Here is a 139150-nt window from a genome sequence, read left to right as displayed (position 1 = left end):
AGACGCCATCGCGTGTAGACAGAATCTTTTTCTTGATGGTCCATCAGTACTACATACTAAACCACATACTAACCTCATCACCACTGAACTACCAATGCCCACATTGTGTTCCACTGCACCACTGGACAGTCGCACTAATGACATTTGTACTTGGGACAGAATGTTTTGCTGAAAGGTAAAACAGTTTCGGAAACTGCCCAACCCTCGTGTCTACTCAAGAGATGGAGAGAAGGTAGAAGTGTCTTAAATCATCTTTATAGCATACCTTCCTTTTTCCCTTTGTTGTGTTTCATGCCATTCTAGTGGGGTGAGAATTTGCAGATGCAGAGGCGAGAATTCGACCACTGAACCACCAATGCCCATGTGCCGGAGAAAGGAGTTCCATTGAAGACGCCATCGCGTGTAGACAGAATGTTTTTTGATGGTCCATCAGTACTACGTACTAAACCACACACTAACCTCATCACCACTGAACTACCAATGCCCACATTGTGTTCCACTGCACCTCTGGACAGTCACACTAATGAAGTTAGTACTTGGGACAGAATGTTTTGTTGGAAAACTGTTTCGGAAGCTGTCCACCCATCACGTCTACTCAAGAGATGGAGAGAAGGTAGAAATGTTTTAAAACATCTTTATAGCATACCTTCCCTTTTTCCTTTGTTCTGTTTCATGCCCTTCTAGTGGTGTGAAAATTTGCAGGTGTTGAAATCTAAGCTCCTTGACTGGCACACATCTTGGGTATTAGACAGGGGAGCGCAATTCCTGGATGTCCGCTTTAGTTTGGGTTGAATTTTAGGTTTTATATATGCTTTAAGCATCTAGAGTTCACGGAAAAAAACACTTGTTCTCCTAAAGCCTTTATTCCTTTGTCCTTTGCATTACCAATGCTCTCTCTAGAAGGTAGAGGACTGCACATATGTCCAAGCTGGCCATTCTACAATAGACCTGCCTCGTGTCAGGCTTGACAAAAAATGTAAACACCTCATCACATCTATCCTCATCACCACTGAACTACCGAGGCTGAGGGAAAAAGCATGCTAAATTGAAAAAATGTAAACATCTTTTCGCATTTCACAAAGGCAATAGCATTGACGCCCTTAATTGAGTCTTCATTAATTGTCTTCAGACTATTGAGGTTAGTACTTGGGACAGAATGTTTTGTTGGATGGTAAAACAGTTTCGGAGGCTGCCCAGCCCTCACGTCTACTCAAGAGATGGAGAGAAGGTAGAACTGTCTCAAAACATCTTTATAGCATACCCTCCCTTTTTCCTTTGTTCTGTTTCATGTCATTCTAGTGGTGTGAAAATGTGCAGGTGTTGAAGTCTAAGCTCCTTGACTGGCACAAATCTCGGTACTAGAGAGGGGAGCTGGAGTTCACGGAAAGAACACTTGTTGTGCTGAAGACTTTATTCCTTTGACCTTTGGATTACCAATGCTGTCTCTGGAAGGTAGAGGACCGCACATATGTCGAAGCTGTCCATTCTACGAAAAACCTGCCTCGTGTGAGGCTTGAATTCACGACCTTCAGATTATGAGACTGACGCGCCAACTGCGCCAACGAGGCTGAGGGAATGCGCCTGCTAAATTGAAAAACAATTTTAAACACCTTTTCGCATTTCATAAAGACAATAGCATTGACACACTTAATTGGGTCTTCATTAATTGTCCTGAGAATAAATAGAAGGCTGAGACCTCTGTTACTGCATATCAGTCAGTCAAGCTGCGCTCATTTTGAGTTGTGAGACTTTTAAAGAGGTGCTTGCATTGGCCGGGAATCGAACCCGGGTCTCCCGCGTGGCAGGTGAGAATTCGACCACTGAACCACCAATGCCCACGTGTTGGAAAAAGGAGTTCCATTGAAGACGCCATCGCGTGTAGACAGAATCTTTTTCTTGATGGTCCATCAGTACTACATACTAAACCACATACTAACCTCATCACCACTGAACTACCAATGCCCACATTGTGTTCCACTGCACCACTGGACAGTCGCACTAATGACATTTGTACTTGGGACAGAATGTTTTGCTGAAAGGTAAAACAGTTTCGGAAACTGCCCAACCCTCGTGTCTACTCAAGAGATGGAGAGAAGGTAGAAGTGTCTTAAATCATCTTTATATCATACCTTCCTTTTTCCCTTTGTTGTGTTTCATGCCATTCTAGTGGGGTGAGAATTTGCAGATGCAGAGGCGAGAATTCGACCACTGAACCACCAATGCCCATGTGCCGGAGAAAGGAGTTCCATTGAAGACGCCATCGCGTGTAGACAGAATGTTTTTTGATGGTCCATCAGTACTACGTACTAAACCACACACTAACCTCATCACCACTGAACTACCAATGCCCACATTGTGTTCCACTGCACCTCTGGACAGTCACACTAATGAAGTTAGTACTTGGGACAGAATGTTTTGTTGGAAAACTGTTTCGGAAGCTGTCCACCCATCACGTCTACTCAAGAGATGGAGAGAAGGTAGAAATGTCTTAAAACATCTTTATAGCATACCTTCCCTTTTTCCTTTGTTCTGTTTCATGCCCTTCTAGTGGTGTGAAAATTTGCAGGTGTTGAAATCTAAGCTCCTTGACTGGCACACATCTTGGGTATTAGACAGGGGAGCGCAATTCCTGGATGTCCGCTTTAGTTTGGCTTGAATTTTAGGTTTTATATATGCTTTAAGCATCTAGAGTTCACGGAAAAAAACACTTGTTCTCCTAAAGCCTTTATTCCTTTGTCCTTTGCATTACCAATGCTCTCTCTAGAAGGTAGAGGACTGCACATATGTCCAAGCTGGCCATTCTACAATAGACCTGCCTCGTGTCAGGCTTGACAAAAAATGTAAACACCTCATCACATCTATCCTCATCACCACTGAACTACCGAGGCTGAGGGAAAAAGCATGCTAAATTGAAAAAATGTAAACATCTTTTCGCATTTCACAAAGGCAATAGCATTGACGCCCTTAATTGAGTCTTCATTAATTGTCTTCAGACTAATGAGGTTAGTACTTGGGACAGAATGTTTTGTTGGATGTTAAAACAGTTTCGGAGGCTGCCCAGCCCTCACGTCTACTCAAGAGATGGAGAGAAGGTAGAACTGTCTCAAAACATCTTTATAGAATACCCTCCCTTTTTCCTTTGTTCTGTTTCATGTCATTCTAGTGGTGTGAAAATGTGCAGGTGTTGAAGTCTAAGCTCCTTGACTGGCACAAATCTCGGTACTAGAGAGGGGAGCTGGAGTTCACAGAAAGAACACTTGTTGTGCTGAAGACTTTATTCCTTTGACCTTTGGATTACCAATGCTGTCTCTGGAAGGTAGAGGACCGCACATATGTCGAAGCTGTCCATTCTACGAAAAACCTGCCTCGTGTGAGGCTTGAACTCACGACCTTCAGATTATGAGACTGACGCGCTGCCAATTGTTAATTGTAAACACCTTTTCGCATTTCATAAAGACAATAGCATTGACACACTTAATTGGGTCTTCATTAATTGTCCTGAGAATAAATAGAAGGCTGAGACCTCTGTTACTGCATATCAGTCAGTCAAGCTGAGACTTTTAAAGAGGCGCTTGCATTGGCCGGGAATCGAACCCGGGTCTCCCGCGTGGCAGGCGAGAATTCGACCACTGAACCACCAATGCCCATGTGTTGTAAAAAGGAGTTCCATTGAAGACGCCATCGCGTGTAGACAGAATGTTTTTTGATGGTCCATCAGTACTACGTACTAAACCACACACTAACCTCATCATCACTGAACTACCAATGCCCACATTGTGTTCCACTGCACCTCTGGACAGTCACACTAATGAAGTTAGTACTTGGGACAGAATGTTTTGTTGGAAAACTGTTTCGGAAGCTGTCCACCCATCACGTCTACTCAAGAGATGGAGAGAAGGTAGAAATGTTTTAAAACATCTTTATAGCATACCTTCCCTTTTTCCTTTGTTCTGTTTCATGCCCTTCTAGTGGTGTGAAAATTTGCAGGTGTTGAAATCTAAGCTCCTTGACTGGCACACATCTTGGGTATTAGACAGGGGAGCGCAATTCCTGGATGTCCGCTTTAGTTTGGGTTGAATTTTAGGTTTTATATATGCTTTAAGCATCTAGAGTTCACGGAAAAAAACACTTGTTCTCCTAAAGCCTTTATTCCTTTGTCCTTTGCATTACCAATGCTCTCTCTAGAAGGTAGAGGACTGCACATATGTCCAAGCTGGCCATTCTACAATAGACCTGCCTCGTGTCAGGCTTGACAAAAAATGTAAACACCTCATCACATCTATCCTCATCACCACTGAACTACCGAGGCTGAGGGAAAAAGCATGCTAAATTGAAAAAATGTAAACATCTTTTCGCATTTCACAAAGGCAATAGCATTGACGCCCTTAATTGAGTCTTCATTAATTGTCTTCAGACTATTGAGGTTAGTACTTGGGACAGGATGTTTTGTTGGATGGTAAAACAGTTTCGGAGGCTGCCCAGCCCTCACGTCTACTCAAGAGATGGAGAGAAGGTAGAACTGTCTCAAAACATCTTTATAGCATACCCTCCCTTTTTCCTTTGTTCTGTTTCATGTCATTCTAGTGGTGTGAAAATGTGCAGGTGTTGAAGTCTAAGCTCCTTGACTGGCACAAATCTCGGTACTAGAGAGGGGAGCTGGAGTTCACGGAAAGAACACTTGTTGTGCTGAAGACTTTATTCCTTTGACCTTTGGATTACCAATGCTGTCTCTGGAAGGTAGAGGACCGCACATATGTCGAAGCTGTCCATTCTACGAAAAACTTGCCTCGTGTGAGGCTTGAACTCACGACCTTCAGATTATGAGACTGACGCGCCAACGAGGCTGAGGGAATGCTCCTGCTAAATTGAAAAACAATTGTAAACACCTTTTCGCATTTCATAAAGACAATAGCATTCACACACTTAATTGGGTCTTCATTAATTGTCCTGAGAATAAATAGAAGGCTGAGACCTTTGTTACTGCATATCAGTCAGTCAAGCTGAGACTTTTAAAGAGGCGCTTGCAGCCTAAACCACATACTAACCTCATCACCACTGAACTACCAATGCCCACATTGTGTTCCACTGCACCACTGGACAGTCGCACTAATGACATTTGTACTTGGGACAGAATGTTTTGCTGAAAGGTAAAACAGTTTCGGAAACTGCCCAACCCTCGTGTCTACTCAAGAGATGGAGAGAAGGTAGAAGTGTCTTAAATCATCTTTATAGCATACCTTCCTTTTTCCCTTTGTTGTGTTTCATGCCATTCTAGTGGGGTGAGAATTTGCAGATGCAGAGGCGAGAATTCGACCACTGAACCACCAATGCCCATGTGCCGGAGAAAGGAGTTCCATTGAAGACGCCATCGCGTGTAGACAGAATGTTTTTTGATGGTCCATCAGTACTACGTACTAAACCCAACACTAACCTCATCACCACTGAACTACCAATGCCCACATTGTGTTCCACTGCACCTCTGGACAGTCACACTAATGAAGTTAGTACTTGGGACAGAATGTTTTGTTGGAAAACTGTTTCGGAAGCTGTCCACCCATCACGTCTACTCAAGAGATGGAGAGAAGGTAGAAATGTCTTAAAACATCTTTATAGCATACCTTCCCTTTTTCCTTTGTTCTGTTTCATGCCCTTCTAGTGGTGTGAAAATTTGCAGGTGTTGAAATCTAAGCTCCTTGACTGGCACACATCTTGGGTATTAGACAGGGGAGCGCAATTCCTGGATGTCCGCTTTAGTTTGGGTTGAATTTTAGGTTTTATATATGCTTTAAGCATCTAGAGTTCACGGAAAAAAACACTTGTTCTCCTAAAGCCTTTATTCCTTTGTCCTTTGCATTACCAATGCTCTCTCTAGAAGGTAGAGGACTGCACATATGTCCAAGCTGGCCATTCTACAATAGACCTGCCTCGTGTCAGGCTTGACAAAAAATGTAAACACCTCATCACATCTATCCTCATCACCACTGAACTACCGAGGCTGAGGGAAAAAGCATGCTAAATTGAAAAAATGTAAACATCTTTTCGCATTTCACAAAGGCAATAGCATTGACGCCCTTAATTGAGTCTTCATTAATTGTCTTCAGACTAATGAGGTTAGTACTTGGGACAGAATGTTTTGTTGTAAAACAGTTTCGGAGGCTGCCCAGCCCTCAAATCTACTCAAGAGATGGAGAGAAGGTAGAACTGTCTCAAAACATCTTTATAGCATACCCTCCCTTTTTCCTTTGTTCTGTTTCATGCCCTTCTAGTGGTGTGAAAATTTGCAGGTGTTGAAATCTAAGCTCCTTGACTGGCACACATCTTGGGTATTAGATAGGGGAGCGCAATTCCTGGATGTCCGCTTTAGTTTGGGTTGAATTTTAGGTTTTATATATGCTTTAAGCATCTAGAGTTCACGGAAAAAAACACTTGTTCTCCTAAAGCCTTTATTCCTTTGTCCTTTGCATTACCAATGCTCTTTCTAGAAGGTAGAGGACTGCACATATGTCCAAGCTGGCCATTCTACAATAGACCTGCCTCGTGTCAGGCTTGACAAAAAATGTAAACACCTCATCACATCTATCCTCATCACCACTGAACTACCGAGGCTGAGGGAAAAAGCATGCTAAATTGAAAAAATGTAAACATCTTTTCGCATTTCACAAAGGCAATAGCATTGACGCCCTTAATTGAGTCTTCATTAATTGTCTTCAGACTATTGAGGTTAGTACTTGGGACAGAATGTTTTGTTGGATGGTAAAACAGTTTCGGAGGCTGCCCAGCCCTCACGTCTACTCAAGAGATGGAGAGAAGGTAGAACTGTCTCAAAACATCTTTATAGCATACCCTCCCTTTTTCCTTTGTTCTGTTTCATGTCATTCTAGTGGTGTGAAAATGTGCAGGTGTTGAAGTCTAAGCTCCTTGACTGGCACAAATCTCGGTACTAGAGAGGGGAGCTGGAGTTCACGGAAAGAACACTTGTTGTGCTGAAGACTTTATTCCTTTGACCTTTGGATTACCAATGCTGTCTCTGGAAGGTAGAGGACCGCACATATGTCGAAGCTGTCCATTCTACGAAAAACCTGCCTCGTGTGAGGCTTGAACTCACGACCTTCAGATTATGAGACTGACGCGCTGCCAACTGCGCCAACGAGGCTGAGGGAATGCGCCTGCTAAATTGAAAAACAATTGTAAACACCTTTTCGCATTTCATAAAGACAATAGCATTGACACACTTAATTGGGTCTTCATTAATTGTCCTGAGAATAAATAGAAGGCTGAGACCTCTGTTACTGCATATCAGTCAGTCAAGCTGCGCTCATTTTGAGTTGTGAGACTTTTAAAGAGGTGCTTGCATTGGCCGGGAATCGAACCCGGGTCTCCCGCGTGGCAGGCGAGAATTCGACCACTGAACCACCAATGCCCACTTGTTGGAAAAAGGAGTTCCATTGAAGACGCCATCGCGTGTAGACAGAATCTTTTTCTTGATGGTCCATCAGTACTACATACTAAACCACATACTAACCTCATCACCACTGAACTACCAATGCCCACATTGTGTTCCACTGCACCACTGGACAGTCGCACTAATGACATTTGTACTTGGGACAGAATGTTTTGCTGAAAGGTAAAACAGTTTCGGAAACTGCCCAACCCTCGTGTCTACTCAAGAGATGGAGAGAAGGTAGAAGTGTCTTAAATCATCTTTATAGCATACCTTCCTTTTTCCCTTTGTTGTGTTTCATGCCATTCTAGTGGGGTGAGAATTTGCAGATGCAGAGGCGAGAATTCGACCACTGAACCACCAATGCCCATGTGCCGGAGAAAGGAGTTCCATTGAAGACGCCATCGCGTGTAGACAGAATGTTTTTTGATGGTCCATCAGTACTACGTACTAAACCACACACTAACCTCATCACCACTGAACTACCAATGCCCACATTGTGTTCCACTGCACCTCTGGACAGTCACACTAATGAAGTTAGTACTTGGGACAGAATGTTTTGTTGGAAAACTGTTTCGGAAGCTGTCCACCCATCACGTCTACTCAAGAGATGGAGAGAAGGTAGAAATGTCTTAAAACATCTTTATAGCATACCTTCCCTTTTTCCTTTGTTCTGTTTCATGCCCTTCTAGTGGTGTGAAAATTTGCAGGTGTTGAAATCTAAGCTCCTTGACTGGCACACATCTTGGGTATTAGACAGGGGAGCGCAATTCCTGGATGTCCGCTTTAGTTTGGCTTGAATTTTAGGTTTTATATATGCTTTAAGCATCTAGAGTTCACGGAAAAAAACACTTGTTCTCCTAAAGCCTTTATTCCTTTGTCCTTTGCATTACCAATGCTCTCTCTAGAAGGTAGAGGACTGCACATATGTCCAAGCTGGCCATTCTACAATAGACCTGCCTCGTGTCAGGCTTGACAAAAAATGTAAACACCTCATCACATCTATCCTCATCACCACTGAACTACCGAGGCTGAGGGAAAAAGCATGCTAAATTGAAAAAATGTAAACATCTTTTCGCATTTCACAAAGGCAATAGCATTGACGCCCTTAATTGAGTCTTCATTAATTGTCTTCAGACTATTGAGGTTAGTACTTGGGACAGAATGTTTTGTTGGATGGTAAAACAGTTTCGGAGGCTGCCCAGCCCTCACGTCTACTCAAGAGATGGAGAGAAGGTAGAACTGTCTCAAAACATCTTTATAGCATACCCTCCCTTTTTCCTTTGTTCTGTTTCATGTCATTCTAGTGGTGTGAAAATGTGCAGGTGTTGAAGTCTAAGCTCCTTGACTGGCACAAATCTCGGTACTAGAGAGGGGAGCTGGAGTTCACGGAAAGAACACTTGTTGTGCTGAAGACTTTATTCCTTTGACCTTTGGATTACCAATGCTGTCTCTGGAAGGTAGAGGACCGCACATATGTCGAAGCTGTCCATTCTACGAAAAACCTGCCTCGTGTGAGGCTTGAACTCACGACCTTCAGATTATGAGACTGACGCGCTGCCAACTGTTAATTGTAAACACCTTTTCGCATTTCATAAAGACAATAGCATTGACACACTTAATTGGGTCTTCATTAATTGTCCTGAGAATAAATAGAAGGCTGAGACCTCTGTTACTGCATATCAGTCAGTCAAGCTGAGACTTTTAAAGAGGCGCTTGCATTGGCCGGGAATCGAACCCGGGTCTCCGCGTGGCAGGCGAGAATTCAACCACTGAACCACCAATGCCCACGTGTTGGAAAAAGGAGTTCCATTGAAGACGCCATCGCGTGTAGACAGAATCTTTTTCTTGATGGTCCATCAGTACTACATACTAAACCACATACTAACCTCATCACCACTGAACTACCAATGCCCACATTGTGTTCCACTGCACCACTGGACAGTCGCACTAATGACATTTGTACTTGGGACAGAATGTTTTGTTGAAAGGTAAAACTGTTTCGGAAGCTGTCCACCCATCACGTCTACTCAACAGATGGAGAGAAGGTAGAAATGTCTTAAAACATCTTTATAGCATACCTTCCCTTTTTCCTTTGTTCTGTTTCATGCCCTTCTAGTGGTGTGAAAATTTGCAGGTGTTGAAATCTAAGCTCCTTGACTGGCACACATCTTGGGTATTAGACAGGGGAGCGCAATTCCTGGATGTCCGCTGTAGTTTGGCTTGAATTTTAGGTTTTATATATGCTTTAAGCATCTAGAGTTCACGGAAAAAAACATTTGTTCTCCTAAAGCCTTTATTCCTTTGTCCTTTGCATTACCAATGCTCTCTCTAGAAGGTAGAGGACTGCACATATGTCCAAGCTGGCCATTCTACAATAGACCTGCCTCGTGTCAGGCTTGACAAAAAATGTAAACACCTCATCACATCTATCCTCATCACCACTGAACTTCCGAGGCTGAGGGAAAAAGCATGCTAAATTGAAAAAATGTAAACATCTTTTCGCATTTCACAAAGGCAATAGCATTGACGCCCTTAATTGAGTCTTCATTAATTGTCTTCAGACTAATGAGGTTAGTACTTGGGACAGAATGTTTTGTTGTAAAACAGTTTCGGAGGCTGCCCAGCCCTCAAGTCTACTCAAGAGATGGAGAGAAGGTAGAACTGTCTCAAAACATCTTTATAGCATACCTTCCCTTTTTCCTTTGTTGTGTTTCATGTCATTCTAGTGGTGTGAAAATGTGCAGGTGTTGAAGTCTAAGCTCCTTGACTGGCACAAGTCTCGGTACTAGAGAGGGGAGCTGGAGTTCACGGAAAGAACACTTGTTGTGCTGAAGACTTTATTCCTTTGACCTTTGGATTACCAATGCTGTCTCTGGAAGGTAGAGGACCGCACATATGTCGAAGCTGTCCATTCTACGAAAAACCTGCCTCGTGTGAGGCTTGAACTCACGACCTTCAGATTATGAGACTGACGCGCTGCCAACTGCGCCAACGAGGCTGAGGGAATGCGCCTGCTAAATTGAAAAACAATTGTAAACACCTTTTCGCATTTCATAAAGACAATAGCATTGACACACTTAATTGGGTCTTCATTAATTGTCCTGAGAATAAATAGAAGGCTGAGACCTCTGTTACTGCATATCAGTCAGTCAAGCTGCGCTCATTTTGAGTTGTGAGACTTTTAAAGAGGTGCTTGCATTGGCCGGGAATCGAACCCGGGTCTCCCGCGTGGCAGGCGAGAATTCGACCACTGAACCACCAACGCCCACGTGTTGGAAAAAGGAGTTCCATTGAAGACGCCATCGCGTGTAGACAGAATCTTTTTCTTGATGGTCCATCAGTACTACATACTAAACCACATACTAACCTCATCACCACTGAACTACCAATGCCCACATTGTGTTCCACTGCACCACTGGACAGTCGCACTAATGACATTTGTACTTGGGACAGAATGTTTTGCTGAAAGGTAAAACAGTTTCGGAAACTGCCCATCCCTCGTGTCTACTCAAGAGATGGAGAGAAGGTAGAAGTGTCTTAAATCATCTTTATAGCATACCTTCCTTTTTCCCTTTGTTGTGTTTCATGCCATTCTAGTGGGGTGAGAATTTGCAGATGCAGAGGCGAGAATTCGACCACTGAACCACCAATGCCCATGTGCCGGAGAAAGGAGTTCCATTGAAGACGCCATCGCGTGTAGACAGAATGTTTTTTGATGGTCCATCAGTACTACGTACTAAACCACACACTAACCTCATCACCACTGAACTACCAATGCCCACATTGTGTTCCACTGCACCTCTGGACAGTCACACTAATGAAGTTAGTACTTGGGACAGAATGTTTTGTTGGAAAACTGTTTCGGAAGCTGTCCACCCATCACGTCTACTCAAGAGATGGAGAGAAGGTAGAAGTGTCTTAAATCATCTTTATAGCATACCTTCCTTTTTCCCTTTGTTGTGTTTCATGCCATCCTAGTGGGGTGAGAATTTGCAGATGCAGAGGCGAGAATTCGACCACTGAACCACCAATGCCCACGTGTTGTAAAAAGGAGTTCCATTGAAGACGCCATCGCGTGTAGACAGAATGTTTTTTGATGGTCCATCAGTACTACGTACTAAACCACACACTAACCTCATCACCACTGAACTACCAATGCCCACATTGTGTTCCACTGCACCTCTGGACAGTCACACTAATGAAGTTAGTACTTGGGACAGAATGTTTTGTTGGAAAACTGTTTCGGAAGCTGTCCACCCATCACGTCTACTCAAGAGATGGAGAGAAGGTAGAAATGTCTTAAAACATCTTTATAGCATACCTTCCCTTTTTCCTTTGTTCTGTTTCATGCCCTTCTAGTGGTGTGAAAATTTGCAGGTGTTGAAATCTAAGCTCCTTGACTGGCACACATCTTGGGTATTAGACAGGGGAGCGCAATTCCTGGATGTCCGCTTTAGTTTGGGTTGAATTTTAGGTTTTATATATGCTTTAAGCATCTAGAGTTCACGGAAAAAAACACTTGTTCTCCTAAAGCCTTTATTCCTTTGTCCTTTGCATTACCAATGCTCTCTCTAGAAGGTAGAGGACTGCACATATGTCCAAGGCTTGACAAAAAATGTAAACACCTCATCACATCTATCCTCATCACCACTGAACTACCGAGGCTGAGGGAAAAAGCATGCTAAATTGAAAAAATGTAAACATCTTTTCGCATTTCACAAAGGCAATAGCATTGACGCCCTTAATTGAGTCTTCATTAATTGTCTTCAGACTATTGAGGTTAGTACTTGGGACAGAATGTTTTGTTGGATGGTAAAACAGTTTCGGAGGCTGCCCAGCCCTCACGTCTACTCAAGAGATGGAGAGAAGGTAGAACTGTCTCAAAACATCTTTATAGCATACCCTCCCTTTTTCCTTTGTTCTGTTTCATGTCATTCTAGTGGTGTGAAAATGTGCAGGTGTTGAAGTCTAAGCTCCTTGACTGGCACAAATCTCGGTACTAGAGAGGGGAGCTGGAGTTCACGGAAAGAACACTTGTTGTGCTGAAGACTTTATTCCTTTGACCTTTGGATTACCAATGCTGTCTCTGGAAGGTAGAGGACCGCACATATGTCGAAGCTGTCCATTCTACGAGAAACCTGCCTCGTGTGAGGCTTGAACTCACGACCTTCAGATTATGAGACTGACGCGCTGCCAACTGTTAATTGTAAACACCTTTTCGCATTTCATAAAGACAATAGCATTGACACACTTAATTGGGTCTTCATTAATTGTCCTGAGAATAAATAGAAGGCTGAGACCTCTGTTACTGCATATCAGTCAGTCAAGCTGAGACTTTTAAAGAGGCGCTTGCATTGGCCGGGAATCGAACCCGGCTCTCCCGCGTGGCAGGAGAGAATTCGACCATTGAACCACCAATGCCCACGTATTGGAAAAAGGAGTTCCATTGAAGACGCCATCGCGTGTAGACAGAATCTTTTTCTTGATGGTCCATCAGTACTACATACTAAACCACATACTAACCTCATCACCACTGAACTACCAATGCCCACATTGTGTTCCACTGCACCACTGGACAGTCGCACTAATGACATTTGTACTTGGGACAGAATGTTTTGTTGAAAGGTAAAACTGTTTCGGAAGCTGTCCACCCATCACGTCTACTCAAGAGATGGAGAGAAGGTAGAAGTGTCTTAAATCATCTTTATAGCACACCTTCCTTTTTACCTTTGTTGTGTTTCATGCCATTCTAGTGGGGTGAGAATTTGCAGATGCAGAGGCGAGAATTCGACCACTGAACCACCAATGCCCATGTGCCGGAGAAAGGAGTTCCATTGAAGACGCCATCGCGTGTAGACAGAATGTTTTTTGATGGTCCATCAGTACTACGTACTAAACCACACACTAACCTCATCACCACTGAACCACCAACGCCAGGTAAAACAGTTTCGGAAACTGCCCATCCCTCGTGTCTACTCAAGAGATGGAGAGAAGGTAGAAGTGTCTTAAATCATCTTTATAGCATACCTTCCTTTTTACCTTTGTTGTGTTTTATGCCATTCTAGTGGGGTGAGAATTTGCAGATGCAGAGGCGAGAATTCGACCACTGAACCACCAATGCCCATGTGCCGGAGAAAGGAGTTCCATTGAAGACGCCATCGCGTGTAGACAGAATGTTTTTTGATGGTCCATCAGTACTACGTACTAAACCACACACTAACCTCATCACCACTGAACTACCAATGCCCACATTGTGTTCCACTGCACCTCTGGACAGTCACACTAATGAAGTTAGTACTTGGGACAGAATGTTTTGTTGGAAAACTGTTTCGGAAGCTGTCCACCCATCACGTCTACTCAAGAGATGGAGAGAAGGTAGAAATGTTTTAAAACATCTTTATAGCATACCTTCCCTTTTTCATTTGTTCTGTTTCATGCCCTTCTAGTGGTGTGAAAATTTGCAGGTGTTGAAATCTAAGCTCCTTGACTGGCACACATCTTGGGTATTAGACAGGGGAGCGCAATTCCTGGATGTCCGCTTTAGTTTGGGTTGAATTTTAGGTTTTATATATGCTTTAAGCATCTAGAGTTCACGGAAAAAAACACTTGTTCTCCTAAAGCCTTTATTCCTTTGTCCTTTGCATTACCAATGCTCTCTCTAGAAGGTAGAGGACTGCACATATGTCCAAGCTGGCCATTCTACAATAGACCTGCCTCGTGTCAGGCTTGACAAAAAATGTAAACACCACCTCATCACATCTATCCTCATCACCACTGAACTACCGAGGCTGAGGGAAAAAGCATGCTAAATTGAAAAAATGTAAACATCTTTTCGCATTTCACAAAGGCAATAGCATTGACGCCCTTAATTGAGTCTTCATTAATTGTCTTCAGACTATTGAGGTTAGTACTTGGGACAGAATGTTTTGTTGGATGGTAAAACAGTTTCGGAGGCTGCCCAGCCCTCACGTCTACTCAAGAGATGGAGAGAAGGTAGAACTGTCTCAAAACATCTTTATAGCATACCCTCCCTTTTTCCTTTGTTCTGTTTCATGTCATTCTAGTGGTGTGAAAATGTGCAGGTGTTGAAGTCTAAACTCCTTGACTGGCACAAATCTCGGTACTAGAGAGGGGAGCTGGAGTTCACGGAAAGAACACTTGTTGTGCTGAAGACTTTATTCCTTTGACCTTTGGATTACCAATGCTGTCTCTGGAAGGTAGAGGACCGCACATATGTCGAAGCTGTTCATTCTACGAAAAACCTGCCTCGTGTGAGGCTTGAACTCACGACCTTCAGATTATGAGACTGACGCGCTGCCAACTGCGCCAACGAGGCTGAGGGAATGCGCCTGCTAAATTGAAAAACAATTGTAAACACCTTTTCGCATTTCATAAAGACAATAGCATTGACACACTTAATTGGGTCTTCATTAATTGTCCTGAGAATAAATAGAAGGCTGAGACCTCTGTTACTGCATATCAGTCAGTCAAGCTGAGACTTTTAAAGAGGCGCTTGCATTGACCGGGAATCCAACCCGGGTCTCCCGCGTGGCAGGCGAGAATTCGACCACTGAACCACCAATGCCCACGTGTTGGAAAAAGGAGTTCCATTGAAGACGCCATCGCGTGTAGACAGAATCTTTTTCTTGATGGTCCATCAGTACTACATACTAAACCACATACTAACCTCATCACCACTGAACTACCAATGCCCACATTGTGTTCCACTGCACCACTGGACAGTCGCACTAATGACATTTGTACTTGGGACAGAATGTTTTGCTGAAAGGTAAAACAGTTTCGGAAACTGCCCAACCCTCGTGTGTACTCAAGAGATGGAGAGAAGGTAGAAGTGTCTTAAATCATCTTTATAGCATACCTTCCTTTTTCCCTTTGTTGTGTTTCATGCCATCCTAGTGGGGTGAGAATTTGCAGATGCAGAGGCGAGAATTCGACCACTGAACCACCAATGCCCATGTGCCGTAGAAAAGAGTTCTATTGAAGACGCCATCGCGTGTAGACAGAATGTTTTTTGATGGTCCATCAGTACTACGTACTAAACCACACACTAACCTCATCACCACTGAACTACCAATGCCCACATTGTGTTCCACTGCACCTCTGGACAGTCACACTAATGAAGTTAGTACTTGGGACAGAATGTTTTGTTGGAAAACTGTTTCGGAAGCTGTCCACCCATCACGTCTACTCAAGAGATGGAGAGAAGGTAGAAATGTCTTAAAACATCTTTATAGCATACCTTCCCTTTTTCCTTTGTTCTGTTTCATGCCCTTCTAGTGGTGTGAAAATTTGCAGGTGTTGAAATCTAAGCTCCTTGACTGGCACACATCTTGGGTATTAGACAGGGGAGCGCAATTCCTGGATGTCCGCTTTAGTTTGGCTTGAATTTTAGGTTTTATATATGCTTTAAGCATCTAGAGTTCACGGAAAAAAACACTTGTTCTCCTAAAGCCTTTATTCCTTTGTCCTTTGCATTACCAATGCTCTCTCTAGAAGGTAGAGGACTGCACATATGTCCAAGCTGGCCATTCTACAATAGACCTGCCTCGTGTCAGGCTTGACAAAAAATGTAAACACCACCTCATCACATCTATCCTCATCACCACTGAACTACCGAGGCTGAGGGAAAAAGCATGCTAAATTGAAAAAATGTAAACATCTTTTCGCATTTCACAAAGGCAATAGCATTGACGCCCTTAATTGAGTCTTCATTAATTGTCTTCAGACTATTGAGGTTAGTACTTGGGACAGAATGTTTTGTTGGATGGTAAAACAGTTTCGGAGGCTGCCCAGCCCTCACGTCTACTCAAGAGATGGAGAGAAGGTAGAACTGTCTCAAAACATCTTTATAGCATACCCTCCCTTTTTCCTTTGTTCTGTTTCATGTCATTCTAGTGGTGTGAAAATGTGCAGGTGTTGAAGTCTAAACTCCTTGACTGGCACAAATCTCGGTACTAGAGAGGGGAGCTGGAGTTCACGGAAAGAACACTTGTTGTGCTGAAGACTTTATTCCTTTGACCTTTGGATTACCAATGCTGTCTCTGGAAGGTAGAGGACCGCACATATGTCGAAGCTGTCCATTCTACGAAAAACCTGCCTCGTGTGAGGCTTGAACTCACGACCTTCAGATTATGAGACTGACGCGCTGCCAACTGCGCCAACGAGGCTGAGGGAATGCGCCTGCTAAATTGAAAAACAATTGTAAACTCCTTTTCGCATTTCATAAAGACAATAGCATTGACACACTTAATTGGGTCTTCATTAATTGTCCTGAGAATAAATAGAAGGCTGAGACCTCTGTTACTGCATATCAGTCAGTCAAGCTGAGACTTTTAAAGAGGCGCTTGCATTGACCGGGAATCCAACCCGGGTCTCCCGCGTGGCAGGCGAGAATTCGACCACTGAACCACCAATGCCCACGTGTTGGAAAAAGGAGTTCCATTGAAGACGCCATCGCGTGTAGACAGAATCTTTTTCTTGATGGTCCATCAGTACTACATACTAAACCACATACTAACCTCATCACCACTGAACTACCAATGCCCACATTGTGTTCCACTGCACCACTGGACAGTCGCACTAATGACATTTGTACTTGGGACAGAATGTTTTGCTGAAAGGTAAAACAGTTTCGGAAACTGCCCAACCCTCGTGTGTACTCAAGAGATGGAGAGAAGGTAGAAGTGTCTTAAATCATCTTTATAGCATACCTTCCTTTTTCCCTTTGTTGTGTTTCATGCCATCCTAGTGGGGTGAGAATTTGCAGATGCAGAGGCGAGAATTCGACCACTGAACCACCAATGCCCATGTGCCGTAGAAAAGAGTTCTATTGAAGACGCCATCGCGTGTAGACAGAATGTTTTTTGATGGTCCATCAGTACTACGTACTAAACCACACACTAACCTCATCACCACTGAACTACCAATGCCCACATTGTGTTCCACTGCACCTCTGGACAGTCACACTAATGAAGTTAGTACTTGGGACAGAATGTTTTGTTGGAAAACTGTTTCGGAAGCTGTCCACCCATCACGTCTACTCAAGAGATGGAGAGAAGGTAGAAATGTCTTAAAACATCTTTATAGCATACCTTCCCTTTTTCCTTTGTTCTGTTTCATGCCCTTCTAGTGGTGTGAAAATTTGCAGGTGTTGAAATCTAAGCTCCTTGACTGGCACACATCTTGGGTATTAGACAGGGGAGCGCAATTCCTGGATGTCCGCTTTAGTTTGGGTTGAATTTTAGGTTTATATATGCTTTAAGCATCTAGAGTTCACGGAAAAAAACACTTGTTCTCCTAAAGCCTTTATTCCTTTGTCCTTTGCATTACCAATGCTCTCTCTAGAAGGTAGAGGACTGCACATATGTCCAAGCTGGCCATTCTACAATAGACCTGCCTCGTGTCAGGCTTGACAAAAAATGTAAACACCTCATCACATCTATCCTCATCACCACTGAACTACCGAGGCTGAGGGAAAAAGCATGCTAAATTGAAAAAATGTAAACATCTTTTCGCATTTCACAAAGGCAATAGAATTGACGCCCTTAATTGAGTCTTCATTAATTGTCTTCAGACTATTGAGGTTAGTACTTGGGACAGAATGTTTTGTTGGATGGTAAAACAGTTTCGGAGGCTGCCCAGCCCTCACGTCTACTCAAGAGATGGAGAGAAGGTAGAAGTGTCTTAAATCATCTTTATAGCATACCTTCCTTTTTCCCTTTGTTGTGTTTCATGCCATTCTAGTGGGGTGAGAATTTGCAGATGCAGAGGCGAGAATTCGACCACTGAACCACCAATGCCCATGTGCCGGAGAAAGGAGTTCCATTGAAGACGCCATTGCGTGTAGACAGAATGTTTTTTGATGGTCCATCAGTACTACGTACTAAACCACATACTAACCTCATCACCACTGAACTACCAATGCCCACATTGTGTTCCACTGCACCACTGGACAGTCGCACTAATGACATTTGTACTTGGGACAGAATGTTTTGTTGAAAGGTAAAACTGTTTCGGAAGCTGTCCACCCATCACGTCTACTCAACAGATGGAGAGAAGGTAGAAATGTCTTAAAACATCTTTATAGCATACCTTCCCTTTTTCCTTTGTTCTGTTTCATGCCCTTCTAGTGGTGTGAAAATTTGTAGGTGTTGAAATCTAAGCTCCTTGACTGGCACACATCTTGGGTATTAGACAGGGGAGCGCAATTCCTGGATGTCCGCTTTAGTTTGGCTTGAATTTTAGGTTTTATATATGCTTTAAGCATCTAGAGTTCACGGAAAAAAACACTTGTTCTCCTAAAGCCTTTATTCCTTTGTCCTTTGCATTACCAATGCTCTCTCTAGAAGGTAGAGGACTGCACATATGTCCAAGCTGGCCATTCTACAATAGACCTGCCTCGTGTCAGGCTTGACAAAAAATGTAAACACCACCTCATCACATCTATCCTCATCACCACTGAACTACCGAGGCTGAGGGAAAAAGCATGCTAAATTGAAAAAATGTAAACATCTTTTCGCATTTCACAAAGGCAATAGCATTGACGCCCTTAATTGAGTCTTCATTAATTGTCTTCAGACTAATGAGGTTAGTACTTGGGACAGAATGTTTTGTTGGATGGTAAAACAGTTTCGGAGGCTGCCCAGCCCTCACGTCTACTCAAGAGATGGAGAGAAGGTAGAACTGTCTCAAAACATCTTTATAGAATACCCTCCCTTTTTCCTTTGTTCTGTTTCATTTCATTCTAGTGGTGTGAAAATGTGCAGGTGTTGAAGTCTAAGCTCCTTGACTGGCACAAATCTCGGTACTAGAGAGGGGAGCTGGAGTTCACAGAAAGAACACTTGTTGTGCTGAAGACTTTATTCCTTTGACCTTTGGATTACCAATGCTGTCTCTGGAAGGTAGAGGACCGCACATATGTCGAAGCTGTCCATTCTACGAAAAACCTGCCTCGTGTGAGGCTTGAACTCACGACCTTCAGATTATGAGACTGACGCGCCAACGAGGCTGAGGGAATGCTCCTGCTAAATTGAAAAACAATTGTAAACACCTTTTCGCATTTCATAAAGACAATAGCATTGACACACTTAATTGGGTCTTCATTAATTGTCCTGAGAATAAATAGAAGGCTGAGACCTCTGTTACTGCATATCAGTCAGTCAAGCTGAGACTTTTAAAGAGGCGCTTGCAGCCTAAACCACATACTAACCTCATCACCACTGAACTACCAATGCCCACATTGTGTTCCACTGCACCACTGGACAGTCGCACTAATGACATTTGTACTTGGGACAGAATGTTTTGCTGAAAGGTAAAACAGTTTCGGAAACTGCCCAACCCTCGTGTCTACTCAAGAGATGGAGAGAAGGTAGAAGTGTCTTAAATCATCTTTATAGCATACCTTCCTTTTTCCCTTTGTTGTGTTTCATACCATTCTAGTGTGGTGAGAATTTGCAGATGCAGAGGCGAGAATTCGACCACTGAACCACCAATGCCCATGTGCCGGAGAAAGGAGTTCCATTGAAGACGCCATCGCGTGTAGACAGAATGTTTTTTGATGGTCCATCAGTACTACGTACTAAACCCAACACTAACCTCATCACCACTGAACTACCAATGCCCACATTGTGTTCCACTGCACCTCTGGACAGTCACACTAATGAAGTTAGTACTTGGGACAGAATGTTTTGTTGGAAAACTGTTTCGGAAGCTGTCCACCCATCACGTCTACTCAAGAGATGGAGAGAAGGTAGAAATGTCTTAAAACATCTTTATAGCATACCTTCCCTTTTTCCTTTGTTCTGTTTCATGCCCTTCTAGTGGTGTGAAAATTTGCAGGTGTTGAAATCTAAGCTCCTTGACTGGCACACATCTTGGGTATTAGACAGGGGAGCGCAATTCCTGGATGTCCGCTTTAGTTTGGCTTGAATTTTAGGTTTTATATATGCTTTAAGCATCTAGAGTTCACGGAAAAAAACACTTGTTCTCCTAAAGCCTTTATTCCTTTGTCCTTTGCATTACCAATGCTCTCTCTAGAAGGTAGAGGACTGCACATATGTCCAAGCTGGCCATTCTACAATAGACCTGCCTCGTGTCAGGCTTGACAAAAAATGTAAACACCTCATCACATCTATCCTCATCACCACTGAACTACCGAGGCTGAGGGAAAAAGCATGCTAAATTGAAAAAATGTAAACATCTTTTCGCATTTCACAAAGGCAATAGCATTGACGCCCTTAATTGAGTCTTCATTAATTGTCTTCAGACTTATGAGGTTAGTACTTGGGACAGAATGTTTTGTTGTAAAACAGTTTCGGAGGCTGCCCAGCCCTCAAGTCTACTCAAGAGATGGAGAGAAGGTAGAACTGTCTCAAAACATCTTTATAGCATACCCTCCCTTTTTCCTTTGTTCTGTTTCATGCCCTTCTAGTGGTGTGAAAATTTGCAGGTGTTGAAATCTAAGCTCCTTGACTGGCACACATCTTGGGTATTAGATAGGGGAGCGCAATTCCTGGATGTCCGCTTTAGTTTGGGTTGAATTTTAGGTTTTATATATGCTTTAAGCATCTAGAGTTCACGGAAAAAAACACTTGTTCTCCTAAAGCCTTTATTCCTTTGTCCTTTGCATTACCAATGCTCTTTCTAGAAGGTAGAGGACTGCACATATGTCCAAGCTGGCCATTCTACAATAGACCTGCCTCGTGTCAGGCTTGACAAAAAATGTAAACACCTCATCACATCTATCCTCATCACCACTGAACTACCGAGGCTGAGGGAAAAAGCATGCTAAATTGAAAAAATGTAAACATCTTTTCGCATTTCACAAAGGCAATAGCATTGACGCCCTTAATTGAGTCTTCATTAATTGTCTTCAGACTATTGAGGTTAGTGCTTGGGACAGAATGTTTTGTTGGATGGTAAAACAGTTTCGGAGGCTGCCCAGCCCTCACGTCTACTCAAGAGATGGAGAGAAGGTAGAACTGTCTCAAAACATCTTTATAGCATACCCTCCCTTTTTCCTTTGTTCTGTTTCATGTCATTCTAGTGGTGTGAAAATGTGCAGGTGTTGAAGTCTAAGCTCCTTGACTGGCACAAATCTCGGTACTAGAGAGGGGAGCTGGAGTTCACGGAAAGAACACTTGTTGTGCTGAAGACTTTATTCCTTTGACCTTTGGATTACCAATGCTGTCTCTGGAAGGTAGAGGACCGCACATATGTCGAAGCTGTCCATTCTACGAAAAACCTGCCTCGTGTGAGGCTTGAACTCACGACCTTCAGATTATGAGACTGACGCGCCAACTGCGCCAACGAGGCTGAGGGAATGCGCCTGCTAAATTGAAAAACAATTGTAAACACCTTTTCGCATTTCATAAAGACAATAGCATTGACACACTTAATTGGGTCTTCATTAATTGTCCTGAGAATAAATAGAAGGCTGAGACCTCTGTTACTGCATATCAGTCAGTCAAGCTGAGACTTTTAAAGAGGCGCTTGCATTGACCGGGAATCCAACCCGGGTCTCCCGCGTGGCAGGCGAGAATTCGACCACTGAACCACCAATGCCCACGTGTTGGAAAAAGGAGTTCCATTGAAGACGCCATCGCGTGTAGATAGAATCTTTTTCTTGATGGTCCATCAGTACTACATACTAAACCACATACTAACCTCATCACCACTGAACTACCAATGCTCACATTGTGTTCCACTGCACCACTGGACAATCGCACTAATGACATTTGTAATTGGGACAGAATGTTTTGCTGAAAGGTAAAACAGTTTCGGAAACTGCCCAACCCTCGTGTCTACTCAAGAGATGGAGAGAAGGTAGAAGTGTCTTAAATCATCTTTATAGCATACCTTCCTTTTTCCCTTTGTTGTGTTTCATGCCATTCTAGTGGGGTGAGAATTTGCAGATGCAGAGGCGAGAATTCGACCACTGAACCACCAATGCCCATGTGCCGGAGAAAGGAGTTCCATTGAAGACGCCATCGCGTGTAGACAGAATGTTTTTTGATGGTCCATCAGTACTACGTACTAAACCCAACACTAACCTCATCACCACTGAACTACCAATGCCCACATTGTGTTCCACTGCACCTCTGGACAGTCACACTAATGAAGTTAGTACTTGGGACAGAATGTTTTGTTGGAAAACTGTTTCGGAAGCTGTCCACCCATCACGTCTACTCAAGAGATGGAGAGAAGGTAGAAATGTTTTAAAACATCTTTATAGCATACCTTCCCTTTTTCCTTTGTTCTGTTTCATGCCCTTCTAGTGGTGTGAAAATTTGCAGGTGTTGAAATCTAAGCTCCTTGACTGGCACACAGCTTGGGTATTAGACAGGGGAGCGCAATTCCTGGATGTCCGCTTTAGTTTGGCTTGAATTTTAGGTTTTATATATGCTTTAAGCATCTAGAGTTCACGGAAAAAAACACTTGTTCTCCTAAAGCCTTTATTCCTTTGTCCTTTCCATTACCAATGCTCTCTCTAGAAGGTAGAGGACTGCACATATGTCCAAGCTGGCCATTCTACAATAGACCTGCCTCGTGTCAGGCTTGACAAAAAATGTAAACACCTCATCACATCTATCCTCATCACCTACACGTGACCCTCAGCGTGGCTGAGGGAAAAAGCATGCTAAATTGAAAAAATGTAAACATCTTTTCGCATTTCACAAAGGCAATAGCATTGACGCCCTTAATTGAGTCTTCATTAATTGTCTTCAGACTATTGAGGTTAGTACTTGGGACAGAATGTTTTGTTGTAAAACAGTTTCGGAGGCTGCCCAGCCCTCAAGTCTACTCAAGAGATGGAGAGAAGGTAGAACTGTCTCAAAACATCTTTATAGCATACCCTCCCTTTTTCCTTTGTTCTGTTTCATGTCATTCTAGTGGTGTGAAAATGTGCAGGTGTTGAAGTCTAAGCTCCTTGACTGGCACAAGTCTCGGTACTAGAGAGGGGAGCTGGAGTTCACGGAAAGAACACTTGTTGTGCTGAAGACTTTATTCCTTTGACCTTTGGATTACCAATGCTGTCTCTGGAAGGTAGAGGACCGCACATATGTCGAAGCTGTCCATTCTACGAAAAAACCTGCCTCGTGTGAGGCTTGAACTCACGACCTTCAGATTATGAGACTGACGCGCTGCCAACTGCGCCAACGAGGCTGAGGGAATGAGCCTGCTAAATTGAAAAACAATTGTAAACACCTTTTCGCATTTCATAAAGACAATAGCATTGACACACTTAATTGGGTCTTCATTAATTGTCCTGAGAATAAATAGAAGGCTGAGACCTCTGTTACTGCATATCAGTCAGTCAAGCTGCGCTCATTTTGAGTTGTGAGACTTTTAAAGAGGTGCTTGCATTGGCCGGGAATCGAACCCGGGTCTCCCGCGTGGCAGGCGAGAATTCGACCACTGAACCACCAATGCCCACGTGTTGGAAAAAGGAGTTCCATTGAAGACGCCATCGCGTGTAGACAGAATCTTTTTCTTGATGGTCCATCAGTACTACATACTAAACCACATACTAACCTCATCACCACTGAACTACCAATGCCCACATTGTGTTCCACTGCACCACTGGACAGTCGCACTAATGACATTTGTACTTGGGACAGAATGTTTTGCTGAAAGGTAAAACAGTTTCGGAAACTGCCCAACCCTCGTCTCTACTCAAGAGATGGAGAGAAGGTAGAAGTGTCTTAAATCATCTTTATAGCATACCTTCCTTTTTCCCTTTGTTGTGTTTCATGCCATTCTAGTGGGGTGAGAATTTGCAGATGCAGAGGCGAGAATTCGATCACTGAACCACCAATGCCCATGTGCCGGAGAAAGGAGTTCCATTGAAGACGCCATTGCGTGTAGACAGAATGTTTTTTGATGGTCCATCAGTACTACGTACTAAACCACATACTAACCTCATCACCACTGAACTACCAATGCCCACATTGTGTTCCACTGCACCACTGGACAGTCGCACTAATGACATTTGTACTTGGGACAGAATGTTTTGTTGAAAGGTAAAACTGTTTCGGAAGCTGTCCACCCATCACGTCTACTCAACAGATGGAGAGAAGGTAGAAATGTCTTAAAACATCTTTATAGCATAACTTCCCTTTTTCCTTTGTTCTGTTTCATGCCCTTCTAGTGGTGTGAAAATTTGCAGGTGTTGAAATCTAAGCTCCTTGACTGGCACACATCTTGGGTATTAGACAGGAGAGCGCAATTCCTGGATGTCCGCTTTAGTTTGGCTTGAATTTTAGGTTTTATATATGCTTTAAGCATCTAGAGTTCACGGAAAAAAACACTTGTTCTCCTAAAGCCTTTATTCCTTTGTCCTTTGCATTACCAATGCTCTCTCTAGAAGGTAGAGGACTGCACATATGTCCAAGCTGGCCATTCTACAATAGACCTGCCTCGTGTCAGGCTTGACAAAAAATGTAAACACCACCTCATCACATCTATCCTCATCACCACTGAACTACCGAGGCTGAGGGAAAAAGCATGCTAAATTGAAAAAATGTAAACATCTTTTCGCATTTCACAAAGGCAATAGCATTGACGCCCTTAATTGAGTCTTCATTAATTGTCTTCAGACTAATGAGGTTAGTACTTGGGACAGAATGTTTTGTTGGATGGTAAAACAGTTTCGGAGGCTGCCCAGCCCTCACGTCTACTCAAGAGATGGAGAGAAGGTAGAACTGTCTCAAAACATCTTTATAGAATACCCTCCCTTTTTCCTTTGTTCTGTTTCATGTCATTCTAGTGGTGTGAAAATGTGCAGGTGTTGAAGTCTAAGCTCCTTGACTGGCACAAATCTCGGTACTAGAGAGGGGAGCTGAAGTTCACTGAAAGAACACTTGTTGTGCTGAAGACTTTATTCCTTTGACCTTTGGATTACCAATGCTGTCTCTGGAAGGTAGAGGACCGCACATATGTCGAAGCTGTCCATTCTACGAAAAAACCTGCCTCGTGTGAGGCTTGAACTCACGACCTTCAGATTATGAGACTGACGCGCCAACGAGGCTGAGGGAATGCTCCTGCTAAATTGAAAAACAATTGTAAACACCTTTTCGCATTTCATAAAGACAACAGCATTGACACACTTAATTGGGTCTTCATTAATTGTCCTGAGAATAAATAGAAGGCTGAGACCTCTGTTACTGCATATCAGTCAGTCAAGCTGAGACTTTTAAAGAGGCGCTTGCAGCCTAAACCACATACTAACCTCATCACCACTGAACTACCAATGCCCACATTGTGTTCCACTGCACCACTGGACAGTCGCACTAATGACATTTGTACTTGGGACAGAATGTTTTGCTGAAAGGTAAAACAGTTTCGGAAACTGCCCAACCCTCGTGTCTACTCAAGAGATGGAGAGAAGGTAGAAGTGTCTTAAATCATCTTTATAGCATACCTTCCTTTTTCCCTTTGTTGTGTTTCATACCATTCTAGTGGGGTGAGAATTTGCAGATGCAGAGGCGAGAATTCGACCACTGAACCACCAATGCCCATGTGCCGGAGAAAGGAGTTCCATTGAAGACGCCATCGCGTGTAGACAGAATGTTTTTTGATGGTCCATCAGTACTACGTACTAAACCCAACACTAACCTCATCACCACTGAACTACCAATGCCCACATTGTGTTCCACTGCACCTCTGGACAGTCACACTAATGAAGTTAGTACTTGGGACAGAATGTTTTGTTGGAAAACTGTTTCAGAAGCTGTCCACCCATCACGTCTACTCAAGAGATGGAGAGAAGGTAGAAATGTCTTAAAACATCTTTATAGCATACCTTCCCTTTTTCCTTTGTTCTGTTTCATGCCCTTCTAGTGGTGTGAAAATTTGCAGGTGTTGAAATCTAAGCTCCTTGACTGGCACACATCTTGGGTATTAGACAGGGGAGCGCAATTCCTGGATGTCCGCTTTAGTTTGGGTTGAATTTTAGGTTTATATATGCTTTAAGCATCTAGAGTTCACGGAAAAAAACACTTGTTCTCCTAAAGCCTTTATTCCTTTGTCCTTTGCATTACCAATGCTCTCTCTAGAAGGTAGAGGACTGCACATATGTCCAAGCTGGCCATTCTACAATAGACCTGCCTCGTGTCAGGCTTGACAAAAAATGTAAACACCTCATCACATCTATCCTCATCACCACTGAACTACCGAGGCTGAGGGAAAAAGCATGCTAAATTGAAAAAATGTAAACATCTTTTCGCATTTCACAAAGGCAATAGCATTGACGCCCTTAATTGAGTCTTCATTAATTGTCTTCAGACTAATGAGGTTAGTACTTGGGACAGAATGTTTTGTTGTAAAACAGTTTCGGAGGCTGCCCAGCCCTCAAGTCTACTCAAGAGATGGAGAGAAGGTAGAACTGTCTCAAAACATCTTTATAGCATACCCTCCCTTTTTCCTTTGTTCTGTTTCATGCCCTTCTAGTGGTGTGAAAATTTGCAGGTGTTGAAATCTAAGCTCCTTGACTGGCACACATCTTGGGTATTAGATAGGGGAGCGCAATTCCTGGATGTCCGCTTTAGTTTGGGTTGAATTTTAGGTTTTATATATGCTTTAAGCATCTAGAGTTCACGGAAAAAAACACTTGTTCTCCTAAAGCCTTTATTCCTTTGTCCTTTGCATTACCAATGCTCTTTCTAGAAGGTAGAGGACTGCACATATGTCCAAGCTGGCCATTCTACAATAGACCTGCCTCGTGTCAGGCTTGACAAAAAATGTAAACACCTCATCACATCTATCCTCATCACCACTGAACTACCGAGGCTGAGGGAAAAAGCATGCTAAATTGAAAAAATGTAAACATCTTTTCGCATTTCACAAAGGCAATAGCATTGACGCCCTTAATTGAGTCTTCATTAATTGTCTTCAGACTATTGAGGTTAGTACTTGGGACAGAATGTTTTGTTGGATGGTAAAACAGTTTCGGAGGCTGCCCAGCCCTCACGTCTACTCAAGAGATGGAGAGAAGGTAGAACTGTCTCAAAACATCTTTATAGCATACCCTCCCTTTTTCCTTTGTTCTGTTTCATGTCATTCTAGTGGTGTGAAAATGTGCAGGTGTTGAAGTCTAAGCTCCTTGACTGGCACAAATCTCGGTACTAGAGAGGGGAGCTGGAGTTCACGGAAAGAACACTTGTTGTGCTGAAGACTTTATTCCTTTGACCTTTGGATTACCAATGCTGTCTCTGGAAGGTAGAGGACCGCACATATGTCGAAGCTGTCCATTCTACGAAAAACCTGCCTCGTGTGAGGCTTGAATTCACGACCTTCAGATTATGAGACTGACGCGCCAACTGCGCCAACGAGGCTGAGGGAATGCGCCTGCTAAATTGAAAAACAATTTTAAACACCTTTTCGCATTTCATAAAGACAATAGCATTGACACACTTAATTGGGTCTTCATTAATTGTCCTGAGAATAAATAGAAGGCTGAGACCTCTGTTACTGCATATCAGTCAGTCAAGCTGCGCTCATTTTGAGTTGTGAGACTTTTAAAGAGGTGCTTGCATTGGCCGGGAATCGAACCCGGGTCTCCCGCGTGGCAGGCGAGAATTCGACCACTGAACCACCAATGCCCACGTGTTGGAAAAAGGAGTTCCATTGAAGACGCCATCGCGTGTAGACAGAATCTTTTTCTTGATGGTCCATCAGTACTACATACTAAACCACATACTAACCTCATCACCACTGAACTACCAATGCCCACATTGTGTTCCACTGCACCACTGGACAGTCGCACTAATGACATTTGTACTTGGGACAGAATGTTTTGCTGAAAGGTAAAACAGTTTCGGAAACTGCCCAACCCTCGTGTCTACTCAAGAGATGGAGAGAAGGTAGAAGTGTCTTAAATCATCTTTATAGCATACCTTCCTTTTTCCCTTTGTTGTGTTTCATGCCATTCTAGTGGGGTGAGAATTTGCAGATGCAGAGGCGAGAATTCGACCACTGAACCACCAATGCCCATGTGCCGGAGAAAGGAGTTCCATTGAAGACGCCATCGCGTGTAGACAGAATGTTTTTTGATGGTCCATCAGTACTACGTACTAAACCACACACTAACCTCATCACCACTGAACTACCAATGCCCACATTGTGTTCCACTGCACCTCTGGACAGTCACACTAATGAAGTTAGTACTTGGGACAGAATGTTTTGTTGGAAAACTGTTTCGGAAGCTGTCCACCCATCACGTCTACTCAAGAGATGGAGAGAAGGTAGAAATGTCTTAAAACATCTTTATAGCATACCTTCCCTTTTTCCTTTGTTCTGTTTCATGCCCTTCTAGTGGTGTGAAAATTTGCAGGTGTTGAAATCTAAGCTCCTTGACTGGCACACATCTTGGGTATTAGACAGGGGAGCGCAATTCCTGGATGTCCGCTTTAGTTTGGGTTGAATTTTAGGTTTTATATATGCTTTAAGCATCTAGAGTTCACGGAAAAAAACACTTGTTCTCCTAAAGCCTTTATTCCTTTGTCCTTTGCATTACCAATGCTCTCTCTAGAAGGTAGAGGACTGCACATATGTCCAAGCTGGCCATTCTACAATAGACCTGCCTCGTGTCAGGCTTGACAAAAAATGTAAACACCACCTCATCACATCTATCCTCATCACCACTGAACTACCGAGGCTGAGGGAAAAAGCATGCTAAATTGAAAAAATGTAAACATCTTTTCGCATTTCACAAAGGCAATAGCATTGACGCCCTTAATTGAGTCTTCATTAATTGTCTTCAGACTAATGAGGTTAGTACTTGGGACAGAATGTTTTGTTGGATGGTAAAACAGTTTCGGAGGCTGCCCAGCCCTCACGTCTACTCAAGAGATGGAGAGAAGGTAGAACTGTCTCAAAACATCTTTATAGAATACCCTCCCTTTTTCCTTTGTTCTGTTTCATGTCATTCTAGTGGTGTGAAAATGTGCAGGTGTTGAAGTCTAAGCTCCTTGACTGGCACAAATCTCGGTACTAGAGAGGGGAGCTGGAGTTCACGGAAAGAACACTTGTTGTGCTGAAGACTTTATTCCTTTGACCTTTGGATTACCAATGCTGTCTCTGGAAGGTAGAGGACCGCACATATGTCGAAGCTGTCCATTCTACGAAAAACCTGCCTCGTGTGAGGCTTGAACTCACGACCTTCAGATTATGAGACTGACGCGCCAACGAGGCTGAGGGAATGCTCCTGCTAAATTGAAAAACAATTGTAAACACCTTTTCGCATTTCATAAAGACAATAGCATTGACACACTTAATTGGGTCTTCATTAATTGTCCTGAGAATAAATAGAAGGCTGAGACCTCTGTTACTGCATATCAGTCAGTCAAGCTGAGACTTTTAAAGAGGCGCTTGCAGCCTAAACCACATACTAACCTCATCACCACTGAACTACCAATGCCCACATTGTGTTCCACTGCACCACTGGACAGTCGCACTAATGACATTTGTACTTGGGACAGAATGTTTTGCTGAAAGGTAAAACAGTTTCGGAAACTGCCCAACCCTCGTGTCTACTCAAGAGATGGAGAGAAGGTAGAAGTGTCTTAAATCATCTTTATAGCATACCTTCCTTTTTCCCTTTGTTGTGTTTCATACCATTCTAGTGGGGTGAGAATTTGCAGATGCAGAGGCGAGAATTCGACCACTGAACCACCAATGCCCATGTGCCGGAGAAAGGAGTTCCATTGAAGACGCCATCGCGTGTAGACAGAATGTTTTTTGATGGTCCATCAGTACTACGTACTAAACCCAACACTAACCTCATCACCACTGAACTACCAATGCCCACATTGTGTTCCACTGCACCTCTGGACAGTCACACTAATGAAGTTAGTACTTGGGACAGAATGTTTTGTTGGAAAACTGTTTCAGAAGCTGTCCACCCATCACGTCTACTCAAGAGATGGAGAGAAGGTAGAAATGTCTTAAAACATCTTTATAGCATACCTTCCCTTTTTCCTTTGTTCTGTTTCATGCCCTTCTAGTGGTGTGAAAATTTGCAGGTGTTGAAATCTAAGCTCCTTGACTGGCACACATCTTGGGTATTAGACAGGGGAGCGCAATTCCTGGATGTCCGCTTTAGTTTGGGTTGAATTTTAGGTTTTATATATGCTTTAAGCATCTAGAGTTCACGGAAAAAAACACTTGTTCTCCTAAAGCCTTTATTCCTTTGTCCTTTGCATTACCAATGCTCTCTCTAGAAGGTAGAGGACTGCACATATGTCCAAGCTGGCCATTCTACAATAGACCTGCCTCGTGTCAGGCTTGACAAAAAATGTAAACACCTCATCACATCTATCCTCATCACCACTGAACTACCGAGGCTGAGGGAAAAAGCATGCTAAATTGAAAAAATGTAAACATCTTTTCGCATTTCACAAAGGCAATAGCATTGACGCCCTTAATTGAGTCTTCATTAATTGTCTTCAGACTAATGAGGTTAGTACTTGGGACAGAATGTTTTGTTGTAAAACAGTTTCGGAGGCTGCCCAGCCCTCAAGTCTACTCAAGAGATGGAGAGAAGGTAGAACTGTCTCAAAACATCTTTATAGCATACCCTCCCTTTTTCCTTTGTTCTGTTTCATGCCCTTCTAGTGGTGTGAAAATTTGCAGGTGTTGAAATCTAAGCTCCTTGACTGGCACACATCTTGGGTATTAGATAGGGGAGCGCAATTCCTGGATGTCCGCTTTAGTTTGGGTTGAATTTTAGGTTTTATATATGCTTTAAGCATCTAGAGTTCACGGAAAAAAACACTTGTTCTCCTAAAGCCTTTATTCCTTTGTCCTTTGCATTACCAATGCTCTTTCTAGAAGGTAGAGGACTGCACATATGTCCAAGCTGGCCATTCTGCAATAGACCTGCCTCGTGTCAGGCTTGACAAAAAATGTAAACACCTCATCACATCTATCCTCATCACCACTGAACTACCGAGGCTGAGGGAAAAAGCATGCTAAATTGAAAAAATGTAAACATCTTTTCGCATTTCACAAAGGCAATAGCATTGACGCCCTTAATTGAGTCTTCATTAATTGTCTTCAGACTATTGAGGTTAGTACTTGGGACAGAATGTTTTGTTGGATGGTAAAACAGTTTCGGAGGCTGCCCAGCCCTCACGTCTACTCAAGAGATGGAGAGAAGGTAGAACTGTCTCAAAACATCTTTATAGCATACCCTCCCTTTTTCCTTTGTTCTGTTTCATGTCATTCTAGTGGTGTGAAAATGTGCAGGTGTTGAAGTCTAAGCTCCTTGACTGGCACAAATCTCGGTACTAGAGAGGGGAGCTGGAGTTCACGGAAAGAACACTTGTTGTGCTGAAGACTTTATTCCTTTGACCCTTGGATTACCAATGCTGTCTCTGGAAGGTAGAGGACCGCACATATGTCGAAGCTGTCCATTCTACGAAAAACCTGCCTCGTGTGAGGCTTGAATTCACGACCTTCAGATTATGAGACTGACGCGCCAACTGCGCCAACGAGGCTGAGGGAATGCGCCTGCTAAATTGAAAAACAATTTTAAACACCTTTTCGCATTTCATAAAGACAATAGCATTGACACACTTAATTGGGTCTTCATTAATTGTCCTGAGAATAAATAGAAGGCTGAGACCTCTGTTACTGCATATCAGTCAGTCAAGCTGCGCTCATTTTGAGTTGTGAGACTTTTAAAGAGGTGCTTGCATTGGCCGGGAATCGAACCCGGGTCTCCCGCGTGGCAGGCGAGAATTCGACCACTGAACCACCAATGCCCACGTGTTGGAAAAAGGAGTTCCATTGAAGACGCCATCGCGTGTAGACAGAATCTTTTTCTTGATGGTCCATCAGTACTACATACTAAACCACATACTAACCTCATCACCACTGAACTACCAATGCCCACATTGTGTTCCACTGCACCACTGGACAGTCGCACTAATGACATTTGTACTTGGGACAGAATGTTTTGCTGAAAGGTAAAACAGTTTCGGAAACTGCCCAACCCTCGTGTCTACTCAAGAGATGGAGAGAAGGTAGAAGTGTCTTAAATCATCTTTATAGCATACCTTCCTTTTTCCCTTTGTTGTGTTTCATGCCATTCTAGTGGGGTGAGAATTTGCAGATGCAGAGGCGAGAATTCGACCACTGAACCACCAATGCCCATGTGCCGGAGAAAGGAGTTCCATTGAAGACGCCATCGCGTGTAGACAGAATGTTTTTTGATGGTCCATCAGTACTACGTACTAAACCACACACTAACCTCATCACCACTGAACTACCAATGCCCACATTGTGTTCCACTGCACCTCTGGACAGTCACACTAATGAAGTTAGTACTTGGGACAGAATGTTTTGTTGGAAAACTGTTTCGGAAGCTGTCCACCCATCACGTCTACTCAAGAGATGGAGAGAAGGTAGAAATGTCTTAAAACATCTTTATAGCATACCTTCCCTTTTTCCTTTGTTCTGTTTCATGCCCTTCTAGTGGTGTGAAAATTTGCAGGTGTTGAAATCTAAGCTCCTTGACTGGCACACATCTTGGGTATTAGACAGGGGAGCGCAATTCCTGGATGTCCGCTTTAGTTTGGGTTGAATTTTAGGTTTTATATATGCTTTAAGCATCTAGAGTTCACGGAAAAAAACACTTGTTCTCCTAAAGCCTTTATTCCTTTGTCCTTTGCATTACCAATGCTCTCTCTAGAAGGTAGAGGACTGCACATATGTCCAAGCTGGCCATTCTACAATAGACCTGCCTCGTGTCAGGCTTGACAAAAAATGTAAACACCACCTCATCACATCTATCCTCATCACCACTGAACTACCGAGGCTGAGGGAAAAAGCATGCTAAATTGAAAAAATGTAAACATCTTTTCGCATTTCACAAAGGCAATAGCATTGACGCCCTTAATTGAGTCTTCATTAATTGTCTTCAGACTAATGAGGTTAGTACTTGGGACAGAATGTTTTGTTGGATGGTAAAACAGTTTCGGAGGCTGCCCAGCCCTCACGTCTACTCAAGAGATGGAGAGAAGGTAGAACTGTCTCAAAACATCTTTATAGAATACCCTCCCTTTTTCCTTTGTTCTGTTTCATGTCATTCTAGTGGTGTGAAAATGTGCAGGTGTTGAAGTCTAAGCTCCTTGACTGGCACAAATCTCGGTACTAGAGAGGGGAGCTGGAGTTCACAGAAAGAACACTTGTTGTGCTGAAGACTTTATTCCTTTGACCTTTGGATTACCAATGCTGTCTCTGGAAGGTAGAGGACCGCACATATGTCGAAGCTGTCCATTCTACGAAAAACCTGCCTCGTGTGAGGCTTGAACTCACGACCTTCAGATTATGAGACTGACGCGCTGCCAATTGTTAATTGTAAACACCTTTTCGCATTTCATAAAGACAATAGCATTGACACACTTAATTGGGTCTTCATTAATTGTCCTGAGAATAAATAGAAGGCTGAGACCTCTGTTACTGCATATCAGTCAGTCAAGCTGAGACTTTTAAAGAGGCGCTTGCATTGGCCGGGAATCGAACCCGGGTCTCCCGCGTGGCAGGCGAGAATTCGACCACTGAACCACCAATGCCCACGTGTTGTAAAAAGGAGTTCCATTGAAGACGCCATCGCGTGTAGACAGAATGTTTTTTGATGGTCCATCAGTACTACGTACTAAACCACACACTAACCTCATCATCACTGAACTACCAATGCCCACATTGTGTTCCACTGCACCTCTGGACAGTCACACTAATGAAGTTAGTACTTGGGACAGAATGTTTTGTTGGAAAACTGTTTCGGAAGCTGTCCACCCATCACGTCTACTCAAGAGATGGAGAGAAGGTAGAAATGTTTTAAAACATCTTTATAGCATACCTTCCCTTTTTCCTTTGTTCTGTTTCATGCCCTTCTAGTGGTGTGAAAATTTGCAGGTGTTGAAATCTAAGCTCCTTGACTGGCACACATCTTGGGTATTAGACAGGGGAGCGCAATTCCTGGATGTCCGCTTTAGTTTGGGTTGAATTTTAGGTTTTATATATGCTTTAAGCATCTAGAGTTCACGGAAAAAAACACTTGTTCTCCTAAAGCCTTTATTCCTTTGTCCTTTGCATTACCAATGCTCTCTCTAGAAGGTAGAGGACTGCACATATGTCCAAGCTGGCCATTCTACAATAGACCTGCCTCGTGTCAGGCTTGACAAAAAATGTAAACACCTCATCACATCTATCCTCATCACCACTGAACTACCGAGGCTGAGGGAAAAAGCATGCTAAATTGAAAAAATGTAAACATCTTTTCGCATTTCACAAAGGCAATAGCATTGACGCCCTTAATTGAGTCTTCATTAATTGTCTTCAGACTATTGAGGTTAGTACTTGGGACAGGATGTTTTGTTGGATGGTAAAACAGTTTCGGAGGCTGCCCAGCCCTCACGTCTACTCAAGAGATGGAGAGAAGGTAGAACTGTCTCAAAACATCTTTATAGCATACCCTCCCTTTTTCCTTTGTTCTGTTTCATGTCATTCTAGTGGTGTGAAAATGTGCAGGTGTTGAAGTCTAAGCTCCTTGACTGGCACAAATCTCGGTACTAGAGAGGGGAGCTGGAGTTCACGGAAAGAACACTTGTTGTGCTGAAGACTTTATTCCTTTGACCTTTGGATTACCAATGCTGTCTCTGGAAGGTAGAGGACCGCACATATGTCGAAGCTGTCCATTCTACGAAAAACCTGCCTCGTGTGAGGCTTGAACTCACGACCTTCAGATTATGAGACTGACGCGCCAACGAGGCTGAGGGAATGCTCCTGCTAAATTGAAAAACAATTGTAAACACCTTTTCGCATTTCATAAAGACAATAGCATTGACACACTTAATTGGGTCTTCATTAATTGTCCTGAGAATAAATAGAAGGCTGAGACCTCTGTTACTGCATATCAGTCAGTCAAGCTGAGACTTTTAAAGAGGCGCTTGCAGCCTAAACCACATACTAACCTCATCACCACTGAACTACCAATGCCCACATTGTGTTCCACTGCACCACTGGACAGTCGCACTAATGACATTTGTACTTGGGACAGAATGTTTTGCTGAAAGGTAAAACAGTTTCGGAAACTGCCCAACCCTCGTGTCTACTCAAGAGATGGAGAGAAGGTAGAAGTGTCTTAAATCATCTTTATAGCATACCTTCCTTTTTCCCTTTGTTGTGTTTCATGCCATTCTAGTGGGGTGAGAATTTGCAGATGCAGAGGCGAGAATTCGACCACTGAACCACCAATGCCCATGTGCCGGAGAAAGGAGTTCCATTGAAGACGCCATCGCGTGTAGACAGAATGTTTTTTGATGGTCCATCAGTACTACGTACTAAACCCAACACTAACCTCATCACCACTGAACTACCAATGCCCACATTGTGTTCCACTGCACCTCTGGACAGTCACACTAATGAAGTTAGTACTTGGGACAGAATGTTTTGTTGGAAAACTGTTTCGGAAGCTGTCCACCCATCACGTCTACTCAAGAGATGGAGAGAAGGTAGAAATGCTCATCCTCATCACCACTGAACTACCGAGGCTGAGGAAAAAAGCATGCTAAATTGAAAAAATGTAAACATCTTTTCGCATTTCACAAAGGCAATAGCATTGACGCCCTTAATTGAGTCTTCATTAATTGTCTTCAGACTAATGAGGTTAGTACTTGGGACAGAATGTTTTGTTGTAAAACAGTTTCGGAGGCTGCCCAGCCCTCAAATCTACTCAAGAGATGGAGAGAAGGTAGAACTGTCTCAAAACATCTTTATAGCATACCCTCCCTTTTTCCTTTGTTCTGTTTCATGCCCTTCTAGTGGTGTGAAAATTTGCAGGTGCCCACATTGTGTTCCACTGCAACACTGGACAGTCGCACTAATGACATTTGTACTTGGGACAGAATGTTTTGTTGAAAGGTAAAACTGTTTCGGAAGCTGTCCACCCATCACGTCTACTCAACAGATGGAGAGAAGGTAGAAATGTCTTAAAACATCTTTATAGCATACCTTCCCTTTTTCCTTTGTTCTGTTTCATGCCCTTCTAGTGGTGTGAAAATTTGCAGGTGTTGAAATCTAAGCTCCTTGACTGGCACACATCTTGGGTATTAGACAGGGGAGCGCAATTCCTGGATGTCCGCTTTAGTTCGGCTTGAATTTTAGGTTTTATATATGCTTTAAGCATCTAGAGTTCACGGAAAAAAACACTTGTTCTCCTAAAGCCTTTATTCCTTTGTCCTTTGCATTACCAATGCTCTCTCTAGAAGGTAGAGGACTGCACATATGTCCAAGCTGGCCATTCTACAATAGACCTGCCTCGTGTCAGGCTTGACAAAAAATGTAAACACCTCATCACATCTATCCTCATCACCTACACGTGACCCTCAGCGTGGCTGAGGGAAAAAGCATGCTAAATTGAAAAAATGTAAACATCTTTTCGCATTTCACAAAGGCAATAGCATTGACGCCCTTAATTGAGTCTTCATTAATTGTCTTCAGACTATTGAGGTTAGTACTTGGGACAGAATGTTTTGTTGTAAAACAGTTTTGGAGGCTGCCCAGCCCTCAAGTCTACTCAAGAGATGGAGAGAAGGTAGAACTGTCTCAAAACATCTTTATAGCATACCCTCCCTTTTTCCTTTGTTCTGTTTCATGTCATTCTAGTGGTGTGAAAATGTGCAGGTGTTGAAGTCTAAGCTCCTTGAGTGGCACAAGTCTCGGTACTAGAGAGGGGAGCTGGAGTTCACGGAAAGAACACTTGTTGTGCTGAAGACTTTATTCCTTTGACCTTTGGATTACCAATGCTGTCTCTGGAAGGTAGAGGACCGCACATATGTCGAAGCTGTCCATTCTACGAAAAACCTGCCTCGTGTGAGGCTTGAACTCACGACCTTCAGATTATGAGACTGACGCGCTGCCAACTGCGCCAACGAGGCTGAGGGAATGAGCCTGCTAAATTGAAAAACAATTGTAAACACCTTTTCGCATTTCATAAACACAATAGCATTGACACACTTAATTGGGTCTTCATTAATTGTCCTGAGAATAAATAGAAGGCTGAGACCTCTGTTACTGCATATCAGTCAGTCAAGCTGCGCTCATTTTGAGTTGTGAGACTTTTAAAGAGGTGCTTGCATTGGCCGGGAATCGAACCCGGGTCTCCCGCGTGGCAGGCGAGAATTCGACCACTGAACCACCAATGCCCACGTGTTGGAAAAAGGAGTTCCATTGAAGACGCCATCGCGTGTAGACAGAATCTTTTTCTTGATGGTCCATCAGTACTACATACTAAACCACATACTAACCTCATCACCACTGAACTACCAATGCCCACATTGTGTTCCACTGCACCACTGGACAGTCGCACTAATGACATTTGTACTTGGGACAGAATGTTTTGCTGAAAGGTAAAACAGTTTCGGAAACTGCCCAACCCTCGTCTCTACTCAAGAGATGGAGAGAAGGTAGAAGTGTCTTAAATCATCTTTATAGCATACCTTCCTTTTTCCCTTTGTTGTGTTTCATGCCATTCTAGTGGGGTGAGAATTTGCAGATGCAGAGGCGAGAATTCGACCACTGAACCACCAATGCCCATGTGCCGGAGAAAGGAGTTCCATTGAAGACGCCATTGCGTGTAGACAGAATGTTTTTTGATGGTCCATCAGTACTACGTACTAAACCACATACTAACCTCATCACCACTGAACTACCAATGCCCACATTGTGTTCCACTGCACCACTGGACAGTCGCACTAATGACATTTGTACTTGGGACAGAATGTTTTGTTGAAAGGTAAAACTGTTTCGGAAGCTGTCCACCCATCACGTCTACTCAACAGATGGAGAGAAGGTAGAAATGTCTTAAAACATCTTTATAGCATACCTTCCCTTTTTCCTTTGTTCTGTTTCATGCCCTTCTAGTGGTGTGAAAATTTGCAGGTGTTGAAATCTAAGCTCCTTGACTGGCACACATCTTGGGTATTAGACAGGGAGCGCAATTCCTGGATGTCCGCTTTAGTTTGGCTTGAATTTTAGGTTTTATATATGCTTTAAGCATCTAGAGTTCACGGAAAAAAACACTTGTTCTCCTAAAGCCTTTATTCCTTTGTCCTTTGCATTACCAATGCTCTCTCTAGAAGGTAGAGGACTGCACATATGTCCAAGCTGGCCATTCTACAATAGACCTGCCTCGTGTCAGGCTTGACAAAAAATGTAAACACCACCTCATCACATCTATCCTCATCACCACTGAACTACCGAGGCTGAGGGAAAAAGCATGCTAAATTGAAAAAATGTAAACATCTTTTCGCATTTCACAAAGGCAATAGCATTGACGCCCTTAATTGAGTCTTCATTAATTGTCTTCAGACTAATGAGGTTAGTACTTGGGACAGAATGTTTTGTTGGATGGTAAAACAGTTTCGGAGGCTGCCCAGCCCTCACGTCTACTCAAGAGATGGAGAGAAGGTAGAACTGTCTCAAAACATGTTTATAGAATACCCTCCCTTTTTCCTTTGTTCTGTTTCATGTCATTCTAGTGGTGTGAAAATGTGCAGGTGTTGAAGTCTAAGCTCCTTGACTGGCACAAATCTCGGTACTAGAGAGGGGAGCTGAAGTTCACTGAAAGAACACTTGTTGTGCTGAAGACTTTATTCCTTTGACCTTTGGATTACCAATGCTGTCTCTGGAAGGTAGAGGACCGCACATATGTCGAAGCTGTCCATTCTACGAAAAACCTGCCTCGTGTGAGGCTTGAACTCACGACCTTCAGATTATGAGACTGACGCGCCAACGAGGCTGAGGGAATGCTCCTGCTAAATTGAAAAACAATTGTAAACACCTTTTCGCATTTCATAAAGACAATAGCATTGACACACTTAATTGGGTCTTCATTAATTGTCCTGAGAATAAATAGAAGGCTGAGACCTCTGTTACTGCATATCAGTCAGTCAAGCTGAGACTTTTAAAGAGGCGCTTGCAGCCTAAACCACATACTAACCTCATCACCACTGAACTACCAATGCCCACATTGTGTTCCACTGCACCACTGGACAGTCGCACTAATGACATTTGTACTTGGGACAGAATGTTTTGCTGAAAGGTAAAACAGTTTCGGAAACTGCCCAACCCTCGTGTCTACTCAAGAGATGGAGAGAAGGTAGAAGTGTCTTAAATCATCTTTATAGCATACCTTCCTTTTTCCCTTTGTTGTGTTTCATGCCATTCTAGTGGGGTGAGAATTTGCAGATGCAGAGGCGAGAATTCGACCACTGAACCACCAATGCCCATGTGCCGGAGAAAGGAGTTCCATTGAAGACGCCATGGCGTGTAGACAGAATGTTTTTTGATGGTCCATCAGTACTACGTACTAAACCACACACTAACCTCATCACCACTGAACTACCAATGCCCACATTGTGTTCCACTGCACCTCTGGACAGTCACACTAATGAAGTTAGTACTTGGGACAGAATGTTTTGTTGGAAAACTGTTTCGGAAGCTGTCCACCCATCACGTCTACTCAAGAGATGGAGAGAAGGTAGAAATGTTTTAAAACATCTTTATAGCATACCTTCCCTTTTTCCTTTGTTCTGTTTCATGCCCTTCTAGTGGTGTGAAAATTTGCAGGTGTTGAAATCTAAGCTCCTTGACTGGCACACATCTTGGGTATTAGACAGGGGAGCGCAATTCCTGGATGTCCGCTTTAGTTTGGGTTGAATTTTAGGTTTTATATATGCTTTAAGCATCTAGAGTTCACGGAAAAAAACACTTGTTCTCCTAAAGCCTTTATTCCTTTGTCCTTTGCATTACCAATGCTCTCTCTAGAAGGTAGAGGACTGCACATATGTCCAAGCTGGCCATTCTACAATAGACCTGCCTCGTGTCAGGCTTGACAAAAAATGTAAACACCTCATCACATCTATCCTCATCACCACTGAACTACCGAGGCTGAGGGAAAAAGCATGCTAAATTGAAAAAATGTAAACATCTTTTCGCATTTCACAAAGGCAATAGCATTGACGCCCTTAATTGAGTCTTCATTAATTGTCTTCAGACTATTGAGGTTAGTACTTGGGACAGGATGTTTTGTTGGATGGTAAAACAGTTTCGGAGGCTGCCCAGCCCTCACGTCTACTCAAGAGATGGAGAGAAGGTAGAACTGTCTCAAAACATCTTTATAGCATACCCTCCCTTTTTCCTTTGTTCTGTTTCATGTCATTCTAGTGGTGTGAAAATGTGCAGGTGTTGAAGTCTAAGCTCCTTGACTGGCACAAATCTCGGTACTAGAGAGGGGAGCTGGAGTTCACGGAAAGAACACTTGTTGTGCTGAAGACTTTATTCCTTTGACCTTTGGATTACCAATGCTGTCTCTGGAAGGTAGAGGACCGCACATATGTCGAAGCTGTCCATTCTACGAAAAACCTGCCTCGTGTGAGGCTTGAACTCACGACCTTCAGATTATGAGACTGACGCGCCAACGAGGCTGAGGGAATGCTCCTGCTAAATTGAAAAACAATTGTAAACACCTTTTCGCATTTCATAAAGACAATAGCATTGACACACTTAATTGGGTCTTCATTAATTGTCCTGAGAATAAATAGAAGGCTGAGACCTCTGTTACTGCATATCAGTCAGTCAAGCTGAGACTTTTAAAGAGGCGCTTGCAGCCTAAACCACATACTAACCTCATCACCACTGAACTACCAATGCCCACATTGTGTTCCACTGCACCACTGGACAGTCGCACTAATGACATTTGTACTTGGGACAGAATGTTTTGCTGAAAGGTAAAACAGTTTCGGAAACTGCCCAACCCTCGTGTCTACTCAAGAGATGGAGAGAAGGTAGAAGTGTCTTAAATCATCTTTATAGCATACCTTCCTTTTTCCCTTTGTTGTGTTTCATGCCATTCTAGTGGGGTGAGAATTTGCAGATGCAGAGGCGAGAATTCGACCACTGAACCACCAATGCCCATGTGCCGGAGAAAGGAGTTCCATTGAAGACGCCATCGCGTGTAGACAGAATGTTTTTTGATGGTCCATCAGTACTACGTACTAAACCCAACACTAACCTCATCACCACTGAACTACCAATGCCCACATTGTGTTCCACTGCACCTCTGGACAGTCACACTAATGAAGTTAGTACTTGGGACAGAATGTTTTGTTGGAAAACTGTTTCGGAAGCTGTCCACCCATCACGTCTACTCAAGAGATGGAGAGAAGGTAGAAATGTCTTAAAACATCTTTATAGCATACCTTCCCTTTTTCCTTTGTTCTGTTTCATGCCCTTCTAGTGGTGTGAAAATTTGCAGGTGTTGAAATCTAAGCTCCTTGACTGGCACACATCTTGGGTATTAGACAGGGGAGCGCAATTCCTGGATGTCCGCTTTAGTTTGGGTTGAATTTTAGGTTTTATATATGCTTTAAGCATCTAGAGTTCACGGAAAAAAACACTTGTTCTCCTAAAGCCTTTATTCCTTTGTCCTTTGCATTACCAATGCTCTCTCTAGAAGGTAGAGGACTGCACATATGTCCAAGCTGGCCATTCTACAATAGACCTGCCTCGTGTCAGGCTTGACAAAAAATGTAAACACCACCTCATCACATCTATCCTCATCACCACTGAACTACCGAGGCTGAGGGAAAAAGCATGCTAAATTGAAAAAATGTAAACATCTTTTCGCATTTCACAAAGGCAATAGCATTGACGCCCTTAATTGAGTCTTCATTAATTGTCTTCAGACTAATGAGGTTAGTACTTGGGACAGAATGTTTTGTTGTAAAACAGTTTCGGAGGCTGCCCAGCCCTCAAATCTACTCAAGAGATGGAGAGAAGGTAGAACTGTCTCAAAACATCTTTATAGCATACCCTCCCTTTTTCCTTTGTTCTGTTTCATGCCCTTCTAGTGGTGTGAAAATTTGCAGGTGTTGAAATCTAAGCTCCTTGACTGGCACACATCTTGGGTATTAGATAGGGGAGCGCAATTCCTGGATGTCCGCTTTAGTTTGGGTTGAATTTTAGGTTTTATATATGCTTTAAGCATCTAGAGTTCACGGAAAAAAACACTTGTTCTCCTAAAGCCTTTATTCCTTTGTCCTTTGCATTACCAATGCTCTTTCTAGAAGGTAGAGGACTGCACATATGTCCAAGCTGGCCATTCTACAATAGACCTGCCTCGTGTCAGGCTTGACAAAAAATGTAAACACCTCATCACATCTATCCTCATCACCACTGAACTACCGAGGCTGAGGGAAAAAGCATGCTAAATTGAAAAAATGTAAACATCTTTTCGCATTTCACAAAGGCAATAGCATTGACGCCCTTAATTGAGTCTTCATTAATTGTCTTCAGACTATTGAGGTTAGTACTTGGGACAGAATGTTTTGTTGGATGGTAAAACAGTTTCGGAGGCTGCCCAGCCCTCACGTCTACTCAAGAGATGGAGAGAAGGTAGAACTGTCTCAAAACATCTTTATAGCATACCCTCCCTTTTTCCTTTGTTCTGTTTCATGTCATTCTAGTGGTGTGAAAATGTGCAGGTGTTGAAGTCTAAGCTCCTTGACTGGCACAAATCTCGGTACTAGAGAGGGGAGCTGGAGTTCACGGAAAGAACACTTGTTGTGCTGAAGACTTTATTCCTTTGACCTTTGGATTACCAATGCTGTCTCTGGAAGGTAGAGGACCGCACATATGTCGAAGCTGTCCATTCTACGAAAAACCTGCCTCGTGTGAGGCTTGAACTCACGACCTTCAGATTATGAGACTGACGCGCTGCCAACTGCGCCAAGAGGCTGAGGGAATGCGCCTGCTAAATTGAAAAACAATTGTAAACACCTTTTCGCATTTCATAAAGACAATAGCATTGACACACTTAATTGGGTCTTCATTAATTGTCCTGAGAATAAATAGAAGGCTGAGACCTCTGTTACTGCATATCAGTCAGTCAAGCTGCGCTCATTTTGAGTTGTGAGACTTTTAAAGAGGTGCTTGCATTGGGCGGGAATCGAACCCGGGTCTCCCGCGTGGCAGGCGAGAATTCGACCACCAATGCCCACGTGTTGGAAAAAGGAGTTCCATTGAAGACGCCATCGCGTGTAGACAGAATCTTTTTCTTGATGGTCCATCAGTACTACATACTAAACCACATACTAACCTCATCACCACTGAACTACCAATGCCCACATTGTGTTCCACTGCACCACTGGACAGTCGCACTAATGACATTTGTACTTGGGACAGAATGTTTTGCTGAAAGGTAAAACAGTTTCGGAAACTGCCCAACCCTCGTGTCTACTCAAGAGATGGAGAGAAGGTAGAAGTGTCTTAAATCATCTTTATAGCATACCTTCCTTTTTCCCTTTGTTGTGTTTCATGCCATTCTAGTGGGGTGAGAATTTGCAGATGCAGAGGCGAGAATTCGACCACTGAACCACCAATGCCCATGTGCCGGAGAAAGGAGTTCCATTGAAGACGCCATCGCGTGTAGACAGAATGTTTTTTGATGGTCCATCAGTACTACGTACTAAACCACACACTAACCTCATCACCACTGAACTACCAATGCCCACATTGTGTTCCACTGCACCTCTGGACAGTCACACTAATGAAGTTAGTACTTGGGACAGAATGTTTTGTTGGAAAACTGTTTCGGAAGCTGTCCACCCATCACGTCTACTCAAGAGATGGAGAGAAGGTAGAAATGTTTTAAAACATCTTTATAGCATACCTTCCCTTTTTCCTTTGTTCTGTTTCATGCCCTTCTAGTGGTGTGAAAATTTGCAGGTGTTGAAATCTAAGCTCCTTGACTGGCACACATCTTGGGTATTAGACAGGGGAGCGCAATTCCTGGATGTCCGCTTTAGTTTGGGTTGAATTTTAGGTTTTATATATGCTTTAAGCATCTAGAGTTCACGGAAAAAAACACTTGTTCTCCTAAAGCCTTTATTCCTTTGTCCTTTGCATTACCAATGCTCTCTCTAGAAGGTAGAGGACTGCACATATGTCCAAGCTGGCCATTCTACAATAGACCTGCCTCGTGTCAGGCTTGACAAAAAATGTAAACACCTCATCACATCTATCCTCATCACCACTGAACTACCGAGGCTGAGGGAAAAAGCATGCTAAATTGAAAAAATGTAAACATCTTTTCGCATTTCACAAAGGCAATAGCATTGACGCCCTTAATTGAGTCTTCATTAATTGTCTTCAGACTATTGAGGTTAGTACTTGGGACAGAATGTTTTGTTGGATGGTAAAACAGTTTCGGAGGCTGCCCAGCCCTCACGTCTACTCAAGAGATGGAGAGAAGGTAGAACTGTCTCAAAACATCTTTATAGCATACCCTCCCTTTTTCCTTTGTTCTGTTTCATGTCATTCTAGTGGTGTGAAAATGTGCAGGTGTTGAAGTCTAAGCTCCTTGACTGGCACAAATCTCGGTACTAGAGAGGGGAGCTGGAGTTCACGGAAAGAACACTTGTTGTGCTGAAGACTTTATTCCTTTGACCTTTGGATTACCAATGCTGTCTCTGGAAGGTAGAGGACCGCACATATGTCGAAGCTGTCCATTCTACGAAAAACCTGCCTCGTGTGAGGCTTGAATTCACGACCTTCAGATTATGAGACTGACGCGCCAACTGCGCCAACGAGGCTGAGGGAATGCGCCTGCTAAATTGAAAAACAATTTTAAACACCTTTTCGCATTTCATAAAGACAATAGCATTGACACACTTAATTGGGTCTTCATTAATTGTCCTGAGAATAAATAGAAGGCTGAGACCTCTGTTACTGCATATCAGTCAGTCAAGCTGCGCTCATTTTGAGTTGTGAGACTTTTAAAGAGGTGCTTGCATTGGCCGGGAATCGAACCCGGGTCTCCCGCGTGGCAGGTGAGAATTCGACCACTGAACCACCAATGCCCACGTGTTGGAAAAAGGAGTTCCATTGAAGACGCCATCGCGTGTAGACAGAATCTTTTTCTTGATGGTCCATCAGTACTACATACTAAACCACATACTAACCTCATCACCACTGAACTACCAATGCCCACATTGTGTTCCACTGCACCACTGGACAGTCGCACTAATGACATTTGTACTTGGGACAGAATGTTTTGCTGAAAGGTAAAACAGTTTCGGAAACTGCCCAACCCTCGTGTCTACTCAAGAGATGGAGAGAAGGTAGAAGTGTCTTAAATCATCTTTATATCATACCTTCCTTTTTCCCTTTGTTGTGTTTCATGCCATTCTAGTGGGGTGAGAATTTGCAGATGCAGAGGCGAGAATTCGACCACTGAACCACCAATGCCCATGTGCCGGAGAAAGGAGTTCCATTGAAGACGCCATCGCGTGTAGACAGAATGTTTTTTGATGGTCCATCAGTACTACGTACTAAACCACACACTAACCTCATCACCACTGAACTACCAATGCCCACATTGTGTTCCACTGCACCTCTGGACAGTCACACTAATGAAGTTAGTACTTGGGACAGAATGTTTTGTTGGAAAACTGTTTCGGAAGCTGTCCACCCATCACGTCTACTCAAGAGATGGAGAGAAGGTAGAAATGTCTTAAAACATCTTTATAGCATACCTTCCCTTTTTCCTTTGTTCTGTTTCATGCCCTTCTAGTGGTGTGAAAATTTGCAGGTGTTGAAATCTAAGCTCCTTGACTGGCACACATCTTGGGTATTAGACAGGGGAGCGCAATTCCTGGATGTCCGCTTTAGTTTGGGTTGAATTTTAGGTTTTATATATGCTTTAAGCATCTAGAGTTCACGGAAAAAAACACTTGTTCTCCTAAAGCCTTTATTCCTTTGTCCTTTGCATTACCAATGCTCTCTCTAGAAGGTAGAGGACTGCACATATGTCCAAGCTGGCCATTCTACAATAGACCTGCCTCGTGTCAGGCTTGACAAAAAATGTAAACACCACCTCATCACATCTATCCTCATCACCACTGAACTACCGAGGCTGAGGGAAAAAGCATGCTAAATTGAAAAAATGTAAACATCTTTTCGCATTTCACAAAGGCAATAGCATTGACGCCCTTAATTGAGTCTTCATTAATTGTCTTCAGACTAATGAGGTTAGTACTTGGGACAGAATGTTTTGTTGGATGTTAAAACAGTTTCGGAGGCTGCCCAGCCCTCACGTCTACTCAAGAGATGGAGAGAAGGTAGAACTGTCTCAAAACATCTTTATAGAATACCCTCCCTTTTTCCTTTGTTCTGTTTCATGTCATTCTAGTGGTGTGAAAATGTGCAGGTGTTGAAGTCTAAGCTCCTTGACTGGCACAAATCTCGGTACTAGAGAGGGGAGCTGGAGTTCACAGAAAGAACACTTGTTGTGCTGAAGACTTTATTCCTTTGACCTTTGGATTACCAATGCTGTCTCTGGAAGGTAGAGGACCGCACATATGTCGAAGCTGTCCATTCTACGAAAAACCTGCCTCGTGTGAGGCTTGAACTCACGACCTTCAGATTATGAGACTGACGCGCTGCCAATTGTTAATTGTAAACACCTTTTCGCATTTCATAAAGACAATAGCATTGACACACTTAATTGGGTCTTCATTAATTGTCCTGAGAATAAATAGAAGGCTGAGACCTCTGTTACTGCATATCAGTCAGTCAAGCTGAGACTTTTAAAGAGGCGCTTGCATTGGCCGGGAATCGAACCCGGGTCTCCCGCGTGGCAGGCGAGAATTCGACCACTGAACCACCAATGCCCATGTGTTGTAAAAAGGAGTTCCATTGAAGACGCCATCGCGTGTAGACAGAATGTTTTTTGATGGTCCATCAGTACTACGTACTAAACCACACACTAACCTCATCATCACTGAACTACCAATGCCCACATTGTGTTCCACTGCACCTCTGGACAGTCACACTAATGAAGTTAGTACTTGGGACAGAATGTTTTGTTGGAAAACTGTTTCGGAAGCTGTCCACCCATCACGTCTACTCAAGAGATGGAGAGAAGGTAGAAATGTTTTAAAACATCTTTATAGCATACCTTCCCTTTTTCCTTTGTTCTGTTTCATGCCCTTCTAGTGGTGTGAAAATTTGCAGGTGTTGAAATCTAAGCTCCTTGACTGGCACACATCTTGGGTATTAGACAGGGGAGCGCAATTCCTGGATGTCCGCTTTAGTTTGGGTTGAATTTTAGGTTTTATATATGCTTTAAGCATCTAGAGTTCACGGAAAAAAACACTTGTTCTCCTAAAGCCTTTATTCCTTTGTCCTTTGCATTACCAATGCTCTCTCTAGAAGGTAGAGGACTGCACATATGTCCAAGCTGGCCATTCTACAATAGACCTGCCTCGTGTCAGGCTTGACAAAAAATGTAAACACCTCATCACATCTATCCTCATCACCACTGAACTACCGAGGCTGAGGGAAAAAGCATGCTAAATTGAAAAAATGTAAACATCTTTTCGCATTTCACAAAGGCAATAGCATTGACGCCCTTAATTGAGTCTTCATTAATTGTCTTCAGACTATTGAGGTTAGTACTTGGGACAGGATGTTTTGTTGGATGGTAAAACAGTTTCGGAGGCTGCCCAGCCCTCACGTCTACTCAAGAGATGGAGAGAAGGTAGAACTGTCTCAAAACATCTTTATAGCATACCCTCCCTTTTTCCTTTGTTCTGTTTCATGTCATTCTAGTGGTGTGAAAATGTGCAGGTGTTGAAGTCTAAGCTCCTTGACTGGCACAAATCTCGGTACTAGAGAGGGGAGCTGGAGTTCACGGAAAGAACACTTGTTGTGCTGAAGACTTTATTCCTTTGACCTTTGGATTACCAATGCTGTCTCTGGAAGGTAGAGGACCGCACATATGTCGAAGCTGTCCATTCTACGAAAAACTTGCCTCGTGTGAGGCTTGAACTCACGACCTTCAGATTATGAGACTGACGCGCCAACGAGGCTGAGGGAATGCTCCTGCTAAATTGAAAAACAATTGTAAACACCTTTTCGCATTTCATAAAGACAATAGCATTGACACACTTAATTGGGTCTTCATTAATTGTCCTGAGAATAAATAGAAGGCTGAGACCTTTGTTACTGCATATCAGTCAGTCAAGCTGAGACTTTTAAAGAGGCGCTTGCAGCCTAAACCACATACTAACCTCATCACCACTGAACTACCAATGCCCACATTGTGTTCCACTGCACCACTGGACAGTCGCACTAATGACATTTGTACTTGGGACAGAATGTTTTGCTGAAAGGTAAAACAGTTTCGGAAACTGCCCAACCCTCGTGTCTACTCAAGAGATGGAGAGAAGGTAGAAGTGTCTTAAATCATCTTTATAGCATACCTTCCTTTTTCCCTTTGTTGTGTTTCATGCCATTCTAGTGGGGTGAGAATTTGCAGATGCAGAGGCGAGAATTCGACCACTGAACCACCAATGCCCATGTGCCGGAGAAAGGAGTTCCATTGAAGACGCCATCGCGTGTAGACAGAATGTTTTTTGATGGTCCATCAGTACTACGTACTAAACCCAACACTAACCTCATCACCACTGAACTACCAATGCCCACATTGTGTTCCACTGCACCTCTGGACAGTCACACTAATGAAGTTAGTACTTGGGACAGAATGTTTTGTTGGAAAACTGTTTCGGAAGCTGTCCACCCATCACGTCTACTCAAGAGATGGAGAGAAGGTAGAAATGTCTTAAAACATCTTTATAGCATACCTTCCCTTTTTCCTTTGTTCTGTTTCATGCCCTTCTAGTGGTGTGAAAATTTGCAGGTGTTGAAATCTAAGCTCCTTGACTGGCACACATCTTGGGTATTAGACAGGGGAGCGCAATTCCTGGATGTCCGCTTTAGTTTGGGTTGAATTTTAGGTTTTATATATGCTTTAAGCATCTAGAGTTCACGGAAAAAAACACTTGTTCTCCTAAAGCCTTTATTCCTTTGTCCTTTGCATTACCAATGCTCTCTCTAGAAGGTAGAGGACTGCACATATGTCCAAGCTGGCCATTCTACAATAGACCTGCCTCGTGTCAGGCTTGACAAAAAATGTAAACACCTCATCACATCTATCCTCATCACCACTGAACTACCGAGGCTGAGGGAAAAAGCATGCTAAATTGAAAAAATGTAAACATCTTTTCGCATTTCACAAAGGCAATAGCATTGACGCCCTTAATTGAGTCTTCATTAATTGTCTTCAGACTAATGAGGTTAGTACTTGGGACAGAATGTTTTGTTGTAAAACAGTTTCGGAGGCTGCCCAGCCCTCAAATCTACTCAAGAGATGGAGAGAAGGTAGAACTGTCTCAAAACATCTTTATAGCATACCCTCCCTTTTTCCTTTGTTCTGTTTCATGCCCTTCTAGTGGTGTGAAAATTTGCAGGTGTTGAAATCTAAGCTCCTTGACTGGCACACATCTTGGGTATTAGATAGGGGAGCGCAATTCCTGGATGTCCGCTTTAGTTTGGGTTGAATTTTAGGTTTTATATATGCTTTAAGCATCTAGAGTTCACGGAAAAAAACACTTGTTCTCCTAAAGCCTTTATTCCTTTGTCCTTTGCATTACCAATGCTCTTTCTAGAAGGTAGAGGACTGCACATATGTCCAAGCTGGCCATTCTACAATAGACCTGCCTCGTGTCAGGCTTGACAAAAAATGTAAACACCTCATCACATCTATCCTCATCACCACTGAACTACCGAGGCTGAGGGAAAAAGCATGCTAAATTGAAAAAATGTAAACATCTTTTCGCATTTCACAAAGGCAATAGCATTGACGCCCTTAATTGAGTCTTCATTAATTGTCTTCAGACTATTGAGGTTAGTACTTGGGACAGAATGTTTTGTTGGATGGTAAAACAGTTTCGGAGGCTGCCCAGCCCTCACGTCTACTCAAGAGATGGAGAGAAGGTAGAACTGTCTCAAAACATCTTTATAGCATACCCTCCCTTTTTCCTTTGTTCTGTTTCATGTCATTCTAGTGGTGTGAAAATGTGCAGGTGTTGAAGTCTAAGCTCCTTGACTGGCACAAATCTCGGTACTAGAGAGGGGAGCTGGAGTTCACGGAAAGAACACTTGTTGTGCTGAAGACTTTATTCCTTTGACCTTTGGATTACCAATGCTGTCTCTGGAAGGTAGAGGACCGCACATATGTCGAAGCTGTCCATTCTACGAAAAACCTGCCTCGTGTGAGGCTTGAACTCACGACCTTCAGATTATGAGACTGACGCGCTGCCAACTGCGCCAACGAGGCTGAGGGAATGCGCCTGCTAAATTGAAAAACAATTGTAAACACCTTTTCGCATTTCATAAAGACAATAGCATTGACACACTTAATTGGGTCTTCATTAATTGTCCTGAGAATAAATAGAAGGCTGAGACCTCTGTTACTGCATATCAGTCAGTCAAGCTGCGCTCATTTTGAGTTGTGAGACTTTTAAAGAGGTGCTTGCATTGGCCGGGAATCGAACCCGGGTCTCCCGCGTGGCAGGCGAGAATTCGACCACTGAACCACCAATGCCCACTTGTTGGAAAAAGGAGTTCCATTGAAGACGCCATCGCGTGTAGACAGAATCTTTTTCTTGATGGTCCATCAGTACTACATACTAAACCACATACTAACCTCATCACCACTGAACTACCAATGCCCACATTGTGTTCCACTGCACCACTGGACAGTCGCACTAATGACATTTGTACTTGGGACAGAATGTTTTGCTGAAAGGTAAAACAGTTTCGGAAACTGCCCAACCCTCGTGTCTACTCAAGAGATGGAGAGAAGGTAGAAGTGTCTTAAATCATCTTTATAGCATACCTTCCTTTTTCCCTTTGTTGTGTTTCATGCCATTCTAGTGGGGTGAGAATTTGCAGATGCAGAGGCGAGAATTCGACCACTGAACCACCAATGCCCATGTGCCGGAGAAAGGAGTTCCATTGAAGACGCCATCGCGTGTAGACAGAATGTTTTTTGATGGTCCATCAGTACTACGTACTAAACCACACACTAACCTCATCACCACTGAACTACCAATGCCCACATTGTGTTCCACTGCACCTCTGGACAGTCACACTAATGAAGTTAGTACTTGGGACAGAATGTTTTGTTGGAAAACTGTTTCGGAAGCTGTCCACCCATCACGTCTACTCAAGAGATGGAGAGAAGGTAGAAATGTCTTAAAACATCTTTATAGCATACCTTCCCTTTTTCCTTTGTTCTGTTTCATGCCCTTCTAGTGGTGTGAAAATTTGCAGGTGTTGAAATCTAAGCTCCTTGACTGGCACACATCTTGGGTATTAGACAGGGGAGCGCAATTCCTGGATGTCCGCTTTAGTTTGGGTTGAATTTTAGGTTTTATATATGCTTTAAGCATCTAGAGTTCACGGAAAAAAACACTTGTTCTCCTAAAGCCTTTATTCCTTTGTCCTTTGCATTACCAATGCTCTCTCTAGAAGGTAGAGGACTGCACATATGTCCAAGCTGGCCATTCTACAATAGACCTGCCTCGTGTCAGGCTTGACAAAAAATGTAAACACCTCATCACATCTATCCTCATCACCACTGAACTACCGAGGCTGAGGGAAAAAGCATGCTAAATTGAAAAAATGTAAACATCTTTTCGCATTTCACAAAGGCAATAGCATTGACGCCCTTAATTGAGTCTTCATTAATTGTCTTCAGACTAATGAGGTTAGTACTTGGGACAGAATGTTTTGTTGTAAAACAGTTTCGGAGGCTGCCCAGCCCTCAAATCTACTCAAGAGATGGAGAGAAGGTAGAACTGTCTCAAAACATCTTTATAGCATACCCTCCCTTTTTCCTTTGTTCTGTTTCATGCCCTTCTAGTGGTGTGAAAATTTGCAGGTGTTGAAATCTAAGCTCCTTGACTGGCACACATCTTGGGTATTAGATAGGGGAGCGCAATTCCTGGATGTCCGCTTTAGTTTGGGTTGAATTTTAGGTTTTATATATGCTTTAAGCATCTAGAGTTCACGGAAAAAAACACTTGTTCTCCTAAAGCCTTTATTCCTTTGTCCTTTGCATTACCAATGCTCTTTCTAGAAGGTAGAGGACTGCACATATGTCCAAGCTGGCCATTCTACAATAGACCTGCCTCGTGTCAGGCTTGACAAAAAATGTAAACACCTCATCACATCTATCCTCATCACCACTGAACTACCGAGGCTGAGGGAAAAAGCATGCTAAATTGAAAAAATGTAAACATCTTTTCGCATTTCACAAAGGCAATAGCATTGACGCCCTTAATTGAGTCTTCATTAATTGTCTTCAGACTATTGAGGTTAGTACTTGGGACAGAATGTTTTGTTGGATGGTAAAACAGTTTCGGAGGCTGCCCAGCCCTCACGTCTACTCAAGAGATGGAGAGAAGGTAGAACTGTCTCAAAACATCTTTATAGCATACCCTCCCTTTTTCCTTTGTTCTGTTTCATGTCATTCTAGTGGTGTGAAAATGTGCAGGTGTTGAAGTCTAAGCTCCTTGACTGGCACAAATCTCGGTACTAGAGAGGGGAGCTGGAGTTCACGGAAAGAACACTTGTTGTGCTGAAGACTTTATTCCTTTGACCTTTGGATTACCAATGCTGTCTCTGGAAGGTAGAGGACCGCACATATGTCGAAGCTGTCCATTCTACGAAAAACCTGCCTCGTGTGAGGCTTGAACTCACGACCTTCAGATTATGAGACTGACGCGCTGCCAACTGCGCCAACGAGGCTGAGGGAATGCGCCTGCTAAATTGAAAAACAATTGTAAACACCTTTTCGCATTTCATAAAGACAATAGCATTGACACACTTAATTGGGTCTTCATTAATTGTCCTGAGAATAAATAGAAGGCTGAGACCTCTGTTACTGCATATCAGTCAGTCAAGCTGCGCTCATTTTGAGTTGTGAGACTTTTAAAGAGGTGCTTGCATTGGCCGGGAATCGAACCCGGGTCTCCCGCGTGGCAGGCGAGAATTCGACCACTGAACCACCAATGCCCACGTGTTGGAAAAAGGAGTTCCATTGAAGACGCCATCGCGTGTAGACAGAATCTTTTTCTTGATGGTCCATCAGTACTACATACTAAACCACATACTAACCTCATCACCACTGAACTACCAATGCCCACATTGTGTTCCACTGCACCACTGGACAGTCGCACTAATGACATTTGTACTTGGGACAGAATGTTTTGCTGAAAGGTAAAACAGTTTCGGAAACTGCCCAACCCTCGTGTCTACTCAAGAGATGGAGAGAAGGTAGAAGTGTCTTAAATCATCTTTATAGCATACCTTCCTTTTTCCCTTTGTTGTGTTTCATGCCATTCTAGTGGGGTGAGAATTTGCAGATGCAGAGGCGAGAATTCGACCACTGAACCACCAATGCCCATGTGCCGGAGAAAGGAGTTCCATTGAAGACGCCATCGCGTGTAGACAGAATGTTTTTTGATGGTCCATCAGTACTATGTACTAAACCACACACTAACCTCATCACCACTGAACTACCAATGCCCACATTGTGTTCCACTGCACCTCTGGACAGTCACACTAATGAAGTTAGTACTTGGGACAGAATGTTTTGTTGGAAAACTGTTTCGGAAGCTGTCCACCCATCACGTCTACTCAAGAGATGGAGAGAAGGTAGAAATGTTTTAAAACATCTTTATAGCATACCTTCCCTTTTTCCTTTGTTCTGTTTCATGCCCTTCTAGTGGTGTGAAAATTTGCAGGTGTTGAAATCTAAGCTCCTTGACTGGCACACATCTTGGGTATTAGACAGGGGAGCGCAATTCCTGGATGTCCGCTTTAGTTTGGGTTGAATTTTAGGTTTTATATATGCTTTAAGCATCTAGAGTTCACGGAAAAAAACACTTGTTCTCCTAAAGCCTTTATTCCTTTGTCCTTTGCATTACCAATGCTCTCTCTAGAAGGTAGAGGACTGCACATATGTCCAAGCTGGCCATTCTACAATAGACCTGCCTCGTGTCAGGCTTGACAAAAAATGTAAACACCTCATCACATCTATCCTCATCACCACTGAACTACCGAGGCTGAGGGAAAAAGCATGCTAAATTGAAAAAATGTAAACATCTTTTCGCATTTCACAAAGGCAATAGCATTGACGCCCTTAATTGAGTCTTCATTAATTGTCTTCAGACTATTGAGGTTAGTACTTGGGACAGGATGTTTTGTTGGATGGTAAAACAGTTTCGGAGGCTGCCCAGCCCTCACGTCTACTCAAGAGATGGAGAGAAGGTAGAACTGTCTCAAAACATCTTTATAGCATACCCTCCCTTTTTCCTTTGTTCTGTTTCATGTCATTCTAGTGGTGTGAAAATGTGCAGGTGTTGAAGTCTAAGCTCCTTGACTGGCACAAATCTCGGTACTAGAGAGGGGAGCTGGAGTTCACGGAAAGAACACTTGTTGTGCTGAAGACTTTATTCCTTTGACCTTTGGATTACCAATGCTGTCTCTGGAAGGTAGAGGACCGCACATATGTCGAAGCTGTCCATTCTACGAAAAACCTGCCTCGTGTGAGGCTTGAACTCACGACCTTCAGATTATGAGACTGACGCGCCAACGAGGCTGAGGGAATGCTCCTGCTAAATTGAAAAACAATTGTAAACACCTTTTCGCATTTCATAAAGACAATAGCATTGACACACTTAATTGGGTCTTCATTAATTGTCCTGAGAATAAATAGAAGGCTGAGACCTCTGTTACTGCATATCAGTCAGTCAAGCTGAGACTTTTAAAGAGGCGCTTGCAGCCTAAACCACATACTAACCTCATCACCACTGAACTACCAATGCCCACATTGTGTTCCACTGCACCACTGGACAGTCGCACTAATGACATTTGTACTTGGGACAGAATGTTTTGCTGAAAGGTAAAACAGTTTCGGAAACTGCCCAACCCTCGTGTCTACTCAAGAGATGGAGAGAAGGTAGAAGTGTCTTAAATCATCTTTATAGCATACCTTCCTTTTTCCCTTTGTTGTGTTTCATGCCATTCTAGTGGGGTGAGAATTTGCAGATGCAGAGGCGAGAATTCGACCACTGAACCACCAATGCCCATGTGCCGGAGAAAGGAGTTCCATTGAAGACGCCATCGCGTGTAGACAGAATGTTTTTTGATGGTCCATCAGTACTATGTACTAAACCACACACTAACCTCATCACCACTGAACTACCAATGCCCACATTGTGTTCCACTGCACCTCTGGACAGTCACACTAATGAAGTTAGTACTTGGGACAGAATGTTTTGTTGGAAAACTGTTTCGGAAGCTGTCCACCCATCACGTCTACTCAAGAGTTGGAGAGAAGGTAGAAATGTTTTAAAACATCTTTATAGCATACCTTCCCTTTTTCCTTTGTTCTGTTTCATGCCCTTCTAGTGGTGTGAAAATTTGCAGGTGTTGAAATCTAAGCTCCTTGACTGGCACACATCTTGGGTATTAGACAGGGGAGCGCAATTCCTGGATGTCCGCTTTAGTTTGGGTTGAATTTTAGGTTTTATATATGCTTTAAGCATCTAGAGTTCACGGAAAAAAACACTTGTTCTCCTAAAGCCTTTATTCCTTTGTCCTTTGCATTACCAATGCTCTCTCTAGAAGGTAGAGGACTGCACATATGTCCAAGCTGGCCATTCTACAATAGACCTGCCTCGTGTCAGGCTTGACAAAAAATGTAAACACCTCATCACATCTATCCTCATCACCACTGAACTACCGAGGCTGAGGGAAAAAGCATGCTAAATTGAAAAAATGTAAACATCTTTTCGCATTTCACAAAGGCAATAGCATTGACGCCCTTAATTGAGTCTTCATTAATTGTCTTCAGACTATTGAGGTTAGTACTTGGGACAGGATGTTTTGTTGGATGGTAAAACAGTTTCGGAGGCTGCCCAGCCCTCACGTCTACTCAAGAGATGGAGAGAAGGTAGAACTGTCTCAAAACATCTTTATAGCATACCCTCCCTTTTTCCTTTGTTCTGTTTCATGTCATTCTAGTGGTGTGAAAATGTGCAGGTGTTGAAGTCTAAGCTCCTTGACTGGCACAAATCTCGGTACTAGAGAGGGGAGCTGGAGTTCACGGAAAGAACACTTGTTGTGCTGAAGACTTTATTCCTTTGACCTTTGGATTACCAATGCTGTCTCTGGAAGGTAGAGGACCGCACATATGTCGAAGCTGTCCATTCTACGAAAAACCTGCCTCGTGTGAGGCTTGAACTCACGACCTTCAGATTATGAGACTGACGCGCCAACGAGGCTGAGGGAATGCTCCTGCTAAATTGAAAAACAATTGTAAACACCTTTTCGCATTTCATAAAGACAATAGCATTGACACACTTAATTGGGTCTTCATTAATTGTCCTGAGAATAAATAGAAGGCTGAGACCTCTGTTACTGCATATCAGTCAGTCAAGCTGAGACTTTTAAAGAGGCGCTTGCAGCCTAAACCACATACTAACCTCATCACCACTGAACTACCAATGCCCACATTGTGTTCCACTGCACCACTGGACAGTCGCACTAATGATATTTGTACTTGGGACAGAATGTTTTGCTGAAAGGTAAAACAGTTTCGGAAACTGCCCAACCCTCGTGTCTACTCAAGAGATGGAGAGAAGGTAGAAGTGTCTTAAATCATCTTTATAGCATACCTTCCTTTTTCCCTTTGTTGTGTTTCATGCCATTCTAGTGGGGTGAGAATTTGCAGATGCAGAGGCGAGAATTCGACCACTGAACCACCAATGCCCATGTGCCGGAGAAAGGAGTTCCATTGAAGACGCCATCGCGTGTAGACAGAATGTTTTTTGATGGTCCATCAGTACTACGTACTAAACCACACACTAACCTCATCACCACTGAACTACCAATGCCCACATTGTGTTCCACTGCACCTCTGGACAGTCACACTAATGAAGTTAGTACTTGGGACAGAATGTTTTGTTGGAAAACTGTTTCGGAAGCTGTCCACCCATCACGTCTACTCAAGAGATGGAGAGAAGGTAGAAATGTTTTAAAACATCTTTATAGCATACCTTCCCTTTTTCCTTTGTTCTGTTTCATGCCCTTCTAGTGGTGTGAAAATTTGCAGGTGTTGAAATCTAAGCTCCTTGACTGGCACACATCTTGGGTATTAGACAGGGGAGCGCAATTCCTGGATGTCCGCTTTAGTTTGGGTTGAATTTTAGGTTTTATATATGCTTTAAGCATCTAGAGTTCACGGAAAAAAACACTTGTTCTCCTAAAGCCTTTATTCCTTTGTCCTTTGCATTACCAATGCTCTCTCTAGAAGGTAGAGGACTGCACATATGTCCAAGCTGGCCATTCTACAATAGACCTGCCTCGTGTCAGGCTTGACAAAAAATGTAAACACCTCATCACATCTATCCTCATCACCACTGAACTACCGAGGCTGAGGGAAAAAGCATGCTAAATTGAAAAAATGTAAACATCTTTTCGCATTTCACAAAGGCAATAGCATTGACGCCCTTAATTGAGTCTTCATTAATTGTCTTCAGACTAATGAGGTTAGTACTTGGGACAGAATGTTTTGTTGTAAAACAGTTTCGGAGGCTGCCCAGCCCTCAAATCTACTCAAGAGATGGAGAGAAGGTAGAACTGTCTCAAAACATCTTTATAGCATACCCTCCCTTTTTCCTTTGTTCTGTTTCATGTCATTCTAGTGGTGTGAAAATTTGCAGGTGTTGAAGTCTAAGCTCCTTGACTGGCACAAATCTCGGTACTAGAGAGGGGAGCTGGAGTTCACGGAAAGAACACTTGTTGTGCTGAAGACTTTATGCCTTTGACCTTTGGATTACCAATGCTGTCTCTGGAAGGTAGAGGACCGCACATATGTCGAAGCTGTCCATTCTACAAAAAACCTGCCTCGTGTGAGGCTTGAACTCACGACCTTCAGATTATGAGACTGACGCGCTGCCAACTGTTAATTGTAAACACCTTTTCGCATTTCATAAAGACAATAGCATTGACACACTTAATTGGGTCTTCATTAATTGTCCTGAGAATAAATAGAAGGCTGAGACCTCTGTTACTGCATATCAGTCAGTCAAGCTGAGACTTTTAAAGAGGCGCTTGCATTGGCCGGGAATCGAACCCAGGTCTCCCGCGTGGCAGGCGAGAATTCGACCACTGAACCACCAATGCCCACGTGTTGTAAAAAGGAGTTCCATTGAAGACGCCATCGCGTGTAGACAGAATCTTTTTCTTGATGGTCCATCAGTACTACATACTAAACCACATACTAACCTCATCACCACTGAGCTACCAATGCCCACATTGTGTTCCACTGCACCACTGGACAGTCGCACTAATGACATTTGTACTTGGGACAGAATGTTTTGCTGAAAGGTAAAACAGTTTCGGAAACTGCCCAACCCTCGTGTCTACTCAAGAGATGGAGAGAAGGTAGAAGTGTCTTAAATCATCTTTATAGCATACCTTCCTTTTTCCCTTTGTTGTGTTTCATGCCATTCTAGTGGGGTGAGAATTTGCAGATGCAGAGGCGAGAATTCGACCACTGAACCACCAATGCCCATGTGCCGGAGAAAGGAGTTCCATTGAAGACGCCATCGCGTGTAGACAGAATGTTTTTTGATGGTCCATCAGTACTACGTACTAAACCACACACTAACCTCATCACCACTGAACTACCAATGCCCACATTGTGTTCCACTGCACCTCTGGACAGTCACACTAATGAAGTTAGTACTTGGGACAGAATGTTTTGTTGGAAAACTGTTTCGGAAGCTGTCCACCCATCACGTCTACTCAAGAGATGGAGAGAAGGTAGAAATGTTTTAAAACATCTTTATAGCATACCTTCCCTTTTTCCTTTGTTCTGTTTCATGCCCTTCTAGTGGTGTGAAAATTTGCAGGTGTTGAAATCTAAGCTCCTTGACTGGCACACATCTTGGGTATTAGACAGGGGAGCGCAATTCCTGGATGTCCGCTTTAGTTTGGGTTGAATTTTAGGTTTTATATATGCTTTAAGCATCTAGAGTTCACGGAAAAAAACACTTGTTCTCCTAAAGCCTTTATTCCTTTGTCCTTTGCATTACCAATGCTCTCTCTAGAAGGTAGAGGACTGCACATATGTCCAAGCTGGCCATTCTACAATAGACCTGCCTCGTGTCAGGCTTGACAAAAAATGTAAACACCTCATCACATCTATCCTCATCACCACTGAACTACCGAGGCTGAGGGAAAAAGCATGCTAAATTGAAAAAATGTAAACATCTTTTCGCATTTCACAAAGGCAATAGCATTGACGCCCTTAATTGAGTCTTCATTAATTGTCTTCAGACTATTGAGGTTAGTACTTGGGACAGAATGTTTTGTTGGATGGTAAAACAGTTTCGGAGGCTGCGCCAACGAGGCTGAGGGAATGTGCCTGCTAAATTGAAAAACAATTGTAAACACCTTTTCGCATTTCATAAAGACAATAGCATTGACACACTTAATTGGGTCTTCATTAATTGTCCTGAGAATAAATAGAAGGCTGAGACCTCTGTTACTGCATATCAGTCAGTCAAGCTGAGACTTTTAAAGAGGCGCTTGCATTGGCCGGGAATCGAACCCGGCTCTCCCGCGTGGCAGGCGAGAATTCGACCATTGAACCACCAATGCCCACGTATTGGAAAAAGGAGTTCCATTGAAGACACCATCGCGTGTAGACAGAATCTTTTTCTTGATGGTCCATCAGTACTACATACTAAACCACATACTAACCTCATCACCACTGAACTACCAATGCCCACATTGTGTTCCACTGCAACACTGGACAGTCGCACTAATGACATTTGTACTTGGGACAGAATGTTTTGTTGAAAGGTAAAACTGTTTCGGAAGCTGTCCACCCATCACGTCTACTCAACAGATGGAGAGAAGGTAGAAATGTCTTAAAACATCTTTATAGCATACCTTCCCTTTTTCCTTTGTTCTGTTTCATGCCCTTCTAGTGGTGTGAAAATTTGCAGGTGTTGAAATCTAAGCTCCTTGACTGGCACACATCTTGGGTATTAGACAGGGGAGCGCAATTCCTGGATGTCCGCTTTAGTTCGGCTTGAATTTTAGGTTTTATATATGCTTTAAGCATCTAGAGTTCACGGAAAAAAACACTTGTTCTCCTAAAGCCTTTATTCCTTTGTCCTTTGCATTACCAATGCTCTCTCTAGAAGGTAGAGGACTGCACATATGTCCAAGCTGGCCATTCTACAATAGACCTGCCTCGTGTCAGGCTTGACAAAAAATGTAAACACCTCATCACATCTATCCTCATCACCACTGAACTACCGAGGCTGAGGGAAAAAGCATGCTAAATTGAAAAGATGTAAACATCTGTTCGCATTTCACAAAGGCAATAGCATTGACGCCCTTAATTGAGTCTTCATTAATTGTCTTCAGACTAATGAGGTTAGTACTTGGGACAGAATGTTTTGTTGTAAAACAGTTTCGGAGGCTGCCCAGCCCTCACGTCTACTCAAGAGATGGAGAGAAGGTAGAACTGTCTCAAAACATCTTTATAGCATACCCTCCCTTTTTCCTTTGTTCTGTTTCATGTCATTCTAGTGGTGTGAAAATGTGCAGGTGTTGAAGTCTAAGCTCCTTGACTGGCACAAATCTCGGTACTAGAGAGGGGAGCTGGAGTTCACGGAAAGAACACTTGTTGTGCTGAAGACTTTATGCCTTTGACCTTTGGATTACCAATGCTGTCTCTGGAAGGTAGAGGACCGCACATATGTCGAAGCTGTCCATTCTACAAAAAACCTGCCTCGTGTGAGGCTTGAACTCACGACCTTCAGATTATGAGACTGACGCGCTTCCAACTGCGCCAACGAGGCTGAGGGAATGCGCCTGCTAAATTGAAAAACAATTGTAAACACCTTTTCGCATTTCATAAAGACAATAGCATTGACACACTTAATTGGGTCTTCATTAATTGTCCTGAGAATAAATAGAAGGCTGAGACCTCTGTTACTGCATATCAGTCAATCAAGCTGCGCTCATTTTGAGTTGTGAGACTTTTAAAGAGGTGCTTGCATTGACCGGGAATCGAACCCGGGTCTCCCGCGTGGCAGGCGAGAATTCGACCACTGAACCACCAATGCCCACGTGTTGGAAAAAGGAGTTCCATTGAAGACGCCATCGCGTGTAGACAGAATCTTTTTCTTGATGGTCCATCAGTACTACATACTAAACCACATACTAACCTCATCACCACTGAACTACCAATGCCCACATTGTGTTCCACTGCACCACTGGACAGTCGCACTAATGACATTTGTACTTGGGACAGAATGTTTTGCTGAAAGGTAAAACAGTTTCGGAAACTGCCCAACCCTCGTGTCTACTCAAGAGATGGAGAGAAGGTAGAAGTGTCTTAAATCATCTTTATAGCATACCTTCCTTTTTCCCTTTGTTGTGTTTCATGCCATTCTAGTGGGGTGAGAATTTGCAGATGCAGAGGCGAGAATTCGACCACTGAACCACCAATGCCCATGTGCCGGAGAAAGGAGTTCCATTGAAGACGCCATCGCGTGTAGACAGAATGTTTTTTGATGGTCCATCAGTACTACGTACTAAACCACACACTAACCTCATCACCACTGAACTACCAATGCCCACATTGTGTTCCACTGCACCTCTGGACAGTCACACTAATGAAGTTAGTACTTGGGACAGAATGTTTTGTTGGAAAACTGTTTCGGAAGCTGTCCACCCATCACGTCTACTCAAGAGATGGAGAGAAGGTAGAAATGTTTTAAAACATCTTTATAGCATACCTTCCCTTTTTCCTTTGTTCTGTTTCATGCCCTTCTAGTGGTGTGAAAATTTGCAGGTGTTGAAATCTAAGCTCCTTGACTGGCACACATCTTGGGTATTAGACAGGGGAGCGCAATTCCTGGATGTCCGCTTTAGTTTGGGTTGAATTTTAGGTTTTATATATGCTTTAAGCATCTAGAGTTCACGGAAAAAAACACTTGTTCTCCTAAAGCCTTTATTCCTTTGTCCTTTGCATTACCAATGCTCTCTCTAGAAGGTAGAGGACTGCACATATGTCCAAGCTGGCCATTCTACAATAGACCTGCCTCGTGTCAGGCTTGACAAAAAATGTAAACACCTCATCACATCTATCCTCATCACCACTGAACTACCGAGGCTGAGGGAAAAAGCATGCTAAATTGAAAAAATGTAAACATCTTTTCGCATTTCACAAAGGCAATAGCATTGACGCCCTTAATTGAGTCTTCATTAATTGTCTTCAGACTATTGAGGTTAGTACTTGGGACAGAATGTTTTGTTGGATGGTAAAACAGTTTCGGAGGCTGCCCAGCCCTCACGTCTACTCAAGAGATGGAGAGAAGGTAGAACTGTCTCAAAACATCTTTATAGCATACCCTCCCTTTTTCCTTTGTTCTGTTTCATGTCATTCTAGTGGTGTGAAAATGTGCAGGTGTTGAAGTCTAAGCTCTTTGACTGGCACAAATCTCGGTACTAGAGAGGGGAGCTGGAGTTCACGGAAAGAACACTTGTTGTGCTGAAGACTTTATGCCTTTGACCTTTGGATTACCAATGCTGTCTCTGGAAGGTAGAGGACCGCACATATGTCGAAGCTGTCCATTCTACAAAAAACCTGCCTCGTGTGAGGCTTGAACTCACGACCTTCAGATTATGAGACTGACGCGCTGCCAACTGTTAATTGTAAACACCTTTTCGCATTTCATAAAGACAATAGCATTGACACACTTAATTGGGTCTTCATTAATTGTCCTGAGAATAAATAGAAGGCTGAGACCTCTGTTACTGCATATCAGTCTGTCAAGCTGAGACTTTTAAAGAGGCGCTTGCATTGGCCGGGAATCGAACCCGGGTCTCCCGCGTGGCAGGCGAGAATTCGACCACTGAACCACCAATGCCCACGTGTTGTAAAAAGGAGTTCCATTGAAGACGCCATCGCGTGTAGACAGAATGTTTTTTGATGGTCCATCAGTACTACGTACTAAACCACACACTAACCTCATCACCACTGAACTACCAATGCCCACATTGTGTTCCACTGCACCTCTGGACAGTCACACTAATGAAGTTAGTACTTGGGACAGAATGTTTTGTTGGAAAACTGTTTCGGAAGCTGTCCACCCATCACGTCTACTCAAGAGATGGAGAGAAGGTAGAAATGTTTTAAAACATCTTTATAGCATACCTTCCCTTTTTCCTTTGTTCTGTTTCATGCCCTTCTAGTGGTGTGAAAATTTGCAGGTGTTGAAATCTAAGCTCCTTGACTGGCACACATCTTGGGTATTAGACAGGGGAGCGCAATTCCTGGATGTCCGCTTTAGTTTGGGTTGAATTTTAGGTTTTATATATGCTTTAAGCATCTAGAGTTCACGGAAAAAAACACTTGTTCTCCTAAAGCCTTTATTCCTTTGTCCTTTGCATTACCAATGCTCTCTCTAGAAGGTAGAGGACTGCACATATGTCCAAGCTGGCCATTCTACAATAGACCTGCCTCGTGTCAGGCTTGACAAAAAATGTAAACACCTCATCACATCTATCCTCATCACCACTGAACTACCGAGGCTGAGGGAAAAAGCATGCTAAATTGAAAAAATGTAAACATCTTTTCGCATTTCACAAAGGCAATAGCATTGCCCCCCCTCATTGAGTCTTCATCAATTGTCTTCAGACTATTGAGGTTAGTACTTGGGACAGAATGTTTTGTTGGATGGTAAAACAGTTTCGGAGGCTGCCCAGCCCTCACGTCTACTCAAGAGATGGAGAGAAGGTAGAACTGTCTCAAAACATCTTTATAGCATACCCTCCCTTTTTCCTTTGTTCTGTTTCATGTCATTCTAGTGGTGTGAAAATGTGCAGGTGTTGAAGTCTAAGCTCCTTGACTGGCACAAATCTCGGTACTAGAGAGGGGAGCTGGAGTTCACGGAAAGAACACTTGTTGTGCTGAAGACTTTATTCCTTTGACCTTTGGATTACCAATGCTGTCTCTGGAAGGTAGAGGACCGCACATATGTCGAAGCTGTCCATTCTACGAAAAACCTGCCTCGTGTGAGGCTTGAACTCACGACCTTCAGATTATGAGACTGACGCGCTGCCAACTGCGCCAACGAGGCTGAGGGAATGCGCCTGCTAAATTGAAAAACAATTGTAAACACCTTTTCGCATTTCATAAAGACAATAGCATTGACACACTTAATTGGGTCTTCATTAATTGTCCTGAGAATAAATAGAAGGCTGAGACCTCTGTTACTGCATATCAGTCAGTCAAGCTGCGCTCATTTTGAGTTGTGAGACTTTTAAAGAGGTGCTTGCATTGGCCGGGAATCGAACCCGGGTCTCCCGCGTGGCAGGCGAGAATTCGACCACTGAACCACCAATGCCCACGTGTTGGAAAAAGGAGTTCCATTGAAGACGCCATCGCGTGTAGACAGAATCTTTTTCTTGATGGTCCATCAGTACTACATACTAAACCACATACTAACCTCATCACCACTGAACTACCAATGCCCACATTGTGTTCCACTGCACCACTGGACAGTCGCACTAATGACATTTGTACTTGGGACAGAATGTTTTGCTGAAAGGTAAAACAGTTTCGGAAACTGCCCAACCCTCGTGTCTACTCAAGAGATGGAGAGAAGGTAGAAGTGTCTTAAATCATCTTTATAGCATACCTTCCTTTTTCCCTTTGTTGTGTTTCATGCCATTCTAGTGGGGTGAGAATTTGCAGATGCAGAGGCGAGAATTCGACCACTGAACCACCAATGCCCATGTGCCGGAGAAAGGAGTTCCATTGAAGACGCCATCGCGTGTAGACAGAATGTTTTTTGATGGTCCATCAGTACTACGTACTAAACCACACACTAACCTCATCACCACTGAACTACCAATGCCCACATTGTGTTCCACTGCACCTCTGGACAGTCACACTAATGAAGTTAGTACTTGGGACAGAATGTTTTGTTGGAAAACTGTTTCGGAAGCTGTCCACCCATCACGTCTACTCAAGAGATGGAGAGAAGGTAGAAATGTTTTAAAACATCTTTATAGCATACCTTCCCTTTTTCCTTTGTTCTGTTTCATGCCCTTCTAGTGGTGTGAAAATTTGCAGGTGTTGAAATCTAAGCTCCTTGACTGGCACACATCTTGGGTATTAGACAGGGGAGCGCAATTCCTGGATGTCCGCTTTAGTTTGGGTTGAATTTTAGGTTTTATATATGCTTTAAGCATCTAGAGTTCACGGAAAAAAACACTTGTTCTCCTAAAGCCTTTATTCCTTTGTCCTTTGCATTACCAATGCTCTCTCTAGAAGGTAGAGGACTGCACATATGTCCAAGCTGGCCATTCTACAATAGACCTGCCTCGTGTCAGGCTTGACAAAAAATGTAAACACCTCATCACATCTATCCTCATCACCACTGAACTACCGAGGCTGAGGGAAAAAGCATGCTAAATTGAAAAAATGTAAACATCTTTTCGCATTTCACAAAGGCAATAGCATTGACGCCCTTAATTGAGTCTTCATTAATTGTCTTCAGACTATTGAGGTTAGTACTTGGGACAGAATGTTTTGTTGGATGGTAAAACAGTTTCGGAGGCTGCGCCAACGAGGCTGAGGGAATGTGCCTGCTAAATTGAAAAACAATTGTAAACACCTTTTCGCATTTCATAAAGACAATAGCATTGACACACTTAATTGGGTCTTCATTAATTGTCCTGAGAATAAATAGAAGGCTGAGACCTCTGTTACTGCATATCAGTCAGTCAAGCTGAGACTTTTAAAGAGGCGCTTGCATTGGCCGGGAATCGAACCCGGCTCTCCCGCGTGGCAGGCGAGAATTCGACCATTGAACCACCAATGCCCACGTATTGGAAAAAGGAGTTCCATTGAAGACACCATCGCGTGTAGACAGAATCTTTTTCTTGATGGTCCATCACTACTACATACTAAACCACATACTAACCTCATCACCACTGAACTACCAATGCCCACATTGTGTTCCACTGCAACACTGGACAGTCGCACTAATGACATTTGTACTTGGGACAGAATGTTTTGTTGAAAGGTAAAACTGTTTCGGAAGCTGTCCACCCATCACGTCTACTCAACAGATGGAGAGAAGGTAGAAATGTCTTAAAACATCTTTATAGCATACCTTCCCTTTTTCCTTTGTTCTGTTTCATGCCCTTCTAGTGGTGTGAAAATTTGCAGGTGTTGAAATCTAAGCTCCTTGACTGGCACACATCTTGGGTATTAGACAGGGGAGCGCAATTCCTGGATGTCCGCTTTAGTTCGGCTTGAATTTTAGGTTTTATATATGCTTTAAGCATCTAGAGTTCACGGAAAAAAACACTTGTTCTCCTAAAGCCTTTATTCCTTTGTCCTTTGCATTACCAATGCTCTCTCTAGAAGGTAGAGGACTGCACATATGTCCAAGCTGGCCATTCTACAATAGACCTGCCTCGTGTCAGGCTTGACAAAAAATGTAAACACCTCATCACATCTATCCTCATCACCACTGAACTACCGAGGCTGAGGGAAAAAGCATGCTAAATTGAAAAGATGTAAACATCTGTTCGCATTTCACAAAGGCAATAGCATTGACGCCCTTAATTGAGTCTTCATTAATTGTCTTCAGACTAATGAGGTTAGTACTTGGGACAGAATGTTTTGTTGTAAAACAGTTTCGGAGGCTGCCCAGCCCTCACGTCTACTGAAGAGATGGAGAGAAGGTAGAACTGTCTCAAAACATCTTTATAGCATACCCTCCCTTTTTCCTTTGTTCTGTTTCATGTCATTGTAGTGGTGTGAAAATGTGCAGGTGTTGAAGTCTAAGCTCCTTGACTGGCACAAATTTCGGTACTAGAGAGGGGAGCTGGAGTTCACGGAAAGAACACTTGTTTTGCTGAAGACTTTATTCCTTTGACCTTTGGATTACCAATGCTGTCTCTGGAAGGTAGAGGACCGCACATATGTCGAAGCTGTCCATTCTACGAAAAACCTGCCTCGTGTGAGGCTTGAACTCACGACCTTCAGATTATGAGACTGACGCGCTGCCAACTGCGCCAACGAGGCTGAGGGAATGCGCCTGCTAAATTGAAAAACAATTGTAAACACCTTTTCGCATTTCATAAAGACAATAGCATTGACACACTTAATTGGGTCTTCATTAATTGTCCTGAGAATAAATAGAAGGCTGAGACCTCTGTTACTGCATATCAGTCAATCAAGCTGCGCTCATTTTGAGTTGTGAGACTTTTAAAGAGGTGCTTGCATTGGCCGGGAATCGAACCCGGGTCTCCCGCGTGGCAGGCAAGAATTCGACCACTGAACCACCAATGCCCACGTGTTGGAAAAAGGAGTTCCATTGAAGATGCCATCGCGTGTAGACAGAATCTTTTTCTTGATGGTCCATCAGTACTACATACTAAACCACATACTAACCACATCACCACTGAACTACCAATGCCCACATTGTGTTCCACTGCACCACTGGACAGTCGCACTAATGACATTTGTACTTGGGACAGAATGTTTTGCTGAAAGGTAAAACAGTTTCGGAAACTGCCCAACCCTCGTGTCTACTCAAGAGATGGAGAGAAGGTAGAAGTGTCTTAAATCATCTTTATAGCATACCTTCCTTTTTCCCGTTGTTGTGTTTCATGCCATTCTAGTGGGGTGAGAATTTGCAGATGCAGAGGCGAGAATTCGACCACTGAACCACCAATGCCCATGTGCCGGAGAAAGGAGTTCCATTGAAGACGCCATCGCGTGTAGACAGAATGTTTTTTGATGGTCCATCAGTACTACGTACTAAACCACACACTAACCTCATCACCACTGAACTACCAATGCCCACATTGTGTTCCACTGCACCTCTGGACAGTCACACTAATGAAGTTAGTACTTGGGACAGAATGTTTTGTTGGAAAACTGTTTCGGAAGCTGTCCACCCATCACGTCTACTCAAGAGATGGAGAGAAGGTAGAAATGTTTTAAAACATCTTTATAGCATACCTTCCCTTTTTCCTTTGTTCTGTTTCATGCCCTTCTAGTGGTGTGAAAATTTGCAGGTGTTGAAATCTAAGCTCCTTGACTGGCACACATCTTGGGTATTAGACAGGGGAGCGCAATTCCTGGATGTCCGCTTTAGTTTGGGTTGAATTTTAGGTTTTATATATGCTTTAAGCATCTAGAGTTCACGGAAAAAAACACTTGTTCTCCTAAAGCCTTTATTCCTTTGTCCTTTGCATTACCAATGCTCTCTCTAGAAGGTAGAGGACTGCACATATGTCCAAGCTGGCCATTCTACAATAGACCTGCCTCGTGTCAGGCTTGACAAAAAATGTAAACACCTCATCACATCTATCCTCATCACCACTGAACTACCGAGGCTGAGGGAAAAAGCATGCTAAATTGAAAAAATGTAAACATCTTTTCGCATTTCACAAAGGCAATAGCATTGACGCCCTTAATTGAGTCTTCATTAATTGTCTTCAGACTATTGAGGTTAGTACTTGGGACAGGATGTTTTGTTGGATGGTAAAACAGTTTCGGAGGCTGCCCAGCCCTCACGTCTACTCAAGAGATGGAGAGAAGGTAGAACTGTCTCAAAACATCTTTATAGCATACCCTCCCTTTTTCCTTTGTTCTGTTTCATGTCATTCTAGTGGTGTGAAAATGTGCAGGTGTTGAAGTCTAAGCTCCTTGACTGGCACAAATCTCGGTACTAGAGAGGGGAGCTGGAGTTCACGGAAAGAACACTTGTTGTGCTGAAGACTTTATTCCTTTGACCTTTGGATTACCAATGCTGTCTCTGGAAGGTAGAGGACCGCACATATGTCGAAGCTGTCCATTCTACGAAAAACCTGCCTCGTGTGAGGCTTGAACTCACGACCTTCAGATTATGAGACTGACGCGCCAACGAGGCTGAGGGAATGCTCCTGCTAAATTGAAAAACAATTGTAAACACCTTTTCGCATTTCATAAAGACAATAGCATTGACACACTTAATTGGGTCTTCATTAATTGTCCTGAGAATAAATAGAAGGCTGAGACCTCTGTTACTGCATATCAGTCAGTCAAGCTGAGACTTTTAAAGAGGCGCTTGCAGCCTAAACCACATACTAACCTCATCACCACTGAACTACCAATGCCCACATTGTGTTCCACTGCACCACTGGACAGTCGCACTAATGATATTTGTACTTGGGACAGAATGTTTTGCTGAAAGGTAAAACAGTTTCGGAAACTGCCCAACCCTCGTGTCTACTCAAGAGATGGAGAGAAGGTAGAAGTGTCTTAAATCATCTTTATAGCATACCTTCCTTTTTCCCTTTGTTGTGTTTCATGCCATTCTAGTGGGGTGAGAATTTGCAGATGCAGAGGCGAGAATTCGACCACTGAACCACCAATGCCCATGTGCCGGAGAAAGGAGTTCCATTGAAGACGCCATCGCGTGTAGACAGAATGTTTTTTGATGGTCCATCAGTACTACGTACTAAACCACACACTAACCTCATCACCACTGAACTACCAATGCCCACATTGTGTTCCACTGCACCTCTGGACAGTCACACTAATGAAGTTAGTACTTGGGACAGAATGTTTTGTTGGAAAACTGTTTCGGAAGCTGTCCACCCATCACGTCTACTCAAGAGATGGAGAGAAGGTAGAAATGTTTTAAAACATCTTTATAGCATACCTTCCCTTTTTCCTTTGTTCTGTTTCATGCCCTTCTAGTGGTGTGAAAATTTGCAGGTGTTGAAATCTAAGCTCCTTGACTGGCACACATCTTGGGTATTAGACAGGGGAGCGCAATTCCTGGATGTCCGCTTTAGTTTGGGTTGAATTTTAGGTTTTATATATGCTTTAAGCATCTAGAGTTCACGGAAAAAAACACTTGTTCTCCTAAAGCCTTTATTCCTTTGTCCTTTGCATTACCAATGCTCTCTCTAGAAGGTAGAGGACTGCACATATGTCCAAGCTGGCCATTCTACAATAGACCTGCCTCGTGTCAGGCTTGACAAAAAATGTAAACACCTCATCACATCTATCCTCATCACCACTGAACTACCGAGGCTGAGGGAAAAAGCATGCTAAATTGAAAAAATGTAAACATCTTTTCGCATTTCACAAAGGCAATAGCATTGACGCCCTTAATTGAGTCTTCATTAATTGTCTTCAGACTAATGAGGTTAGTACTTGGGACAGAATGTTTTGTTGTAAAACAGTTTCGGAGGCTGCCCAGCCCTCAAATCTACTCCAGAGATGGAGAGAAGGTAGAACTGTCTCAAAACATCTTTATAGCATACCCTCCCTTTTTCCTTTGTTCTGTTTCATGTCATTCTAGTGGTGTGAAAATTTGCAGGTGTTGAAGTCTAAGCTCCTTGACTGGCACAAATCTCGGTACTAGAGAGGGGAGCTGGAGTTCACGGAAAGAACACTTGTTGTGCTGAAGACTTTATGCCTTTGACCTTTGGATTACCAATGCTGTCTCTGGAAGGTAGAGGACCGCACATATGTCGAAGCTGTCCATTCTACAAAAAACCTGCCTCGTGTGAGGCTTGAACTCACGACCTTCAGATTATGAGACTGACGCGCTGCCAACTGTTAATTGTAAACACCTTTTCGCATTTCATAAAGACAATAGCATTGACACACTTAATTGGGTCTTCATTAATTGTCCTGAGAATAAATAGAAGGCTGAGACCTCTGTTACTGCATATCAGTCGGTCAAGCTGAGACTTTTAAAGAGGCGCTTGCATTGGCCGGGAATCGAACCCAGGTCTCCCGCGTGGCAGGCGAGAATTCGACCACTGAACCACCAATGCCCACGTGTTGTAAAAAGGAGTTCCATTGAAGACGCCATCGCGTGTAGACAGAATCTTTTTCTTGATGGTCCATCAGTACTACATACTAAACCACATACTAACCTCATCACCACTGAGCTACCAATGCCCACATTGTGTTCCACTGCACCACTGGACAGTCGCACTAATGACATTTGTACTTGGGACAGAATGTTTTGCTGAAAGGTAAAACAGTTTCGGAAACTGCCCAACCCTCGTGTCTACTCAAGAGATGGAGAGAAGGTAGAAGTGTCTTAAATCATCTTTATAGCATACCTTCCTTTTTCCCTTTGTTGTGTTTCATGCCATTCTAGTGGGGTGAGAATTTGCAGATGCAGAGGCGAGAATTCGACCACTGAACCACCAATGCCCATGTGCCGGAGAAAGGAGTTCCATTGAAGACGCCATCGCGTGTAGACAGAATGTTTTTTGATGGTCCATCAGTACTACGTACTAAACCACACACTAACCTCATCACCACTGAACTACCAATGCCCACATTGTGTTCCACTGCACCTCTGGACAGTCACACTAATGAAGTTAGTACTTGGGACAGAATGTTTTGTTGGAAAACTGTTTCGGAAGCTGTCCACCCATCACGTCTACTCAAGAGATGGAGAGAAGGTAGAAATGTTTTAAAACATCTTTATAGCATACCTTCCCTTTTTCCTTTGTTCTGTTTCATGCCCTTCTAGTGGTGTGAAAATTTGCAGGTGTTGAAATCTAAGCTCCTTGACTGGCACACATCTTGGGTATTAGACAGGGGAGCGCAATTCCTGGATGTCCGCTTTAGTTTGGGTTGAATTTTAGGTTTTATATATGCTTTAAGCATCTAGAGTTCACGGAAAAAAACACTTGTTCTCCTAAAGCCTTTATTCCTTTGTCCTTTGCATTACCAATGCTCTCTCTAGAAGGTAGAGGACTGCACATATGTCCAAGCTGGCCATTCTACAATAGACCTGCCTCGTGTCAGGCTTGACAAAAAATGTAAACACCTCATCACATCTATCCTCATCACCACTGAACTACCGAGGCTGAGGGAAAAAGCATGCTAAATTGAAAAAATGTAAACATCTTTTCGCATTTCACAAAGGCAATAGCATTGACGCCCTTAATTGAGTCTTCATTAATTGTCTTCAGACTATTGAGGTTAGTACTTGGGACAGAATGTTTTGTTGGATGGTAAAACAGTTTCGGAGGCTGCGCCAACGAGGCTGAGGGAATGTGCCTGCTAAATTGAAAAACAATTGTAAACACCTTTTCGCATTTCATAAAGACAATAGCATTGACACACTTAATTGGGTCTTCATTAATTGTCCTGAGAATAAATAGAAGGCTGAGACCTCTGTTACTGCATATCAGTCAGTCAAGCTGAGACTTTTAAAGAGGCGCTTGCATTGGCCGGGAATCGAACCCGGCTCTCCCGCGTGGCAGGCGAGAATTCGACCATTGAACCACCAATGCCCACGTATTGGAAAAAGGAGTTCCATTGAAGACACCATCGCGTGTAGACAGAATCTTTTTCTTGATGGTCCATCAGTACTACATACTAAACCACATACTAACCTCATCACCACTGAACTACCAATGCCCACATTGTGTTCCACTGCAACACTGGACAGTCGCACTAATGACATTTGTACTTGGGACAGAATGTTTTGTTGAAAGGTAAAACTGTTTCGGAAGCTGTCCACCCATCACGTCTACTCAACAGATGGAGAGAAGGTAGAAATGTCTTAAAACATCTTTATAGCATACCTTCCCTTTTTCCTTTGTTCTGTTTCATGCCCTTCTAGTGGTGTGAAAATTTGCAGGTGTTGAAATCTAAGCTCCTTGACTGGCACACATCTTGGGTATTAGACAGGGGAGCGCAATTCCTGGATGTCCGCTTTAGTTCGGCTTGAATTTTAGGTTTTATATATGCTTTAAGCATCTAGAGTTCACGGAAAAAAACACTTGTTCTCCTAAAGCCTTTATTCCTTTGTCCTTTGCATTACCAATGCTCTCTCTAGAAGGTAGAGGACTGCACATATGTCCAAGCTGGCCATTCTACAATAGACCTGCCTCGTGTCAGGCTTGACAAAAAATGTAAACACCTCATCACATCTATCCTCATCACCACTGAACTACCGAGGCTGAGGGAAAAAGCATGCTAAATTGAAAAGATGTAAACATCTGTTCGCATTTCACAAAGGCAATAGCATTGACGCCCTTAATTGAGTCTTCATTAATTGTCTTCAGACTAATGAGGTTAGTACTTGGGACAGAATGTTTTGTTGTAAAACAGTTTCGGAGGCTGCCCAGCCCTCACGTCTACTCAAGAGATGGAGAGAAGGTAGAACTGTCTCAAAACATCTTTATAGCATACCCTCCCTTTTTCCTTTGTTCTGTTTCATGTCATTCTAGTGGTGTGAAAATGTGCAGGTGTTGAAGTCTAAGCTCCTTGACTGGCACAAATCTCGGTACTAGAGGGGCGAGAATTCGACCACTGAACCACCAATGCCCACGTGTTGGAAAAAGGAGTTCCATTGAAGACGCCATCGCGTGTAGACAGAATCTTTTTCTTGATGGTCCATCAGTACTACATACTAAACCACATACTAACCTCATCACCACTGAACTACCAATGCCCACATTGTGTTCCACTGCACCACTGGACAGTCGCACTAATGACATTTGTACTTGGGACAGAATGTTTTGCTGAAAGGTAAAACAGTTTCGGAAACTGCCCAACCCTCGTGTCTACTCAAGAGATGGAGAGAAGGTAGAAGTGTCTTAAATCATCTTTATAGCATACCTTCCTTTTTCCCTTTGTTGTGTTTCATGCCATTCTAGTGGGGTGAGAATTTGCAGATGCAGAGGCGAGAATTCGACCACTGAACCACCAATGCCCATGTGCCGGAGAAAGGAGTTCCATTGAAGACGCCATCGCGTGTAGACAGAATGTTTTTTGATGGTCCATCAGTACTACGTACTAAACCACACACTAACCTCATCACCACTGAACTACCAATGCCCACATTGTGTTCCACTGCACCTCTGGACAGTCACACTAATGAAGTTAGTACTTGGGACAGAATGTTTTGTTGGAAAACTGTTTCGGAAGCTGTCCACCCATCACGTCTACTCAAGAGATGGAGAGAAGGTAGAAATGTTTTAAAACATCTTTATAGCATACCTTCCCTTTTTCCTTTGTTCTGTTTCATGCCCTTCTAGTGGTGTGAAAATTTGCAGGTGTTGAAATCTAAGCTCCTTGACTGGCACACATCTTGGGTATTAGACAGGGGAGCGCAATTCCTGGATGTCCGCTTTAGTTTGGGTTGAATTTTAGGTTTTATATATGCTTTAAGCATCTAGAGTTCACGGAAAAAAACACTTGTTCTCCTAAAGCCTTTATTCCTTTGTCCTTTGTCCTAATTGAGTCTTCATTAATTGTCTTCAGACTATTGAGGTTAGTACTTGGGACAGAATGTTTTGTTGGATGGTAAAACAGTTTCGGAGGCTGCCCAGCCCTCACGTCTACTCAAGAGATGGAGAGAAGGTAGAACTGTCTCAAAACATCTTTATAGCATACCCTCCCTTTTTCCTTTGTTCTGTTTCATGTCATTCTAGTGGTGTGAAAATGTGCAGGTGTTGAAGTCTAAGCTCTTTGACTGGCACAAATCTCGGTACTAGAGAGGGGAGCTGGAGTTCACGGAAAGAACACTTGTTGTGCTGAAGACTTTATGCCTTTGACCTTTGGATTACCAATGCTGTCTCTGGAAGGTAGAGGACCGCACATATGTCGAAGCTGTCCATTCTACAAAAAACCTGCCTCGTGTGAGGCTTGAACTCACGACCTTCAGATTATGAGACTGACGCGCTGCCAACTGTTAATTGTAAACACCTTTTCGCATTTCATAAAGACAATAGCATTGACACACTTAATTGGGTCTTCATTAATTGTCCTGAGAATAAATAGAAGGCTGAGACCTCTGTTACTGCATATCAGTCTGTCAAGCTGAGACTTTTAAAGAGGCGCTTGCATTGGCCGGGAATCGAACCCGGGTCTCCCGCGTGGCAGGCGAGAATTCGACCACTGAACCACCAATGCCCACGTGTTGTAAAAAGGAGTTCCATTGAAGACGCCATCGCGTGTAGACAGAATGTTTTTTGATGGTCCATCAGTACTACGTACTAAACCACACACTAACCTCATCACCACTGAACTACCAATGCCCACATTGTGTTCCACTGCACCTCTGGACAGTCACACTAATGAAGTTAGTACTTGGGACAGAATGTTTTGTTGGAAAACTGTTTCGGAAGCTGTCCACCCATCACGTCTACTCAAGAGATGGAGAGAAGGTAGAAATGTTTTAAAACATCTTTATAGCATACCTTCCCTTTTTCCTTTGTTCTGTTTCATGCCCTTCTAGTGGTGTGAAAATTTGCAGGTGTTGAAATCTAAGCTCCTTGACTGGCACACATCTTGGGTATTAGACAGGGGAGCGCAATTCCTGGATGTCCGCTTTAGTTTGGGTTGAATTTTAGGTTTTATATATGCTTTAAGCATCTAGAGTTCACGGAAAAAAACACTTGTTCTCCTAAAGCCTTTATTCCTTTGTCCTTTGCATTACCAATGCTCTCTCTAGAAGGTAGAGGACTGCACATATGTCCAAGCTGGCCATTCTACAATAGACCTGCCTCGTGTCAGGCTTGACAAAAAATGTAAACACCTCATCACATCTATCCTCATCACCACTGAACTACCGAGGCTGAGGGAAAAAGCATGCTAAATTGAAAAAATGTAAACATCTTTTCGCATTTCACAAAGGCAATAGCATTGCCCCCCCTCATTGAGTCTTCATCAATTGTCTTCAGACTATTGAGGTTAGTACTTGGGACAGAATGTTTTGTTGGATGGTAAAACAGTTTCGGAGGCTGCCCAGCCCTCACGTCTACTCAAGAGATGGAGAGAAGGTAGAACTGTCTCAAAACATCTTTATAGCATACCCTCCCTTTTTCCTTTGTTCTGTTTCATGTCATTCTAGTGGTGTGAAAATGTGCAGGTGTTGAAGTCTAAGCTCCTTGACTGGCACAAATCTCGGTACTAGAGAGGGGAGCTGGAGTTCACGGAAAGAACACTTGTTGTGCTGAAGACTTTATTCCTTTGACCTTTGGATTACCAATGCTGTCTCTGGAAGGTAGAGGACCGCACATATGTCGAAGCTGTCCATTCTACGAAAAACCTGCCTCGTGTGAGGCTTGAACTCACGACCTTCAGATTATGAGACTGACGCGCTGCCAACTGCGCCAACGAGGCTGAGGGAATGCGCCTGCTAAATTGAAAAACAATTGTAAACACCTTTTCGCATTTCATAAAGACAATAGCATTGACACACTTAATTGGGTCTTCATTAATTGTCCTGAGAATAAATAGAAGGCTGAGACCTCTGTTACTGCATATCAGTCAGTCAAGCTGCGCTCATTTTGAGTTGTGAGACTTTTAAAGAGGTGCTTGCATTGGCCGGGAATCGAACCCGGGTCTCCCGCGTGGCAGGCGAGAATTCGACCACTGAACCACCAATGCCCACGTGTTGGAAAAAGGAGTTCCATTGAAGACGCCATCGCGTGTAGACAGAATCTTTTTCTTGATGGTCCATCAGTACTACATACTAAACCACATACTAACCTCATCACCACTGAACTACCAATGCCCACATTGTGTTCCACTGCACCACTGGACAGTCGCACTAATGACATTTGTACTTGGGACAGAATGTTTTGCTGAAAGGTAAAACAGTTTCGGAAACTGCCCAACCCTCGTGTCTACTCAAGAGATGGAGAGAAGGTAGAAGTGTCTTAAATCATCTTTATAGCATACCTTCCTTTTTCCCTTTGTTGTGTTTCATGCCATTCTAGTGGGGTGAGAATTTGCAGATGCAGAGGCGAGAATTCGACCACTGAACCACCAATGCCCATGTGCCGGAGAAAGGAGTTCCATTGAAGACGCCATCGCGTGTAGACAGAATGTTTTTTGATGGTCCATCAGTACTACGTACTAAACCACACACTAACCTCATCACCACTGAACTACCAATGCCCACATTGTGTTCCACTGCACCTCTGGACAGTCACACTAATGAAGTTAGTACTTGGGACAGAATGTTTTGTTGGAAAACTGTTTCGGAAGCTGTCCACCCATCACGTCTACTCAAGAGATGGAGAGAAGGTAGAAATGTTTTAAAACATCTTTATAGCATACCTTCCCTTTTTCCTTTGTTCTGTTTCATGCCCTTCTAGTGGTGTGAAAATTTGCAGGTGTTGAAATCTAAGCTCCTTGACTGGCACACATCTTGGGTATTAGACAGGGGAGCGCAATTCCTGGATGTCCGCTTTAGTTTGGGTTGAATTTTAGGTTTTATATATGCTTTAAGCATCTAGAGTTCACGGAAAAAAACACTTGTTCTCCTAAAGCCTTTATTCCTTTGTCCTTTGCATTACCAATGCTCTCTCTAGAAGGTAGAGGACTGCACATATGTCCAAGCTGGCCATTCTACAATAGACCTGCCTCGTGTCAGGCTTGACAAAAAATGTAAACACCTCATCACATCTATCCTCATCACCACTGAACTACCGAGGCTGAGGGAAAAAGCATGCTAAATTGAAAAAATGTAAACATCTTTTCGCATTTCACAAAGGCAATAGCATTGACGCCCTTAATTGAGTCTTCATTAATTGTCTTCAGACTATTGAGGTTAGTACTTGGGACAGAATGTTTTGTTGGATGGTAAAACAGTTTCGGAGGCTGCGCCAACGAGGCTGAGGGAATGTGCCTGCTAAATTGAAAAACAATTGTAAACACCTTTTCGCATTTCATAAAGACAATAGCATTGACACACTTAATTGGGTCTTCATTAATTGTCCTGAGAATAAATAGAAGGCTGAGACCTCTGTTACTGCATATCAGTCAGTCAAGCTGAGACTTTTAAAGAGGCGCTTGCATTGGCCGGGAATCGAACCCGGCTCTCCCGCGTGGCAGGCGAGAATTCGACCATTGAACCACCAATGCCCACGTATTGGAAAAAGGAGTTCCATTGAAGACACCATCGCGTGTAGACAGAATCTTTTTCTTGATGGTCCATCACTACTACATACTAAACCACATACTAACCTCATCACCACTGAACTACCAATGCCCACATTGTGTTCCACTGCAACACTGGACAGTCGCACTAATGACATTTGTACTTGGGACAGAATGTTTTGTTGAAAGGTAAAACTGTTTCGGAAGCTGTCCACCCATCACGTCTACTCAACAGATGGAGAGAAGGTAGAAATGTCTTAAAACATCTTTATAGCATACCTTCCCTTTTTCCTTTGTTCTGTTTCATGCCCTTCTAGTGGTGTGAAAATTTGCAGGTGTTGAAATCTAAGCTCCTTGACTGGCACACATCTTGGGTATTAGACAGGGGAGCGCAATTCCTGGATGTCCGCTTTAGTTCGGCTTGAATTTTAGGTTTTATATATGCTTTAAGCATCTAGAGTTCACGGAAAAAAACACTTGTTCTCCTAAAGCCTTTATTCCTTTGTCCTTTGCATTACCAATGCTCTCTCTAGAAGGTAGAGGACTGCACATATGTCCAAGCTGGCCATTCTACAATAGACCTGCCTCGTGTCAGGCTTGACAAAAAATGTAAACACCTCATCACATCTATCCTCATCACCACTGAACTACCGAGGCTGAGGGAAAAAGCATGCTAAATTGAAAAGATGTAAACATCTGTTCGCATTTCACAAAGGCAATAGCATTGACGCCCTTAATTGAGTCTTCATTAATTGTCTTCAGACTAATGAGGTTAGTACTTGGGACAGAATGTTTTGTTGTAAAACAGTTTCGGAGGCTGCCCAGCCCTCACGTCTACTGAAGAGATGGAGAGAAGGTAGAACTGTCTCAAAACATCTTTATAGCATACCCTCCCTTTTTCCTTTGTTCTGTTTCATGTCATTGTAGTGGTGTGAAAATGTGCAGGTGTTGAAGTCTAAGCTCCTTGACTGGCACAAATTTCGGTACTAGAGAGGGGAGCTGGAGTTCACGGAAAGAACACTTGTTTTGCTGAAGACTTTATTCCTTTGACCTTTGGATTACCAATGCTGTCTCTGGAAGGTAGAGGACCGCACATATGTCGAAGCTGTCCATTCTACGAAAAACCTGCCTCGTGTGAGGCTTGAACTCACGACCTTCAGATTATGAGACTGACGCGCCAACGAGGCTGAGGGAATGCTCCTGCTAAATTGAAAAACAATTGTAAACACCTTTTCGCATTTCATAAAGACAATAGCATTGACACACTTAATTGGGTCTTCATTAATTGTCCTGAGAATAAATAGAAGGCTGAGACCTCTGTTACTGCATATCAGTCAGTCAAGCTGAGACTTTTAAAGAGGCGCTTGCAGCCTAAACCACATACTAACCTCATCACCACTGAACTACCAATGCCCACATTGTGTTCCACTGCACCACTGGACAGTCGCACTAATGATATTTGTACTTGGGACAGAATGTTTTGCTGAAAGGTAAAACAGTTTCGGAAACTGCCCAACCCTCGTGTCTACTCAAGAGATGGAGAGAAGGTAGAAGTGTCTTAAATCATCTTTATAGCATACCTTCCTTTTTCCCTTTGTTGTGTTTCATGCCATTCTAGTGGGGTGAGAATTTGCAGATGCAGAGGCGAGAATTCGACCACTGAACCACCAATGCCCATGTGCCGGAGAAAGGAGTTCCATTGAAGACGCCATCGCGTGTAGACAGAATGTTTTTTGATGGTCCATCAGTACTACGTACTAAACCACACACTAACCTCATCACCACTGAACTACCAATGCCCACATTGTGTTCCACTGCACCTCTGGACAGTCACACTAATGAAGTTAGTACTTGGGACAGAATGTTTTGTTGGAAAACTGTTTCGGAAGCTGTCCACCCATCACGTCTACTCAAGAGATGGAGAGAAGGTAGAAATGTTTTAAAACATCTTTATAGCATACCTTCCCTTTTTCCTTTGTTCTGTTTCATGCCCTTCTAGTGGTGTGAAAATTTGCAGGTGTTGAAATCTAAGCTCCTTGACTGGCACACATCTTGGGTATTAGACAGGGGAGCGCAATTCCTGGATGTCCGCTTTAGTTTGGGTTGAATTTTAGGTTTTATATATGCTTTAAGCATCTAGAGTTCACGGAAAAAAACACTTGTTCTCCTAAAGCCTTTATTCCTTTGTCCTTTGCATTACCAATGCTCTCTCTAGAAGGTAGAGGACTGCACATATGTCCAAGCTGGCCATTCTACAATAGACCTGCCTCGTGTCAGGCTTGACAAAAAATGTAAACACCTCATCACATCTATCCTCATCACCACTGAACTACCGAGGCTGAGGGAAAAAGCATGCTAAATTGAAAAAATGTAAACATCTTTTCGCATTTCACAAAGGCAATAGCATTGACGCCCTTAATTGAGTCTTCATTAATTGTCTTCAGACTAATGAGGTTAGTACTTGGGACAGAATGTTTTGTTGTAAAACAGTTTCGGAGGCTGCCCAGCCCTCAAATCTACTCAAGAGATGGAGAGAAGGTAGAACTGTCTCAAAACATCTTTATAGCATACCCTCCCTTTTTCCTTTGTTCTGTTTCATGTCATTCTAGTGGTGTGAAAATTTGCAGGTGTTGAAGTCTAAGCTCCTTGACTGGCACAAATCTCGGTACTAGAGAGGGGAGCTGGAGTTCACGGAAAGAACACTTGTTGTGCTGAAGACTTTATGCCTTTGACCTTTGGATTACCAATGCTGTCTCTGGAAGGTAGAGGACCGCACATATGTCGAAGCTGTCCATTCTACAAAAAACCTGCCTCGTGTGAGGCTTGAACTCACGACCTTCAGATTATGAGACTGACGCGCTGCCAACTGTTAATTGTAAACACCTTTTCGCATTTCATAAAGACAATAGCATTGACACACTTAATTGGGTCTTCATTAATTGTCCTGAGAATAAATAGAAGGCTGAGACCTCTGTTACTGCATATCAGTCAGTCAAGCTGAGACTTTTAAAGAGGCGCTTGCATTGGCCGGGAATCGAACCCAGGTCTCCCGCGTGGCAGGCGAGAATTCGACCACTGAACCACCAATGCCCACGTGTTGTAAAAAGGAGTTCCATTGAAGACGCCATCGCGTGTAGACAGAATCTTTTTCTTGATGGTCCATCAGTACTACATACTAAACCACATACTAACCTCATCACCACTGAGCTACCAATGCCCACATTGTGTTCCACTGCACCACTGGACAGTCGCACTAATGACATTTGTACTTGGGACAGAATGTTTTGCTGAAAGGTAAAACAGTTTCGGAAACTGCCCAACCCTCGTGTCTACTCAAGAGATGGAGAGAAGGTAGAAGTGTCTTAAATCATCTTTATAGCATACCTTCCTTTTTCCCTTTGTTGTGTTTCATGCCATTCTAGTGGGGTGAGAATTTGCAGATGCAGAGGCGAGAATTCGACCACTGAACCACCAATGCCCATGTGCCGGAGAAAGGAGTTCCATTGAAGACGCCATCGCGTGTAGACAGAATGTTTTTTGATGGTCCATCAGTACTACGTACTAAACCACACACTAACCTCATCACCACTGAACTACCAATGCCCACATTGTGTTCCACTGCACCTCTGGACAGTCACACTAATGAAGTTAGTACTTGGGACAGAATGTTTTGTTGGAAAACTGTTTCGGAAGCTGTCCACCCATCACGTCTACTCAAGAGATGGAGAGAAGGTAGAAATGTTTTAAAACATCTTTATAGCATACCTTCCCTTTTTCCTTTGTTCTGTTTCATGCCCTTCTAGTGGTGTGAAAATTTGCAGGTGTTGAAATCTAAGCTCCTTGACTGGCACACATCTTGGGTATTAGACAGGGGAGCGCAATTCCTGGATGTCCGCTTTAGTTTGGGTTGAATTTTAGGTTTTATATATGCTTTAAGCATCTAGAGTTCACGGAAAAAAACACTTGTTCTCCTAAAGCCTTTATTCCTTTGTCCTTTGCATTACCAATGCTCTCTCTAGAAGGTAGAGGACTGCACATATGTCCAAGCTGGCCATTCTACAATAGACCTGCCTCGTGTCAGGCTTGACAAAAAATGTAAACACCTCATCACATCTATCCTCATCACCACTGAACTACCGAGGCTGAGGGAAAAAGCATGCTAAATTGAAAAAATGTAAACATCTTTTCGCATTTCACAAAGGCAATAGCATTGACGCCCTTAATTGAGTCTTCATTAATTGTCTTCAGACTATTGAGGTTAGTACTTGGGACAGAATGTTTTGTTGGATGGTAAAACAGTTTCGGAGGCTGCGCCAACGAGGCTGAGGGAATGTGCCTGCTAAATTGAAAAACAATTGTAAACACCTTTTCGCATTTCATAAAGACAATAGCATTGACACACTTAATTGGGTCTTCATTAATTGTCCTGAGAATAAATAGAAGGCTGAGACCTCTGTTACTGCATATCAGTCAGTCAAGCTGAGACTTTTAAAGAGGCGCTTGCATTGGCCGGGAATCGAACCCGGCTCTCCCGCGTGGCAGGCGAGAATTCGACCATTGAACCACCAATGCCCACGTATTGGAAAAAGGAGTTCCATTGAAGACACCATCGCGTGTAGACAGAATCTTTTTCTTGATGGTCCATCAGTACTACATACTAAACCACATACTAACCTCATCACCACTGAACTACCAATGCCCACATTGTGTTCCACTGCAACACTGGACAGTCGCACTAATGACATTTGTACTTGGGACAGAATGTTTTGTTGAAAGGTAAAACTGTTTCGGAAGCTGTCCACCCATCACGTCTACTCAACAGATGGAGAGAAGGTAGAAATGTCTTAAAACATCTTTATAGCATACCTTCCCTTTTTCCTTTGTTCTGTTTCATGCCCTTCTAGTGGTGTGAAAATTTGCAGGTGTTGAAATCTAAGCTCCTTGACTGGCACACATCTTGGGTATTAGACAGGGGAGCGCAATTCCTGGATGTCCGCTTTAGTTCGGCTTGAATTTTAGGTTTTATATATGCTTTAAGCATCTAGAGTTCACGGAAAAAAACACTTGTTCTCCTAAAGCCTTTATTCCTTTGTCCTTTGCATTACCAATGCTCTCTCTAGAAGGTAGAGGACTGCACATATGTCCAAGCTGGCCATTCTACAATAGACCTGCCTCGTGTCAGGCTTGACAAAAAATGTAAACACCTCATCACATCTATCCTCATCACCACTGAACTACCGAGGCTGAGGGAAAAAGCATGCTAAATTGAAAAAATGTAAACATCTGTTCGCATTTCACAAAGGCAATAGCATTGACGCCCTTAATTGAGTCTTCATTAATTGTCTTCAGACTAATGAGGTTAGTACTTGGGACAGAATGTTTTGTTGTAAAACAGTTTCGGAGGCTGCCCAGCCCTCACGTCTACTCAAGAGATGGAGAGAAGGTAGAACTGTCTCAAAACATCTTTATAGCATACCCTCCCTTTTTCCTTTGTTCTGTTTCATGTCATTCTAGTGGTGTGAAAATGTGCAGGTGTTGAAGTCTAAGCTCCTTGACTGGCACAAATCTCGGTACTAGAGAGGGGAGCTGGAGTTCACGGAAAGAACACTTGTTGTGCTGAAGACTTTATGCCTTTGACCTTTGGATTACCAATGCTGTCTCTGGAAGGTAGAGGACCGCACATATGTCGAAGCTGTCCATTCTACAAAAAACCTGCCTCGTGTGAGGCTTGAACTCACGACCTTCAGATTATGAGACTGACGCGCTTCCAACTGCGCCAACGAGGCTGAGGGAATGCGCCTGCTAAATTGAAAAACAATTGTAAACACCTTTTCGCATTTCATAAAGACAATAGCATTGACACACTTAATTGGGTCTTCATTAATTGTCCTGAGAATAAATAGAAGGCTGAGACCTCTGTTACTGCATATCAGTCAATCAAGCTGCGCTCATTTTGAGTTGTGAGACTTTTAAAGAGGTGCTTGCATTGACCGGGAATCGAACCCGGGTCTCCCGCGTGGCAGGCGAGAATTCGACCACTGAACCACCAATGCCCACGTGTTGGAAAAAGGAGTTCCATTGAAGACGCCATCGCGTGTAGACAGAATCTTTTTCTTGATGGTCCATCAGTACTACATACTAAACCACATACTAACCTCATCACCACTGAACTACCAATGCCCACATTGTGTTCCACTGCACCACTGGACAGTCGCACTAATGACATTTGTACTTGGGACAGAATGTTTTGCTGAAAGGTAAAACAGTTTCGGAAACTGCCCAACCCTCGTGTCTACTCAAGAGATGGAGAGAAGGTAGAAGTGTCTTAAATCATCTTTATAGCATACCTTCCTTTTTCCCTTTGTTGTGTTTCATGCCATTCTAGTGGGGTGAGAATTTGCAGATGCAGAGGCGAGAATTCGACCACTGAACCACCAATGCCCATGTGCCGGAGAAAGGAGTTCCATTGAAGACGCCATCGCGTGTAGACAGAATGTTTTTTGATGGTCCATCAGTACTACGTACTAAACCACACACTAACCTCATCACCACTGAACTACCAATGCCCACATTGTGTTCCACTGCACCTCTGGACAGTCACACTAATGAAGTTAGTACTTGGGACAGAATGTTTTGTTGGAAAACTGTTTCGGAAGCTGTCCACCCATCACGTCTACTCAAGAGATGGAGAGAAGGTAGAAATGTTTTAAAACATCTTTATAGCATACCTTCCCTTTTTCCTTTGTTCTGTTTCATGCCCTTCTAGTGGTGTGAAAATTTGCAGGTGTTGAAATCTAAGCTCCTTGACTGGCACACATCTTGGGTATTAGACAGGGGAGCGCAATTCCTGGATGTCCGCTTTAGTTTGGGTTGAATTTTAGGTTTTATATATGCTTTAAGCATCTAGAGTTCACGGAAAAAAACACTTGTTCTCCTAAAGCCTTTATTCCTTTGTCCTTTGCATTACCAATGCTCTCTCTAGAAGGTAGAGGACTGCACATATGTCCAAGCTGGCCATTCTACAATAGACCTGCCTCGTGTCAGGCTTGACAAAAAATGTAAACACCTCATCACATCTATCCTCATCACCACTGAACTACCGAGGCTGAGGGAAAAAGCATGCTAAATTGAAAAAATGTAAACATCTTTTCGCATTTCACAAAGGCAATAGCATTGACGCCCTTAATTGAGTCTTCATTAATTGTCTTCAGACTATTGAGGTTAGTACTTGGGACAGAATGTTTTGTTGGATGGTAAAACAGTTTCGGAGGCTGCCCAGCCCTCACGTCTACTCAAGAGATGGAGAGAAGGTAGAACTGTCTCAAAACATCTTTATAGCATACCCTCCCTTTTTCCTTTGTTCTGTTTCATGTCATTCTAGTGGTGTGAAAATGTGCAGGTGTTGAAGTCTAAGCTCTTTGACTGGCACAAATCTCGGTACTAGAGAGGGGAGCTGGAGTTCACGGAAAGAACACTTGTTGTGCTGAAGACTTTATGCCTTTGACCTTTGGATTACCAATGCTGTCTCTGGAAGGTAGAGGACCGCACATATGTCGAAGCTGTCCATTCTACAAAAAACCTGCCTCGTGTGAGGCTTGAACTCACGACCTTCAGATTATGAGACTGACGCGCTGCCAACTGTTAATTGTAAACACCTTTTCGCATTTCATAAAGACAATAGCATTGACACACTTAATTGGGTCTTCATTAATTGTCCTGAGAATAAATAGAAGGCTGAGACCTCTGTTACTGCATATCAGTCTGTCAAGCTGAGACTTTTAAAGAGGCGCTTGCATTGGCCGGGAATCGAACCCGGGTCTCCCGCGTGGCAGGCGAGAATTCGACCACTGAACCACCAATGCCCACGTGTTGTAAAAAGGAGTTCCATTGAAGACGCCATCGCGTGTAGACAGAATGTTTTTTGATGGTCCATCAGTACTACGTACTAAACCACACACTAACCTCATCACCACTGAACTACCAATGCCCACATTGTGTTCCACTGCACCTCTGGACAGTCACACTAATGAAGTTAGTACTTGGGACAGAATGTTTTGTTGGAAAACTGTTTCGGAAGCTGTCCACCCATCACGTCTACTCAAGAGATGGAGAGAAGGTAGAAATGTTTTAAAACATCTTTATAGCATACCTTCCCTTTTTCCTTTGTTCTGTTTCATGCCCTTCTAGTGGTGTGAAAATTTGCAGGTGTTGAAATCTAAGCTCCTTGACTGGCACACATCTTGGGTATTAGACAGGGGAGCGCAATTCCTGGATGTCCGCTTTAGTTTGGGTTGAATTTTAGGTTTTATATATGCTTTAAGCATCTAGAGTTCACGGAAAAAAACACTTGTTCTCCTAAAGCCTTTATTCCTTTGTCCTTTGCATTACCAATGCTCTCTCTAGAAGGTAGAGGACTGCACATATGTCCAAGCTGGCCATTCTACAATAGACCTGCCTCGTGTCAGGCTTGACAAAAAATGTAAACACCTCATCACATCTATCCTCATCACCACTGAACTACCGAGGCTGAGGGAAAAAGCATGCTAAATTGAAAAAATGTAAACATCTTTTCGCATTTCACAAAGGCAATAGCATTGCCCCCCCTCATTGAGTCTTCATCAATTGTCTTCAGACTATTGAGGTTAGTACTTGGGACAGAATGTTTTGTTGGATGGTAAAACAGTTTCGGAGGCTGCCCAGCCCTCACGTCTACTCAAGAGATGGAGAGAAGGTAGAACTGTCTCAAAACATCTTTATAGCATACCCTCCCTTTTTCCTTTGTTCTGTTTCATGTCATTCTAGTGGTGTGAAAATGTGCAGGTGTTGAAGTCTAAGCTCCTTGACTGGCACAAATCTCGGTACTAGAGAGGGGAGCTGGAGTTCACGGAAAGAACACTTGTTGTGCTGAAGACTTTATTCCTTTGACCTTTGGATTACCAATGCTGTCTCTGGAAGGTAGAGGACCGCACATATGTCGAAGCTGTCCATTCTACGAAAAACCTGCCTCGTGTGAGGCTTGAACTCACGACCTTCAGATTATGAGACTGACGCGCTGCCAACTGCGCCAACGAGGCTGAGGGAATGCGCCTGCTAAATTGAAAAACAATTGTAAACACCTTTTCGCATTTCATAAAGACAATAGCATTGACACACTTAATTGGGTCTTCATTAATTGTCCTGAGAATAAATAGAAGGCTGAGACCTCTGTTACTGCATATCAGTCAGTCAAGCTGCGCTCATTTTGAGTTGTGAGACTTTTAAAGAGGTGCTTGCATTGGCCGGGAATCGAACCCGGGTCTCCCGCGTGGCAGGCGAGAATTCGACCACTGAACCACCAATGCCCACGTGTTGGAAAAAGGAGTTCCATTGAAGACGCCATCGCGTGTAGACAGAATCTTTTTCTTGATGGTCCATCAGTACTACATACTAAACCACATACTAACCTCATCACCACTGAACTACCAATGCCCACATTGTGTTCCACTGCACCACTGGACAGTCGCACTAATGACATTTGTACTTGGGACAGAATGTTTTGCTGAAAGGTAAAACAGTTTCGGAAACTGCCCAACCCTCGTGTCTACTCAAGAGATGGAGAGAAGGTAGAAGTGTCTTAAATCATCTTTATAGCATACCTTCCTTTTTCCCTTTGTTGTGTTTCATGCCATTCTAGTGGGGTGAGAATTTGCAGATGCAGAGGCGAGAATTCGACCACTGAACCACCAATGCCCATGTGCCGGAGAAAGGAGTTCCATTGAAGACGCCATCGCGTGTAGACAGAATGTTTTTTGATGGTCCATCAGTACTACGTACTAAACCACACACTAACCTCATCACCACTGAACTACCAATGCCCACATTGTGTTCCACTGCACCTCTGGACAGTCACACTAATGAAGTTAGTACTTGGGACAGAATGTTTTGTTGGAAAACTGTTTCGGAAGCTGTCCACCCATCACGTCTACTCAAGAGATGGAGAGAAGGTAGAAATGTTTTAAAACATCTTTATAGCATACCTTCCCTTTTTCCTTTGTTCTGTTTCATGCCCTTCTAGTGGTGTGAAAATTTGCAGGTGTTGAAATCTAAGCTCCTTGACTGGCACACATCTTGGGTATTAGACAGGGGAGCGCAATTCCTGGATGTCCGCTTTAGTTTGGGTTGAATTTTAGGTTTTATATATGCTTTAAGCATCTAGAGTTCACGGAAAAAAACACTTGTTCTCCTAAAGCCTTTATTCCTTTGTCCTTTGCATTACCAATGCTCTCTCTAGAAGGTAGAGGACTGCACATATGTCCAAGCTGGCCATTCTACAATAGACCTGCCTCGTGTCAGGCTTGACAAAAAATGTAAACACCTCATCACATCTATCCTCATCACCACTGAACTACCGAGGCTGAGGGAAAAAGCATGCTAAATTGAAAAAATGTAAACATCTTTTCGCATTTCACAAAGGCAATAGCATTGACGCCCTTAATTGAGTCTTCATTAATTGTCTTCAGACTATTGAGGTTAGTACTTGGGACAGAATGTTTTGTTGGATGGTAAAACAGTTTCGGAGGCTGCGCCAACGAGGCTGAGGGAATGTGCCTGCTAAATTGAAAAACAATTGTAAACACCTTTTCGCATTTCATAAAGACAATAGCATTGACACACTTAATTGGGTCTTCATTAATTGTCCTGAGAATAAATAGAAGGCTGAGACCTCTGTTACTGCATATCAGTCAGTCAAGCTGAGACTTTTAAAGAGGCGCTTGCATTGGCCGGGAATCGAACCCGGCTCTCCCGCGTGGCAGGCGAGAATTCGACCATTGAACCACCAATGCCCACGTATTGGAAAAAGGAGTTCCATTGAAGACACCATCGCGTGTAGACAGAATCTTTTTCTTGATGGTCCATCACTACTACATACTAAACCACATACTAACCTCATCACCACTGAACTACCAATGCCCACATTGTGTTCCACTGCAACACTGGACAGTCGCACTAATGACATTTGTACTTGGGACAGAATGTTTTGTTGAAAGGTAAAACTGTTTCGGAAGCTGTCCACCCATCACGTCTACTCAACAGATGGAGAGAAGGTAGAAATGTCTTAAAACATCTTTATAGCATACCTTCCCTTTTTCCTTTGTTCTGTTTCATGCCCTTCTAGTGGTGTGAAAATTTGCAGGTGTTGAAATCTAAGCTCCTTGACTGGCACACATCTTGGGTATTAGACAGGGGAGCGCAATTCCTGGATGTCCGCTTTAGTTCGGCTTGAATTTTAGGTTTTATATATGCTTTAAGCATCTAGAGTTCACGGAAAAAAACACTTGTTCTCCTAAAGCCTTTATTCCTTTGTCCTTTGCATTACCAATGCTCTCTCTAGAAGGTAGAGGACTGCACATATGTCCAAGCTGGCCATTCTACAATAGACCTGCCTCGTGTCAGGCTTGACAAAAAATGTAAACACCTCATCACATCTATCCTCATCACCACTGAACTACCGAGGCTGAGGGAAAAAGCATGCTAAATTGAAAAGATGTAAACATCTGTTCGCATTTCACAAAGGCAATAGCATTGACGCCCTTAATTGAGTCTTCATTAATTGTCTTCAGACTAATGAGGTTAGTACTTGGGACAGAATGTTTTGTTGTAAAACAGTTTCGGAGGCTGCCCAGCCCTCACGTCTACTGAAGAGATGGAGAGAAGGTAGAACTGTCTCAAAACATCTTTATAGCATACCCTCCCTTTTTCCTTTGTTCTGTTTCATGTCATTGTAGTGGTGTGAAAATGTGCAGGTGTTGAAGTCTAAGCTCCTTGACTGGCACAAATTTCGGTACTAGAGAGGGGAGCTGGAGTTCACGGAAAGAACACTTGTTTTGCTGAAGACTTTATTCCTTTGACCTTTGGATTACCAATGCTGTCTCTGGAAGGTAGAGGACCGCACATATGTCGAAGCTGTCCATTCTACGAAAAACCTGCCTCGTGTGAGGCTTGAACTCACGACCTTCAGATTATGAGACTGACGCGCTGCCAACTGCGCCAACGAGGCTGAGGGAATGCGCCTGCTAAATTGAAAAACAATTGTAAACACCTTTTCGCATTTCATAAAGACAATAGCATTGACACACTTAATTGGGTCTTCATTAATTGTCCTGAGAATAAATAGAAGGCTGAGACCTCTGTTACTGCATATCAGTCAATCAAGCTGCGCTCATTTTGAGTTGTGAGACTTTTAAAGAGGTGCTTGCATTGGCCGGGAATCGAACCCGGGTCTCCCGCGTGGCAGGCAAGAATTCGACCACTGAACCACCAATGCCCACGTGTTGGAAAAAGGAGTTCCATTGAAGATGCCATCGCGTGTAGACAGAATCTTTTTCTTGATGGTCCATCAGTACTACATACTAAACCACATACTAACCACATCACCACTGAACTACCAATGCCCACATTGTGTTCCACTGCACCACTGGACAGTCGCACTAATGACATTTGTACTTGGGACAGAATGTTTTGCTGAAAGGTAAAACAGTTTCGGAAACTGCCCAACCCTCGTGTCTACTCAAGAGATGGAGAGAAGGTAGAAGTGTCTTAAATCATCTTTATAGCATACCTTCCTTTTTCCCGTTGTTGTGTTTCATGCCATTCTAGTGGGGTGAGAATTTGCAGATGCAGAGGCGAGAATTCGACCACTGAACCACCAATGCCCATGTGCCGGAGAAAGGAGTTCCATTGAAGACGCCATCGCGTGTAGACAGAATGTTTTTTGATGGTCCATCAGTACTACGTACTAAACCACACACTAACCTCATCACCACTGAACTACCAATGCCCACATTGTGTTCCACTGCACCTCTGGACAGTCACACTAATGAAGTTAGTACTTGGGACAGAATGTTTTGTTGGAAAACTGTTTCGGAAGCTGTCCACCCATCACGTCTACTCAAGAGATGGAGAGAAGGTAGAAATGTTTTAAAACATCTTTATAGCATACCTTCCCTTTTTCCTTTGTTCTGTTTCATGCCCTTCTAGTGGTGTGAAAATTTGCAGGTGTTGAAATCTAAGCTCCTTGACTGGCACACATCTTGGGTATTAGACAGGGGAGCGCAATTCCTGGATGTCCGCTTTAGTTTGGGTTGAATTTTAGGTTTTATATATGCTTTAAGCATCTAGAGTTCACGGAAAAAAACACTTGTTCTCCTAAAGCCTTTATTCCTTTGTCCTTTGCATTACCAATGCTCTCTCTAGAAGGTAGAGGACTGCACATATGTCCAAGCTGGCCATTCTACAATAGACCTGCCTCGTGTCAGGCTTGACAAAAAATGTAAACACCTCATCACATCTATCCTCATCACCACTGAACTACCGAGGCTGAGGGAAAAAGCATGCTAAATTGAAAAAATGTAAACATCTTTTCGCATTTCACAAAGGCAATAGCATTGACGCCCTTAATTGAGTCTTCATTAATTGTCTTCAGACTATTGAGGTTAGTACTTGGGACAGGATGTTTTGTTGGATGGTAAAACAGTTTCGGAGGCTGCCCAGCCCTCACGTCTACTCAAGAGATGGAGAGAAGGTAGAACTGTCTCAAAACATCTTTATAGCATACCCTCCCTTTTTCCTTTGTTCTGTTTCATGTCATTCTAGTGGTGTGAAAATGTGCAGGTGTTGAAGTCTAAGCTCCTTGACTGGCACAAATCTCGGTACTAGAGAGGGGAGCTGGAGTTCACGGAAAGAACACTTGTTGTGCTGAAGACTTTATTCCTTTGACCTTTGGATTACCAATGCTGTCTCTGGAAGGTAGAGGACCGCACATATGTCGAAGCTGTCCATTCTACGAAAAACCTGCCTCGTGTGAGGCTTGAACTCACGACCTTCAGATTATGAGACTGACGCGCCAACGAGGCTGAGGGAATGCTCCTGCTAAATTGAAAAACAATTGTAAACACCTTTTCGCATTTCATAAAGACAATAGCATTGACACACTTAATTGGGTCTTCATTAATTGTCCTGAGAATAAATAGAAGGCTGAGACCTCTGTTACTGCATATCAGTCAGTCCAGCTGAGACTTTTAAAGAGGCGCTTGCAGCCTAAACCACATACTAACCTCATCACCACTGAACTACCAATGCCCACATTGTGTTCCACTGCACCACTGGACAGTCGCACTAATGACATTTGTACTTGGGACAGAATGTTTTGCTGAAAGGTAAAACAGTTTCGGAAACTGCCCAACCCTCGTGTCTACTCAAGAGATGGAGAGAAGGTAGAAGTGTCTTAAATCATCTTTATAGCATACCTTCCTTTTTCCCTTTGTTGTGTTTCATGCCATTCTAGTGGGGTGAGAATTTGCAGATGCAGAGGCGAGAATTCGACCACTGAACCACCAATGCCCATGTGCCGGAGAAAGGAGTTCCATTGAAGACGCCATCGCGTGTAGACAGAATGTTTTTTGATGGTCCATCAGTACTACGTACTAAACCCAACACTAACCTCATCACCACTGAACTACCAATGCCCACATTGTGTTCCACTGCACCTCTGGACAGTCACACTAATGAAGTTAGTACTTGGGACAGAATGTTTTGTTGGAAAACTGTTTCGGAAGCTGTCCACCCATCACGTCTACTCAAGAGATGGAGAGAAGGTAGAAATGTCTTAAAACATCTTTATAGCATACCTTCCCTTTTTCCTTTGTTCTGTTTCATGCCCTTCTAGTGGTGTGAAAATTTGCAGGTGTTGAAATCTAAGCTCCTTGACTGGCACACATCTTGGGTATTAGACAGGGGAGCGCAATTCCTGGATGTCCGCTTTAGTTTGGGTTGAATTTTAGGTTTTATATATGCTTTAAGCATCTAGAGTTCACGGAAAAAAACACTTGTTCTCCTAAAGCCTTTATTCCTTTGTCCTTTGCATTACCAATGCTCTCTCTAGAAGGTAGAGGACTGCACATATGTCCAAGCTGGCCATTCTACAATAGACCTGCCTCGTGTCAGGCTTGACAAAAAATGTAAACACCTCATCACATCTATCCTCATCACCACTGAACTACCGAGGCTGAGGGAAAAAGCATGCTAAATTGAAAAAATGTAAACATCTTTTCGCATTTCACAAAGGCAATAGCATTGACGCCCTTAATTGAGTCTTCATTAATTGTCTTCAGACTATTGAGGTTAGTACTTGGGACAGAATGTTTTGTTGGATGGTAAAACAGTTTCGGAGGCTGCGCCAACGAGGCTGAGGGAATGTGCCTGCTAAATTGAAAAACAATTGTAAACACCTTTTCGCATTTCATAAAGACAATAGCATTGACACACTTAATTGGGTCTTCATTAATTGTCCTGAGAATAAATAGAAGGCTGAGACCTCTGTTACTGCATATCAGTCAGTCAAGCTGCGCTCATTTTGAGTTGTGAGACTTTTAAAGAGGTGCTTGCATTGGCCGGGAATCGAACCCGGGTCTCCCGCGTGGCAGGCGAGAATTCGACCACTGAACCACCAATGCCCACGTGTTGGAAAAAGGAGTTCCATTGAAGACGCCATCGCGTGTAGACAGAATCTTTTTCTTGATGGTCCATCAGTACTACATACTAAACCACATACTAACCTCATCACCACTGAACTACCAATGCCCACATTGTGTTCCACTGCAACACTGGACAGTCGCACTAATGACATTTGTACTTGGGACAGAATGTTTTGTTGAAAGGTAAAACTGTTTTGGAAGCTGTCCACCCATCACGTCTACTCAACAGATGGAGAGAAGGTAGAAATGTCTTAAAACATCTTTATAGCATACCTTCCCTTTTTCATTTGTTCTGTTTCATGCCCTTCTAGTGGTGTGAAAATTTGCAGGTGTTGAAATCTAAGCTCCTTGACTGGCACACATCTTGGGTATTAGACAGGGGAGCGCAATTCCTGGATGTCCGCTTTAGTTTGGCTTGAATTTTAGGTTTTATATATGCTTTAAGCATCTAGAGTTCACGGAAAAAAACACTTGTTCTCCTAAAGCCTTTATTCCTTTGTCCTTTGCATTACCAATGCTCTCTCTAGAAGGTAGAGGACTGCACATATGTCCAAGCTGGCCATTCTACAATAGACCTGCCTCGTGTCAGGCTTGACAAAAAATGTAAACACCTCATCACATCTATCCTCATCACCACTGAACTTCCGAGGCTGAGGGAAAAAGCATGCTAAATTGAAAAAATGTAAACATCTTTTCACATTTCACAAAGGCAATAGCATTGACGCCCTTAATTGAGTCTTCATTAATTGTCTTCAGACTAATGAGGTTAGTACTTGGGACAGAATGTTTTGTTGTAAAACAGTTTCGGAGGCTGCCCAGCCCTCAAGTCTACTCAAGAGATGGAGAGAAGGTAGAACTGTCTCAAAACATCTTTATAGCATACCCTCCCTTTTTCCTTTGTTCTGTTTCATGTCATTCTAGTGGTGTGAAAATGTGCAGGTGTTGAAGTCTAAGCTCCTTGACTGGCACAAATCTCGGTACTAGAGAGGGGAGCTGGAGTTCACGGAAAGAACACTTGTTGTGCTGAAGACTTTATTCCTTTGACCTTTGGATTACCAATGCTGTCTCTGGAAGGTAGAGGACCGCACATATGTCGAAGCTGTCCATTCTACGAAAAACCTGCCTCGTGTGAGGCTTGAACTCACGACCTTCAGATTATGAGACTGACGCACTGCCAACTGTTAATTGTAAACACCTTTTCGCATTTTAAAGAGGCGCTTGCATTGGCCGGGAATCGAACCCCGGTCTCCCGCGTGGCAGGCGAGAATTCGACCACTGAACCACCAATGCCCACGTGTTGGAAAAAGGAGTTCCATTGAAGACGCCATCGCGTGTAGACAGAATCTTTTTCTTGATGGTCCATCAGTACTACATACTAAACCACATACTAACCTCATCACCACTGAACTACCAATGCCCACATTGTGTTCCACTGCACCACTGGACAGTCGCACTAGTGACATTTGTACTTGGGACAGAATGTTTTGTTGAAAGGTAAAACTGTTTTGGAAGCTGTCCACCCATCACGTCTACTCAACAGATGGAGAGAAGGTAGAAATGTCTTAAAACATCTTTATAGCATACCTTCCCTTTTTCCTTTGTTCTGTTTCATGCCCTTCTAGTGGTGTGAAAATTTGCAGGTGTTGAAATCTAAGCTCCTTGACTGGCACACATCTTGGGTATTAGACAGGGGAGCGCAATTCCTGGATGTCCGCTTTAGTTTGGCTTGAATTTTAGGTTTTATATATGCTTTAAGCATCTAGAGTTCACGGAAAAAAACACTTGTTCTCCTAAAGCCTTAATTCCTTTGTCCTTTGCATTACCAATGCTCTCTCTAGAAGGTAGAGGACTGCACATATGTCCAAGCTGGCCATTCTACAATAGACCTGCCTCGTGTCAGGCTTGACAAAAAATGTAAACACCTCATCACATCTATCCTCATCACCACTGAACTTCCGAGGCTGAGGGAAAAAGCATGCTAAATTGAAAAAATGTAAACATCTTTTCACATTTCACAAAGGCAATAGCATTGACGCCCTTAATTGAGTCTTCATTAATTGTCTTCAGACTAATGAGGTTAGTACTTGGGACAGAATGTTTTGTTGTAAAACAGTTTCGGAGGCTGCCCAGCCCTCAAGTCTACTCAAGAGATGGAGAGAAGGTAGAACTGTCTCAAAACATCTTTATAGCATACCCTCCCTTTTTCCTTTGTTCTGTTTCATGTCATTCTAGTGGTGTGAAAATGTGCAGGTGTTGAAGTCTAAGCTCCTTGACTGGCACAAGTCTCGGTACTAGAGAGGGGAGCTGGAGTTCACGGAAAGAACACTTGTTGTGCTGAAGACTTTATTCCTTTGACCTTTGGATTACCAATGCTGTCTCTGGAAGGTAGAGAACCGCACATATGTCGAAGCTGTCCATTCTACGAAAAACCTGCCTCGTGTGAGGCTTGAACTCACAACCTTCAGATTATGAGACTGACGCGCTGCCAACTGCGCCAACGAGGCTGAGGGAATGTGCCTGCTAAATTGAAAAACAATTGTAAACACCTTTTCGCATTTCATAAAGACAATAGCATTGACACACTTAATTGGGTCTTCATTAATTGTCCTGAGAATAAATAGAAGGCTGAGACCTCTGTTACTGCATATCAGTCAGTCAAGCTGCGCTCATTTTGAGTTGTGAGACTTTTAAAGAGGTGCTTGCATTGGCCGGGAATCGAACCCGGGTCTCCCGCGTGGCAGGCGAGAATTCGACCACTGAACCACCAATGCCCACGTGTTGGAAAAAGGAGTTCCATTGAAGACGCCATCGCGTGTAGACAGAATCTTTTTCTTGATGGTCCATCAGTACTACATACTAAACCACATACTAACCTCATCACCACTGAACTACCAATGCCCACATTGTGTTCCACTGCACCACTGGACAGTCGCACTAATGACATTTGTACTTGGGACAGAATGTTTTGCTGAAAGGTAAAACAGTTTCGGAAACTGCCCAACCCTCGTCTACTCAAGAGATGGAGAGAAGGTAGAAGTGTCTTAAATCATCTTTATAGCATACCTTCCTTTTTCCCTTTGTTGTGTTTCATGCCATTCTAGTGGGGTGAGAATTTGCAGATGCAGAGGCGAGAATTCGACCACTGAACCACCAATGCCCATGTGCCGGAGAAAGGAGTTCCATTGAAGACGCCATCGCGTGTAGACAGAATGTTTTTTGATGGTCCATCAGTACTACGTACTAAACCCAACACTAACCTCATCACCACTGAACTACCAATGCCCACATTGTGTTCCACTGCACCTCTGGACAGTCACACTAATGAAGTTAGTACTTGGGACAGAATGTTTTGTTGGAAAACTGTTTCGGAAGCTGTCCACCCATCACGTCTACTCAAGAGATGGAGAGAAGGTAGAAATGTTTTAAAACATCTTTATAGCATACCTTCCCTTTTTCCTTTGTTCTGTTTCATGCCCTTCTAGTGGTGTGAAAATTTGCAGGTGTTGAAATCTAAGGTCCTTGACTGGCACACAGCTTGGGTATTAGACAGGGGAGCGCAATTCCTGGATGTCCGCTTTAGTTTGGCTTGAATTTTAGGTTTTATATATGCTTTAAGCATCTAGAGTTCACGGAAAAAAACACTTGTTCTCCTAAAGCCTTTATTCCTTTGTCCTTTGCATTACCAATGCTCTCTCTAGAAGGTAGAGGACTGCACATATGTCCAAGCTGGCCATTCTACAATAGACCTGCCTCGTGTCAGGCTTGACAAAAAATGTAAACACCTCATCACATCTATCCTCATCACCACTGAACTACCGAGGCTGAGGGAAAAAGCATGCTAAATTGAAAAAATGTAAACATCTTTTCGCATTTCACAAAGGCAATAGCATTGACGCCCTTAATTGAGTCTTCATTAATTGTCTTCAGACTATTGAGGTTAGTACTTGGGACAGAATGTTTTGTTGGATGGTAAAACAGTTTCGGAGGCTGCCCAGCCCTCACGTCTACTCAAGAGATGGAGAGAAGGTAGAACTGTCTCAAAACATCTTTATAGCATACCCTCCCTTTTTCCTTTGTTCTGTTTCATGTCATTCTAGTGGTGTGAAAATGTGCAGGTGTTGAAGTCTAAGCTCCTTGACTGGCACAAATCTCGGTACTAGAGAGGGGAGCTGGAGTTCACGGAAAGAACACTTGTTGTGCTGAAGACTTTATTCCTTTGACCTTTGGATTACCAATGCTGTCTCTGGAAGGTAGAGGACCGCACATATGTCGAAGCTGTCCATTCTACGAAAAACCTGCCTCGTGTGAGGCTTGAACTCACGACCTTCAGATTATGAGACTGACGCGCTGCCAACTGTTAATTGTAAACACCTTTTCGCATTTCATAAAGACAATAGCATTGACACACTTAATTGGGTCTTCATTAATTGTCCTGAGAATAAATAGAAGGCTGAGACCTCTGTTACTGCATATCAGTCAGTCAAGCTGAGACTTTTAAAGAGGCGCTTGCATTGGCCGGGAATCGAACCCGGGTCTCCCGCGTGGCAGGCGAGAATTTGACCACTGAACCACCAATGCCCACGTGTTGGAAAAAGGAGTTCCATTGAAGACGCCATCGCGTGTAGACAGAATCTTTTTCTTGATGGTCCATCAGTACTACATACTAAACCACATACTAACCTCATCACCACTGAACTACCAATGCCCACATTGTGTTCCACTGCACCACTGGACAGTCGCACTAGTGACATTTGTACTTGGGACAGAATGTTTTGTTGAAAGGTAAAACTGTTTTGGAAGCTGTCCACCCATCACGTCTACTCAACAGATGGAGAGAAGGTAGAAATGTCTTAAAACATCTTTATAGCATACCTTCCCTTTTTCCTTTGTTCTGTTTCATGCCCTTCTAGTGGTGTGAAAATTTGCAGGTGTTGAAATCTAAGCTCCTTGACTGGCACACATCTTGGGTATTAGACAGGGGAGCGCAATTCCTGGATGTCCGCTTTAGTTTGGCTTGAATTTTAGGTTTTATATATGCTTTAAGCATCTAGAGTTCACGGAAAAAAACACTTGTTCTCCTAAAGCCTTTATTCCTTTGTCCTTTGCATTACCAATGCTCTCTCTAGAAGGTAGAGGACTGCACATATGTCCAAGCTGGCCATTCTACAATAGACCTGCCTCGTGTCAGGCTTGACAAAAAATGTAAACACCTCATCACATCTATCCTCATCACCACTGAACTTCCGAGGCTGAGGGAAAAAGCATGCTAAATTGAAAAAATGTAAACATCTTTTCACATTTCACAAAGGCAATAGCATTGACGCCCTTAATTGAGTCTTCATTAATTGTCTTCAGACTAATGAGGTTAGTACTTGGGACAGAATGTTTTGTTGTAAAACAGTTTCGGAGGCTGCCCAGCCCTCAAGTCTACTCAAGAGATGGAGAGAAGGTAGAACTGTCTCAAAACATCTTTATAGCATACCCTCCCTTTTTCCTTTGTTCTGTTTCATGTCATTCTAGTGGTGTGAAAATGTGCAGGTGTTGAAGTCTAAGCTCCTTGACTGGCACAAGTCTCGGTACTAGAGAGGGGAGCTGTAGTTCACGGAAAGAACACTTGTTGTGCTGAAGACTTTATTCCTTTGACCTTTGGATTACCAATGCTGTCTCTGGAAGGTAGAGGACCGCACATATGTCGAAGCTGTCCATTCTACGAAAAACCTGCCTCGTGTGAGGCTTGAACTCACAACCTTCAGATTATGAGACTGACGCGCTGCCAACTGCGCCAACGAGGCTGAGGGAATGCGCCTGCTAAATTGAAAAACAATTGTAAACACCTTTTCGCATTTCATAAAGACAATAGCATTGACACACTTAATTGGGTCTTCATTAATTGTCCTGAGAATAAATAGAAGGCTGAGACCTCTGTTACTGCATATCAGTCAGTCAAGCTGCGCTCATTTTGAGTTGTGAGACTTTTAAAGAGGTGCTTGCATTGGCCGGGAATCGAACCCGGGTCTCACGCGTGGCAGGCGAGAATTCGACCACTGAACCACCAATGCCCACGTGTTGGAAAAAGGTGTTCCATTGAAGACGCCATCGCGTGTAGACAGAATCTTTTTCTTGATGGTCCATCAGTACTACATACTAAACCACATACTAACCTCATCACCACTGAACTACCAATGCCCACATTGTGTTCCACTGCACCACTGGACAGTCGCACTAATGACATTTGTACTTGGGACAGAATGTTTTGCTGAAAGGTAAAACAGTTTCGGAAACTGCCCAACCCTCGTGTCTACTCAAGAGATGGAGAGAAGGTAGAAGTGTCTTAAATCATCTTTATAGCATACCTTCCTTTTTCCCTTTGTTGTGTTTCATGCCATTCTAGTGGGGTGAGAATTTGCAGATGCAGAGGCGAGAATTCGACCACTGAACCACCAATGCCCATGTGCCGGAGAAAGGAGTTCCATTGAAGACGCCATGGCGTGTAGACAGAATGTTTTTTGATGGTCCATCAGTACTACGTACTAAACCACACACTAACCTCATCACCACTGAACTACCAATGCCCACATTGTGTTCCACTGCACCTCTGGACAGTCACACTAATGAAGTTAGTACTTGGGACAGAATGTTTTGTTGGAAAACTGTTTCGGAAGCTGTCCACCCATCACGTCTACTCAAGAGATGGAGAGAAGGTAGAAATGTTTTAAAACATCTTTATAGCATACCTTCCCTTTTTCCTTTGTTCTGTTTCATGCCCTTCTAGTGGTGTGAAAATTTGCAGGTGTTGAAATCTAAGCTCCTTGACTGGCACACAGCTTGGGTATTAGACAGGGGAGCGCAATTCCTGGATGTCCGCTTTAGTTTGGCTTGAATTTTAGGTTTTATATATGCTTTAAGCATCTAGAGTTCACGGAAAAAAACACTTGTTCTCCTAAAGCCTTTATTCCTTTGTCCTTTGCATTACCAATGCTCTCTCTAGAAGGTAGAGGACTGCACATATGTCCAAGCTGGCCATTCTACAATAGACCTGCCTCGTGTCAGGCTTGACAAAAAATGTAAACACCTCATCACATCTATCCTCATCACCACTGAACTACCGAGGCTGAGGGAAAAAGCATGCTAAATTGAAAAAATGTAAACATCTTTTCGCATTTCACAAAGGCAATAGCATTGACGCCCTTAATTGAGTCTTCATTAATTGTCTTCAGACTAATGAGGTTAGTACTTGGGACAGAATGTTTTGTTGTAAAACAGTTTCGGAGGCTGCCCAGCCCTCAAATCTACTCAAGAGATGGAGAGAAGGTAGAACTGTCTCAAAACATCTTTATAGCATACCCTCCCTTTTTCCTTTGTTCTGTTTCATGCCCTTCTAGTGGTGTGAAAATTTGCAGGTGTTGAAATCTAAGCTCCTTGACTGGCACACATCTTGGGTATTAGATAGGGGAGCGCAATTCCTGGATGTCCGCTTTAGTTTGGGTTGAATTTTAGGTTTTATATATGCTTTAAGCATCTAGAGTTCACGGAAAAAAACTCTTGTTCTCCTAAAGCCTTTATTCCTTTGTCCTTTGCATTACCAATGCTCTTTCTAGAAGGTAGAGGACTGCACATATGTCCAAGCTGGCCATTCTACAATAGACCTGCCTCGTGTCAGGCTTGACAAAAAATGTAAACACCTCATCACATCTATCCTCATCACCACTGAACTACCGAGGCTGAGGGAAAAAGCATGCTAAATTGAAAAAATGTAAACATCTTTTCGCATTTCACAAAGGCAATAGCATTGACGCCCTTAATTGAGTCTTCATTAATTGTCTTCAGACTATTGAGGTTAGTACTTGGGACAGAATGTTTTGTTGGATGGTAAAACAGTTTCGGAGGCTGCCCAGCCCTCACGTCTACTCAAGAGATGGAGAGAAGGTAGAACTGTCTCAAAACATCTTTATAGCATACCCTCCCTTTTTCCTTTGTTCTGTTTCATGTCATTCTAGTGGTGTGAAAATGTGCAGGTGTTGAAGTCTAAGCTCCTTGACTGGCACAAATCTCGGTACTAGAGAGGGGAGCTGGAGTTCACGGAAAGAACACTTGTTGTGCTGAAGACTTTATTCCTTTGACCTTTGGATTACCAATGCTGTCTCTGGAAGGTAGAGGACCGCACATATGTCGAAGCTGTCCATTCTACGAAAAACCTGCCTCGTGTGAGGCTTGAACTCACTACCTTCAGATTATGAGACTGACGCGCTGCCAACTGTTAATTGTAAACACCTTTTCGCATTTCATAAAGACAATAGCATTGACACACTTAATTGGGTCTTCATTAATTGTCCTGAGAATAAATAGAAGGCTGAGACCTCTGTTACTGCATATCAGTCAGTCAAGCTGAGACTTTTAAAGAGGCGCTTGCATTGGCCGGGAAACGAACCCGGGTCTCCCGCGTGGCAGGCGAGAATTCGACCACTGAACCACCAATGCCCACGTGTTGGAAAAAGGAGTTCCATTGAAGACGCCATCGCGTGTAGACAGAATCTTTTTCTTGATGGTCCATCAGTACTACATACTAAACCACATACTAACCTCATCACCACTGAACTACCAATGCCCACATTGTGTTCCACTGCACCACTGGACAGTCGCACTAATGACATTTGTACTTGGGACAGAATGTTTTGTTGAAAGGTAAAACTGTTTCGGAAGCTGTCCACCCATCACGTCTACTCAACAGATGGAGAGAAGGTAGAAATGTCTTAAAACATCTTTATAGCATACCTTCCCTTTTTCCTTTGTTCTGTTTCATGCCCTTCTAGTGGTGTGAAAATTTGCAGGTGTTGAAATCTAAGCTCCTTGACTGGCACACATCTTGGGTATTAGACAGGGGAGCGCAATTCCTGGATGTCCGCTTTAGTTTGGCTTGAATTTTAGGTTTTATATATGCTTTAAGCATCTAGAGTTCACGGAAAAAAACACTTGTTCTCCTAAAGCCTTTATTCCTTTGTCCTTTGCATTACCAATGCTCTCTCTAGAAGGTAGAGGACTGCACATATGTCCAAGCTGGCCATTCTACAATAGACCTGCCTCGTGTCAGGCTTGACAAAAAATGTAAACACCTCATCACATCTATCCTCATCACCACTGAACTACCGAGGCTGAGGGAAAAAGCATGCTAAATTGAAAAAATGTAAACATCTTTTCGCATTTCACAAAGGCAATAGCATTGACGCCCTTAATTGAGTCTTCATTAATTGTCTTCAGACTATTGAGGTTAGTACTTGGGACAGAATGTTTTGTTGGATGGTAAAACAGTTTCGGAGGCTGCCCAGCCCTCACGTCTACTCAAGAGATGGAGAGAAGGTAGAACTGTCTCAAAACATCTTTATAGCATACCCTCCCTTTTTCCTTTGTTCTGTTTCATGTCATTCTAGTGGTGTGAAAATGTGCAGGTGTTGAAGTCTAAGCTCCTTGACTGGCACAAATCTCGGTACTAGAGAGGGGAGCTGGAGTTCACGGAAAGAACACTTGTTGTGCTGAAGACTTTATTCCTTTGACCTTTGGATTACCAATGCTGTCTCTGGAAGGTAGAGGACCGCACATATGTCGAAGCTGTCCATTCTACGAAAAACCTGCCTCGTGTGAGGCTTGAACTCACGACCTTCAGATTATGAGACTGACGCGCTGCCAACTGTTAATTGTAAACACCTTTTCGCATTTCATAAAGACAATAGCATTGACACACTTAATTGGGTCTTCATTAATTGTCCTGAGAATAAATAGAAGGCTGAGACCTCTGTTACTGCATATCAGTCAGTCAAGCTGAGACTTTTAAAGAGGCGCTTGCATTGGCCGGGAATCAAACCCGGCTCTCCCGCGTGGCAGGCGAGAATTCGACCATTGAACCACCAATGCCCACGTATTGGAAAAAGGAGTTCCATTGAAGACGCCATCGCGTGTAGACAGAATCTTTTTCTTGATGGTCCATCAGTACTACATACTAAACCACATACTAACCTCATCACCACTGAGCTACCAATGCCCACATTGTGTTCCACTGCACCACTGGACAGTCGCACTAATGACATTTGTACTTGGGACAGAATGTTTTGCTGAAAGGTAAAACAGTTTCGGAAACTGCCCATCCCTCGTGTCTACTCAAGAGATGGAGAGAAGGTAGAAGTGTCTTAAATCATCTTTATAGCATACCTTCCTTTTTACCTTTGTTGTGTTTCATGCCATTCTAGTGGGGTGAGAATTTGCAGATGCAGAGGCGAGAATTCGACCACTGAACCACCAATGCCCATGTGCCGGAGAAAGGAGTTCCATTGAAGACGCCATCGCGTGTAGACAGAATGTTTTTTGATGGTCCATCAGTACTACGTACTAAACCACACACTAACCTCATCACCACTGAACTACCAATGCCCACATTGTGTTCCACTGCACCTCTGGACAGTCACACTAATGAAGTTAGTACTTGGGACAGAATGTTTTGTTGGAAAACTGTTTCGGAAGCTGTCCACCCATCACGTCTACTCAAGAGATGGAGAGAAGGTAGAAGTGTCTTAAATCATCTTTATAGCATACCTTCCTTTTTCCCTTTGTTGTGTTTCATGCCATCCTAGTGGGGTGAGAATTTGCAGATGCAGAGGCGAGAATTCGACCACTGAACCACCAATGCCCATGTGCCGGAGAAAAGAGTTCTATTGAAGACGCCATCGCGTGTAGACAGAATGTTTTTTGATGGTCCATCAGTACTACGTACTAAACCACACACTAACCTCATCACCACTGAACTACCAATGCCCACATTGTGTTCCACTGCACCTCTGGACAGTCACACTAGTGTAGTTAGTACTTGGGACAGAATGTTTTGTTGGAAAACTGTTTCGGAAGCTGTCCACCCATCACGTCTACTCAAGAGATGGAGAGAAGGTAGAAATGTCTTAAAACATCTTTATAGCATACCTTCCCTTTTTCCTTTGTTCTGTTTCATGCCCTTCTAGTGGTGTGAAAATTTGCAGGTGTTGAAATCTAAGCTCCTTGACTGGCACACATCTTGGGTATTAGACAGGGGAGCGCAATTCCTGGATGTCCGCTTTAGTTTGGCTTGAATTTTAGGTTTTATATATGCTTTAAGCATCTAGAGTTCACGGAAAAAAACACTTGTTCTCCTAAAGCCTTTATTCCTTTGTCCTTTGCATTACCAATGCTCTCTCTAGAAGGTAGAGGACTGCACATATGTCCAAGCTGGCCATTCTACAATAGACCTGCCTCGTGTCAGGCTTGACAAAAAATGTAAACACCTCATCACATCTATCCTCATCACCACTGAACTACCGAGGCTGAGGGAAAAAGCATGCTAAATTGAAAAAATGTAAACATCTTTTCGCATTTCACAAAGGCAATAGCATTGACGCCTTTAATTGAGTCTTCATTAATTGTCTTCAGACTATTGAGGTTAGTACTTGGGACAGAATGTTTTGTTGGATGGTAAAACAGTTTCGGAGGCTGCCCAGCCCTCACGTCTACTCAAGAGATGGAGAGAAGGTAGAACTGTCTCAAAACATCTTTATAGCATACCCTCCCTTTTTCCTTTGTTCTGTTTCATGTCATTCTAGTGGTGTGAAAATGTGCAGGTGTTGAAGTCTAAGCTCCTTGACTGGCACAAATCTTGGTACTAGAGAGGGGAGCTGGAGTTCACGGAAAGAACACTTGTTGTGCTGAAGACTTTATTCCTTTGACCTTTGGATTACCAATGCTGTCTCTGGAAGGTAGAGGACCGCACATATGTCGAAGCTGTCCATTCTACGAAAAACCTGCCTCGTGTGAGGCTTGAACTCACGACCTTCAGATTATGAGACTGACGCGCTGCCAACTGTTAATTGTAAACACCTTTTCGCATTTCATAAAGACAATAGCATTGACACACTTAATTGGGTCTTCATTAATTGTCCTGAGAATAAATAGAAGGCTGAGACCTCTGTTACTGCATATCAGTCAGTCAAGCTGAGACTTTTAAAGAGGCGCTTGCATTGGCCGGGAATCGAACCCGGGTCTCCCGCGTGGCAGGCGAGAATTCGACCACTGAACCACCAATGCCCACGTGTTGTAAAAAGGAGTTCCATTGAAGACGCCATCGCGTGTAGACAGAATGTTTTTTGATGGTCCATCAGTACTACGTACTAAACCACACACTAACCTCATCACCACTGAACTACCAATGCCCATATTGTGTTCCACTGCACCACTGGACAGTCACACTAATGAAGTTAGTACTTGGGACAGAATGTTTTGTTGGAAAACTGTTTCGGAAGCTGTCCACCCATCACGTCTACTCAAGAGATGGAGAGAAGGTAGAAATGTTTTAAAACATCTTTATAGCATACCTTCCCTTTTTCCTTTGTTCTGTTTCATGCCCTTCTAGTGGTGTGAAAATTTGCAGGTGTTGAAATCTAAGCTCCTTGACTGGCACACATCTTGGGTATTAGACAGGGGAGCGCAATTCCTGGATGTCCGCTTTAGTTTGGGTTGAATTTTAGGTTTTATATATGCTTTAAGCATCTAGAGTTCACGGAAAAAAACACTTGTTCTCCTAAAGCCTTTATTCCTTTGTCCTTTGCATTACCAATGCTCTCTCTAGAAGGTAGAGGACTGCACATATGTCCAAGCTGGCCATTCTACAATAGACCTGCCTCGTGTCAGGCTTGACAAAAAATGTAAACACCTCATCACATCTATCCTCATCACCACTGAACTACCGAGGCTGAGGGAAAAAGCATGCTAAATTGAAAAAATGTAAACATCTTTTCGCATTTCACAAAGGCAATAGCATTGACGCCCTTAATTGAGTCTTCATTAATTGTCTTCAGACTATTGAGGTTAGTACTTGGGACAGAATGTTTTGTTGGATAGTAAAACAGTTTCGGAGGCTGCCCAGCCCTCACGTCTACTCAAGAGATGGAGAGAAGGTAGAACTGTCTCAAAACATCTTTATAGCATACCCTCCCTTTTTCCTTTGTTCTGTTTCATGTCATTCTAGTGGTGTAAAAATGTGCAGGTGTTGAAGTCTAAGCTCCTTGACTGGCACAAGTCTCGGTACTAGAGAGGGGAGCTGGAGTTCACGGAAAGAACACTTGTTGTGCTGAAGACTTTATTCCTTTGACCTTTAGATTACCAATGCTGTCTCTGGAAGGTAGAGGACCGCACATATGTCGAAGCTGTCCATTCTACGAAAAACCTGCCTCGTGTGAGGCTTGAACTCACGACCTTCAGATTATGAGACTGACGCTCTGCCAACTGCGCCAACGAGGCTGAGGGAATGCGCCTGCTAAATTGAAAAACAATTGTAAACACCTTTTCGCATTTCATAAAGACAATAGCATTGACACACTTAATTGGGTCTTCATTAATTGTCCTGAGAATAAATAGAAGGCTGAGACCTCTGTTACTGCATATCAGTCAGTCAAGCTGCGATCATTTTGAGTTGTGAGACTTTTAAAGAGGTGCTTGCATTGGCCGGGAATCGAACCCGGGTCTCCCGCGTGGCAGGCGAGAATTCGACCACTGAACCACCAATGCCCACGTGTTGGAAAAAGGAGTTCCATTAAAGACGCCATCGCGTGTAGACAGAATCTTTTTCTTGATGGTCCATCAGTACTACATACTAAACCACATACTAACCTCATCACCACTGAACTACCAATGCCCACATTGTGTTCCACTGCACCACTGGACAGTCGCACCAATGACATTTGTACTTGGGACAGTATGTTTTGCTGAAAGGTAAAACAGTTTCGGAAACTGCCCATCCCTCGTGTCTACTCAAGAGATGGAGAGAAGGTAGAAGTGTCTTAAATCATCTTTATAGCATACCTTCCTTTTTACCTTTGTTGTGTTTCATGCCATTCTAGTGGGGTGAGAATTTGCAGATGCAGAGGCGAGAATTCGACCACTGAACCACCAATGCCCATGTGCCGGAGAAAGGAGTTCCATTGAAGACGCCATCGCGTGTAGACAGAATGTTTTTTGATGGTCCATCAGTACTACGTACTAAACCACACACTAACCTCATCACCACTTAACTACCAATGCCCACATTGTGTTCCACTGCACCTCTGGACAGTCACACTAATGAAGTTAGTACTTGGGACAGAATGTTTTGTTGGAAAACTGTTTCGGAAGCTGTCCACCCATCACGTCTACTCAAGAGATGGAGAGAAGGTAGAAGTGTCTTAAATCATCTTTATAGCATACCTTCCTTTTTCCCTTTGTTGTGTTTCATGCCATCCTAGTGGGGTGAGAATTTGCAGATGCAGAGGCGAGAATTCGACCACTGAACCACCAATGCCCACGTGTTGTAAAACGGAGTTCCATTGAAGACGCCATCGCGTGTAGACAGAATGTTTTTTGATGGTCCATCAGTACTACGTACTAAACCACACACTAACCTCATCACCACTGAACTACCAATGCCCACATTGTGTTCCACTGCACCTCTGGACAGTCACACTAATGAAGTTAGTACTTGGGACAGAATGTTTTGTTGGAAAACTGTTTCGGAAGCTGTCCACCCATCACGTCTACTCAAGAGATGGAGAGAAGGTAGAAATGTTTTAAAACATCTTTATAGCATACCTTCCCTTTTTCCTTTGTTCTGTTTCATGCCCTTCTAGTGGTGTGAAAATTTGCAGGTGTTGAAATCTAAGCTCCTTGACTGGCACACATCTTGGGTATTAGACAGGGGAGCGCAATTCCTGGATGTCCGCTTTAGTTTGGGTTGAATTTTAGGTTTTATATATGCTTTAAGCATCTAGAGTTCACGGAAAAAAACACTTGTTCTCCTAAAGCCTTTATTCCTTTGTCCTTTGCATTACCAATGCTCTCTCTAGAAGGTAGAGGACTGCACATATGTCCAAGGCTTGACAAAAAATGTAAACACCTCATCACATCTATCCTCATCACCACTGAACTACCGAGGCTGAGGGAAAAAGCATGCTAAATTGAAAAAATGTAAACATCTTTTCGCATTTCACAAAGGCAATAGCATTGACGCCCTTAATTGAGTCTTCATTAATTGTCTTCAGACTATTGAGGTTAGTACTTGGGACAGAATGTTTTGTTGGATGGTAAAACAGTTTCGGAGGCTGCCCAGCCCTCACGTCTACTCAAGAGATGGAGAGAAGGTAGAACTGTCTCAAAACATCTTTATAGCATACCCTCCCTTTTTCCTTTGTTCTGTTTCATGTCATTCTAGTGGTGTGAAAATGTGCAGGTGTTGAAGTCTAAGCTCCTTGACTGGCACAAATCTCGGTACTAGAGAGGGGAGCTGGAGTTCACGGAAAGAACACTTGTTGTGCTGAAGACTTTATTCCTTTGACCTTTGGATTACCAATGCTGTCTCTGGAAGGTAGAGGACCGCACATATGTCGAAGCTGTCCATTCTACGAAAAACCTGCCTCGTGTGAGGCTTGAACTCACGACCTTCAGATTATGAGACTGACGCGCTGCCAACTGTTAATTGTAAACACCTTTTCGCATTTCATAAAGACAATAGCATTGACACACTTAATTGGGTCTTCATTAATTGTCCTGAGAATAAATAGAAGGCTGAGACCTCTGTTACTGTATATCAGTCAGTCAAGCTGAGACTTTTAAAGAGGCGCTTGCATTGGCTGGGAATCGAACCCGGGTCTCCCGCGTGGCAGGCGAGAATTCGACCACTGAACCACCAATGCCCACGTGTTGTAAAAAGGAGTTCCATTGAAGACGCCATCGCGTGTAGACAGAATGTTTTTTGATGGTCCATCAGTACTACGTACTAAACCACACACTAACCTCATCACCACTGAACTACCAATGCCCACATTGTGTTCCACTGCACCTCTGGACAGTCACACTAATGAAGTTAGTACTTGGGACAGAATGTTTTGTTGGAAAACTGTTTCGGAAGCTGTCCACCCATCACGTCTACACACTAACCTCATCACCACTGAACTACCAATGCCCACATTGTGTTCCACTGCACCTCTGGACAGTCACACTAATGAAGTTAGTACTTGGGACAGAATGTTTTGTTGGAAAACTGTTTCGGAAGCTGTCCACCCATCACGTCTACTCAAGAGATGGAGAGAAGGTAGAAATGTTTTAAAACATCTTTATAGCATACCTTCCCTTTTTCCTTTGTTCTGTTTCATGCCCTTCTAGTGGTGTGAAAATTTGCAGGTGTTGAAATCTAAGCTCCTTGACTGGCACACATCTTGGGTATTAGACAGGGGAGCGCAATTCCTGGATGTCCGCTTTAGTTTGGGTTGAATTTTAGGTTTTATATATGCTTTAAGCATCTAGAGTTCACGGAAAAAAACACTTGTTCTCCTAAAGCCTTTATTCCTTTGTCCTTTGCATTACCAATGCTCTCTCTAGAAGGTAGAGGACTGCACATATGTCCAAGCTGGCCATTCTACAATAGACCTGCCTCGTGTCAGGCTTGACAAAAAATGTAAACACCTCATCACATCTATCCTCATCACCACTGAACTTCCGAGGCTGAGGGAAAAAGCATGCTAAATTGAAAAAATGTAAACATCTTTTCGCATTTCATAAAGGCAATAGCATTGACGCCCTTAATTGAGTCTTCATTAATTGTCTTCAGACTAATGAGGTTAGTACTTGGGACAGAATGTTTTGTTGTAAAACAGTTTCGGAGGCTGCCCAGCCCTCAAGTCTACTCAAGAGATGGAGAGAAGGTAGAACTGTCTCAAAACATCTTTATAGCATACCCTCCCTTTTTCCTTTGTTCTGTTTCATGTCATTCTAGTGGTGTGAAAATGTGCAGGTGTTGAAGTCTAAGCTCCTTGACTGGCACAAATCTCGGTACTAGAGAGGGGAGCTGGAGTTCACGGAAAGAACACTTGTTGTGCTGAAGACTTTATTCCTTTGACCTTTGGATTACCAATGCTGTCTCTGGAAGGTAGAGGACCGCACATATGTCGAAGCTGTCCATTCTACGAAAAACCTGCCTCGTGTGAGGCTTGAACTCACGACCTTCAGATTATGAGACTGACGCGCTGCCAACTGTTAATTGTAAACACCTTTTCGCATTTCATAAAGACAATAGCTTTGACACACTTAATTGGGTCTTCATTAATTGTTCTGAGAATAAATAGAAGGCTGAGACCTCTGTTACTGCATATCAGTCAGTCAAGCTGAGACTTTTAAAGAGGCGCTTGCATTGGCCGGGAATCGAACCCGGGTCTCCCGCGTGGCAGGCGAGAATTCGACCACTGAACCACCAATGCCCACGTGTTGGATAAAGGAGTTCCATTGAAGACGCCATCGCGTGTAGACAGAATCTTTTTCTTGATGGTCCATCAGTACTACATACTAAACCACATACTAACCTCATCACCACTGAACTACCAATGCCCACATTGTGTCCCACTGCACCACTGGACAGTCGCACTAATGACATTGGTACTTGGGACAGAATGTTTTGTTGAAAGGTAAAACTGTTTTGGAAGCTGTCCACCCATCACGTCTACTCAACAGATGGAGAGAAGGTAGAAATGTCTTAAAACATCTTTATAGCATACCTTCCCTTTTTCCTTTGTTCTGTTTCATGCCCTTCTAGTGGTGTGAAAATTTGCAGGTGTTGAAATCTAAGCTCCTTGACTGGCACACATCTTGGGTATTAGACAGGGGAGCGCAATTCCTGGATGTCCGCTTTAGTTTGGCTTGAATTTTAGGTTTTATATATGCTTTAAGCATCTAGAGTTCACGGAAAAAAACACTTGTTCTCCTAAAGCCTTTATTCCTTTGTCCTTTGCATTACCAATGCTCTCTCTAGAAGGTAGAGGACTGCACATATGTCCAAGCTGGCCATTCTACAATAGACCTGCCTCGTGTCAGGCTTGACAAAAAATGTAAACACCTCATCACATCTATCCTCATCACCACTGAACTTCCGAGGCTGAGGGAAAAAGCATGCTAAATTGAAAAAATGTAAACATCTTTTCACATTTCACAAAGGCAATAGCATTGACGCCCTTAATTGAGTCTTCATTAATTGTCTTCAGACTAATGAGGTTAGTACTTGGGACAGAATGTTTTGTTGTAAAACAGTTTCGGAGGCTGCCCAGCCCTCAAGTCTACTCAAGAGATGGAGAGAAGGTAGAACTGTCTCAAAACATCTTTATAGCATACCCTCCCTTTTTCCTTTGTTCTGTTTCATGTCATTCTAGTGGTGTGAAAATGTGCAGGTGTTGAAGTCTAAGCTCCTTGACTGGCACAAGTCTCGGTACTAGAGAGGGGAGCTGGAGTTCACGGAAAGAACACTTGTTGTGCTGAAGACTTTATTCCTTTGACCTTTGGATTACCAATGCTGTCTCTGGAAGGTAGAGGACCGCACATATGTCGAAGCTGTCCATTCTACGAAAAACCTGCCTCGTGTGAGGCTTGAACTCACGACCTTCAGATTATGAGACTGACGCGCTGCCAACTGCGCCAACGAGGCTGAGGGAATGCGCCTGCTAAATTGAAAAACAATTGTAAACACCTTTTCGCATTTCATAAAGACAATAGCATTGACACACTTAATTGGGTCTTCATTAATTGTCCTGAGAATAAATAGAAGGCTGAGACCTCTGTTACTGCATATCAGTCAGTCAAGCTGAGACTTTTAAAGAGGCGCTTGCATTGACCGGGAATCCAACCCGGGTCTCCCGCGTGGCAGGCGAGAATTCGACCACTGAACCACCAATGCCCACGTGTTGGAAAAAGGAGTTCCATTGAAGACGCCATCGCGTGTAGACAGAATCTTTTTCTTGATGGTCCATCAGTACTACATACTAAACCACATACTAACCTCATCACCACTGAACTACCAATGCCCACATTGTGTTCCACTGCACCTCTGGACAGTCACACTAATGAAGTTATTACTTGGGACAGAATGTTTTGTTGGAAAACTGTTTCGGAAGCTGTCCACCCATCACGTCTACTCAAGAGATGGAGAGAAGGTAGAAATGTCTTAAAACATCTTTATAGCATACCTTCCCTTTTTCCTTTGTTCTGTTTCATGCCCTTCTAGTGGTGTGAAAATTTGCAGGTGTTGAAATCTAAGCTCCTTGACTGGCACACATCTTGGGTATTAGACAGGGGAGCGCAATTCCTGGATGTCCGCTTTAGTTTGGGTTGAATTTTAGGTTTTATATATGCTTTAAGCATCTAGAGTTCACGGAAAAAAACACTTGTTCTCCTAAAGCCTTTATTCCTTTGTCCTTTGCATTACCAATGCTCTCTCTAGAAGGTAGAGGACTGCACATATGTCCAAGCTGGCCATTCTACAATAGACCTGCCTCGTGTCAGGCTTGACAAAAAATGTAAACACCTCATCACATCTATCCTCATCACCACTGAACTTCCGAGGCTGAGGGAAAAAGCATGCTAAATTGAAAAAATGTAAACATCTTTTCGCATTTCACAAAGGCAATAGCATTGACGCCCTTAATTGAGTCTTCATTAATTGTCTTCAGACTAATGAGGTTAGTACTTGGGACAGAATGTTTTGTTGTAAAACAGTTTCGGAGGCTGCCCAGCCCTCAAGTCTACTCAAGAGATGGAGAGAAGGTAGAACTGTCTCAAAACATCTTTATAGCATACCCTCCCTTTTTCCTTTGTTCTGTTTCATGTCATTCTAGTGGTGTGAAAATGTGCAGGTGTTGAAGTCTAAGCTCCTTGACTGGCACAAATCTCGGTACTAGAGAGGGGAGCTGGAGTTCACGGAAAGAACACTTGTTGTGCTGAAGACTTTATTCCTTTGACCTTTGGATTACCAATGCTGTCTCTGGAAGGTAGAGGACCGCACATATGTCGAAGCTGTCCATTCTACGAAAAACCTGCCTCGTGTGAGGCTTGAACTCACGACCTTCAGATTATGAGACTGACGCGCTGCCAACTGTTAATTGTAAACACCTTTTCGCATTTCATAAAGACAATAGCTTTGACACACTTAATTGGGTCTTCATTAATTGTTCTGAGAATAAATAGAAGGCTGAGACCTCTGTTACTGCATATCAGTCAGTCAAGCTGAGACTTTTAAAGAGGCGCTTGCATTGGCCGGGAATCGAACCCGGGTCTCCCGCGTGGCAGGCGAGAATTCGACCACTGAACCACCAATGCCCACGTGTTGGATAAAGGAGTTCCATTGAAGACGCCATCGCGTGTAGACAGAATCTTTTTCTTGATGGTCCATCAGTACTACATACTAAACCACATACTAACCTCATCACCACTGAACTACCAATGCCCACATTGTGTCCCACTGCACCACTGGACAGTCGCACTAATGACATTGGTACTTGGGACAGAATGTTTTGTTGAAAGGTAAAACTGTTTTGGAAGCTGTCCACCCATCACGTCTACTCAACAGATGGAGAGAAGGTAGAAATGTCTTAAAACATCTTTATAGCATACCTTCCCTTTTTCCTTTGTTCTGTTTCATGCCCTTCTAGTGGTGTGAAAATTTGCAGGTGTTGAAATCTAAGCTCCTTGACTGGCACACATCTTGGGTATTAGACAGGGGAGCGCAATTCCTGGATGTCCGCTTTAGTTTGGCTTGAATTTTAGGTTTTATATATGCTTTAAGCATCTAGAGTTCACGGAAAAAAACACTTGTTCTCCTAAAGCCTTTATTCCTTTGTCCTTTGCATTACCAATGCTCTCTCTAGAAGGTAGAGGACTGCACATATGTCCAAGCTGGCCATTCTACAATAGACCTGCCTCGTGTCAGGCTTGACAAAAAATGTAAACACCTCATCACATCTATCCTCATCACCACTGAACTTCCGAGGCTGAGGGAAAAAGCATGCTAAATTGAAAAAATGTAAACATCTTTTCACATTTCACAAAGGCAATAGCATTGACGCCCTTAATTGAGTCTTCATTAATTGTCTTCAGACTAATGAGGTTAGTACTTGGGACAGAATGTTTTGTTGTAAAACAGTTTCGGAGGCTGCCCAGCCCTCAAGTCTACTCAAGAGATGGAGAGAAGGTAGAACTGTCTCAAAACATCTTTATAGCATACCCTCCCTTTTTCCTTTGTTCTGTTTCATGTCATTCTAGTGGTGTGAAAATGTGCAGGTGTTGAAGTCTAAGCTCCTTGACTGGCACAAGTCTCGGTACTAGAGAGGGGAGCTGGAGTTCACGGAAAGAACACTTGTTGTGCTGAAGACTTTATTCCTTTGACCTTTGGATTACCAATGCTGTCTCTGGAAGGTAGAGGACCGCACATATGTCGAAGCTGTCCATTCTACGAAAAACCTGCCTCGTGTGAGGCTTGAACTCACGACCTTCAGATTATGAGACTGACGCGCTGCCAACTGTTAATTGTAAACACCTTTTCGCATTTCATAAAGACAATAGCTTTGACACACTTAATTGGGTCTTCATTAATTGTTCTGAGAATAAATAGAAGGCTGAGACCTCTGTTACTGCATATCAGTCAGTCAAGCTGAGACTTTTAAAGAGGCGCTTGCATTGGCCGGGAATCGAACCCGGGTCTCCCGCGTGGCAGGCGAGAATTCGACCACTGAACCACCAATGCCCACGTGTTGGATAAAGGAGTTCCATTGAAGACGCCATCGCGTGTAGACAGAATCTTTTTCTTGATGGTCCATCAGTACTACATACTAAACCACATACTAACCTCATCACCACTGAACTACCAATGCCCACATTGTGTCCCACTGCACCACTGGACAGTCGCACTAATGACATTGGTACTTGGGACAGAATGTTTTGTTGAAAGGTAAAACTGTTTTGGAAGCTGTCCACCCATCACGTCTACTCAACAGATGGAGAGAAGGTAGAAATGTCCTAAAACATCTTTATAGCATACCTTCCCTTTTTCCTTTGTTCTGTTTCATGCCCTTCTAGTGGTGTGAAAATTTGCAGGTGTTGAAATCTAAGCTCCTTGACTGGCACACATCTTGGGTATTAGACAGGGGAGCGCAATTCCTGGATGTCCGCTTTAGTTTGGCTTGAATTTTAGGTTTTATATATGCTTTAAGCATCTAGAGTTCACGGAAAAAAACACTTGTTCTCCTAAAGCCTTTATTCCTTTGTCCTTTGCATTACCAATGCTCTCTCTAGAAGGTAGAGGACTGCACATATGTCCAAGCTGGCCATTCTACAATAGACCTGCCTCGTGTCAGGCTTGACAAAAAATGTAAACACCTCATCACATCTATCCTCATCACCACTGAACTTCCGAGGCTGAGGGAAAAAGCATGCTAAATTGAAAAAATGTAAACATCTTTTCACATTTCACAAAGGCAATAGCATTGACGCCCTTAATTGAGTCTTCATTAATTGTCTTCAGACTAATGAGGTTAGTACTTGGGACAGAATGTTTTGTTGTAAAACAGTTTCGGAGGCTGCCCAGCCCTCAAGTCTACTCAAGAGATGGAGAGAAGGTAGAACTGTCTCAAAACATCTTTATAGCATACCCTCCCTTTTTCCTTTGTTCTGTTTCATGTCATTCTAGTGGTGTGAAAATGTGCAGGTGTTGAAGTCTAAGCTCCTTGACTGGCACAAGTCTCGGTACTAGAGAGGGGAGCTGGAGTTCACGGAAAGAACACTTGTTGTGCTGAAGACTTTATTCCTTTGACCTTTGGATTACCAATGCTGTCTCTGGAAGGTAGAGGACCGCACATATGTCGAAGCTGTCCATTCTACGAAAAACCTGCCTCGTGTGAGGCTTGAACTCACGACCTTCAGATTATGAGACTGACGCGCTGCCAACTGTTAATTGTAAACACCTTTTCGCATTTCATAAAGACAATAGCTTTGACACACTTAATTGGGTCTTCATTAATTGTTCTGAGAATAAATAGAAGGCTGAGACCTCTGTTACTGCATATCAGTCAGTCAAGCTGAGACTTTTAAAGAGGCGCTTGCATTGGCCGGGAATCGAACCCGGGTCTCCCGCGTGGCAGGCGAGAATTCGACCACTGAACCACCAATGCCCACGTGTTGGATAAAGGAGTTCCATTGAAGACGCCATCGCGTGTAGACAGAATCTTTTTCTTGATGGTCCATCAGTACTACATACTAAACCACATACTAACCTCATCACCACTGAACTACCAATGCCCACATTGTGTCCCACTGCACCACTGGACAGTCGCACTAATGACATTGGTACTTGGGACAGAATGTTTTGTTGAAAGGTAAAACTGTTTTGGAAGCTGTCCACCCATCACGTCTACTCAACAGATGGAGAGAAGGTAGAAATGTCCTAAAACATCTTTATAGCATACCTTCCCTTTTTCCTTTGTTCTGTTTCATGCCCTTCTAGTGGTGTGAAAATTTGCAGGTGTTGAAATCTAAGCTCCTTGACTGGCACACATCTTGGGTATTAGACAGGGGAGCGCAATTCCTGGATGTCCGCTTTAGTTTGGCTTGAATTTTAGGTTTTATATATGCTTTAAGCATCTAGAGTTCACGGAAAAAAACACTTGTTCTCCTAAAGCCTTTATTCCTTTGTCCTTTGCATTACCAATGCTCTCTCTAGAAGGTAGAGGACTGCACATATGTCCAAGCTGGCCATTCTACAATAGACCTGCCTCGTGTCAGGCTTGACAAAAAATGTAAACACCTCATCACATCTATCCTCATCACCACTGAACTTCCGAGGCTGAGGGAAAAAGCATGCTAAATTGAAAAAATGTAAACATCTTTTCACATTTCACAAAGGCAATAGCATTGACGCCCTTAATTGAGTCTTCATTAATTGTCTTCAGACTAATGAGGTTAGTACTTGGGACAGAATGTTTTGTTGTAAAACAGTTTCGGAGGCTGCCCAGCCCTCAAGTCTACTCAAGAGATGGAGAGAAGGTAGAACTGTCTCAAAACATCTTTATAGCATACCCTCCCTTTTTCCTTTGTTCTGTTTCATGTCATTCTAGTGGTGTGAAAATGTGCAGGTGTTGAAGTCTAAGCTCCTTGACTGGCACAAGTCTCGGTACTAGAGAGGGGAGCTGGAGTTCACGGAAAGAACACTTGTTGTGCTGAAGACTTTATTCCTTTGACCTTTGGATTACCAATGCTGTCTCTGGAAGGTAGAGGACCGCACATATGTCGAAGCTGTCCATTCTACGAAAAACCTGCCTCGTGTGAGGCTTGAACTCACGACCTTCAGATTATGAGACTGACGCGCTGCCAACTGCGCCAACGAGGCTGAGGGAATGCGCCTGCTAAATTGAAAAACAATTGTAAACACCTTTTCGCATTTCATAAAGACAATAGCATTGACACACTTAATTGGGTCTTCATTAATTGTCCTGAGAATAAATAGAAGGCTGAGACCTCTGTTACTGCATATCAGTCAGTCAAGCTGCGCTCATTTTGAGTTGTGAGACTTTTAAAGAGGTACTTGCATTGGCCGGGAATCGAACCCGGGTCTCCCGCGTGGCAGGCGAGAATTCGACCACTGAACCACCAATGCCCACGTGTTGGAAAAAGGAGTTCCATTGAAGACGCCATCGCGTGTAGACAGAATCTTTTTCTTGATGGTCCATCAGTACTACATACTAAACCACATACTAACCTCATCACCACTGAACTACCAATGCCCACATTGTGTTCCACTGCACCACTGGACAGTCGCACTAATGACATTTGTACTTGGGACAGAATGTTTTGCTGAAAGGTAAAACAGTTTCGGAAACTGCCCAACCCTCGTGTCTACTCAAGAGATGGAGAGAAGGTAGAAGTGTCTTAAATCATCTTTATAGCATACCTTCCTTTTTCCCTTTGTTGTGTTTCATGCCATTCTAGTGGGGTGAGAATTTGCAGATGCAGAGGCGAGAATTCGACCACTGAACCACCAATGCCCATGTGCCGGAGAAAGGAGTTCCATTGAAGACGCCATCGCGTGTAGACAGAATGTTTTTTGATGGTCCATCAGTACTACGTACTAAACCCAACACTAACCTCATCACCACTGAACTACCAATGCCCACATTGTGTTCCACTGCACCTCTGGACAGTCACACTAATGAAGTTAGTACTTGGGACAGAATGTTTTGTTGGAAAACTGTTTCGGAAGCTGTCCACCCATCACGTCTACTCAAGAGATGGAGAGAAGGTAGAAATGTTTTAAAACATCTTTATAGCATACCTTCCCTTTTTCCTTTGTTCTGTTTCATGCCCTTCTAGTGGTGTGAAAATTTGCAGGTGTTGAAATCTAAGCTCCTTGACTGGCACACAGCTTGGGTATTAGACAGGGGAGCGCAATTCCTGGATGTCCGCTTTAGTTTGGCTTGAATTTTAGGTTTTATATATGCTTTAAGCATCTAGAATTCACGGAAAAAAACACTTGTTCTCCTAAAGCCTTTATTCCTTTGTCCTTTCCATTACCAATGCTCTCTCTAGAAGGTAGAGGACTGCACATATGTCCAAGCTGGCCATTCTACAATAGACCTGCCTCGTGTCAGGCTTGACAAAAAATGTAAACACCTCATCACATCTATCCTCATCACCACTGAACTACCGAGGCTGAGGGAAAAAGCATGCTAAATTGAAAAAATGTAAACATCTTTTCGCATTTCACAAAGGCAATAGCATTGACGCCCTTAATTGAGTCTTCATTAATTGTCTTCAGACTATTGAGGTTAGTACTTGGGACAGGATGTTTTGTTGGATGGTAAAACAGTTTCGGAGGCTGCCCAGCCCTCACGTCTACTCAAGAGATGGAGAGAAGGTAGAACTGTCTCAAAACATCTTTATAGCATACCCTCCCTTTTTCCTTTGTTCTGTTTCATGTCATTCTAGTGGTGTGAAAATGTGCAGGTGTTGAAGTCTAAGCTCCTTGACTGGCACAAATCTCGGTACTAGAGAGGGGAGCTGGAGTTCACGGAAAGAACACTTGTTGTGCTGAAGACTTTATTCCTTTGACCTTTGGATTACCAATGCTGTCTCTGGAAGGTAGAGGACCGCACATATGTCGAAGCTGTCCATTCTACGAAAAACCTGCCTCGTGTGAGGCTTGAACTCACGACCTTCAGATTATGAGACTGACGCGCTGCCAACTGTTAATTGTAAACACCTTTTCGCATTTCATAAAGAGAATAGCATTGACACACTTAATTGGGTCTTCATTAATTGTCCTGAGAATAAATAGAAGGCTGAGACCTCTGTTACTGCATATCAGTCAGTCAAGCTGAGACTTTTAAAGAGGCGCTTGCATTTGCCGGGAATCGAACCCGGGTCTTCCGCGTGGCAGGCGAGAATTCGACCACTGAACCACCAATGCCCACGTGTTAGAAAAAGGAGTTCCATTGAAGACGCCATCGCGTGTAGACAGAATGTTTTTTGATGGTCCATCAGTACTACGTACTAAACCACACACTAACCTCATCACCACTGAACTACCAATGCCCACATTGTGTTCCACTGCACCTCTGGACAGTCACACTAATGAAGTTAGTACTTGGGACAGAATGTTTTGTTGGAAAACTGTTTCGGAAGCTGTCCACCCATCACGTCTACTCAAGAGATGGAGAGAAGGTAGAAATGTTTTAAAACATCTTTATAGCATACCTTCCCTTTTTCCTTTGTTCTGTTTCATGCCCTTCTAGTGGTGTGAAAATTTGCAGGTGTTGAAATCTAAGCTCCTTGACTGGCACACATCTTGGGTATTAGACAGGGGAGCGCAATTCCTTGATGTCCGCTTTAGTTTGGGTTGAATTTTAGGTTTTATATATGCTTTAAGCATCTAGAGTTCACGGAAAAAAACACTTGTTCTCCTAAAGCCTTTATTCCTTTGTCCTTTGCATTACCAATGCTCTCTCTAGAAGGTAGAGGACTGCACATATGTCCAAGCTGGCCATTCTACAATAGACCTGCCTCGTGTCAGGCTTGACAAAAAATGTAAACACCTCATCACATCTATCCTCATCACCACTGAACTTCCGAGGCTGAGGGAAAAAGCATGCTAAATTGAAAAAATGTAAACATCTTTTCACATTTCACAAAGGCAATAGCATTGACGCCCTTAATTGAGTCTTCATTAATTGTCTTCAGACTAATGAGGTTAGTACTTGGGACAGAATGTTTTGTTGTAAAACAGTTTCGGAGGCTGCCCAGCCCTCAAGTCTACTCAAGAGATGGAGAGAAGGTAGAACTGTCTCAAAACATCTTTATAGCATACCCTCCCTTTTTCCTTTGTTCTGTTTCATGTCATTCTAGTGGTGTGAAAATGTGCAGGTGTTGAAGTCTAAGCTCCTTGACTGGCACAAGTCTCGGTACTAGAGAGGGGACTTTATTCCTTTGACCTTTGGATTACCAATGCTGTCTCTGGAAGGTAGAGGACCGCACATATGTCGAAGCTGTCCATTCTACGAAAAACCTGCCTCGTGTGAGGCTTGAACTCACTACCTTCAGATTATGAGACTGACGCGCTGCCAACTGCGCCAACGAGGCTGAGGGAATGCGCCTGCTAAATTGAAAAACAATTGTAAACACCTTTTCGCATTTCATAAAGACAATAGCATTGACACACTTAATTGGGTCTTCATTAATTGTCCTGAGAATAAATAGAAGGCTGAGACCTCTGAACCCGGGTCTCCCGCGTGGCAGGCGAGAATTCGACCACTGAACCACCAATGCCCACTTGTTCTCCTAAAGCCTTTATTCCTTTGTCCTTTGCATTACCAATGCTCTCTCTAGAAGGTAGAGGACTGCACATATGTCCAAGCTGGCCATTCTACAATAGACCTGCCTCGTGTCAGGCTTGACAAAAAATGTAAACACCTCATCACATCTATCCTCATCACCACTGAACTTCCGAGGCTGAGGGAAAAAGCATGCTAAATTGAAAAAATGTAAACATCTTTTCGCATTTCACAAAGGCAATAGCATTGACGCCCTTAATTGAGTCTTCATTAATTGTCTTCAGACTATTGAGGTTAGTACTTGGGACAGAATGTTTTGTTGGATGGTAAAACAGTTTCGGAGGCTGCCCAGCCCTCACGTCTACTCAAGAGATGGAGAGAAGGTAGAACTGTCTCAAAACATCTTTATAGCATACCCTCCCTTTTTCCTTTGTTCTGTTTCATGTCATTCTAGTGGTGTGAAAATGTGCAGGTGTTGAAGTCTAAGCTCCTTGACTGGCACAAGTCTCGGTACTAGAGAGGGGAGCTGGAGTTCACGGAAAGAACACTTGTTGTGCTGAAGACTTTATTCCTTTGACCTTTGGATTACCAATGCTGTCTCTGGAAGGTAGAGGACCGCACATATGTCGAAGCTGTCCATTCTACGAAAAACCTGCCTCGTGTGAGGCTTGAACTCACGACCTTCAGATTATGAGACTGACGCGCTGCCAACTGCGCCAACGAGGCTGAGGGAATGCGCCTGCTAAATTGAAAAACAATTGTAAACACCTTTTCGCATTTCATAAAGACAATAGCATTGACACACTTAATTGGGTCTTCATTAATTGTCCTGAGAATAAATAGAAGGCTGAGACCTCTGTTACTGCATATCAGTCAGTCAAGCTGAGACTTTTAAAGAGGCGCTTGCATTGACCGGGAATCCAACCCGGGTCTCCCGCGTGGCAGGCGAGAATTCGACCACTGAACCACCAATGCCCACGTGTTGGAAAAAGGAGTTCCATTGAAGACGCCATCGCGTGTAGACAGAATCTTTTTCTTGATGGTCCATCAGTACTACATACTAAACCACATACTAACCTCATCACCACTGAACTACCAATGCCCACATTGTGTTCCACTGCACCACTGGACAGTCGCACTAATGACATTTGTACCTGGGACAGAATGTTTTGCTGAAAGGTAAAACAGTTTCGGAAACTGCCCAACCCTCGTGTGTACTCAAGAGATGGAGAGAAGGTAGAAGTGTCTTAAATCATCTTTATAGCATACCTTCCTTTTTCCCTTTGTTGTGTTTCATGCCATCCTAGTGGGGTGAGAATTTGCAGATGCAGAGGCGAGAATTCGACCACTGAACCACCAATGCCCATGTGCCGTAGAAAAGAGTTCTATTGAAGACGCCATCGCGTGTAGACAGAATGTTTTTTGATGGTCCATCAGTACTACGTACTAAACCACACACTAACCTCATCACCACTGAACTACCAATGCCCACATTGTGTTCCACTGCACCTCTGGACAGTCACACTAATGAAGTTATTACTTGGGACAGAATGTTTTGTTGGAAAACTGTTTCGGAAGCTGTCCACCCATCACGTCTACTCAAGAGATGGAGAGAAGGTAGAAATGTCTTAAAACATCTTTATAGCATACCTTCCCTTTTTCCTTTGTTCTGTTTCATGCCCTTCTAGTGGTGTGAAAATTTGCAGGTGTTGAAATCTAAGCTCCTTGACTGGCACACATCTTGGGTATTAGACAGGGGAGCGCAATTCCTGGATGTCCGCTTTAGTTTGGGTTGAATTTTAGGTTTTATATATGCTTTAAGCATCTAGAGTTCACGGAAAAAAACACTTGTTCTCCTAAAGCCTTTATTCCTTTGTCCTTTGCATTACCAATGCTCTCTCTAGAAGGTAGAGGACTGCACATATGTCCAAGCTGGCCATTCTACAATAGACCTGCCTCGTGTCAGGCTTGACAAAAAATGTAAACACCTCATCACATCTATCCTCATCACCACTGAACTTCCGAGGCTGAGGGAAAAAGCATGCTAAATTGAAAAAATGTAAACATCTTTTCGCATTTCACAAAGGCAATAGCATTGACGCCCTTAATTGAGTCTTCATTAATTGTCTTCAGACTAATGAGGTTAGTACTTGGGACAGAATGTTTTGTTGTAAAACAGTTTCGGAGGCTGCCCAGCCCTCAAGTCTACTCAAGAGATGGAGAGAAGGTAGAACTGTCTCAAAACATCTTTATAGCATACCCTCCCTTTTTCCTTTGTTCTGTTTCATGTCATTCTAGTGGTGTGAAAATGTGCAGGTGTTGAAGTCTAAGCTCCTTGACTGGCACAAATCTCGGTACTAGAGAGGGGAGCTGGAGTTCACGGAAAGAACACTTGTTGTGCTGAAGACTTTATTCCTTTGACCTTTGGATTACCAATGCTGTCTCTGGAAGGTAGAGGACCGCACATATGTCGAAGCTGTCCATTCTACGAAAAACCTGCCTCGTGTGAGGCTTGAACTCACGACCTTCAGATTATGAGACTGACGCGCTGCCAACTGTTAATTGTAAACACCTTTTCGCATTTCATAAAGACAATAGCTTTGACACACTTAATTGGGTCTTCATTAATTGTTCTGAGAATAAATAGAAGGCTGAGACCTCTGTTACTGCATATCAGTCAGTCAAGCTGAGACTTTTAAAGAGGCGCTTGCATTGGCCGGGAATCGAACCCGGGTCTCCCGCGTGGCAGGCGAGAATTCGACCACTGAACCACCAATGCCCACGTGTTGGATAAAGGAGTTCCATTGAAGACGCCATCGCGTGTAGACAGAATCTTTTTCTTGATGGTCCATCAGTACTACATACTAAACCACATACTAACCTCATCACCACTGAACTACCAATGCCCACATTGTGTCCCACTGCACCACTGGACAGTCGCACTAATGACATTGGTACTTGGGACAGAATGTTTTGTTGAAAGGTAAAACTGTTTTGGAAGCTGTCCACCCATCACGTCTACTCAACAGATGGAGAGAAGGTAGAAATGTCTTAAAACATCTTTATAGCATACCTTCCCTTTTTCCTTTGTTCTGTTTCATGCCCTTCTAGTGGTGTGAAAATTTGCAGGTGTTGAAATCTAAGCTCCTTGACTGGCACACATCTTGGGTATTAGACAGGGGAGCGCAATTCCTGGATGTCCGCTTTAGTTTGGCTTGAATTTTAGGTTTTATATATGCTTTAAGCATCTAGAGTTCACGGAAAAAAACACTTGTTCTCCTAAAGCCTTTATTCCTTTGTCCTTTGCATTACCAATGCTCTCTCTAGAAGGTAGAGGACTGCACATATGTCCAAGCTGGCCATTCTACAATAGACCTGCCTCGTGTCAGGCTTGACAAAAAATGTAAACACCTCATCACATCTATCCTCATCACCACTGAACTTCCGAGGCTGAGGGAAAAAGCATGCTAAATTGAAAAAATGTAAACATCTTTTCACATTTCACAAAGGCAATAGCATTGACGCCCTTAATTGAGTCTTCATTAATTGTCTTCAGACTAATGAGGTTAGTACTTGGGACAGAATGTTTTGTTGTAAAACAGTTTCGGAGGCTGCCCAGCCCTCAAGTCTACTCAAGAGATGGAGAGAAGGTAGAACTGTCTCAAAACATCTTTATAGCATACCCTCCCTTTTTCCTTTGTTCTGTTTCATGTCATTCTAGTGGTGTGAAAATGTGCAGGTGTTGAAGTCTAAGCTCCTTGACTGGCACAAGTCTCGGTACTAGAGAGGGGAGCTGGAGTTCACGGAAAGAACACTTGTTGTGCTGAAGACTTTATTCCTTTGACCTTTGGATTACCAATGCTGTCTCTGGAAGGTAGAGGACCGCACATATGTCGAAGCTGTCCATTCTACGAAAAACCTGCCTCGTGTGAGGCTTGAACTCACGACCTTCAGATTATGAGACTGACGCGCTGCCAACTGTTAATTGTAAACACCTTTTCGCATTTCATAAAGACAATAGCTTTGACACACTTAATTGGGTCTTCATTAATTGTTCTGAGAATAAATAGAAGGCTGAGACCTCTGTTACTGCATATCAGTCAGTCAAGCTGAGACTTTTAAAGAGGCGCTTGCATTGGCCGGGAATCGAACCCGGGTCTCCCGCGTGGCAGGCGAGAATTCGACCACTGAACCACCAATGCCCACGTGTTGGATAAAGGAGTTCCATTGAAGACGCCATCGCGTGTAGACAGAATCTTTTTCTTGATGGTCCATCAGTACTACATACTAAACCACATACTAACCTCATCACCACTGAACTACCAATGCCCACATTGTGTCCCACTGCACCACTGGACAGTCGCACTAATGACATTGGTACTTGGGACAGAATGTTTTGTTGAAAGGTAAAACTGTTTTGGAAGCTGTCCACCCATCACGTCTACTCAACAGATGGAGAGAAGGTAGAAATGTCCTAAAACATCTTTATAGCATACCTTCCCTTTTTCCTTTGTTCTGTTTCATGCCCTTCTAGTGGTGTGAAAATTTGCAGGTGTTGAAATCTAAGCTCCTTGACTGGCACACATCTTGGGTATTAGACAGGGGAGCGCAATTCCTGGATGTCCGCTTTAGTTTGGCTTGAATTTTAGGTTTTATATATGCTTTAAGCATCTAGAGTTCACGGAAAAAAACACTTGTTCTCCTAAAGCCTTTATTCCTTTGTCCTTTGCATTACCAATGCTCTCTCTAGAAGGTAGAGGACTGCACATATGTCCAAGCTGGCCATTCTACAATAGACCTGCCTCGTGTCAGGCTTGACAAAAAATGTAAACACCTCATCACATCTATCCTCATCACCACTGAACTTCCGAGGCTGAGGGAAAAAGCATGCTAAATTGAAAAAATGTAAACATCTTTTCACATTTCACAAAGGCAATAGCATTGACGCCCTTAATTGAGTCTTCATTAATTGTCTTCAGACTAATGAGGTTAGTACTTGGGACAGAATGTTTTGTTGTAAAACAGTTTCGGAGGCTGCCCAGCCCTCAAGTCTACTCAAGAGATGGAGAGAAGGTAGAACTGTCTCAAAACATCTTTATAGCATACCCTCCCTTTTTCCTTTGTTCTGTTTCATGTCATTCTAGTGGTGTGAAAATGTGCAGGTGTTGAAGTCTAAGCTCCTTGACTGGCACAAGTCTCGGTACTAGAGAGGGGAGCTGGAGTTCACGGAAAGAACACTTGTTGTGCTGAAGACTTTATTCCTTTGACCTTTGGATTACCAATGCTGTCTCTGGAAGGTAGAGGACCGCACATATGTCGAAGCTGTCCATTCTACGAAAAACCTGCCTCGTGTGAGGCTTGAACTCACGACCTTCAGATTATGAGACTGACGCGCTGCCAACTGCGCCAACGAGGCTGAGGGAATGCGCCTGCTAAATTGAAAAACAATTGTAAACACCTTTTCGCATTTCATAAAGACAATAGCATTGACACACTTAATTGGGTCTTCATTAATTGTCCTGAGAATAAATAGAAGGCTGAGACCTCTGTTACTGCATATCAGTCAGTCAAGCTGCGCTCATTTTGAGTTGTGAGACTTTTAAAGAGGTACTTGCATTGGCCGGGAATCGAACCCGGGTCTCCCGCGTGGCAGGCGAGAATTCGACCACTGAACCACCAATGCCCACGTGTTGGAAAAAGGAGTTCCATTGAAGACGCCATCGCGTGTAGACAGAATCTTTTTCTTGATGGTCCATCAGTACTACATACTAAACCACATACTAACCTCATCACCACTGAACTACCAATGCCCACATTGTGTTCCACTGCACCACTGGACAGTCGCACTAATGACATTTGTACTTGGGACAGAATGTTTTGCTGAAAGGTAAAACAGTTTCGGAAACTGCCCAACCCTCGTGTCTACTCAAGAGATGGAGAGAAGGTAGAAGTGTCTTAAATCATCTTTATAGCATACCTTCCTTTTTCCCTTTGTTGTGTTTCATGCCATTCTAGTGGGGTGAGAATTTGCAGATGCAGAGGCGAGAATTCGACCACTGAACCACCAATGCCCATGTGCCGGAGAAAGGAGTTCCATTGAAGACGCCATCGCGTGTAGACAGAATGTTTTTTGATGGTCCATCAGTACTACGTACTAAAGGCAGTACGTACTAGCAGTACGTACACTAACCTCATCACCACTGAACTACCAATGCCCACATTGTGTTCCACTGCACCTCTGGACAGTCACACTAATGAAGTTAGTACTTGGGACAGAATGTTTTGTTGGAAAACTGTTTCGGAAGCTGTCCACCCATCACGTCTACTCAAGAGATGGAGAGAAGGTAGAAATGTTTTAAAACATCTTTATAGCATACCTTCCCTTTTTCCTTTGTTCTGTTTCATGCCCTTCTAGTGGTGTGAAAATTTGCAGGTGTTGAAATCTAAGCTCCTTGACTGGCACACAGCTTGGGTATTAGACAGGGGAGCGCAATTCCTGGATGTCCGCTTTAGTTTGGCTTGAATTTTAGGTTTTATATATGCTTTAAGCATCTAGAATTCACGGAAAAAAACACTTGTTCTCCTAAAGCCTTTATTCCTTTGTCCTTTCCATTACCAATGCTCTCTCTAGAAGGTAGAGGACTGCACATATGTCCAAGCTGGCCATTCTACAATAGACCTGCCTCGTGTCAGGCTTGACAAAAAATGTAAACACCTCATCACATCTATCCTCATCACCACTGAACTACCGAGGCTGAGGGAAAAAGCATGCTAAATTGAAAAAATGTAAACATCTTTTCGCATTTCACAAAGGCAATAGCATTGACGCCCTTAATTGAGTCTTCATTAATTGTCTTCAGACTATTGAGGTTAGTACTTGGGACAGGATGTTTTGTTGGATGGTAAAACAGTTTCGGAGGCTGCCCAGCCCTCACGTCTACTCAAGAGATGGAGAGAAGGTAGAACTGTCTCAAAACATCTTTATAGCATACCCTCCCTTTTTCCTTTGTTCTGTTTCATGTCATTCTAGTGGTGTGAAAATGTGCAGGTGTTGAAGTCTAAGCTCCTTGACTGGCACAAATCTCGGTACTAGAGAGGGGAGCTGGAGTTCACGGAAAGAACACTTGTTGTGCTGAAGACTTTATTCCTTTGACCTTTGGATTACCAATGCTGTCTCTGGAAGGTAGAGGACCGCACATATGTCGAAGCTGTCCATTCTACGAAAAACCTGCCTCGTGTGAGGCTTGAACTCACGACCTTCAGATTATGAGACTGACGCGCTGCCAACTGTTAATTGTAAACACCTTTTCGCATTTCATAAAGAGAATAGCATTGACACACTTAATTGGGTCTTCATTAATTGTCCTGAGAATAAATAGAAGGCTGAGACCTCTGTTACTGCATATCAGTCAGTCAAGCTGAGACTTTTAAAGAGGCGCTTGCATTGGCCGGGAATCGAACCCGGGTCTCCCGCGTGGCAGGCGAGAATTCGACCACTGAACCACCAATGCCCACGTGTTGGAAAAAGGAGTTCCATTGAAGACGCCATCGCGTGTAGACAGAATGTTTTTTGATGGTCCATCAGTACTACGTACTAAACCACACACTAACCTCATCACCACTGAACTACCAATGCCCACATTGTGTTCCACTGCACCTCTGGACAGTCACACTAATGAAGTTAGTACTTGGGACAGAATGTTTTGTTGGAAAACTGTTTCGGAAGCTGTCCACCCATCACGTCTACTCAAGAGATGGAGAGAAGGTAGAAATGTTTTAAAACATCTTTATAGCATACCTTCCCTTTTTCCTTTGTTCTGTTTCATGCCCTTCTAGTGGTGTGAAAATTTGCAGGTGTTGAAATCTAAGCTCCTTGACTGGCACACATCTTGGGTATTAGACAGGGGAGCGCAATTCCTTGATGTCCGCTTTAGTTTGGGTTGAATTTTAGGTTTTATATATGCTTTAAGCATCTAGAGTTCACGGAAAAAAACACTTGTTCTCCTAAAGCCTTTATTCCTTTGTCCTTTGCATTACCAATGCTCTCTCTAGAAGGTAGAGGACTGCACATATGTCCAAGCTGGCCATTCTACAATAGACCTGCCTCGTGTCAGGCTTGACAAAAAATGTAAACACCTCATCACATCTATCCTCATCACCACTGAACTTCCGAGGCTGAGGGAAAAAGCATGCTAAATTGAAAAAATGTAAACATCTTTTCACATTTCACAAAGGCAATAGCATTGACGCCCTTAATTGAGTCTTCATTAATTGTCTTCAGACTAATGAGGTTAGTACTTGGGACAGAATGTTTTGTTGTAAAACAGTTTCGGAGGCTGCCCAGCCCTCAAGTCTACTCAAGAGATGGAGAGAAGGTAGAACTGTCTCAAAACATCTTTATAGCATACCCTCCCTTTTTCCTTTGTTCTGTTTCATGTCATTCTAGTGGTGTGAAAATGTGCAGGTGTTGAAGTCTAAGCTCCTTGACTGGCACAAGTCTCGGTACTAGAGAGGGGAGCTGGAGTTCACGGAAAGAACACTTGTTGTGCTGAAGACTTTATTCCTTTGACCTTTGGATTACCAATGCTGTCTCTGGAAGGTAGAGGACCGCACATATGTCGAAGCTGTCCATTCTACGAAAAACCTGCCTCGTGTGAGGCTTGAACTCACTACCTTCAGATTATGAGACTGACGCGCTGCCAACTGCGCCAACGAGGCTGAGGGAATGCGCCTGCTAAATTGAAAAACAATTGTAAACACCTTTTCGCATTTCATAAAGACAATAGCATTGACACACTTAATTGGGTCTTCATTAATTGTCCTGAGAATAAATAGAAGGCTGAGACCTCTGAACCCGGGTCTCCCGCGTGGCAGGCGAGAATTCGACCACTGAACCACCAATGCCCACGTGTTGGAAAAAGGAGTTCCATTGAAGACGCCATCGCGTGTAGACAGAATCTTTTTCTTGATGGTCCATCAGTACTACATACTAAACCACATACTAACCTCATCACCACTGAACTACCAATGCCCACATTGTGTTCCACTGCACCACTGGACAGTCGCACTAATGACATTTGTACTTGGGACAGAATGTTTTGCTGAAAGGTAAAACAGTTTCGGAAACTGCCCAACCCTCGTGTGTACTCAAGAGATGGAGAGAAGGTAGAAGTGTCTTAAATCATCTTTATAGCATACCTTCCTTTTTCCCTTTGTTGTGTTTCATGCCATCCTAGTGGGGTGAGAATTTGCAGATGCAGAGGCGAGAATTCGAGCACTGAACCACCAATGCCCATGTGCCGTAGAAAAGAGTTCTATTGAAGACGCCATCGCGTGTAGACAGAATGTTTTTTGATGGTCCATCAGTACTACGTACTAAACCACACACTAACCTCATCACCACTGAACTACCAATGCCCACATTGTGTTCCACTGCACCTCTGGACAGTCACACTAATGAAGTTATTACTTGGGACAGAATGTTTTGTTGGAAAACTGTTTCGGAAGCTGTCCACCCATCACGTCTACTCAAGAGATGGAGAGAAGGTAGAAATGTCTTAAAACATCTTTATAGCATACCTTCCCTTTTTCCTTTGTTCTGTTTCATGCCCTTCTAGTGGTGTGAAAATTTGCAGGTGTTGAAATCTAAGCTCCTTGACTGGCACACATCTTGGGTATTAGACAGGGGAGCGCAATTCCTGGATGTCCGCTTTAGTTTGGGTTGAATTTTAGGTTTATATATGCTTTAAGCATCTAGAGTTCACGGAAAAAAACACTTGTTCTCCTAAAGCCTTTATTCCTTTGTCCTTTGCATTACCAATGCTCTCTCTAGAAGGTAGAGGACTGCACATATGTCCAAGCTGGCCATTCTACAATAGACCTGCCTCGTGTCAGGCTTGACAAAAAATGTAAACACCTCATCACATCTATCCTCATCACCACTGAACTACCGAGGCTGAGGGAAAAAGCATGCTAAATTGAAAAGATGTAAACATCTGTTCGCATTTCACAAAGGCAATAGCATTGACGCCCTTAATTGAGTCTTCATTAATTGTCTTCAGACTATTGAGGTTAGTACTTGGGACAGAATGTTTTGTTGGATGGTAAAACAGTTTCGGAGGCTGCCCAGCCCTCACGTCTACTCAAGAGATGGAGAGAAGGTAGAACTGTCTCAAAACATCTTTATAGCATACCCTCCCTTTTTCCTTTGTTCTGTTTCATGTCATTCTAGTGGTGTGAAAATGTGCAGGTGTTGAAGTCTAAGCTCCTTGACTGGCACAAATCTCGGTACTAGAGAGGGGAGCTGGAGTTCACGGAAAGAACACTTGTTGTGCTGAAGACTTTATTCCTTTGACCTTTGGATTACCAATGCTGTCTCTGGAAGGTAGAGGACCGCACATATGTCGAAGCTGTCCATTCTACGAAAAACCTGCCTCGTGTGAGGCTTGAACTCACGACCTTCAGATTATGAGACTGACGCGCTGCCAACTGTTAATTGTAAACACCTTTTCGCATTTCATAAAGACAATAGCATTGACACACTTAATTGGGTCTTCATTAATTGTCCTGAGAATAAATAGAAGGCTGAGACCTCTGTTACTGCATATCAGTCAGTCAAGCTGAGACTTTTAAAGAGGCGCTTGCATTGACCGGGAATCCAACCCGGGTCTCCCGCGTGGCAGGCGAGAATTCGACCACTGAACCACCAATGCCCACGTGTTAGAAAAAGGAGTTCCATTGAAGACGCCATCGCGTGTAGACAGAATCTTTTTCTTGATGGTCCATCAGTACTACATACTAAACCACATACTAACCTCATCACCACTGAACTACCAATGCCCACATTGTGTTCCACTGCACCACTGGACAGTCGCACTAATGACATTTGTACTTGGGACAGAATGTTTTGCTGAAAGGTAAAACAGTTTCGGAAACTGCCCAACCCTCGTGTCTACTCAAGAGATGGAGAGAAGGTAGAAGTGTCTTAAATCATCTTTATAGCATACCTTCCTTTTTCCCTTTGTTGTGTTTCATGCCATTCTAGTGGGGTGAGAATTTGCAGATGCAGAGGCGAGAATTCGACCACTGAACCACCAATGCCCATGTGCCGGAGAAAGGAGTTCCATTGAAGACGCCATCGCGTGTAGACAGAATGTTTTTTGATGGTCCATCAGTACTACGTACTAAACCCAACACTAACCTCATCACCACTGAACTACCAATGCCCACATTGTGTTCCACTGCACCTCTGGACAGTCACACTAATAAAGTTAGTACTTGGGACAGAATGTTTTGTTGGAAAACTGTTTCGGAAGCTGTCCACCCATCACGTTTACTCAAGAGATGGAGAGAGGGTAGAAATGTCTTAAAACATCTTTATAGCATACCTTCCCTTTTTCCTTTGTTCTGTTTCATGCCCTTCTAGTGGTGTGAAAATTTGCAGGTGTTGAAATCTAAGCTCCTTGACTGGCACACATCTTGGGTATTAGACAGGGGAGCGCAATTCCTGGATGTCCGCTTTAGTTTGGCTTGAATTTTAGGTTTTATATATGCTTTAAGCATCTAGAGTTCACGGAAAAAAACACTTGTTCTCCTAAAGCCTTTATTCCTTTGTCCTTTGCATTACCAATGCTCTCTCTAGAAGGTAGAGGACTGCACATATGTCCAAGCTGGCCATTCTACAATAGACCTGCCTCGTGTCAGGCTTGACAAAAAATGTAAACACCTCATCACATCTATCCTCATCACCACTGAACTACCGAGGCTGAGGGAAAAAGCATGCTAAATTGAAAAAATGTAAACATCTTTTCGCATTTCACAAAGGCAATAGCATTGACGCCCTTAATTGAGTCTTCATTAATTGTCTTCAGACTATTGAGGTTAGTACTTGGGACAGAATGTTTTGTTGGATGGTAAAACAGTTTCGGAGGCTGCCCAGCCCTCAAGTCTACTCAAGAGATGGAGAGAAGGTAGAACTGTCTCAAAACATCTTTATAGCATACACTCCCTTTTTCCTTTGTTCTGTTTCATGTCATTCTAGTGGTGTGAAAATGTGCAGGTGTTGAAGTCTAAGCTCCTTGACTGGCACAAATCTCGGTACTAGAGAGGGGAGCTGGAGTTCACGGAAAGAACACTTGTTGTGCTGAAGACTTTATTCCTTTGACCTTTGGATTACCAATGCTGTCTCTGGAAGGTAGAGGACCGCACATATGTCGAAGCTGTCCATTCTACGAAAAACCTGCCTCGTGTGAGGCTTGAACTCACGACCTTCAGATTATGAGACTGACGCGCTGCCAACTGCGCCAACGAGGCTGAGGGAATGCGCCTTCTAAATTGAAAAACAATTGTAAACACCTTTTCGCATTTCATAAAGACAATAGCATTGACACACTTAATTGGGTCTTCATTAATTGTCCTGAGAATAAATAGAAGGCTGAGACCTCTGTTACTGCACATCAGTCAGTCAAGCTGCGCTCATTTTGAGTTGTGAGACTTTTAAAGAGGTGCTTGCATTGGCCGGGAATCGAACCCGGGTCTCCCGCGTGGCAGGCGAGAATTCGACCACTGATCCACCAATGCCCACGTGTTGGAAAAAGGAGTTCCATTGAAGACGCCATCGCGTGTAGACAGAATCTTTTTCTTGATGGTCCATCAGTACTACATGCTAAACCACATACTAACCTCATCACCACTGAACTACCAATGCCCACATTGTGTTCCACTGCACCACTGGACAGTCGCACTAATGACATTTGTACTTGGGACAGAATGTTTTGCTGAAAGGTAAAACAGTTTCGGAAACTGCCCAACCCTCGTGTCTACTCAAGAGATGGAGAGAAGGTAGAAGTGTCTTAAATCATCTTTATAGCATACTTTCCTTTTTCCCTTTGTTGTGTTTCATGCCATCCTAGTGGGGTGAGAATTTGCAGATGCAGAGGCGAGAATTCGACCACTGAACCACCAATGCCCATGTGCCGGAGAAAAGAGTTCCATTGAAGACGCCATCGCGTGTAGACAGAATGTTTTTTGATGGTCCATCAGTACTACGTACTAAACCACACACTAACCTCATCACCACTGAACTACCAATGCCCACATTGTGTTCCACTGCACCTCTGGACAGTCACACTAATGAAGTTAGTACTTGGGACAGAATGTTTTGTTGGAAAACTGTTTCGGAAGCTGTCCACCCATCACGTCTACTCAAGAGATGGAGAGAAGGTAGAAATGTCTTAAAACATCTTTATAGCATACCTTCCCTTTTTCCTTTGTTCTGTTTCATGCCCTTCTAGTGGTGTGAAAATTTGCAGGTGTTGAAATCTAAGCTCCTTGACTGGCACACATCTTGGGTATTAGACAGGGGAGCGCAATTCCTGGATGTCCGCTTTAGTTTGGGTTGAATTTTAGGTTTTATATATGCTTTAAGCATCTAGAGTTCACGGAAAAAAACACTTGTTCTCCTAAAGCCTTTATTCCTTTGTCCTTTGCATTACCAATGCTCTCTCTAGAAGGTAGAGGACTGCACATATGTCCAAGCTGGCCATTCTACAATAGACCTGCCTCGTGTCAGGCTTGACAAAAAATGTAAACACCTCATCACATCTATCCTCATCACCACTGAACTACCGAGGCTGAGGGAAAAAGCATGCTAAATTGAAAAAATGTAAACATCTTTTCGCATTTCACAAAGGCAATAGCATTGACGCCCTTAATTGAGTCTTCATTAATTGTCTTCAGACTATTGAGGTTAGTACTTGGGACAGAATGTTTTGTTGGATGGTAAAACAGTTTCGGAGGCTGCCCAGCCCTCACGTCTACTCAAGAGATGGAGAGAAGGTAGAACTGTCTCAAAACATCTTTATAGCATACCCTCCCTTTTTCCTTTGTTCTGTTTCATGTCATTCTAGTGGTGTGAAAATGTGCAGGTGTTGAAGTCTAAGCTCCTTGACTGGCACAAATCTCGGTACTAGAGAGGGGAGCTGGAGTTCACGGAAAGAACACTTGTTGTGCTGAAGACTTTATTCCTTTGACCTTTGGATTACCAATGCTGTCTCTGGAAGGTAGAGGACCGCACATATGTCGAAGCTGTCCATTCTACGAAAAACCTGCCTCGTGTGAGGCTTGAACTCACGACCTTCAGATTATGAGACTGACGCGCTGCCAACTGCGCCAACGAGGCTGAGGGAATGCGCCTGCTAAATTGAAAAACAATTGTAAACACCTTTTCGCATTTCATAAAGACAATAGCATTGACACACTTAATTGGGTCTTCATTAATTGTCCTGAGAATAAATAGAAGGCTGAGACCTCTGTTACTGCATATCAGTCAGTCAAGCTGAGACTTTTAAAGAGGCGCTTGCATTGACCAGGAATCCAACCCGGGTCTCCCGCGTGGCAGGCGAGAATTCGACCACTGAACCACCAATGCCCACGTGTTGGAAAAAGGAGTTCCATTGAAGACGCCATCGCGTGTAGACAGAATCTTTTTCTTGATGGTCCATCAGTACTACATACTAAACCACATACTAACCTCATCACCACTGAACTACCAATGCCCACATTGTGTTCCACTGCACCACTGGACAGTCGCACTAATGACATTTGTACTTGGGACAGAATGTTTTGCTGAAAGGTAAAACAGTTTCGGAAACTGCCCAACCCTCGTGTCTACTCAAGAGATGGAGAGAAGGTAGAAGTGTCTTAAATCATCTTTATAGCATACCTTCCTTTTTCCCTTTGTTGTGTTTCATGCCATCCTAGTGGGGTGAGAATTTGCAGATGCAGAGGCGAGAATTCGACCACTGAACCACCAATGCTCATGTGCCGGAGAAAAGAGTTCTATTGAAGACGCCATCGCGTGTAGACAGAATGTTTTTTGATGGTCCATCAGTACTACGTACTAAACCACACACTAACCTCATCACCACTGAACTACCAATGCCCACATTGTGTTCCACTGCACCTCTGGACAGTCACACTAATAAAGTTAGTACTTGGGACAGAATGTTTTGTTGGAAAACTGTTTCGGAAGCTGTCCACCCATCACGTCTACTCAAGAGATGGAGAGAAGGTAGAAATGTTTTAAAACATCTTTATAGCATACCTTCCCTTTTTCCTTTGTTCTGTTTCATGCCCTTCTAGTGGTGTGAAAATTTGCAGGTGTTGAAATCTAAGCTCCTTGACTGGCACACATCTTGGGTATTAGACAGGGGAGCGCAATTCCTGGATGTCCGCTTTAGTTTGGCTTGAATTTTAGGTTTTATATATGCTTTAAGCATCTAGAGTTCACGGAAAAAAAACACTTGTTCTCCTAAAGCCTTTATTCCTTTGTCCTTTGCATTACCAATGCTCTCTCTAGAAGGTAGAGGACTGCACATATGTCCAAGCTGGCCATTCTACAATAGACCTGCCTCGTGTCAGGCTTGACAAAAAATGTAAACACCTCATCACATCTATCCTCATCACCACTGAACTACCGAGGCTGAGGGAAAAAGCATGCTAAATTGAAAAAATGTAAACATCTTTTCGCATTTCACAAAGGCAATAGCATTGACGCCCTTAATTGAGTCTTCATTAATTGTCTTCAGACTATTGAGGTTAGTACTTGGGACAGAATGTTTTGTTGGATGGTAAAACAGTTTCGGAGGCTGCCCAGCCCTCACGTCTACTCAAGAGATGGAGAGAAGGTAGAACTGTCTCAAAACATCTTTATAGCATACCCTCCCTTTTTCCTGTGTTCTGTTTCATGTCATTCTAGTGGTGTGAAAATGTGCAGGTGTTGAAGTCTAAGCTCCTTGACTGGCACAAATCTCGGTACTAGAGAGGGGAGCTGGAGTTCACGGAAAGAACACTTGTTGTGCTGAAGACTTTATTCCTTTGACCTTTGGATTACCAATGCTGTCTCTGGAAGGTAGAGGACCGCACATATGTCGAAGCTGTCCATTCTACGAAAAACCTGCCTCGTGTGAGGCTTGATCTCACGACCTTCAGATTATGAGACTGACGCGCTGCCAACTGTTAATTGTAAACACCTTTTCGCAGTTCATAAAGACAATAGCATTGACACACTTAATTGGGTCTTCATTAATTGTCCTGAGAATAAATAGAAGGCTGAGACCTCTGTTACTGCATATCAGTCAGTCAAGCTGAGACTTTTAAAGAGGCGCTTGCATTGGCCGGGAATCGAACCCGGGTCTCCCGCGTGGCAGGCGAGAATTCAACCACTGAACCACCAATGCCCACGTGTTGGAAAAAAGAGTTCCATTGAAGACGCCATCGCGTGTAGACAGAATCTTTTTCTTGATGGTCCATCAGTACTACTTACTAAACCACATACTAACCTCATCACCACTGAACTACCAATGCCCACATTGTGTTCCACTGCACCACTGGACAGTCGCACTAATGACATTTGTACTTGGGACAGAATGTTTTGTTGAAAGGTAAAACTGTTTCGGAAGCTGTCCACCCATCACGTCTACTCAAGAGATGGAGAGAAGGTAGAAATGTCTTAAAACATCTTTATAGCATACCTTCCCTTTTTCCTTTGTTCTGTTTCATGCCCTTCTAGTGGTGTGAAAATTTGCAGGTGTTGAAATCTAAGCTCCTTGACTGGCACACATCTTGGGTATTAGACAGGGGAGCGCAATTCCTGGATGTCCGCTTTAGTTTGGGTTGAATTTTAGGTTTTATATATGCTTGAAGCATCTAGAGTTCACGGAAAAAAAACACTTGTTCTCCTAAAGCCTTTATTCCTTTGTCCTTTGCATTACCAATGCTCTCTCTAGAAGGTAGAGGACTGCACATATGTCCAAGCTGGCCATTCTACAATAGACCTGCCTCGTGTCAGGCTTGACAAAAAATGTAAACACCTCATCACATCTATCCTCATCACCACTGAACTACCGAGGCTGAGGGAAAAAGCATGCTAAATTGAAAAAATGTAAACATCATTTCGCATTTCACAAAGGCATTAGCATTGACGCCCTTAATTGAGTCTTCATTAATTGTCTTCAGACTAATGAGGTTAGTACTTGGGACAGAATGTTTTGTTGGATGGTAAAACAGTTTCGGAGGCTGCCCAGCCCTCAAGTCTACTCAAGAGATGGAGAGAAGGTAGAACTGTCTCAAAACATCTTTATAGCATACCCTCCCTTTTTCCTTTGTTCTGTTTCATGTCATTCTAGTGGTGTGAAAATGTGCAGGTGTTGAAGTCTAAGCTCCTTGACTGGCACAAATCTCGGTACTAGAGAGGGGAGCTGGAGTTCACGGAAAGAACACTTGTTGTGCTGAAGACTTTATTCCTTTGACCTTTGGATTACCAATGCTGTCTCTGGAAGGTAGAGGACCGCACATATGTCGAAGCTGTCCATTCTACGAAAAACCTGCGTCGTGTGAGGCTTGAACTCACGACCTTCAGATTATGAGACTGACGCACTGCCAACTGCGCCAACGAGGCTGAGGGAATGCGCCTGCTAAATTGAAAAACAATTGTAAACACCTTTTCGCATTTCATAAAGACAATAGCATTGACACACTTAATTGG

General features: G+C 43.2%; 66 non-coding genes across 66 annotated transcripts; all 66 read right to left on the bottom strand.

Moving 5' to 3' along the window:
- Positions 1–3573: 3573 nt before the first annotated feature.
- Positions 3574–3644, bottom strand: trnag-gcc (transfer RNA glycine (anticodon GCC)). The gene has a single exon. It is a non-coding gene; the product is annotated as a tRNA-Gly (tRNA).
- A 3436-nt stretch (positions 3645–7080) lies between these two features.
- On the bottom strand, positions 7081–7153 carry trnam-cau (transfer RNA methionine (anticodon CAU)). Its single transcript has one exon. It is a non-coding gene; the product is annotated as a tRNA-Met (tRNA).
- A 196-nt stretch (positions 7154–7349) lies between these two features.
- trnag-gcc (transfer RNA glycine (anticodon GCC)) lies at positions 7350–7420 on the bottom strand. The gene has a single exon. It is a non-coding gene; the product is annotated as a tRNA-Gly (tRNA).
- Positions 7421–9158: 1738 nt separating this feature from the next.
- Positions 9159–9228, bottom strand: trnag-gcc (transfer RNA glycine (anticodon GCC)). Its single transcript has one exon. It is a non-coding gene; the product is annotated as a tRNA-Gly (tRNA).
- A 1141-nt stretch (positions 9229–10369) lies between these two features.
- Positions 10370–10442, bottom strand: trnam-cau (transfer RNA methionine (anticodon CAU)). The gene has a single exon. It is a non-coding gene; the product is annotated as a tRNA-Met (tRNA).
- A 196-nt stretch (positions 10443–10638) lies between these two features.
- Positions 10639–10709, bottom strand: trnag-gcc (transfer RNA glycine (anticodon GCC)). The gene has a single exon. It is a non-coding gene; the product is annotated as a tRNA-Gly (tRNA).
- Positions 10710–14707: 3998 nt separating this feature from the next.
- Positions 14708–14780, bottom strand: trnam-cau (transfer RNA methionine (anticodon CAU)). The gene has a single exon. It is a non-coding gene; the product is annotated as a tRNA-Met (tRNA).
- Positions 14781–16559: 1779 nt separating this feature from the next.
- Positions 16560–16632, bottom strand: trnam-cau (transfer RNA methionine (anticodon CAU)). The gene has a single exon. It is a non-coding gene; the product is annotated as a tRNA-Met (tRNA).
- Positions 16633–23556: 6924 nt separating this feature from the next.
- trnam-cau (transfer RNA methionine (anticodon CAU)) lies at positions 23557–23629 on the bottom strand. The gene has a single exon. It is a non-coding gene; the product is annotated as a tRNA-Met (tRNA).
- Positions 23630–23825: 196 nt separating this feature from the next.
- trnag-gcc (transfer RNA glycine (anticodon GCC)) lies at positions 23826–23896 on the bottom strand. Its single transcript has one exon. It is a non-coding gene; the product is annotated as a tRNA-Gly (tRNA).
- A 4098-nt stretch (positions 23897–27994) lies between these two features.
- Positions 27995–28065, bottom strand: trnag-gcc (transfer RNA glycine (anticodon GCC)). The gene has a single exon. It is a non-coding gene; the product is annotated as a tRNA-Gly (tRNA).
- Positions 28066–32158: 4093 nt separating this feature from the next.
- trnag-gcc (transfer RNA glycine (anticodon GCC)) lies at positions 32159–32229 on the bottom strand. Its single transcript has one exon. It is a non-coding gene; the product is annotated as a tRNA-Gly (tRNA).
- A 1741-nt stretch (positions 32230–33970) lies between these two features.
- trnag-gcc (transfer RNA glycine (anticodon GCC)) lies at positions 33971–34041 on the bottom strand. The gene has a single exon. It is a non-coding gene; the product is annotated as a tRNA-Gly (tRNA).
- Positions 34042–37334: 3293 nt separating this feature from the next.
- trnam-cau (transfer RNA methionine (anticodon CAU)) lies at positions 37335–37407 on the bottom strand. The gene has a single exon. It is a non-coding gene; the product is annotated as a tRNA-Met (tRNA).
- Positions 37408–37603: 196 nt separating this feature from the next.
- On the bottom strand, positions 37604–37674 carry trnag-gcc (transfer RNA glycine (anticodon GCC)). Its single transcript has one exon. It is a non-coding gene; the product is annotated as a tRNA-Gly (tRNA).
- Positions 37675–47131: 9457 nt separating this feature from the next.
- On the bottom strand, positions 47132–47202 carry trnag-gcc (transfer RNA glycine (anticodon GCC)). Its single transcript has one exon. It is a non-coding gene; the product is annotated as a tRNA-Gly (tRNA).
- A 3436-nt stretch (positions 47203–50638) lies between these two features.
- Positions 50639–50711, bottom strand: trnam-cau (transfer RNA methionine (anticodon CAU)). Its single transcript has one exon. It is a non-coding gene; the product is annotated as a tRNA-Met (tRNA).
- A 196-nt stretch (positions 50712–50907) lies between these two features.
- Positions 50908–50978, bottom strand: trnag-gcc (transfer RNA glycine (anticodon GCC)). Its single transcript has one exon. It is a non-coding gene; the product is annotated as a tRNA-Gly (tRNA).
- Positions 50979–53115: 2137 nt separating this feature from the next.
- On the bottom strand, positions 53116–53188 carry trnam-cau (transfer RNA methionine (anticodon CAU)). Its single transcript has one exon. It is a non-coding gene; the product is annotated as a tRNA-Met (tRNA).
- Positions 53189–53384: 196 nt separating this feature from the next.
- Positions 53385–53455, bottom strand: trnag-gcc (transfer RNA glycine (anticodon GCC)). Its single transcript has one exon. It is a non-coding gene; the product is annotated as a tRNA-Gly (tRNA).
- Positions 53456–58562: 5107 nt separating this feature from the next.
- On the bottom strand, positions 58563–58633 carry trnag-gcc (transfer RNA glycine (anticodon GCC)). Its single transcript has one exon. It is a non-coding gene; the product is annotated as a tRNA-Gly (tRNA).
- Positions 58634–61256: 2623 nt separating this feature from the next.
- On the bottom strand, positions 61257–61329 carry trnam-cau (transfer RNA methionine (anticodon CAU)). Its single transcript has one exon. It is a non-coding gene; the product is annotated as a tRNA-Met (tRNA).
- Positions 61330–61525: 196 nt separating this feature from the next.
- trnag-gcc (transfer RNA glycine (anticodon GCC)) lies at positions 61526–61596 on the bottom strand. The gene has a single exon. It is a non-coding gene; the product is annotated as a tRNA-Gly (tRNA).
- A 1738-nt stretch (positions 61597–63334) lies between these two features.
- Positions 63335–63405, bottom strand: trnag-gcc (transfer RNA glycine (anticodon GCC)). Its single transcript has one exon. It is a non-coding gene; the product is annotated as a tRNA-Gly (tRNA).
- Positions 63406–64544: 1139 nt separating this feature from the next.
- trnam-cau (transfer RNA methionine (anticodon CAU)) lies at positions 64545–64617 on the bottom strand. The gene has a single exon. It is a non-coding gene; the product is annotated as a tRNA-Met (tRNA).
- A 196-nt stretch (positions 64618–64813) lies between these two features.
- trnag-gcc (transfer RNA glycine (anticodon GCC)) lies at positions 64814–64884 on the bottom strand. Its single transcript has one exon. It is a non-coding gene; the product is annotated as a tRNA-Gly (tRNA).
- Positions 64885–67507: 2623 nt separating this feature from the next.
- On the bottom strand, positions 67508–67580 carry trnam-cau (transfer RNA methionine (anticodon CAU)). The gene has a single exon. It is a non-coding gene; the product is annotated as a tRNA-Met (tRNA).
- Positions 67581–67776: 196 nt separating this feature from the next.
- trnag-gcc (transfer RNA glycine (anticodon GCC)) lies at positions 67777–67847 on the bottom strand. Its single transcript has one exon. It is a non-coding gene; the product is annotated as a tRNA-Gly (tRNA).
- Positions 67848–71267: 3420 nt separating this feature from the next.
- On the bottom strand, positions 71268–71338 carry trnag-gcc (transfer RNA glycine (anticodon GCC)). The gene has a single exon. It is a non-coding gene; the product is annotated as a tRNA-Gly (tRNA).
- A 4040-nt stretch (positions 71339–75378) lies between these two features.
- trnag-gcc (transfer RNA glycine (anticodon GCC)) lies at positions 75379–75449 on the bottom strand. Its single transcript has one exon. It is a non-coding gene; the product is annotated as a tRNA-Gly (tRNA).
- Positions 75450–76588: 1139 nt separating this feature from the next.
- trnam-cau (transfer RNA methionine (anticodon CAU)) lies at positions 76589–76661 on the bottom strand. The gene has a single exon. It is a non-coding gene; the product is annotated as a tRNA-Met (tRNA).
- Positions 76662–76857: 196 nt separating this feature from the next.
- trnag-gcc (transfer RNA glycine (anticodon GCC)) lies at positions 76858–76928 on the bottom strand. The gene has a single exon. It is a non-coding gene; the product is annotated as a tRNA-Gly (tRNA).
- A 4516-nt stretch (positions 76929–81444) lies between these two features.
- Positions 81445–81515, bottom strand: trnag-gcc (transfer RNA glycine (anticodon GCC)). The gene has a single exon. It is a non-coding gene; the product is annotated as a tRNA-Gly (tRNA).
- Positions 81516–84138: 2623 nt separating this feature from the next.
- Positions 84139–84211, bottom strand: trnam-cau (transfer RNA methionine (anticodon CAU)). The gene has a single exon. It is a non-coding gene; the product is annotated as a tRNA-Met (tRNA).
- Positions 84212–84407: 196 nt separating this feature from the next.
- trnag-gcc (transfer RNA glycine (anticodon GCC)) lies at positions 84408–84478 on the bottom strand. The gene has a single exon. It is a non-coding gene; the product is annotated as a tRNA-Gly (tRNA).
- A 1738-nt stretch (positions 84479–86216) lies between these two features.
- Positions 86217–86287, bottom strand: trnag-gcc (transfer RNA glycine (anticodon GCC)). The gene has a single exon. It is a non-coding gene; the product is annotated as a tRNA-Gly (tRNA).
- A 1139-nt stretch (positions 86288–87426) lies between these two features.
- Positions 87427–87499, bottom strand: trnam-cau (transfer RNA methionine (anticodon CAU)). Its single transcript has one exon. It is a non-coding gene; the product is annotated as a tRNA-Met (tRNA).
- A 196-nt stretch (positions 87500–87695) lies between these two features.
- Positions 87696–87766, bottom strand: trnag-gcc (transfer RNA glycine (anticodon GCC)). Its single transcript has one exon. It is a non-coding gene; the product is annotated as a tRNA-Gly (tRNA).
- Positions 87767–90389: 2623 nt separating this feature from the next.
- Positions 90390–90462, bottom strand: trnam-cau (transfer RNA methionine (anticodon CAU)). Its single transcript has one exon. It is a non-coding gene; the product is annotated as a tRNA-Met (tRNA).
- Positions 90463–90658: 196 nt separating this feature from the next.
- trnag-gcc (transfer RNA glycine (anticodon GCC)) lies at positions 90659–90729 on the bottom strand. The gene has a single exon. It is a non-coding gene; the product is annotated as a tRNA-Gly (tRNA).
- A 3116-nt stretch (positions 90730–93845) lies between these two features.
- Positions 93846–93916, bottom strand: trnag-gcc (transfer RNA glycine (anticodon GCC)). Its single transcript has one exon. It is a non-coding gene; the product is annotated as a tRNA-Gly (tRNA).
- Positions 93917–96368: 2452 nt separating this feature from the next.
- trnam-cau (transfer RNA methionine (anticodon CAU)) lies at positions 96369–96441 on the bottom strand. The gene has a single exon. It is a non-coding gene; the product is annotated as a tRNA-Met (tRNA).
- Positions 96442–96637: 196 nt separating this feature from the next.
- Positions 96638–96708, bottom strand: trnag-gcc (transfer RNA glycine (anticodon GCC)). The gene has a single exon. It is a non-coding gene; the product is annotated as a tRNA-Gly (tRNA).
- A 1736-nt stretch (positions 96709–98444) lies between these two features.
- trnag-gcc (transfer RNA glycine (anticodon GCC)) lies at positions 98445–98515 on the bottom strand. Its single transcript has one exon. It is a non-coding gene; the product is annotated as a tRNA-Gly (tRNA).
- A 1141-nt stretch (positions 98516–99656) lies between these two features.
- trnam-cau (transfer RNA methionine (anticodon CAU)) lies at positions 99657–99729 on the bottom strand. The gene has a single exon. It is a non-coding gene; the product is annotated as a tRNA-Met (tRNA).
- Positions 99730–99925: 196 nt separating this feature from the next.
- Positions 99926–99996, bottom strand: trnag-gcc (transfer RNA glycine (anticodon GCC)). The gene has a single exon. It is a non-coding gene; the product is annotated as a tRNA-Gly (tRNA).
- Positions 99997–105962: 5966 nt separating this feature from the next.
- trnag-gcc (transfer RNA glycine (anticodon GCC)) lies at positions 105963–106033 on the bottom strand. The gene has a single exon. It is a non-coding gene; the product is annotated as a tRNA-Gly (tRNA).
- Positions 106034–107441: 1408 nt separating this feature from the next.
- Positions 107442–107512, bottom strand: trnag-gcc (transfer RNA glycine (anticodon GCC)). The gene has a single exon. It is a non-coding gene; the product is annotated as a tRNA-Gly (tRNA).
- A 3645-nt stretch (positions 107513–111157) lies between these two features.
- Positions 111158–111228, bottom strand: trnag-gcc (transfer RNA glycine (anticodon GCC)). The gene has a single exon. It is a non-coding gene; the product is annotated as a tRNA-Gly (tRNA).
- A 1141-nt stretch (positions 111229–112369) lies between these two features.
- Positions 112370–112442, bottom strand: trnam-cau (transfer RNA methionine (anticodon CAU)). The gene has a single exon. It is a non-coding gene; the product is annotated as a tRNA-Met (tRNA).
- A 1596-nt stretch (positions 112443–114038) lies between these two features.
- On the bottom strand, positions 114039–114109 carry trnag-gcc (transfer RNA glycine (anticodon GCC)). Its single transcript has one exon. It is a non-coding gene; the product is annotated as a tRNA-Gly (tRNA).
- A 1352-nt stretch (positions 114110–115461) lies between these two features.
- On the bottom strand, positions 115462–115532 carry trnag-gcc (transfer RNA glycine (anticodon GCC)). The gene has a single exon. It is a non-coding gene; the product is annotated as a tRNA-Gly (tRNA).
- Positions 115533–116884: 1352 nt separating this feature from the next.
- Positions 116885–116955, bottom strand: trnag-gcc (transfer RNA glycine (anticodon GCC)). Its single transcript has one exon. It is a non-coding gene; the product is annotated as a tRNA-Gly (tRNA).
- Positions 116956–118096: 1141 nt separating this feature from the next.
- trnam-cau (transfer RNA methionine (anticodon CAU)) lies at positions 118097–118169 on the bottom strand. Its single transcript has one exon. It is a non-coding gene; the product is annotated as a tRNA-Met (tRNA).
- Positions 118170–118365: 196 nt separating this feature from the next.
- On the bottom strand, positions 118366–118436 carry trnag-gcc (transfer RNA glycine (anticodon GCC)). Its single transcript has one exon. It is a non-coding gene; the product is annotated as a tRNA-Gly (tRNA).
- A 2905-nt stretch (positions 118437–121341) lies between these two features.
- trnam-cau (transfer RNA methionine (anticodon CAU)) lies at positions 121342–121414 on the bottom strand. The gene has a single exon. It is a non-coding gene; the product is annotated as a tRNA-Met (tRNA).
- Positions 121415–122258: 844 nt separating this feature from the next.
- On the bottom strand, positions 122259–122331 carry trnam-cau (transfer RNA methionine (anticodon CAU)). The gene has a single exon. It is a non-coding gene; the product is annotated as a tRNA-Met (tRNA).
- Positions 122332–124313: 1982 nt separating this feature from the next.
- Positions 124314–124384, bottom strand: trnag-gcc (transfer RNA glycine (anticodon GCC)). Its single transcript has one exon. It is a non-coding gene; the product is annotated as a tRNA-Gly (tRNA).
- Positions 124385–125736: 1352 nt separating this feature from the next.
- trnag-gcc (transfer RNA glycine (anticodon GCC)) lies at positions 125737–125807 on the bottom strand. Its single transcript has one exon. It is a non-coding gene; the product is annotated as a tRNA-Gly (tRNA).
- Positions 125808–126948: 1141 nt separating this feature from the next.
- On the bottom strand, positions 126949–127021 carry trnam-cau (transfer RNA methionine (anticodon CAU)). Its single transcript has one exon. It is a non-coding gene; the product is annotated as a tRNA-Met (tRNA).
- Positions 127022–127217: 196 nt separating this feature from the next.
- On the bottom strand, positions 127218–127288 carry trnag-gcc (transfer RNA glycine (anticodon GCC)). The gene has a single exon. It is a non-coding gene; the product is annotated as a tRNA-Gly (tRNA).
- A 1757-nt stretch (positions 127289–129045) lies between these two features.
- trnag-gcc (transfer RNA glycine (anticodon GCC)) lies at positions 129046–129116 on the bottom strand. Its single transcript has one exon. It is a non-coding gene; the product is annotated as a tRNA-Gly (tRNA).
- Positions 129117–130250: 1134 nt separating this feature from the next.
- On the bottom strand, positions 130251–130323 carry trnam-cau (transfer RNA methionine (anticodon CAU)). Its single transcript has one exon. It is a non-coding gene; the product is annotated as a tRNA-Met (tRNA).
- Positions 130324–133844: 3521 nt separating this feature from the next.
- On the bottom strand, positions 133845–133917 carry trnam-cau (transfer RNA methionine (anticodon CAU)). Its single transcript has one exon. It is a non-coding gene; the product is annotated as a tRNA-Met (tRNA).
- Positions 133918–135711: 1794 nt separating this feature from the next.
- Positions 135712–135784, bottom strand: trnam-cau (transfer RNA methionine (anticodon CAU)). The gene has a single exon. It is a non-coding gene; the product is annotated as a tRNA-Met (tRNA).
- A 1988-nt stretch (positions 135785–137772) lies between these two features.
- trnag-gcc (transfer RNA glycine (anticodon GCC)) lies at positions 137773–137843 on the bottom strand. The gene has a single exon. It is a non-coding gene; the product is annotated as a tRNA-Gly (tRNA).
- Between the last annotated feature and the right edge of the window lie 1307 nt (positions 137844–139150).

This window comes from Channa argus, unplaced genomic scaffold (genome assembly GCF_033026475.1).
Source record: "Channa argus isolate prfri unplaced genomic scaffold, Channa argus male v1.0 Contig022, whole genome shotgun sequence".
NCBI classification, from domain to species: Eukaryota; Metazoa; Chordata; class Actinopteri; order Anabantiformes; family Channidae; genus Channa; species Channa argus.
The sequence above is the reverse complement of the archived record's forward strand: the minus strand, read 5'-3'. Positions and strand labels throughout refer to the sequence as shown.